General features: G+C 32.0%; 5 protein-coding genes and 5 long non-coding RNA genes across 14 annotated transcripts; 8 read left to right on the forward strand and 2 right to left on the reverse strand.

The window, feature by feature from the left end:
- Nucleotides 1-5223: 5223 nt before the first annotated feature.
- Nucleotides 5224-19676, forward strand: LOC105335991 (excitatory amino acid transporter). The gene is made up of 11 exons (XM_011440144.4): nucleotides 5224-5362; nucleotides 7274-7468; nucleotides 7769-7843; nucleotides 8144-8266; nucleotides 8960-9038; nucleotides 16709-16902; nucleotides 17500-17626; nucleotides 17753-17986; nucleotides 18199-18390; nucleotides 18618-18752; nucleotides 19168-19676. The coding sequence occupies exons 2-11, from the start codon at nucleotides 7300-7302 to the stop codon at nucleotides 19325-19327; spliced, it is 1488 nt and encodes a 495-aa protein (XP_011438446.3). The 5' UTR covers nucleotides 5224-5362; nucleotides 7274-7299; the 3' UTR covers nucleotides 19328-19676.
- LOC136270926 (uncharacterized) lies at nucleotides 11731-14448 on the reverse strand. Its single transcript, XR_010708793.1, has 3 exons — nucleotides 13615-14448; nucleotides 13123-13222; nucleotides 11731-12743 (listed from the first exon to the last, which is right to left on the reverse strand). It is a non-coding gene; the product is annotated as an uncharacterized lncRNA (long non-coding RNA).
- A 3090-nt stretch (nucleotides 19677-22766) lies between the features above and the next one.
- LOC117685752 (excitatory amino acid transporter) lies at nucleotides 22767-38714 on the forward strand. Of its 2 annotated transcripts, none has more exons than XM_034460261.2 (11): nucleotides 22767-22841; nucleotides 28586-28780; nucleotides 29065-29139; nucleotides 29347-29469; nucleotides 29951-30029; nucleotides 31877-32070; nucleotides 32541-32667; nucleotides 32802-33035; nucleotides 33251-33442; nucleotides 36824-36958; nucleotides 37221-38714. In XM_034460261.2, exons 2-11 carry the CDS (start codon nucleotides 28612-28614, stop codon nucleotides 37426-37428), a joined length of 1536 nt encoding a protein of 511 aa, XP_034316152.2. In that variant the 5' UTR covers nucleotides 22767-22841; nucleotides 28586-28611; the 3' UTR covers nucleotides 37429-38714. The 2 variants fall into 2 exon arrangements, with proteins under 2 accessions (XP_034316152.2, XP_065924705.1); XM_066068633.1 differs by having other exon boundaries at nucleotides 22822-22905.
- Nucleotides 38715-46845: 8131 nt separating this feature from the next.
- Nucleotides 46846-52236, forward strand: LOC136270969 (uncharacterized). The gene is made up of 3 exons (XR_010708828.1): nucleotides 46846-47894; nucleotides 48303-48416; nucleotides 49901-52236. It is a non-coding gene; the product is annotated as an uncharacterized lncRNA (long non-coding RNA).
- A 2804-nt stretch (nucleotides 52237-55040) lies between these two features.
- Nucleotides 55041-58754, forward strand: LOC117689726 (uncharacterized). Its single transcript, XR_010708308.1, has 4 exons — nucleotides 55041-55963; nucleotides 56156-56272; nucleotides 57983-58017; nucleotides 58338-58754. It is a non-coding gene; the product is annotated as an uncharacterized lncRNA (long non-coding RNA).
- A 3549-nt stretch (nucleotides 58755-62303) lies between these two features.
- On the forward strand, nucleotides 62304-69258 carry LOC105330279 (uncharacterized). 2 transcript variants are annotated; one of them, XM_066068416.1, is made up of 4 exons: nucleotides 62304-63149; nucleotides 65319-65479; nucleotides 67535-67582; nucleotides 67943-69258. In XM_066068416.1, exons 1-4 carry the CDS (start codon nucleotides 63050-63052, stop codon nucleotides 68312-68314), a joined length of 681 nt encoding a protein of 226 aa, XP_065924488.1. In that variant the 5' UTR covers nucleotides 62304-63049; the 3' UTR covers nucleotides 68315-69258. The 2 variants fall into 2 exon arrangements, 1 of the variants encoding a protein (XP_065924488.1); XR_010708309.1 differs by lacking the exons at nucleotides 67535-67582; nucleotides 67943-69258 and adding an exon at nucleotides 65819-67227 and having other exon boundaries at nucleotides 62306-63149; nucleotides 65319-65708.
- A 2695-nt stretch (nucleotides 69259-71953) lies between these two features.
- On the forward strand, nucleotides 71954-73916 carry LOC105330221 (uncharacterized). The gene is made up of 2 exons (XR_010708310.1): nucleotides 71954-72022; nucleotides 73682-73916. It is a non-coding gene; the product is annotated as an uncharacterized lncRNA (long non-coding RNA).
- A 3116-nt stretch (nucleotides 73917-77032) lies between these two features.
- LOC105330211 (uncharacterized) lies at nucleotides 77033-87796 on the forward strand. Its single transcript, XM_066068417.1, has 7 exons — nucleotides 77033-77167; nucleotides 77448-77664; nucleotides 81503-81756; nucleotides 83464-83665; nucleotides 84183-84406; nucleotides 84941-85168; nucleotides 86471-87796. The coding sequence occupies exons 1-7, from the start codon at nucleotides 77134-77136 to the stop codon at nucleotides 86608-86610; spliced, it is 1299 nt and encodes a 432-aa protein (XP_065924489.1). The 5' UTR covers nucleotides 77033-77133; the 3' UTR covers nucleotides 86611-87796.
- Nucleotides 87797-88074: 278 nt separating this feature from the next.
- On the forward strand, nucleotides 88075-105296 carry LOC105330201 (uncharacterized). Of its 3 annotated transcripts, none has more exons than XM_066068418.1 (7): nucleotides 88075-88414; nucleotides 88983-89184; nucleotides 90389-90642; nucleotides 103118-103331; nucleotides 103732-103943; nucleotides 104240-104335; nucleotides 104912-105296. In XM_066068418.1, exons 1-7 carry the CDS (start codon nucleotides 88366-88368, stop codon nucleotides 105076-105078), a joined length of 1194 nt encoding a protein of 397 aa, XP_065924490.1. In that variant the 5' UTR covers nucleotides 88075-88365; the 3' UTR covers nucleotides 105079-105296. The 3 variants fall into 3 exon arrangements, with proteins under 3 accessions (XP_065924490.1, XP_065924491.1, XP_034329360.2); XM_034473469.2 differs by lacking the exons at nucleotides 103118-103331; nucleotides 103732-103943; nucleotides 104240-104335; nucleotides 104912-105296 and adding exons at nucleotides 90941-91154; nucleotides 91590-91804; nucleotides 92120-92206; nucleotides 93070-93922 and having other exon boundaries at nucleotides 88292-88414; XM_066068419.1 differs by lacking the exons at nucleotides 103118-103331; nucleotides 103732-103943; nucleotides 104240-104335; nucleotides 104912-105296 and adding exons at nucleotides 90941-91154; nucleotides 91590-91804; nucleotides 93070-93944 and having other exon boundaries at nucleotides 88276-88414.
- Nucleotides 100485-101368, reverse strand: LOC136270489 (uncharacterized). The gene is made up of 2 exons (XR_010708235.1): nucleotides 101257-101368; nucleotides 100485-100816 (listed from the first exon to the last, which is right to left on the reverse strand). It is a non-coding gene; the product is annotated as an uncharacterized lncRNA (long non-coding RNA).
- Nucleotides 105297-131448: the final 26152 nt, after the last annotated feature.

Raw genomic sequence — 131448 nt, forward strand, 5'->3', positions numbered from 1 at the left:
TAATGAGTATGTAGATATGTAAATAAACAAAAACAGAGATGAAACTGTAATAAATGCTTTTTCTTTGCATATTCACAAAAAGAAATTAATTTAAATAAAAACCCTTTAATTCAAGCGAGCAATAACAGGTAAAGAACTGTATCTGCAGCTGGATGATTGAAGGAGCCATGCTCTACCATCTGGTAACTGAAACTTAACCAAACACATTGATACCAGTGGAAGATTCATCATACTATGCAACCCTACTGGTCGATGAATGACACACTGAAGTTTACCATTGTAAAGCGCTAGTTGGGCCTAATGCGCTCTCTCATTGGTTAATACGTCACCTCCAAATACCCTCTTAAGGTTTGAAGGTTTGAAGGTATATCATAATCATTATCTCAGTCTGACCTTGTAATACATTTTCCATGAGTTTATTGGAGTGTATCAATCATTTCCTCCGATTTATTTTCGCTTTTGTCTAAGAGGTCAGTAATTGCACAGTCAGTTTTTTGACAGCTCGTGTTAAGTTAGGGGTGAGATATGTATTCTGGAACACATAACTTGTAATTTTTAAGACTGTCCACATACTAGACAAGAACCTGCATAATATGGTGGATAAAATTATTTTCTAGACAAGTATACTCTTCCAAGTTTGGAATAAATAAACTGTTTTCGACTTCACTGTGTCATCCAGTGTAGGATCCACAACTCTTTTTTCTAATGCCACAAGCAAAAACTAGTGCCAGCTTTGTCGCCTTCTGTCAACACTCATTTGAGATTGACTACGGGTTGAACTTATTGTCACCTATAATGTCGCACGACTTACTTAGTCGATGTGTACCGGTAATTTGCTTATCCTCCTACACTGACTCTGTAAGCAGCCTTTTGATATGCTGCTGTTGTCTGCTCAGTAGGTGGTGTTTTCTTTTAAATTTTCTGATGAAGATGCTGTCACACACATGCCCATCTTTGACAAAGTATCTATAGTCTTTAAACGAGAAAAAAAAAACTTAAAAGAAAATCCATTATTGCATCATCATCATCAGTGTTCAAGAGTTTTCAGTCTATATATGGAACAGTGTACCAAATATTCAGTTAGCAAAGATGATCAGACTAAAGGGTATCAAAATTTAATTCTATTCCAATCATTTATCTATCAATTTAATTTTGGTAGACAGATTTTAAAAAATTCACAATCATCTCATAATTTTTTTTTACTAATAATCAAATATAAGTTGAATGTACATATTTTACCTAAAAATATGACAGTATAAAGGACTGCAAATTGAGTCAAGCAAAAATCTTTGAAAAAGGTAAGTTAGATTAAAGCACTAGATTGTTCTCACATCGTCAATAGCTCCACCGTGGTCTAGACCTGGTCCGAGATATGTTGTAAAGGAGACACGTGTGTGTTGTTGGAATTTAACATTACACAAGAAGCGACCGTGGCTCTCATTAGGTTGTTGTTAGAAAGTGTTAGCATGCACTTGTAAAACAAAGGTGTCCACAACTTTATTTCTTCATTTACTTTGTCAAAGCTCAATGTTGCCAGGCCTATGCTGTCTATTTGCCTAAGCAAAGAACAGTAAACACTTGCGGTAAATTTGCCTATTTCCTGCTTTAGTTCTGTCGAACTGTCCTCTTTGGTGCATTTTAAATAGCTAAACTTTTAACAAGTTCCCCTAATTGACAACTGCAATCTTTTACCAGTTAGTTCTTACTTTCTCTGTTTTCTTTGTTTTGTACACAACCTGCAAATGATAGAATGATCTAGGTATTCAACAATTAGCATAGTTCACAAATAAAGTTCTATAATACAAATAAAGTTACAAATTTAAAAAAAAAATCACACTTGATGTGGACTATTGTTCCATCATCGACTAATAGTGCACATTTATTTAAAATGGTGTTTTTGTTTGTTTATAAATACAATCAATAAACTTGCTTGTTTTGCCTCTTCGTATGGTAACAACCAACTCCCTTAACCTTTTAGATCTAAACTACATCATGATAACACAAATGTAAGAAGTTAAACGTAAACAATGCAGAGAATCTGCTCATAAAACATTAATGTCTAATTGCTTATATGTCCAACACATTTTGCTATCTATAATCATGATCTTACACAGTTTGCACCGATATGAAGATAAGATTTATGTTATGAAACGCCAACAATTACCATAATTTTACTTGGTGTAAAAGTCTTAATGATAATTGGTTTAACATTTTTTCTTTGGCGTAGCTAAGACTAGTCTCTGCTTATCCTCTTGCGTAGCCTGACACTCCTCTGGCTCAGTGCGCTCATTCTTCCGTGGGGTTGTAAACATTGTTTTCTTTGTCTTCCTTGGTGTTGGTGAGTGTACTATACTTCTCTTGTCTTGTGACTTTGGGGTTCTCGCTATATTTATTAGCAAAGCTTTTGTGTGTTTTTTCCTCAGAATCCCCAAAACCTTACCCTTTTTCTTCGTAGAGCGTCCATTTTATGTACTCCATATCAGTTTAAGTTTCTGAAACAATTTTATACGTTACAGTAATAAACTTGCACAAGTGTAGACATGTATGTTTTCTTTCTTCTTTTGCAGTTCCATATTCATGTAAACACTCTCATAATCGATGTCCAGGGTCACATTTCATAATTGAAATGATTCTATGTACAAAATTCAACAATTACGACCAATTTGGTGACATTATATATAATAATGTAGAGTTTGATAATATGTCTCAAGATAATCATTTGACCTTGTGATTAAATGAGTGTTATTTGTCATTTCTGAATAACCAATTTTTGTACGGTTATATTATAACATCATATAATTAGAATTAAAGTAAACTCATCATCAACAAAAATAAATTACCAAAGAGATTAAAAGGATGGGAAAAGTGGTTAAGAGTTAATAAAAGAAATTTAAATGTGTTCTCGCAAGTTATCTCCAGAGGATTGCAGGTTGCAATATGTACAATATCAAATTCGCACCATATAGTTTGTGTCATCGTCGGAAACCCACGGTTGATTACGCGTTGTTCCTCTCTCCATCAACCGTGGGTCCCTTTAAACTTCGACCCTCGTATTGAAGCACGCAAGTTGATTGGTAGCTCATATTGCACCCTGACTAAATTTGTCCAATCAACAAGTCGCTTTAAAAGCTCGTTCGAATCGTTACAGTATTTAATTGGCGATCGCAGAACAATTTGTATTGATAGCAAGGCCAAGATAATACAGCCTATTAAAACAGAATGGTTTCATCACTGTAACGACTAATTTGATTGAATGATATTATAACTATATGGTCATTATAACGGGGGTTGAATTTTAAAGGGACCCATGGGTGATGAGGAGAGGAACGACGCGTAATTAACCGTGGGTTTCCGACGATGAGTTTGTTTTATATGTGTTTTAAATTGAAGTTTAGGCAATATCACCCCTTGTCCTTACAGGAAATCGGTATATATTAACTACTGTGGTTTCATTAATATTCAAGGGTATCAATTTTCGTGGATAAAGTGAAAATCACAGTTTCAAGGATATGTAAATTCGTGGCCAATGACCATATCGATACAAAATGTTAATAGATATTGCACTTCAATGAACATTAAATTTCGTGAATTTGTTTGATTTTGGTGATAGTTTTGTAATTGAATGTTTACACAAGGTAAACAATGATTTTTGGAAAGATGTGTTAAATTCATGGTTATGTTTTATTATTACCTATATTGATCACCCAAAGGCAAAAGATAATCTTTTAAATTCTCCGGTGTGGTACAATTCAAAAATACTCATAGCAAATAAATATGTTTTCATAAAAACCTGGTACAAGAATGGTGTAAAGGTCATACAAGATTTTTATGATGAAAATTGTATTTTTTTAAGTTATGAAGAATTCAAATGTAAATACAATCTCAAGAGTATATGTAAAATGCAATACAACAGTGTTAAGTCAGCAATTTTTAAGTTTTTTAAAATGTTTAACATTGACAGGACTTCTGTTCAAAGAAATCCTAATCCATGTATACCATTTTCCCCCCAAACAATCATACTCCATGAAAAGTGTACAAAAATTATTTACACTGTTTTGAACGAAAATGTGGTTGTTCCAATTGCTGTAACCAGATGGAAAACAGATCTAACAGATTATAATGTTGAAGATCTTACTGTATATGATATTTTTAAGATTTGTTTTAAAACTACCAAAGATTCTTTTGTACAATGGCTTCAATTTAGAATTTTACACAAAATTCTTCCAGTTGGATACTACCTTAAAAAAATCAATATTAAAAATACTGACACATGTGGGTTTTGTAAAAACAATGTGGAAACAATAATACATGTTTTTATTTCCTGTGAGAAAATACATACCCTGTGGAGTGAACTTAGTTTATACATTTATAGAAAGACCTCTGAAAGAATTGGATTTAATATGTCTAATATTATACTTGGTCAACTTCCATTGTCATTTCATAACAAAGTAATTAATTTTATAATTATGTATATGAAACAATATATTTTTTGTTGTCTTATGTCAAATAAGACACCATGTCTGATTGGTTTCCTTTATCACTTAAAACTAAAATACAATATTGAAAGATATGCTGCAATACAAACTGGTAAACTACAATATTTTGAAAACTTATGGGATAGTTGGAAAGATATCTTGGCTGATGACATCTGATTTATTTTTATTACACTGTATCATGAATATTTTTTTTCTATACTTAATTTTTTTCCCATGTAAGCAAGTAACCACAAAATAATAAATTTCAGTGTTTATTCAAAAGTGTGTGTGTGTGTGTGTGTGTGTGTGTGTGTGTGTGTGTGTGTGTGTGTGTGTGTGTGTATATGATTGAATGTCTGTTTTGCATGTCTGTTTCTTTGAAAAAGAAATAAATAAAAAAAAAAGTATATATCAATTTAATTTATTTATTCTCCCCGGCCATATAAATGTAGTGGTACAAAAGAAGCGCGGGATACAAACTACATGTTTTTACATTTTAAAGTAATACAGAGTTGGCGTTTGACAATAAGTTACAAAATGTAAAGTAAATATCTGGTTGAGCATACCATTTGTTTGCGAAGAGAATTTTGACCAGGAGATATGAATTTTTAAACATTCAAACAGGTAGAAATTCGTCCCCAATATAATTATAAAATGCATTCGTAAATTACAAATTCTTTAATGACGAAGGCACTGTTCCAGTGACCGACTCTTAATTTGAAATGGTGTTTGCTCTTTCAAAATCGCACATTAATATTTATAAAGTTTTTAACTAAAACATTTAAATTGTTCTTCACATACAGATTCTGTTTTATAAATTTTGTGATACCTTTACAAGAGTAGAGGATTTTAACATGCATCCCTTACCTGTTTCTATCTAAGCAAAGGTGAGTGAAACATATTTTTCTTTTCATATGTCTTGTTCTAGGATCGGTTTAGAACCACACACCCGTCTCACTGAGTAATTATACATTGGCGACTCATTAGCTTCATCTTTTTGTTAGAGAATTAAAAATTACTTAAACACCAATCTACGTTTCAATTTTTTGCGACCAAGCTGTGAACTGTCTAATATGCAACTTCCATGGACCTAGTGACAATTGCAAAAATCTGCTTTTTAGACACATGTCTATGCATATATAAATGAAAAAACTCATTGCTGATTTCCTTAAAATATGAAGCTTTCAATTCCAAGCGATAATGGTTATCTCATTGGTTCTTTTAAAGTTTACTTTAAGTAGACTTTCTTACATGTGTAATATTGTCTTTGCAAAAGTATTATAACACCCATCTAAAATGCGTAATAAAGCCCTTTTCACAAAGATTTATAACGCCTTTCATCACGGTATTATAGCACCTTCTTACAGGCGTAATGACGCATCTTGTAGATGCATACCCTTTTATAGTATACATTTATATATTTTTATCGTCTTACCAATATATAAATCGGAAACATTTTTTATCCATACTGTATGGCATTTATACATTTAAAAAGAAATATTATGACATAGAGCGATAAAAATCCATACAAATTACCTACATTGAAATGAATATGTTTCATGTTATGGATATACATTAAAAATATAGTTGTCTAGTTAACTTCGCATGCGCAGGTATTCTTATGGTAAGCCACCACACTGTGAATCAGACTGACATTGACACATACTGTAGAATCATTGAATTCGTGTTGCCTCAATTATCAGTTAATTCTGAGGAATAATATTTATTAAAGTTATCCCATTAACCCATAAAAAAAATAATAATTCACGCAAAATGGTCACACAAAATTTGATCCACAATAAAGGAACCAAACGTTAAGAAATAGATCTATCCTTAAATTACCAAGCATTTAAAATCTGCCTCTGAATTAGGGCACCAAACGTGAACAGTCCTGCTCCAAATCAGAATCATGATGAAATAATTACATTTTAAATGAAGGTGCTTTTTTTATTCTTTAAGTTAAATCAAACATGGAACAGGTGGATGAAATGAGCCCTATCAATAGAAAACCACGTTTACTGAAATGTCATCAAATTAAATATCACATCTACCTTAGAATTTTGATATAATTACTTTAGACATAAACTTTTATTTAGTAAAAAATCATTTCTAATATTTCAGATTTACAATTTGAATAGTTTTCAAGGCTAAACAAGGGAGTAATGGTATTTATTTGGCGTACACATTTTGATCAGCCAATGAACATTTTCGGTATGTTCTAAGTAAGTAAGATCTTATTAAGAAAATATATGCAATTTAGAAGGGGTTCGGTCGCTTCGAAAATTTAATTTGATTTGATTTAACGATTACATAAATTATTACTGAAAAAAAACCCATTTAAGATGATAATGTGTTGTCATCATTAAGTTCCAAATCATGCAATTCGTTTAAAAACGAAAAACTACAAGAGTGAGTTCATGTGAAGATTTCTCGCTATCAATGGTGGATCAATAAAATTTTCAAAATCGGAAGGAAGGTCAATTCATCGTGTAGTATGGGTATTACTTATAAATATCACACATACCAAAATTTCATATTTTGATAAGCTGTTTTATTAATTCAATAGGGGCTCGAAATTGCTTATCAAATAAACATGCAATTCTAACACAAAGTAATAGATAGAGGACATTCAGCGAAAATATTTCAAGCAAATGGTATTCAACGGATCGGAGCAAGGATGGTTCGGTTGATTTCAGAACAAGGACAAAACGTCTTCTAGATTCTAACAATTTGTGAATCCCATTAAATTTTTCATTCCATTGTTCAATAAAATTCATTCCTTGTTCATTTCCCTCTAGGCAGCATATAAGACAATACTATAAAGATGGAAAGCGCTATCGAAAATCGTGAATGCTGCCTCATCCGGAAGTTTCGAGTGTCCTTACGTCGCCATCTTTTATTCATTCTGACTCTCTCGGCTGTCATCGTTGGGTTTACATTAGGCTTTTTATTACGTCTGGCCGAACCGTCAGCTGATGCACTGCTATGGCTGGGTAAGTGTGAACACAGTTATTTCTTTTTTTGATGATACAATGTTTGAAGACAGATGATTTGTTATTTGTTATTAAGACCAGAACCACGGCTTCGATGAGTAAATCGAGTGACATTGACCCTTGAATTGATTAAACAATGACCTTTACAAATCACTGTATTTAATATATTTCCATGAGTTTGGGATTAAATAGAGCTCAATCTTGATAATAAAATCAGTATCAAAAAAAGTTTGCAATTAAAACCACAATTTTTTTTACCAATGCTAATTTAGCAAAAGGAATGTTGTTTTCGTTTTACAGGTATGCCTGGGGAGCTATTTTTACGTTTGTTGAAAATGATGATCATTCCTTTGTTGGTGTGCAGTGTCATACACAGTGAGTGATACACCAGAGGCGAGTTCAACAGAGCAAGCGCTCGCTGAGCGCTCGCCAAAATCCCCTATACCCGCAACACAAATTTTGGCGAACGATCGCGAGCGCTCGCTCTGTTGAAGACGCCTCTGGTGTTATAACGGGTCAGCTGTTCACAGCTGTTTGTATATCTAATGCTTTAATAGTAAAAGGCCATCAACTAAAAAATGAAAATAAGATTCCTTTCGTTTTACTTGTTCGACCTTTGCCAAATTATAGTTTATCGGTCGGCATAAGATGGGATTCATTTTGTTGTCTTTTTAGGCACATCATCTTTGGACCCCAAGTCTAACGGCAAGATTAGCGTTCTAACCTTCACCTATATATTGCTTACTAATATGTTGGGCTGTCTGATAGCAATAGCGTTGTTCTACGTCATCAAACCAGGTATATTATATAAATAGTGCCTGTTTGGGAGGGTAACAGTTGAAATTGACACCCCGAGAAAACCATTGTCAACCGACGCGAAGCGGAGGTTGACAATGGTTTTCGAGGGGTGTCAATTTCAACTGTTATCCTCCCAAACAGGCACTATTTATTTTGTTATACTGAATGTCTTTTTTAAAATTTTTAAGAAAATTTTACTGCTTTTATATAGGAATAACGTGAATTCTACAGCGAACCGTACGCGCATAATTTTCGCGCATGTAACATTTTTTAATGTTACCCGTTGCCAAGTGCGTTGCTAACGCTGAGGGTAATAGTAAATATTATTAACTGCGTCTTAACCAATCAGATTTCAGTTTTTAACATGAAAGTATAACAAAACATAATATCAATCCAGAAAAAAATCTCTGTACCTATTATATATGTCAATGCGTTTCAATGTCGCAGTATTATCTTGTTTGATACAATATACATTTGTAATTTGTTTTGGTATATTTTATCAAGGATTTTTATCTGTCAATTTATCAGAAGACCCATTAGGAAAAAAAATACAACATAATCATAAACAATTGGGAAACAAAATTAGATTTTTAATGCACTCATTTTAAGTTTTTCTAAAGAGAATAAACGAGAACAGGAATTTAAAAGAACCCTTTAATTTGATTCATCAAAAGACACTCGCTGTTTTTGCAGGTAGTGACAGCCCCCTAGTGGAAGGCAAACCAAACGTTTACGAGGCCGTCCCACAGGATATATTTGCGGATTTACTCAGGTAACAAGTATACGCTTGCTATGATAAAAGAGATTTAAAGGGACTTCACACGATTTGACTTAAAATTTTCAAATTCTATTTTTTCATTTCATTCAATGATTATACTGATAAATATAATTCATTTATTTAGGGTTCATAATTCTCTGTTTTTTCTACATATGTGTTGTATTGGTGTACGTTTCAATCATATGTATCTTTCTTTTTTTGAAACTAGTATTTATGAAGATATTGAGTTTAAAATGTTTTACATGTCATTTTGTCTAAGAAATTGTAATTCTCTACATTACGATTTTTGTAAACAACTATGAGACTCGAACTTTGTTTACATAACAACCAATTCTTACCTCTGTATCTCGCTTGTAACTTGACTCCTACATTCAATATTTCGGTCAATCATTTAATATGCACCAGCAAACCTTTTTATACATAAAATAAAAATAAAAGTTTCGATCTCTAATCGTCTTTAAGGTCAGACGACACGTTCCTCGATCATGATTTTTAAAATGATTAAAATTTACTTGTATATGCATATATGTATAGATGGCCGAGTGGTTAGAGCCGTGGCCGCTCTATGCCAGGAGCGTAGGGTCTAGAGGTTGTGAGTTCAAAGCCCGGCCCAATACAGTGAATTTCGCTGTGCTGTATCATTTATTTGTTTTTATATCAGCAATAGGAAATTTGATTCCCTAGTATTTTGCAGAAATGCCTGGTAAAGGTATCTTAATTTTTTGCAAGAAAAACTTGTCAGAGTAGTAGTATATGTATATATGTATAGATGGCCGAGTGGTTAGAGCCGTGGCCGCTCTATGCCAGGAGCGTAGGGTCTAGAGGTTGTGAGTTCAAAGCCCGGCCCAATACAGTGAATTTCGCTGTGCTGTATCATTTATTTGTTTTTATATCAGCAATAGGAAATTTGATTCCCTAGTATTTTGCAGAAATGCCTGGTAAAGGTATCTTAATTTTTTGCAAGAAAAACTTGTCAGAGTAGTAGTAAACCATTAACAAAATCCTGGAAAATGTTATATAGAATTGAAGAACATGTAATATGACACCAAAGTCAAAGGTTAATTTGAGAAAATTACCAATCCGTTAACAATACTTTTGCGGAAGTGCGAAATGTGTTAAAGATTGACATCAGATACACTTGATTGGAAAACATGGCGATGGACGCTTAGCTAATGGATGTTGATTTTTTAAAGGCACACTGGGACAATGATATTGACGACCTGACTCTTTCTCAAATATGCAAAACTTTAGAGAATGAACGAGTTAGTTTTCTTACTGAAACCGAAAACCAATGCATCCTGGAATGACATCCCCACGAAGAAGCAACATTCTCGCAATCCAACACTGGATGAAATATCTGGTTTCAGCGCTGCGGAAACCCTTTGGAAACTCTGCGGAAACTTAAGGTTACTTTAAGTTTCCGACAGGTTTCAGCATGGAAACTTCAAGTTTCATTAAGTTTCCGCAGTGCTGAAACTTAGGCTGTCCATGAATCCAAATGGTTTCCGCAATGGAAACTTACTGAAACTTGAAGTTTCTGCATAGTTTCAATCTCCATATACGTTTGGGATACATATTGTTTACAAATGGTTTCCGCGACGGAAACTTACTGAAACTTGAAGTTTCTGCATAGTTTCAACCTCCATATACAATTTGGAAACATATTGTTTACAAAGGGTTTCCGCAACTGAAACTTACTGAAACTTTTTATATTTTTGCTTTCACAAAAGCTGAGCAAGGTTTCTACTTTAAGTAAAAACAAAACAATTTCAAACAGTTCCAAATTTATTTTGTTCCAAAATCTGAAATTGTTTCCAATAATAACTAAAATACAGCCAAGATACAATAATGGAGAAACATCCATATGGCAATTCCCTTATTGGGGACTTTTATTTAAAAATTGATAAAATTGCACAAGAAAAAAAACTCCCATAGAAATCTTTACATTTGTATTTTTTTTCATCTCGATTAAATGCCTATCAAATCTCCCTTTAAAAATGCAACAAAGAACTTACTTTTTTAAAAATATGAATGCAATTTACAAAATAACTGCACGTACATGAATAAACAAAGAAAACTTCACTGTTACATGAACATGATACACTTGTCTCCATTTGTTTTGAACTACAATGAATATGTACACCATAAAATATTTTTGAAAAGTCTAAAGTATCCATCTTTAAAAAAAAAAAAATACACTACAAGATAGTAATTGACTATAGAGGTATGACCCAGATTTGATTTGAATATGTCAATAAATTCCAAAATGAGGTCAAAGTGACCCACTTACAAGCTGGGATAAACCTTTTCTTTGTTAGTAATATAATCTAATGTTTTACAATAGAACAGGATTTGATATCATTTATTTGATAATCCATTAAGTCCAAAGTGAACTTTTCATTTCCACCCATCATGTACCAACTGATCAGATTTTAATATCATAAGCCTGTCAGTATTTAATAGATGACCCAGAGGGAGAAATGAAAAGCTTGTTGGCCAATAAAAAGCTAACAATGGAGCAGTCTGTCAAATCATGTGCAAAAATATGATGTACCATAAACATTTAATTAATTATGCTGATTGCAACACACTTCATTCCTGATGAATATTCTTCTTTACACACGGTTTACCTTCCTACATTTCACTACTTTACCTACATTAATATTTTTAAATCCAAGACATGAAGTAAAATATACATTGTTTATATATGACAAGTATTACTACATGTACATGTACTTGCTTTTTGTAGCATGAATGTATAAAATACAAAGTATCACACAGATCATTCACCTTACAATTCTCATCAATACCAGCATTTTACTTATGATATATAAAAGCTAATTCCAATTATATATTAGTTACATAACACAGATTAAAATAAAACCCACATGGAAACAACTTTCCATCCAAGTAATTTTGTTATATAAAAATTGTCATACATGGGGTATATGTTGTCTTTATATATTTTCATATACGACATAATTGAATATTGTTTAGTGTATTTTATCATTTCTATGACCCATGCATTCATCTCCTAATGCAGTGTTTTTACATTTAAGATTGGTTTCTTAATTTTTCATACATTGCTGCAAATAAAAACTAAGTTATCAATAAATGTTTAAACAAAGAAAATGGAAAAAAAAGTAGTTAACACTTATCAACTTGGAGGTGTGAGGATATATGTTACATGGAGTCTAATATTTTATGCAATATTTGCAAATATAACAAATTATTTAAGAAAATGAAAGTTAATATCTGCAAGGTCTAATCAATCATTTAATAAGTCAAAACCATGTGATTTTCTAAGATTCTAGCTTACAGACAGACATTGTAATATACTGGTATTTGATCATATAAAAAAAAGTACTTTTTTAGTTTAAAGGTTTTTTGAAATGAGAATACTTTACAGTTAAAAAGTCTTGTTCTGCAGAGGTTTAGTCGGGTCGTAGAGATGTGTCCATTCGAATCAATAAGGGGTGTCCTTGGCTGTTGTTGATGTAACCCGAGTCGTAGTTTATGGAAATAGGCCTTTTGGGGGACTTTCGAGCATTGTCCAGACCGGTGAAGCACTCATATGATCACATCATGGCTACAGCAGACTTTATATAGTAGTTCTGGACAGTGGTAGCATAAAAATTCTTCTTCTTGCGATGAACTTGTTCCTTTCACTGGGCTGTACTTTATGTCTGTTCTATTTATCTTAAACATGAATAATAAAGTTTCATAACATAAGTCATTCAGCCTAACATGTAATAAAAGCATTCTGAATAAAATTCTGAATACAGAAGTTACTATGCAGTTGCCATTTAAACTATGTCATATAATGACTACAGTAGTATCTGGTCTAAATGTTTCATTTTATGTTTGAAGCTATGTTATTTTCATTTTGATTCAATTATTGTTTGTTGAACAATGGAAAAACTTATCAACAATAAGTGTGTGTTTCACCCCCCCCCCCCCCCATCAACCTCCTTTTCAAGAACTTAGACCTGGATTTCCCAAAAATTACCACAGTAAATTATAAACATCCAACACATGTATAAGTTAATGGTAAAAATAATCAATTTCAAAGCAATACCTTGCGTTTACATCGTCCAGCTGGTCAAAACATTCACCCGAATCACCGAACAGAGGATGCAACTAATCACCGGAAACATTGACTTTGTATGCTGTCAATGCTGAAAAAGAAAAACGTGAAAGATTTCATTTTCCGGATTTAATTAATAAATTTTTATCGTTACATTTAGAGTTTGTAAATTGTATAATGTGCGAAAGATTCATTGTTCGTCTTGTTTACCAACCAAGCATTCATATATTAGGGACGTTCATATAATTATATATGTGTATACCCTGGATAATCTTGATTATCATGCATATAAAGTTGGTTAATGGTTAACTTGGTCAAAACGTATATTTAAAAGAGATATGGTAATAAAAATTAAAACGCCGAACCAAGTTTGAAAAAATGACGCCATCTTGATTTAATGGCGCGAGATCTCGTTTACAAATGAGAGATAAATTAGAGCCTTGAAAATGTTATTGGGAGTATCTATATAGTGAATTAAGTTACCTTGACATGAGTTCTTCGTTCCTGCATAATCTCCTTGTTGAAGAGGCTATTAATGCTTCTCAATTCTCCATTTTACAACAGCACCTTCTTGTCCATTTTAACCTTCGCTCGGAATCATAAAGTGCGCCAATACTGACCAATCAGAACCCGCTAAATCTTGGAAAAGTGCATTTTGGGATAGTTTAAAATGAATAATGTTTAATCAAAATTATCATTTTTTACCGAATCGTATACTTTTTACTTGATATTTATTTTAAATAGGAACTGTCGGAGTCAGTATTTCCTGGTTAAATACGACAAAGTATTGGCGTGTGTTTGTTACAATTGTATTTGTAACACGTGATTAACCAAAAAAAAAAATGGCCGACCGTTTGTTTACAAATGTCTAATGAAATTAAGCAAGTTTTAATGAGACATATGTATCAGATTTTGTCTTTAACTATATTTTATTTACATGTACTGATGATTTTGCCAAACTAAATATGATAGAGCCATATATAGTTTACTGACAATTTAGTCTTGACTTGTCCAATTTTCACCGCAATTCTAAGCACGGTCATATTCTTATTCAAAATATAGAGGTGTGAAAATATTATGTTCATCACAGAGCAGGTTCTGCATGAACACACATAAATCACAAATATAATTAGATGCCGATCAATTAACGGGGTCCTGTTAACAGCGTTCACCCGTACGGTGAATTTACAACTACGATGAATTGATGGCAATTATTTTACAGTTACACATGTGCACTGGTTGGTCATGCGATGAACAGTACGTTAAGAATACTTATGAAATTAAAATACAAACGCGTTAAACAAGCCAGGAAGTAAGACGTACACGTCGGACTGATAGATAAACAAAATATAATTTTAATTATTTGGTATACTTTCTACATCAAATGTATACGAATGTATAATCAAATTTTAAAAATGGGATTAAAATCACGTGCACCACATGGTAGTGCTGGATTTTAAACTGATTTTGTAATATAACGTATAACTTCAGTAAAATTATAAATAATGCTTATTATATCTTATAACAGAACCATGTGCATATTTCATAAACATGTATCAATATCTGTGTTTACAGTACAGAACGTAAATACAAAGTATAGAAATGCACGAATCACATAGGCGTCGAACCGGGGGGGGGGGGGGGGGGGGGCTTAGTGCAAAGTTAGACTTAACCAATAGGCATATAGCCCCCCCCCCCCCCCCCACTTTTTCTCGCCGGAAATGTAATTGTTCCTAAATTTACCTTGAAAGATTGAGAAGTTGGAGTAATAGGCATACTAGCCCCCCCCCCCCCCCCCCCGACACGGTTAGGAATTTCATGATTTTGGGAAAAAAAATTTGGGTAGGGAAATTTATTTTCGGAAGTATATAGTATAGGTATATCCCCCCCCCCCCCCCCCCCCGGATTAGGATTTTCATGATTTTGGGAATTAAGGGTTTTCCTCAATATTTCTGAGGATTAGTCTAGCCCCCCCCCCCCCCCCCCACTTTCAATTTGCTTCCGACGCCAGTGAATCATGATACAGTCATACATGTAGTAAAGTCTGAAATGCATGTAAATAATTGAACAACTATTATATTAGACTCAAACTCCAAGTGGGTTTTACTTGTTATTATCAACTGTAGAATTTTTAAAAAAAAAATCCTGTGTACATGTGTTGGCGTGGTATTAAAAAAGAAATGAATTAGCTCTAAACTTCAGGTTGTACGAATATTTGGTACAATTTGTAAAAATTTACAACGACTTTACCTTAATTTGTTTGCTTAATTAGTTACTGTACCTCATGGTTCATTCAAATGATAACTAAATGATTTAAGAAGGAGTCTTACAAAATAGGTATATTAATTTATTTTACTAAATAATTATAATTTACTTATCAGTTTTACTAACTCAGGTACACACAAATTGAAAAAAAATTCCCGCCGGGCTCCAGTTATAAACTCACGCTTCGTACTGTGTATATGTTATGTAACAGTCTTTTGTTCACTCCTGACAGAAAAAACCCTGCAATCCACACAGAACATACAGGAAAATCACAGAGGAGGTCACCTGGACAAAGAATGTATACACATGTATACACGTGCCCGAGTACCTAAGATTAATGATTTCATCATATGCATTAAACAAGATCAGACATCAGTTTTTCTTTTCAAATTCAATTAATTACTTTGAAGATAGTTACATGTATACATATAGTTTCAGTCACGCTGAAACCTTACTATACATTTTAGTATGTACGGATTCATTATCATTAGGCTAGAATTAAACTTAAACCTGTTGAAAATAAATGATATCACTATTTTAACGCAAATCAATTTTATTAATAGTTTCAGCAATGCGGAAACCATCAGGAATCTTAACTTAAAGTTTCAGCATACTGAAACCTAGCGGAAATGTTCTGAAACTGATTGATATTTCCATAATAATTTACACAACTATTCACACGATTCAAATTTAGTTTCCGCATTGCGGAAACCATCAGGAATCTTAGACTAAAGTTTCTGCTGACCGAAACCTAACGGATACTTGCTGAATCGATATAATGGTTTCCGCATTGCGGAAACTATACATGAAACTTCAACTTCAAGTTTCAGCAAGGTTTCCATATAGTTTCAGTTTTGCTGAAACTTGATTTTTCATCCAGTGCAAGAAAATTGGCCCGCGCGAATTTAATTGATTACACAATAATTGTTTTGTTTCTTGCGTCAGTTTAATGAGATAAAAAAACAAGTCGTTTCTGACTAATTCTAAAAATAAATAGATTTTTCCTGTTATTGTATAGTTTTGGTCATTTTAATAACAACAGCCCATTGAGAAGCGTACTGTAATTTATTGTACAGGCATTTTAAATGAAAACATTGCCGGTCATGTCACATTATTATACAAAGTACTCTTCTAAATACGCTTAATATAATTGTAGAAACCAAATTTAGCTACTACAAATAGTTTACAATGTCCCATTTGAACACATGTAAAACACAATTAAAATCTAATCACAATATCTTTATCAATAGTGCCTTATTTAAAACAATTTTGAATGAGTATTGTACGACAATATTTTTCTTCTTTATCACAGAAACATATTACCAGATAATGTGGTGGAGGCAACATTTCGACAGACACAGACGAAATATTCCCGTGAAATAGTCGAGCCATTTCCATTGGTTGATAATTCAACTCGACAGAACATATCAACCAATCAACCAGCACCTGAGGTTGTTCAAAAGATTGTAAAATCTGTTGAAAAAACAGATGGACCTAATATACTCGGTACAATCTTCATCTGTTCATAATTTAAGAATTTTAAAGACAAATAGAATATCATAAATGTTTTGTTACAAACTAATAAACGAAATACAGTGGCGTCATTTAAATTCGTGGAGGGAAGATGCAATTTTCGCGAATGATAGCATTTTTACTTATTCGTTGGGATGTAAATTTGATGCGTGTTTTCAGTTTCAATAAGAAAACTAACCTTTTGATAATATATTTTCGTTGAGGATGTAAATTCATTGATAATTGAGCCACCACGAATTCTAATGATTCCCCAGTATATGAATCGTAATTTTAATGAAGTTGATGTATTTTTAATGCACACGGAGTAATATTTTTTTACAAGGGGTAATTCGTGTAGTTTTTGTCAGACCACCCGCCAGTCTATGAATTACACTTCAGGGCTGCGTTTAACAAAAAGAACTTACGTCTAACCACCAAATTAATGAATGCTTATTAATCACGTGCTAATCAACATTATAGTTTATGGTTGTGAAATATAGTTATTTCAATCAAAAAAGTTTTAACCCAATTATTTTTATTACCATAAGGGAACAGGGTATAAAAATTCATTGATAACCGGGTATTTTTCAGGTGTAGTCGTTGTTTGTATGTTTTTGGGAACGGCTGCTGGCAGACTGGGAAAGAAAGCCAAACCGTTCCTTGAGTTCTTTGCCGTTGGCAACGATATCGTTCTACACGTGCTCCGATGGTTCCTTTGGTAAGGCCAACATAAAACCCATTGGTAGCCATGTATATTTTGTTTCTTAGTTACAAGTGAAAAAATTACATATAAGTACGATCCACGGTGCAAAATATAATGCAGTATGAATCATTGTTTACATAGGATGACACCACTTGGTGCATGCAGTCTAATCGCAAGCTCCATAGCAGGTACCCGTGACGTCACAGGCACATTCTCCAACCTGGGACTGTTTGTTGTGACTGTTACATTAGGGATCATTCTTCACCAGATGCTGTTTATGCCCCTTATCTATTTTCTTACCATAAGAAGGAACCCTTTTACATTTTTTATAACTGTTGGACGAGCCTGGTTGATAGGATTCGCTTCCGGCAGCTCGTAAGAATATTGTATGGCATTTGCTTATTGTATACAGTATATTTTTAAAACGAGAAACAGGTTTCCAACAGATATAAGGATACTTGCAATTGCACGATAATATTGACAGTAAAACGCTTATTAACGAATTAATTATAATAGAATGCAAGATGATTTAGTATAAATCCAATAAAAACAATATTATTCCAAACATACAATTATTTCATTTACAGAGCTGTAGCTATTCCAGAAATGTTTGAAGCTTGTGACAAAAATAAGATCGATAAGAGAGTCAGTCGATTTGTCATTCCCTTCTGTGCGACACTTAACGCTGATGGCAGCGCCCTCTTTATCACTGCCTCGGCCATGTTTATTGCAAACATTTCCGGTCACCCGCTGGCATTTGGAAAAGTTGTAACTCTCTTGTGAGTATCTTTAAAAAGTAATATCGATGGTTTCATCCATGATATATGTCCAATTCCTTTGCTTACAATGCACAAACCCCCTAAGCCATAACTGTGTTGTTCATAGTTTACTTATTGTCCTTTTAAAGCCAGCCTTATCTTGTCCTTTTTTTAAATTTACTGTTCCTCTTCAGTAACTTTACATCACTGTATTTATTTACACTTTACGTTACTGTTTATGTTTACAGTTTACTGACCGCAATATCTAGCCTCGCCCTGCCCGCTGTCCCTAGCGCCAGTATCGTGGCCATTATCATGGTTCTGACTTCACTCAGCATTCCAGTTCAAGCTGTGTCCCTGCTGTTCGCCATGGAATGGTTCTTGTGAGTATTTAAGGAAGAAAAAACCAAATGTTCCAACCTATTGATTAAATTAAATGACATATACGTCAGTAGTCACAAATTTGATATATGGGGTTTAAAGATAAAGTACAATATTCCCAAAATATTTTTTAATTCATCTTACTAAAACTTTAACATAATGTTTTTAAAAATCTTTCACTGTAATTAGATGACATATACGTCAGTAGTAACAAATTTGGTATATATGGTTTAAAGATAAAGTACAATACATTTATTCATTTCTAAAATATTTTTTATTCATCTTATACTAAAATTTTAACAATGTTTTTAAAAATCTTTCACTTTGATTCTTCATCTAATAAAAATGACATAGTAGCAAATAAAGAATGAAAATTAAAACAAAATTTTAAAATTTATACTATCTTATTTCTTTAAGGGATCGAATCAGAACTGCTGCGAATGTTTTAAGTCACACCTGCTGCGCAGCCATTGCACAACGCTATTGTGGACAGGATCCCGGGACAACAAAAGAGCTGGAACTGCTTGAACAGGAAATTGAACTTGTTGTACATGCACCAGAGACCCGTAATTCTTAAGATCCCGTATTGTGCAATTAAAATAAAATTTGACCGCAAAATTAACATGACAACGCATCTCAATACTTCTGAATTTCATGATTGGATATGTGTAATCATATGAAACTTCATCTACTCTGATTCTTATTCACTTTGTGAAACACTGTTTATTTACTGCTTATTTAACACACAACTAGACAATTAAAGCAAAATATTTACTTTTGCAAGGATTCACTCCTTCTAAGTACACGAAATATTCATTTCATGGGCCATTTTTGTGACCTTTTTTGTTGAGACGTTTTGGAACTTTTTTACAAGATGAAGCAAAAAAAAATCTACCGCAAACTCGCAAAAGGTTTTTTGTGGGTTATTTGTAACAGTATTTAAAGAAATATCTTTGCTGCTTGTTGACGGGTTTCCAAATGATTGGCTTGTTTGGTTTTTAGCCGGGCTTTGCTGAAAGCAGAGTCCTGGCTATAGGCAGGCAAATAGCCAATGTTACTATAAATAGCACAACTTCAAAAGTAAACAAAAAACCAAACAGCTTCAGAGTAAAAGCTTCCGCTATACCAAATAGTTACACAAAGAGCCACGTGCACGTTTTGTCAAAAGTGTTGGCATTTTGTTGCTTTTCTTTTTTTTAAATTTCGAGATAATTGTCATTTTTAGTTTTCTTAGTAATAACCTGTTTTAAAAACAAGACTATGCATTTTGGCACATACGATGTGCATGAATTTCCATGAACTACTTTGCTGTGCGATGAAGAAATGGGGATTGAATTTATCATGCTTGTTGCAAAATTAAATCAAGGCAGCACTATTGAACTTTTTAATTTCTACTAGACAGACATATATATTGTTTTTCGCTTACAAAATTTGGTTGCTCTCTGACGCTTTGCCGACATTAAAAGCATGAGAGAAAGAGAGAGAGAGATTTTCAGTCTTTACTACACAATATGCATAAAGACACACCAAAAGAGCCCGGTTTTCAGTACTTCAGTACTTTGATTTGTAAATTGGATAATGGTTTACTGTACATAGGAGTCTTTTGTAATATTTCTGGACAAATGATTTTTGAGAGGAGTAATTTAATATATACATGATTTGAACAAACTTGAATCTTCCATACCTGATAATGCTTCCACCGAAATTACAGTTTTTCTTGCCAGATGGACTTTGATATAATCTATTTTAAAGATATTTCTATATTTACTTCAATATTAAAGTTCAGCCACTAACTGTGACCCCTAACCTACACCGGGGATCATAATTTGAACAAATTGGAATTTACCACTACCTGGGAATGCTTCCACAAAACTTGCAACTTATCTGGCTAGATGCTTTTTGAGAAGAAGATTCTAGCAAGTTTTTTTTAAAACAACTCTTTATTATCTCCCTTAAAATAGGATGTGGCCTTTCATTTTGATTAACTTTTGTTTCCTTCACTTTAGAATGTTTGGTGAGATAGCCAATGTAAACAAAAACAAGATATGAGCTTTGTTTAGACTTTGAGCTCTGTTTTTTTCATATAACTTAACAACTGGCATTAAAAGTTTGGCTGCGTAATATAAATAAAATATCCAAATAAAATATTGTATAATACATTAAAAACACTAGAATGAAAATAAAACATGTTTTTTCTGAAATTGTTACCATTATCCTATAAATTAAAGGGACAGATCTCGAAAAATATTATGGTTAAACAATTTAAGGTACTCCGATCCTCAGCCTCAAAGTATTTTTTTAATCCTAAAACTGTTATTTATTCTTCAAACTTTATAAATGAAATAAAATAAAAAGAAATTTTTTGATGGTATCCATGCATTTTACTAAGTTTTTGCAAATTTGGCCTCAATGAATATAATGGAATAAATAACGTATGCAAGTTGAGATCAAATAAGGAAAAAGGGTTGTACCGGTGCAACGGTTGCTCAAACCCCTTTACTGATAGGTAGTAGGTCTCCGTAAAGACACTAAGCCAAGCAATTCGTTGAATGCCTTAGTGTAATACTAACACTTCTAGACTAATTAAATTTTTCTATATAAAAGGCAGATTTATAGTATGTATAAAAAATTCCGGATGATTTAAAGTTATCGAACATTGCTGAGGATCGGATTTCGTTAATTAACATCACATATGCACATCTACACAGTATGTCTCAAGTTATCACTTAGTTTTATGGAATTCTGAGTAAAAAGAGTTGTGGTAAGAAAATCTTTTGTATGGACATAATCATAAACATACATGAATGCATGCAGTTACATATGTAAAAGATTGTTATACCCGCACTTTCGGATATATTGTTGTTACCCAGTGCCGTCCGTCCGTCCGTCCGTCTGTCACGTTTTACTTTCTCAAACTACTCTTACATCTTATAAACCAGCAAACTGAACTCTTGGAGTTTGATTTGGGGTATCATGTTGTTTTGTAAAAAAGTTTTAAAAATTCTCTGTTAGTCCTGGGGGTCAAATAATTGGTAAAAAGTGACGTTTTTTCACAAAAAACCTTCTTCCTCGAACTCCTCCTACATTTTCAACAGTTGACAAATCATCTCTTGGAATATGTTTCAGGGTATCTTATAGATGCGCAATAAGGTTTTGGAATTTTCAATTTTGTCCTGGGGGTCATTTAATGGCTGAAAAATGACGGGTTTTTTTTTACCAAAAAAAAGCTTTCAAAAACGTCATTTTTTCGGGCAGTAGCCAAATGATCTGAAAGGTTCTCTGCATGCAAACAAGATTCTCTGCATGCAAACAAGATTCTGAAACCCCCTTTATTGTTTTGGAAAGAGGTCACTTTGACACCCAAGTAACACCATTTTGAAGGGTATATAATAGGTTTTATAATATATTGTCTGCAGGCAACTGCAACTTCTAGGAAGTATAAGACGAACCCACAGATACCTAATGAGTTTGTCATCTCAATGTAGCTCAAGATAAAAACGATAGTCAACACAAAGTGAACACTAAAGGTACAAACTCTTAAAAGACACCATTAGACAATGTTAAAATAATTTATTATAGCTATGCAACTGATATAGCAATTAAACAATATTTTATAAGCAATTTTTAAGTTACGTAATATCATAAACTGATAAAATTTCACTTGATCGACTAGATTTCAGTCTAAAAGCTGTTTCAATATAAGATAACCAATTAAAAATTGATCGTTAAGCAAAATTATGCAATAATACAGCAACGATAAAGGAAAATACATCGTGGTAGTAAGAAAATGATACAGTGGAATATGCAGTGAATACTAAATCGGTAAAGGTAAAAATGCTTCTGAATTAAATTCCTTGCGCCATCTGCATTATTTTTTATCTGCATATATGTACAATGCGAGCTGAACAGTCTGAAAAGCAGTACTAAAAGCAGGAAATAACATAAATATAAAAAATCATAGAGAAATATTACTCCAGTTTCATGTAGAGGAACATATCAATCCATGTTTTTTTTATAATCTTTCTAAACCGTGGTTTTATAAGTGTTATTGTCAGATCTATTATAATCAGACCAGAAGCTGATAGCAGAGGGTAGGACTCTTTTCTTTACTAAATCATTTCTATGCACTGAAGTCAATTCCTTAATTTATCAAAAGTATGTAACTTTAAAATCATTTTAGATTAAATATCATCATGATTAAAAATATCACTTGTATGCTACATATTAATTTTATTATATAAACGAATGCCTTAATAAACAACTATCATTAGTATATCAACAATTAATGAAATAATGGTATGATCTGTATTATTGACCTTTTAGATCCAAATGATAATTTCGTAACTTATGAATCGATTATTAACTCAAATGTAAAAACAAATTATTTAGAATATGGAGGCCTGAGGAACACGATTTTTGAATGTATAGGGACATGTAATATGACACAAGTAAAACAAAAGATTCAGCCATATATACCAATGCCCCTAAAAGTGTTTTACAAAAGTAAAAAACGATGCAAAAATATGTACAGTTTACATACTAGAGAAAAGAAAAAGCAAGTTACCTCTGTAAAAAAATTGGAAAGAAGAAGGATATGATATGAATGAATTTGACTGGGGAAATATTTTTGAACTTCCATTTAAAGTTACTCTTAAATCTAAACTCCAATGGACGCAATATCAGATATAACATAGAATTGTTCCTAAAAATAATTATCTCCATAAAATTAAGCTTAAAGACTCTCCTCTTTGTAACTTCTGTAAATTAAACATTGAAACAATAGAACATTTATTTACAGAATGCCCTGAAGTTAAGGATATATTGTATAGAATTGAAGAGCTGTTCTTAACAAAATATAATATCTCTTTTATTTTTGATAAAAGTATCATACTTTTCGGTAAATACAACAATAATAAGTTATACAGAGTTCAGAATTGTTGATACTTATTGTAAAACAATACATTTTTCCTGTAAATTTAAACCTATCAAAAAAATTGACTTTGTTAGTTTAAGTAACATAATTGCCGACAGAGTCCTTATTCAGAAATGTATGCTATTAAAAAACTGCAAATATTTAGAATAGGAAAGAGATTGGAAAGCAATTTGTGATTTGTTGTAGGTAGCATATATATTAGCTATTATAGTACCTAGGAACCCAATATCCATTTCAATTATTACAAAAAGTAAAATATATTTATACATAGGTGATTCATATTTAATGTACATGATGTGATTGCCTGTCTGTCCTTTTTTCCCTTTTTTCTTTCTCTATCATATATAACTCTTTTGAAAAATATTATGCTTTATATTATTTTTTTGTACCATGTGATTTTGTAAAAGAGTTTCAATAAAATGTTTAAAAAAACCCCCAAAAACAACAACAACAACAAAAACCCCCCAAATTTATGAAACTTAAGAAAATGTTGTCAATGCAAGCGCCAAAACTTTATACATACAAATATGTCGTTGTTAAGGGTTGCAGTTCATAGCTTAATAAATGGGCAATGATACAACTTATATTTGACGTTTGAAAAATGTCCTTTTTTGTTAGAACTTTAAGAAGATGAAAATTTATTGGAGTCTGTGGAAACCCTTCTTTCCAGTAACTCTCCCTCCCCCCCCCCCCCACTCGACCCCCGCCCCCCCAAAAAATACCAGCTTTCATAGAGTCTAGATAATCTAAATATAAACCTTTCATTGTTTTCAAATAAATGGGCATATCCTGTTGGCATATCATTTCATTGAGACTGAAATGGCAATGTTATATGTTATATAAGGAATACTTTAATAAAAATGCTGCCAACAGAAACCTCGGCATGTTTATAACATTTGATTAATGTAACAGTTCTAAAACGTCCATGTAAATGCGCATATGAATGTTTTGTTCTACATGTATGTCAATTGACAAATGACAACGCAAATGTATTTGTATGCATTTCGAATTTGAATATCAAGCACACTAACAACATTAACTTTCAAAATAACCCCAAAGTATGTGGTTACATTTCCTGGTGATCTTAAATGAATGATCGGCCTTAAACTTAACAAAGGACGAGTGCACTAAGGGCCCCTGTTTAAAAAAAAATTAAATTTCAATGAATTCAAATTTTAGCATACTCTTTTTTTCTCACATCATCTATTGATATTTAAATCATAAGAATAAACAAGTTTAAGCGCTGAATTTAGTGTTTATGAAAACCACAAAGCTTTACAACATAGTAGGGGTCAGCCGACAATAGTGGTTTTGTATAGTTAATGGAGAATGGACATTCATTTCAAAACCTTTGTTTACTGTCAGCTGAACCGTGTACAAACATGTGGAAAAGACAAAATACGTATTATACATGCGCATTTATAAAACTAAAAGAAAAGAGACGCATTATACATTTAAAATTTCTGTGAAAACGACATTAGGCTGGTACCTAGAAATTGAAAAATGTATGAAAATTTCAAGATTTTTCCTATAGCGAGGGAAAGCTATTACCTTTCTGACCCGGGCATGTTGAACCCACGTATTGAATAAATTATTTTGAATAGTGGGTTATGTCCCAGTAGACTTACGATTGTAATTTGTGCTCACTGTAAAACAGGTACACATTTTAAATCGTTTTCCATCGACTTTGTATGGTCGGGATGTTTGTTAAATCACTATAATATGCAACTTCAACGTTTTATTCGACTTTTTTTTCAGACATAAAATAACGCATTAAAGCTGCTTGGTCCGATTTTTTTTGTTACAGTATCAATTTTTTTTCATACAAACTAATTATCTGAGAAAGTTATGGACTTTCTCCTATTTACACGAGCAGAATCAGTCTCCTTTCAAAGTTAGAAATATTCAAAGTAAATAAAAATAATTTCTTTTTGGGCAAACGAAAAAACAGACCAAGTTCATCACGGGAATGTTTAGAAAAGGAAACCGTTTGGTTTCGTCCCCGGAATGATTGGGGTTATTCAACCCGCATGCTATGCATCGATAGTAAAGAAATTTTCAATGCTTATGATTTAATCGATTTACCTCTGTAATAAGGCTGGAAATGAAAATCTGGCACTTCCGGTCGAAACCGGAAGTGAAACAAACTTTTCGAAAAAATGAATTTTCTGATCAAATCAAAAATGAATATGTGTTTTGTAGAGCTTATTAAGCTGAATCTAACACTGAAAGCCGTTTTAAAATCGGACGATGCATTACAGAGATATCGGGATTTAAAAATTGATTTTTCCGGAAATTTTGATTCCGCGTCCTTGGTTTAAAAAATAGCATAATGTTAATAGTAAAGTTAACTCGTACCAAAAATAATTGTTAAGTCGTACTTAAACACATTCGGATTTTGTTAAGTCGTACCAGGAATAATTCGATTTTTTTCATCTTTTCATTTTAGTTACTCTTGTTATTGGTTTAAGAGCTCTGCTTCTTACAGGAGCTTCCAGCTTTACTTCCGGTAGTAACGGAAGACCCACTCGTTGCTTTGCAACGAGCTTTGCTCTAGTTCTTATACTTTTTTTTTTTTTCTGACTTCTTTTCGGCTTCATAACTCAAAAAGTTTTTAACCGATTTTTATGAAACTTTCAGAGATTATGTGCAATTATAATGCCTCAAAGATGTTAAAGTTTCTAAGGTAACATCTCTTCTGTTTTTACGTTACGTCATTTTTAAAATTTTCAAAAAGTCATTTTGTCCGCGGCTTTTTTCAAAAACGCTTCAAGATAGAAAGTTGAAATTTTTCGTGCTAACATATTGATCGTTTTGCCTTTGTAATAAGGCTGGAAATCAAAATCCGTCACTTCCGGTCGAAACCGGAAGTAAATCAAATTTTTCGAAAAAATGAATTTTCTGATCAAATCAAAAATGAATATGTGTTTTGTAGACCTTATCAAGTTGAATCTAACACTGAAAACCGTTTTAAAATCGGATGATGCATTTCAGAGATATCGGGGTTTAAAAATTGATTTTTCCGGAAATTTTGATTCCGCGTCCTTGGTTTAAAAAATAGCGTAATGTTCAAAGTAAAATTAACTCGTACCATAAATAATTGTTAAGTCGTACTGTAACACATTCGGATTTTTTTTGTTAAATTGTTCTTGAAATCGGAAAGGTTTTTGTTAAGTCGTACTTAAAATCATTCGTATTTTGTTAAGTCGTACCAGGAATAATTCGATTTATTTTATCTTTTTATTTTAGTTACTCTTGTTATCGGTTAAAGAGCTCTGCTTCTTACAGGAACTTTCAGCTTTACTTCCGACATTAACGGAAGACCCACTCGTTGCTTTGCAACGAGCTTTGCTCTAGTTTTTAATACTTATTATAAATCCATAATTTATTACACATCCCTATTTGTCTCCGTTTTTTTTTTGAAATGTGACCCCAACATTTTCTACTCTTACGTAAAACATTAAATCTATCTGTACTTGTAAGCAAAGTTTTGAGAGGATAGAATTACTATTTATGTCTTTAATTTGATGCAACATTTTGTAGTAATCGCAACATATGCTTTTGTGTTTAAGTCAGCAGACTCACATTGAAACATACTGTTGAATCATTGGAACTCATGTTGGATCATTTTAAGGAGTTGATTTTAATCAACTCTCCTATGCACTTACCCGGGCAAAGCGAAAGTGAAACAGTGTTTGGACCTAAGCACTACCGCTGACAACACTTAGTTCTTGAAAATAATCGAAAATTCGATGCTATATATTTTGAAGCATTGTTTCTAAGGAAAACTTATTTATTAATACCATGAAAATAATAAGGTTTTAAATTGTACAAACAGTTTAGATATTTTTTAAAGTCGTATGTATTCTTACGCTAGAGTTCAATGTAGTCTCGTTCAACCAGACGCTTGGCTGTCTCCGTTAATATCCGACAAAACTCTTGAGTCTCTCTTGCTTGACGGAGATAAACGGAGACAGCCGAGCGTTTGGTTGAACAAAATCTCGTCGATCCAGAGGGAATTATGATGAATAGTGTTAATTCATTAATCATACAAGTAATACTAGGCTATTAACCTTTAAGAAAATTAATCATTCACCTAAATGGCCCTAAAGAATTCGATCCACAATAAAGGAACCAAACGTTCTAAAAATAGACACATCTTTAAATTACCAATAGAAATTGTGATCAGCCAAAAAAAAAGAGGGTGTGTTCTATATAAGTCATATCATATTAAGTAAAATTATTGCGATCCAGAAGGGGTTCGTTCTCTTCAAAAATGTTATTTGATATGATTTAATCATTACATAACTTATTACTGAAGGAACAGATGTGAGAAAACTACCGGTTGACATCAGTAACAAACCATGCAATATTTAAACGGTAAACATCAAGAGTAAGATTAGTTAACTATCAATGATGTGAGTTCTTTGTCATTTTCCGGTGCGGATCAGTGACATTTACAGAATAGGGAGTTTGGGGCCACCTCATTGTGTTGCATTGGCACAATACTTATTCATATCACACATACGATGTGAGTCATATAAAAAAAGAAACCATTACCATTATGGTTAATGAAAAGGACGTATATATATAATTACAAATAAAACACGATTTCCTATTTTGAACAACTGTTTTATCAATTCGATAGGGACTCGTAATTGCTTATCAATAAACATGCAGTTCCATCTTAATATTATAGATAAAGACTAGTCAGCGAATGTATTTCAATCAAATAGTATTCAACAGACCAAGGATAGTTTCTGTTGATTGCAGAACGAGGACAAATGCATGTTCTAGAAACGTTTCTCCAGATATTGTACGCAAGTTCAAACAGTTTGTTATTACCATTTAATTTTTTTCCTATTATTGCAGCAAATTCATTCCTTGTTCATTTACTTTAAGGTAACATATAAGAAAATACAATAAAGATGGAAAGCGCTATCGAAAATCGCGAATGCTCCATCATTCGGAAGTTCCGATTGCACCTACGACACAATCTTATATTCATTCTGACTCTCTCGGCTGTCATCTTTGGGTTAACATTAGGCTTTTTATTGCGTCTAGCCGAACCGTCATCAGATGCACTACTATGGCTGGGTAAGTGCGTTAACAGTTGTTAAATATTTTTTTTTTAATGAACCAACGTTTGAAACAGTAGATTTGGGATTTGTTATTTAGACAAGACTCACAGCTACGATAATTAAATCGAGTGACCTTGACCCTTGAATTGAATAAACAATGACCTTTACTAATCACTGTATTTGCTATACTTTCATTATGCTGGATTGAATGAAAAATAATCTGAAAATAAAATCAGTGTAAAGAAATTAAACAAATTGTACGTAAAATGTTTTTGATATTATTTTTTTTACGTTTTACAGGTATGCCCGGGGAGCTATTTTTACGTTTGTTGAAAATGATGATCATTCCTTTGTTGGTATGCAGTGTCATACACAGTGAGTGATACACCAGGTGTCATAATGGGTCAGCTGTTCACAGCTGTTTGTATAACAAATGTTTTATTAATTTATGACCATTAACTAAAACTTAAACATGAAACTCCTTTCGTTTTACTTGAACAATCTTTGACAATTTGAAATTAAAGTTTATCTCTCAGAAGAAAATGGTTGGCATAAGATGGGACTCATTTTGGTTTTTTTTAGGCACTGCATCTTTGGACCCCAAGTCCAACGGAAAGATCAGCGTCGTGTCCTTCACCTACATAATGCTTACAAACATGGTAGGCTGCCTCATAGCAATAGCGCTCTTCTTCGTCATCAAACCAGGTATACAACGTCACCTAAGTAAAAAAGTAATAATAATGATAATAAAAATAATTATAGTAATCTTAATAGCGCCCCATATAATAAAGATTTCACTCTGAGGCGCTTATAGCAATAGGTTCTTCTTCGTCATCAAACCAGGTATACAACGTCACCTAAGTAAAAAAAGTAATGATAATTTATTAATTAGGATAATAATAATAGCGCTAAACATTAATGCAGACAACGCTATCTATCTGTAATATTTGTATATACATTGCAGTCTGCATCGCAGTATATTCTTTGATACAATATAGTTTGTTATGGCATACTTTTTAAGGATAGAGAAAAACATTTATAACATAAACGTTGACAATCGGGAAACAGTTTGATTTCAGTATGTTATGCATTTTAATTTTGAGTGCTTCAATAGAGGATAAACGTTCATAGAAATTTGAAAGGACAATTGATTCGATTCATCAGAAGGCTCTCGTTGTTTTGGAAGGTAGTGAAAGTCCTCTTGTGGAAGGAAAACCAAACGTATACGAGGCCGTCCCACAGGATTTATTTGCAGATTTACTTAGGTAACAATTATACACATTCTATGATAAAATAATTTGAACGCACAAGAACAACAATAACCCTCTAAAGATACGACCATAGACAAACTAGAGGAATATCCACAGTAAACGTTGCCAAACAATGAAATCAAAATTAAAAAGACGTTTGGTTACAGTTTTGATCAGGGTTGAGTTTTATTTTAATTGTTTACAATGTTTAGAAAAGTATTTGTAATGATAAAACAAATTTTGAGTGTCAGTTAAGCTAAAAACAAGGTACAATACTCACAATTCTTTATTGTGTAAACAAGGCGCATGTCATATGTTTGTTTACATTGTCTCAATATACATGTAATGTTCCCATTCTTCTTCAAGCTGATTTTTCTATCTGCTGATGTTATTACCCACAATCATTTTAGGTCTTAACCTTGAAAATTCAGAAAGTAAACAAAACAAAGCCTAGACTCAGTTTACCTAACAACGAATCATGAGCTATCTCAATCCTCACTTGACGACTGACGTTTAAGTTTTGGTTGACTATTACGCAGGTGTCTTAAAGAAGCCTATGGGGAATTGAGCGTCTTATTTTAACTGTTTTACTCATAACCATAAGATTAATTAACTTACTTGATTTAGATCAAAAACATAGAACTATCCTTTGAAACAGATGTCAATGTAATAAAATCGGGTAGTACATTACTGCTACATGGGTGCACAATGACCTGACAGCTCTACATTGCTATTGTATATTCCTAAACATAAAATGAGTTAGAGCCACACTACCATCAAGTGAAGGCTCTAAGTTTTATCAAAACCGCCGCTAGAATCCTATACTCTTTTTAATGAAATAGTTAGTCATCAGGTTTTTTGAGAACTTTTATTAAGTTTGCACGGAAAACTGTTTGTTGCATCAAAACAACACATAACACAGGACTCTAGCAGCACTTTTAAATTCAAACATTGATCCAACAATCGATACATGTAAAATTTGAAGTTCAATATCTACGGGGTAGTGTTGTTCTAGTCAGATTTTATATCAAAAACAACGACGTCTGGTCGAGAAATAAAAGAAAATTTACTTACCTTTTAGCGAAATTAATTTAACTAACATATCTCTCAGTATTCTTTTGTTCAATGAATCACACCAACATACTTTATTAGAGGTCTTAGATTTTTTGCATTTTGAATCCGTTTACAATGCTTTCCGATTAAATTTTATTGACACTCAACTTTCATTCTTCATCAATGTGTAAATCTACGTAATACAATTAATTTGTAAAAAAAAAATGTGTCTAGTATTTCCTATTTGTTTTGGTCCACGTTTCGTTGATAAAACATTCGAAGATTCCATAGCTTCCTTCTTAAGAATGGAGTCTTCTCTTTATTAGACCTACTCCTTATCTTAAGAAAATCTATGAAATTTCGACAGTCTAAAGTCTAAAAAATTTTCCTCATTAGTACTCAAAGAGTCCTTTAAAGTTTGCGGCCTGATACTTTTGACGCTTGTTCATTTTTTTTTTTAGAAATAAGATGGATTTTTCCTTTATACAAAGTGTTATTTATTTACGTTATTGTTAGGTTTTGGTCATTAACATAAGGACCTCAATTTTAAAGGCGTTCTGTAATTAAGTTTTTTAACAAACAACTTCAAAGAATAACAACACTTACAGGTCACACTATTGTACTAAGTACTCTTCTACAAGGCTTTGTATGATTGTAAAAACCAAATTTAGTTATAATAGATAAACTTGAATTTCCCTTCTAAATACATGTAAAACAAAATCTTATTTAATCACCATATTACTATTAATGTACCTAGAAAAAAAACTTGAATGAGTATTATTTGACAATCTTTTTCTTCTTTTTTACAGAAACATATTTCCAGATAATGTGGTGGAGGCAACTTTTCGACAGTCCCAAACGAAATATACCCATGAAAAGGTGGAACAAGTTTTAGTGGTTGATAATGCAACCCAGAGAAACATTTCAACTAATCAAAATGAACATCCTCATGCTCAAAAGGTTGTAAAATCAGTTGGAAAAACAGATGGACCAAATATACTCGGTACAGTCTTCAAATGACCATGATTTAAGACTTTTTACAGACAAATAGAATATCTTTTATGTTTTGATACAAACTAGGAAGCGCAGTACCTTGGAGTGATTTACTGAGGGACGCAATATATAAATCGTAGCTTTAAATATACAAGATGTAATTTTATTGTAAACAGTATTTTTGAGGCAGACAAAGCAATCATTTTATAAACAGTATTTCGTGTATTTTTGTTTTTGAATGGTTTTTGTCTGGCCACCCGCTTCAGTATATGAATTACACTTGAGGGCTGCGGTTTACTTAATCCTTACCAATAACGTCCAAATAAATGAAAGCTTATTAATCATTTAATAATCTTCATTATACTTTATTGTTGTGAAATATAGTTATTTATAATATTAAATCAATATAGTTTTAACTCGGTTATTCTTATTGCCTAAGGACAAAAATTACCTAAAAATGATTATTCGGGTATTTTATAGGTATAATCGTTGTCTGTATGTTTTTGGGAACGGCTGCTGGCAGACTGGGAAAGAAAGCCAAACCGTTTCTTGAGTTTTTTGCAGTTGGCAACGAGATCGTACTACACGTGCTCCGATGGTTCCTTTGGTAAGGCCAAAGTAAAACCCATTGGTAGCCATGTATCATTTTGTTTCTCAGTCACAAGTTTGAAAACACGTATACATATAACTACGACCCACAGTACAAACTATAAAATAGTATAATATTTTTTTTTTACATAGGATAACCCCACTTGGTGTATGCAGTCTAATCGCAAGCTCCATAGCAGGTACCCGTGACGTCATAGGCACCTTCTCCAACCTTGGACTGTATGTTCTGACTGTTACTTTTGGGATTATTCTTCACCAGACGGTGTTTCTGCCCGTTATCTTTTTCCTTACCTTAAGAAGAAACCCTTTTACGTTCTTTATAAGTGTTGGACGTGCCTGGCTGATAGGATTCGCTGCCACCAGCTCGTAAGATGATTGTATGACATTTGATTTTTGTAACCAGTATATTTTTTAAAAACGAGAAGCAGTTTTCCATCAGATATAAAAATACAGGCAACTGTACGATAATATTGACATTAAAACACTTATTAGCGAATAAATATCATTAGAAAAGCCAGATAATTTAGCATAAATCCAATAAAAACAATATTATTCCAAACATATAATTATTTTATTTAAAGAGCCGTAGCTATTCCAGAAATGTTTGAGGCTTGTGACAATAATCACATCGACAAGAGGGTCAGTCGATTTGTCATTCCTTTCTGTGCGACGATTAACGCTGATGGCAGCGCCCTCTTTATCACCGCCTCAGTTATGTTTATTGCAAGCATTTCCTGTATTCCGCTGGTATTTGGAAAAGTTGCAACTTTTTTGTGAGTATCTGTAAAAAGAACTATCAATGTTTTTTCTCATGTAATATGTCCAATATTTTGCTTACACTGCACGAAACCTTAAAGTTAACATTATTTCTCCACATGAAAAAATAATTAGAACAAATATGTTCATTAATGTACCTTACCGTATTTTAAGCGTATTAAAGAAGCATGTTATGTAAAAAAAAATGTAAATCTGAAATTAAAGTTAACATAGTTTACATAACTGTGTTGTTGATTTCTAGATTAAGCCAGTCTTGCCCCACAGGCAAAACGTAATGGTCTTTTTTATTCAGGATTGTAGAAAATGTCTTGTACGTAAGATCTTTTTGCTCTATGCAATTTTTTTGTTTGCTGTACTTTTACATCTACTTTTATGCTTACAAGTTCCATAAAGATAAACTTAAGATATCTTGCCCTGCAATTTGTTTTTTGTTACTCAAATCAATGGAAGTGTTTTGTCGGCAGTTATCAATCTCGACTTTTTCTTTACAGTTAAATGTAATATTTTGTCTTTCATTTACAGTTATTACTGGAATTGGCTCCCAAACCTTATCATAATTTGCGTAGTTTTTTGTGTATTTGTTAATTTTCGTTTTCTGTTTGCAATAAGCTGACATCTCAAGCCAGGCTTGTCCTGTCGTCTGCCGTTTACATTTCTCCATCTTCTTAGTTTACGTTACAGTATAGCCTAGCTGCCCATCTTTTGTTTATAGTGTACTTATAGCGAGTGTAGCTCGCTGGCGCTGCGCCAGCACCGTCGCGAAGGGAGCTCTACCAACAAGGCGTGTGTGAATAGAAAATTCGGACAAGTTGCACATTCATTCAACGGATTCTTTTGGCGTCAGTAAATCGGACCAGTAATGCATTGTTTTAATCATCCCAGTAGTTCCCTGTAATCATAGCAATTTTTATCACTTCACACTCTCACGAGAACCAGCAGGACAATAAAAACAATAACGATGTATACGACATACAATCAATGTTACCTCCAGAGTTTTTTTTAAAAAAATCTTTCATATCTCGGGGAGTTTTAAAGAGTTAGACGACACTTTACGTGAACTTTGACGTCACAATAAGGGGAAATTACTCTAACTGAAGTTATTGTAAATCTGCTGAAAATCCTCTCAAAATCTTGCAAAGCTAAAGAATGAGGACATTTCTTCAGATATAGGAACAGTTGTAACTTGCACTCATTTGCATGAATGCTAACATTTATTTTATTCACTATAATTACGGTAACGTTAGTTTCCAGAAACGTACACATAGCATCGTTTTTTAAATGGGGATGGGCGGGTGGATGGCAGCCTCATAAAGGATAATTCTCAAAATCATGAAAATTCTAATCCTTCAGCTCTTTAGCAGTTCAATGCTTTCTTTATTTTTAATTCCATTTTATACATGCTCCCAATCCCAAGGTGGGTTGGGGGTGCGGGGCAACTCCGTTTTCTTTGTATATGATAAGAAAATTATTTTAATGCGTACATTTAAAATAAAAAAAAATATTTTTTTTAAATTGGAGTAACTGACGTACGTTACAATCACTATAAAAGAGGAGATAGAGTGCAAAGAACATTTATATTAAAATCTGTATAATTTAACAACATTGTATCTGAGATTGAACTATTGTTCTACTTAAAAATAAATAAATAAATAACAAATCTTATAAACTATGATTATTGTAAATTTACTGAAAAATTAGGTATGTTTATTTTATTTTGCAATCTTTATTTACGTTGTTAATTTTATTTTTATTGATTCATCATAATTCATAGTTTGATCACATGCTGCGCTCGCCCCAACGGTCGCACCCTAAAACATATATTAGTCTTATTTTCCGTTGTTATCTGTGTTTACACTTTACTGACAGTTATAGCCAACCTGGTCATCACGCTTGTAGTTTAAGTTACTGTTACTCTTCAGTAACTTTACAGTACCGATCGCGGCCATGTTAAGGCTTCCCGATGTGATATGTAGAAAGTCACTTGTCTGTACTTCATACAATATGACGTCATAATTAACTTTGACGTCACGATCTGCATTCCTGTCGATAGTTCTCAGGGAATGTATCTTAACGTTAAAAGTGAATTATATCAAACCAGTATAATACCGCATGTTTCCTTTATATAGATGCTGCAGTTAATTCTAGACGTACAGAATTCATTCATATTAAAAACCAGTATCAAATAATCGGCAGTTTTAAAGCTTCGTTTTAAGTAAAAGACTATTTATAAACTAGTGGTTTGGAGACTCTCCCTGCTACGTGTAAACAACTGAATTAAGAAATTTTAATGCATGTAAAACCAGCTTGGCGCAGGTGAAAGATCAACACAATTTTAGAATATTTTACGTAAAATTGGTAGAGAATATAAGTACCAATGTGAATCGTGCTGCGGAAACCTACGGATTTACCCCAATTTTTTGTAAATCGCTTTTGATTAGTAAAAATGTGCATTATTTTGATGATTTTGTGGAATGTTTCAACAATATCTTCTATAAACAAAATATCTATTTCTTTCCCAAGCAAGAACTTCAAAGTTTATGACTTAACAAAGGATTTTTCTTAAAAATATGCATGATTTAATGTCATTAATCACCTGCGCCGATGCGTTTTAACTAGATCATTTGCAATATTAGGATTCGCCTGTCACGTGATTACGAAGTACATATGACGTCACAAAAATGCATCAAATATAATGTTTAACATCGATGTCAATAAATGTAACATAGATTTAAAGAAATACTCCCGGTAAAATTATTTTTGCCATGATTCAAATAATATCGTTTTCCAGCCGTATTTTAGCATCGGGACGCCTTAACAATGCTGCGATCGGACCCAACCTAAAAGAAAGTAAACCCCAACTAAACCCTTGGTTTATTTTCTGGGCTTACTCTGGGTTTACTCCGGGATTACTAGAGTGGACCCAGAGTAAACACTAAATAAACCAAAAATAAACTCAGAGTGGACACAGAGAGTAAACCCGGTCAGAAGTTTACCATTAAAAACAGACATTGACTGTATATTCACAATATACAAGGGGCAGGAATCACAGGGAGGAGGATGCTAGGAAAAAAGACGGATCTGATTCAAACTTCAGTGCGTTAAGGTTACCTCAAAAGCAAAACCAAGTAAACCCAAAGTAAACCCCGGGTAAGCCCAAAGTAAACCCCGGGTAAGCCCAAAGTAAACCCCGGGTAAGCCCAAGTAATTCACGAGTGGACCCACATTTTCAAAAAGCAAACCCAGAGAAAATTCCAAGTAAATTCAGTTAACTAGAGGTTTAGTTGGGGTTAACTCTTCTGGTGTTAGGTTGGGTGTGAAAGGTACTGTACAGAACTGTCTTTATTTACAGCTGACATCACAACAGTTTTCGTTTACAGTTTAGTGACCTCGATATCGAGCCTGGCCTTGCCCTCTGTCCCTAGCGCCAGTATCGTCACCCTCATCATGGTTCTGTCTTCGCTCAACATTCCAGTTCAAGCTGTGTCCCTGCTGTTTGCCGTGGAATGGTTCTTGTAAGTATTTTAGGGGAAAAAAACCCCAAATGTTCCAACATATTGCATACATTATATGACGTACGCGGAAGTAGTCACAAATTTGTTACAAAGGTAAACAACAAATTCTTCGATTTTCCTTTTTCTTCATCCTGCACTAAAATTTTAATATTATGCTTTTTTAAAATCACTGTGATTCTTCATCAAACAAAAATTTAATTATAGTAAATAAGGAATGAAAACTAAAAAAATAATTGAAAAATATTTATTCTCATTTTTTTAGGGATCGAATTAGAACTGCTGCAAATGTTTTAAGTCACACCTGCTGCGCTGCCATTGCGCATCGTTATTGTGGACAGGATCTTGGGACAACAATAGAGCTGGGAATGGTTGAACAGGAAATGGAACTCATAGTGCATGCATCAGAGACCCGTAATTGCAGCGAATTAGTTGACAGGGTCCGAAACAACACTAAGACCGAAAATGATTGAGGAGGAAATGGAATTTAAAGTACAATCACCGGTGAAGCGTTATTCTTGAGGTCCCGTATTGAGCAATCAAAAAAAAAAGCTTTATCGCACAGTTAGCATGACAATACTTCTAAAATTTATGAGTGGATTGATGTGTAATCATATCAATTTTTTTTCACTGTAATAGTTATTCATTTTTTAAAATATTGTTTATTTACTGCTAATTAAACACTTAAATAGACTAATAAATCATAATATTTACATCATGTTTTAACAAGAATCCACTGCTTCTTAGTACACTACGTACAGGAAATATTTATCACATGGGGCAATTTTCTGACTTTATTGTTGAGATGTTTCGGAATTTTTTTCTATGATGACAAAATTGTTTTTTTAACCACAAACTCACAAATTTTTTTTATTAGGGTAACTTTTATCAATATTTAGAGATATATCTGCTGATTGTATATGGGGTTGGCTTGTTTGCTTTTTTGTCAATTGGAAAAGGGTTCACTGTACCTTGGGGGTCTTTTGAAATGCTCCCAGCAAAATGATTTTTAAGTAGAATATCTTTAAAGATTCTCCCTGTATATTCCTATATAATAATTTGTACATCTATTGTGACCCCGACCTACCCCCGGGGATAATGATTGAAACAAACTTGAATTTTTCCTACCTTATAATGCTTCCACGTAAGCTATTGCTTTTCTTCCAAAAATGATTCTAAAAAAATTATTATGATATTTCTTTATGTATTTCTATATAAAAAATCAACCACTAATTATGGCATCTACCCTACCCCGGAGACCGTTATTTAAAGATATTTGAATATACACTATCTAAGAGTGCTTCCACACAAGTTACAGCTTTTATGGCTAGGTACTTTTTAGAAGAAGATTGAAGCAAATGTTCAACAATGTTTTATTTAATTTTATATTAAAATAGGTTGTGGTCTTTTATTTGAAAAAAAAACCACTTTGTGCCTCCTTCACCTAATAATGCGTTGTTCAAAGTTTGGTTGAAATCGGCGATTTTGTTCTGCAGAATGACATGTATGATATTTACAGGCAAGCAGTTAGATGGACACTGGACAATAAGTTATCAGAAAACTTTCAGCTCATGTGAGCTAACAAATAAAAACAAAAACAAGAAAAAAGCCTTTGTTAGACCTTGAACTCTGTATCATTTATATAACTTAAAAACTGACCATTAAAATACCAAAATAAAGCATTGTATTTGCATTTGAGCTCTTTTCCAAATCTATTTTTCTACTCATAATATGTAAAAAAAAGTTAATATGGATAATGTTAATGCTTACACATATGTGAAAGTCAATCATCGAGTTACAAGCAAGCTACAGAGTTTGAATTTTTTTTGTTTTGTAAAAAACGCATAGTCTTGTTTTTATTTACCTCTGTGTTGTATTGGTATAAATTTTATTTCAATGGTGCTTTTTTGTTGATACCATCAATTTTGAACAAAGTTGAAACAATTAATCGTGTTTTTCACAAGTCAATTGGTCAATGCTTACCAATTTCCTAACTTAAGATTATTTGTAAACAAATATAAGACTCAGGCTTTGTAACATAACTAACTATCTCTTATTAATTCAGAAATTCTCGGTACTCTTAAAAAAAATTCGTGGAAGAAATAAAGTATCTTAATTAATTTAAATCTACCACCGTGTCCTGGGATTTTCTGAACCTTCTTTCCCTTGACCTACGCTCGGGTTTCCAGACAAGACTTGGTGTGTAGTGCTGTGCGTGTAAAATTCAGCTCCACTCCGTCTAATTTGTAGGTGTTTTGGTTCCTACAAACCTACCCGAATTGTTTGGTCAGGCGATAGGAAATAGGAATTTTTTTTGGCATTATACACTGTTTACTTTGAATTTGAAAATTAAACTTACAATGTACTTAAATATTTCAAGCTTTTAGTACTTTTCGAAATTTTAAGATGTTTATTTTACAAGTTAGAACCAGAAATGATTGTTTGTTTATGTTAAGCTCTTGCACAAAGCATTTTTCGGATTATTCCAGATTTATCTATTTTTAGCAGTATCACGCGAACAGGGTATTCTCAAGAGACTAAAAAACTGCTCAAAATTGCGATAGCAAGTTATCTAGTTTGTATGTTGATAAAATTTCACTTTGCGCAACACGATTTTTGAATAGAATACTAAGATTATTCAAAGGCTAACATTTAATTTGTTATTTTGGACGCCCTAAACATAAAGAGTCGAATGTTTTTTTAAAGCAAAAATAAAAAATCTTACGTAATTTTAAAAAAACATATAAGAATATTTTATTATCACAGAATAATATTATGAATCATAAACATATAATTTTGAGAGCGTAGGATGTAAGAACAACAACTCTTATGAAACATGACGACGCAAACCGAAAGCAGATACATGCAAGCTATATGATATGACCCTTCGCCAAATAATAAGCAATACCAGGTCCAAATTCGTAAGTATACGATTATATTGTTCGTTGCTTTATAGTGTTTTCACTAACAAAAACATCTTTAGTAGTTAATAAAGTGACGAGATACAATAGTATAATAGTTATATCCCTTTCAATGTTGATTAAACGAAGGTGAAATATAAACAATATACAGTAATACAATCAACAAAGTGTAAAAATCACCTCGTGGCGTCTAGATACATGTAATAAAGAGTTATGTGGTTCAGGGTCAAATTAAAAAATATCGACAAGAAACGAATATACATCTGAAATTTTGATATCCTTTTTAGTTTGACACCTGTACCCTCATTAGTTACTTTTATCAAAACTTAAATCAGAAACGGATACATTTATATGTTGTTTGTGTACTCAAATGTACATTAGCGTTTAGCCCCGTCCTGCATTTTAAAGCTATTTGAATACACGTATGCATTTAGATGCGATTTTCTTCTTCAGTTGTTCAATGTATAAATGCATGTAATTATTTAACTTGTATATATTAGGAAACAATCACTAAAAAAGGAAATTCCTGTTAGCCTTTCCCATTTCAAAAGATATTTGTTTACTTGAACATGCGTGGCCTTTGTACTAGATATGCATGGTTTACAAAGGTAAGGTATTTTTAAGTGGCTGTTATGTTTTATCGTTTTTCGACCTGAAATTTTTTGGAATAAATTAAAAGTTTTATGAAATGAGAGTACCAATGCATCGGAAGTTGACATCAGAAAAGTATTAATACAAAATCTAGCCGAGCGGATTTAACGAGGCCGGGTCTAATTTTTTCTGCCCTAGATTTTTTAATGAATTTCTTCTGATATAAATATCATTCTAAGGAAAATAAATCAGACATTTACCACACCGTTTGTTCAAGGGGTCATCTCAAAGTTTGTTAACCTTTAACATAGGACCCTATTGGATTTTGCCCGAAATGTATCAATTTTCCACATTTTTTACATTTTTTTTTAAACTTCTGCCCTAGGGATTTCTTTTTCTGTTCTACATATTAAAGTTATTGCTTAAAGGCATCAAATGGTCAAATAAAAAAACACTTTTACCTCCTGGTTTGATCCAGGGGTCTTATCAAAGTTGTTTTTTGCATGCCCAATTTCCCAGTTTGCCAGATAATGGCTATTTTTTATTTGACAAAGACGGAAATGGTGATCTTTATAGTATTATAAAAACATTCAGACACATTTAAGTAATAAATAAATATATTACATCGCATATTAAGGGTCATTAAAATAAAATACATGGTTACTTTCTTGAAATATAAATATTAACCTATATTTAGGCGGGTTAAGAAAACGTGACAGAGGGCTTCGCTTGCTGAACCCTCTTCACGTTTTCGAACCGAGCCCAAATATAGCTTATACTTCGAGACATTTATGCTTATTCCACAATATAATATCAATTTTACGCATCAATCGAGCTTTTTTCAACAAATTTCGCTGAATATCTGCAGTTGAAACTATCACGCCATGGCGTCAACAAAGCAAAAAGATGACGTCACAATACAAATGAAACGCTGCGCGAAAGCGTGCGTACTCGTTCTGTACTCGGCCTCTTTAAATGCAAAAATAATGAATATAATGAAATAAGAGGGAATGAAATAGGAAGTCGGTGTCCTTTTTGAGACTTGGATTTATTTGCTTTGTATCTCTGTAAGTTGTAAATAAGCTAAATTTTGGTCTTATAACGCAATAGGGCCCTATATACTTTAAGTACATTTTTGTTATACTTGGAATGAACTTTCAAATGTGACCAAGGATATGTATGTAAGTAAAATAACAGATGTATCAGGGGTGTTTATGTTACCATTGATTTCTATGGGAGATGGATTGGTACTCCCTCCCTTTATGTGACATGTAACCACAGGGCATGGTATCCGCTCTACACTCAATGATATATATATATATATATATATATATATATATATATATATATATATATATATATATATATATATATATAAATAATACACAAGGGAAGAATCGAAAGTAGGACACGATTTGTAAATAATGTCAAAAACAACTTACATGACAAAAGTTACACAAATCCTCCTATACAATGTAGCAAATGTTGTCAAAAACGCGTTCACATTGAAATATTCCTAATAAACTCGGTAAAAAGCGTTTTTATCCCATTAAAACCGCTGTCTGCTTCTTCGCCCAAGAAAAGATAACTCTGTACTTTCTCTCTCTATATGTTCAGTAATGATAGTAGAAATTTCGGCGGTAAACTGTAAAATTTCTATTACTTATATATATTCTCTATAATAACATTTATAAAGGCAGATTTTCCAAAAATCGAAGCCACGTGATAATGTCACACCTGATACAAAATAACACTTTTCATTAAGGAAATAATTTTTTACTTTTCAGTTCCTCTTACTTTTAAATAAACAAACTTTAATAATGCAATTTTTAACATTTATCTAGATGATTTCCACTTTTATTTTACGATTTTATTAATCATTTGACAAATGTTATACAGAAATATTTGTAGACAACCTTTTACATAAATTTTTTGAATAAGAAAGTGATGTATGTTTTTAAATTATCATCAAAACTGATACCTTGTGAAGAAAATTGTGTGTTATATAGATATTAAGTGTTTTCATATACATGCATGAACAATTAATTTACGTATTTACATAACAGTCTAAGTAACTTTAGATAAAAAGAAAATTAAAAAGTCCTATTTACATTCTATAATTATATATTCACCGTTTAGAAATGAATCGATCACCCTCGGTCTCCCTGTACAACGGTCTATGCTCTCATACACATGTTGGGAGTCAAAAGATAGTTCAGATTAGGAGAGAGATTATGGATATAGCAGAGAAAATACATGGACCTATCCACAAATATAATAAGCTTAATGTAATGCAGAGCGGTAGTTACAGAGAAGGATTCCGATTCACGTCATCAGATCAAGATATCATGCATTGGCTAATCAATTGTAAAGTTATCTGTGAAATGTCCCAGTTCTCGAATAATGATGCTGCCAAATTGAATATCATACTCATGAAACATTCTTAAAGTCCTCCAGGGTTTGTTATGTTAAAACTGTTGACACCGACAAGGAATTTTCAAATGTTTTCCTCCTCAGTTGTAGTACTTTTAAAAGATTGCTATATATCAAGCAAGATATTCAGAGAAATCAGTCATGATTATGCAAAGACGTACATCTGGATTAGGCCAATGGAACTACATGGCCCTGTTACTAAAATCAATATGGAATACCTGGAAACTGACATTGGTATGTGCATTGCTTGTCCATATTGGCCACAAACCGCTTCATCGTGGATTGAGAGATGCGAAATGGCCTGTTGAGAGAAAGTACAGAGTTGTCTTTTCTTGGGCGAAGAGATTGGGTTTCTGCAGCAGACAGCGGTTTTAATGGGATAAAAACGCTTTTTACCGAGTTTATTAGGAATATTTGAGTGTGAACGTGTTTTTTGACAACATTTGCAACATTGTGTGCGAGGATTTGCGTAACTTTTGTGAAGTGAGTTGTTTTTTGACATTGTTTACAAATCGTGTCCTACTTTCGATTCTTCCCTTGTGTATTATTATATATATGTCATATAGTGTAGAGCGGATACGATGCCCCTGTGATTCAAAGATATAATTTACGCCATCAATCTCTACGATCTAATTATGTATCAGGAATCAAAATATTTCTGGAAAAGTGTATCAAAGCAATTTTTAACAAACAATTGATAATGAGGTCCTAGTACTGGTTCTATCTTAAGATCTGATAGTCTGTCGCTACCGCTGTATTTGAACACTGGGGGAGGAATACGTACGACTACACAAAATATCAAAATTGATCGCACTATTAAAAATCTGACTATTTTTAATGTATAAGGACATTTCCTTTAAAAGCAATGCTTGTAAATGTAATATACGAATTTATCGATTATTCGCAAGTACTACGTTTCGTCAGCAGTGATAATTTGTGCTTAGGTCAAACACTGCTTTACTTCTGGTTTGCCAGAGTTATTGCATAGCACAGTTGATTAAAATCAATTCCCAAAAAGATAAGTTTAAAGGAGCTGACTCTGGTTTTTATTGCGCATGTTTTTAGCGCATTCTAGTGAAATACAGTGTATTAATGCCTTGTTAAACATGTTACGATATCATTTATTAAATTGATCGCAAAAAAACAAAATACAAATTAAAATATTTAGATTTTTTACGAAAAAGAGTATTTTTAACCGATTTCCCCGTTGTTCTGTAGGTGAGCGCAGTCATTGTGCTTTAATGAAGTTATGATAAATGATGTTTTCTAGGAACACGTTATTTCAAATAACATAAAAGAAAAAGTAAAGCGTTTACGCCATTGAAATATTACACACAGAGTAATGCTATTCTTCATGGTTATTTCTCTTAACTTTATATAAATCCAATGAACCAATCTACATCAAAAGCAATTTTTCAAATACAGAAAAAATGTGGTGCATTTTGATACTTTGAGATAACCAACACTAAAATACAGACAGTAGAATTTAGTATTATTTACATTTATGGTAGAAAACGGTATTACTAATCACATATTACAATCGAGGAAAATTGTCACTTTAGCAATTTTTTAAACTGCTTCCATGTGCTGAAAATGACCCTTTCTTAAATATTCTTAGGAACATATACCTGTACTTTGAGATGGTCCTTAAAAAGAACCAGATGGTAGATTTTCTTGAAACTTCACTAGATTGGTGTAAAGTATAATGGTTAAAAATGAAGAGCTTTTTCTTGTAATAGTTTTTTAATCTGTAATATCTGTATTGTATTATAAGAATTTATCTTTACAATGACGATAATGTAATTCATGACGAGCTGAAACGCACAACATATCAAAGTCAACCCATTTGAACCTTATCAGGACATTTATTAATAATCACTTTTTATTTACTTTTCATATATTAGAATATAAATACTTTTTCCCCAAAAGAATGAAAATTTTGGTAGCGCAAAATTATGAATTTGATTAATGACAATGAATAATAATTGTTTGATATGTGTTAATTAAAAATATATATAAATGACGGGCGAAATTTGTAAATGATATGTTATATTTACAAATTTCATTCGCTAGTTTTAATAAATGATAAACTGTCAACAAAACGCAGAGGTCAAAATCTAAAAGCTGACAAATATTAATAAAGAAAGTATTTAATTACCTTAAATAGACTTAAAACTCCCATTTAAAAGAAGAAAACCAAGAAAATTATTCAATCAAATTGTTTTGTGTTATTTGTGAAGACATCATTAGAAAACTATTTCCTATGCTTTTATATTTATTTACTCACAAAATTATAACATATAAAGTTATGTTTGTCAATTGTTTTTTATATCGTATTATTTTGGATCATTCCATCATCCCTATATTCTACATATTTCAAACCGGAAAAAGACAAAAACAACAACGAAACTAGAATGCATTAAGTCTTGTTTCTTTTCGGGTGTGTGATCCGAACGATATACCATATATGCATTTGAAGATAAATGTCTAAGTTTAAAAATTTTTCAAACCTTGCTCAATGTTCGTTTCGATATTATAGAAACAATCTACATATCATGCAAGATGCCCATGTAGTATTTTGTCGTTAGGTCTTTCTTTGAGAACAATTGCCTATGGATGATATTCAAAGAAATGTAGAAAAAAAAATGCTCTTATTCTAAAGGGTTTTTTCATTGTTTATTGTACGTTTCTGTGGAGCTGTTATAAACGTCTAGTTCGGCCAGACACTTTGTTTACGCGAAGCTTTACTCAGAGAGAGAGCGTGCGGTTGAAACAAATATAAAAGTAAAATTTATTATAAGTGAAATAAATGACAAATGGTTTCTTTGTAATCTCTTAAAAAACCAAAAAGAATTTAATTCTTATCATAAAGACATTTTTTGTGATTCAGAATATTAACATGTTGGCATTTGAAATCAATATGTTTGTTATTAATTAATATATGTTTTGTATATTTCTTGTGTTTTGGTATTTGATTGAATCAAATATTTTTTTCAATTATAACTTTTACATCCTTTAATATTTTGCAAATGCATTGCATATTATATAAACGTGTACATAATTATATATATGTCTCGCTGATGGATACAACTTCGTCTGTTCATCCGTGAGTTTATTTTTAATGTAATGCAATAACTCAATTTTTTTCATTTCAAAGATCTTTAGTTCAAAATAAAAATGGTTTTTGTTCGAATTTTGATATTTGACTGCCACGTCAATTTCTTTCCTTGTTAAATCGTATCCGGATGAGGACTTGTCATCAAACTCAAAATAAAACTTGCTGTGTTAAAAAAACCAAAAGCGGACAAAGTGACAGTTAACGTTAAAGTATAGATGATGAGTTACTCAAATGTACAGGTAGGAAATCACGGAGATTAAATATTTACAAGTATTTTCATAACTGTAAGACACCATTCGAAAATACATATATCATGCATTGATGATTACTTAATTTTATTTATACTATATTGTTTTGTTTGGCAAATCGTTTTAGAGTTTAACTATGTTGTTTTGATTATTATTTTTATCCCCTTGATCTTTACCTTTACATGTTAGAAAGACAAACTGGTAAATTACATAAAACAGCATTTTTAATTTATAAGTAACAGAGTCGAAACTAGAAGGCGTCATTTTTAATTTGTTTTTTGGAATGCAAGTATACACCTGTTGAATGTCATACATTGAAAAAGTCATAAATGTCTTTTTATTTAAAAATATCTGGCATTTGTTGCTTTCTTAAGAGTCTGATTCCGTGAAATAATTTCAAAATAGTTTTGTTTTATCTCAGTGACATTAACACATTCACTAGTTAGTTAGCTTGGATGAAGCTATAGAAAATATAAATTTTCCTTATTCCTTAATCATTCAAGCAAACAAACTGCTTTGTCATTTATTCTTATTCAATCCTAAGTCTGTTTCTGTCGATCTTGAATTTTCCAACTATATTTCCCTATATTTCCCTGTATGAAAGATTGGAATGTGGGAATAGAAAGTTCGTATTTTTCAATGAATAGAAATGTAATCTAACGATAAACCTGATACTATATTACTTTGACACCTACCAGAGGGTTTTAAACCCTGCAACAAATCAAAGAGAATGGTAGTTGTGAAATATAAGCTGTATCAGATAGCTTTGGAATTTAAGCACTTTTCTAGAGCTTTCCGTTGATATTCAGTTGACTGATTGATACATGTTTATCCTGTTTTGAAAAAACTGTTGCTTTACATGCAATTAGATATAATAAGCTATCAGATTTATAATACTAAAGAGAAAAAAAAGTAGTCTCACAACTTTATATAAAGCATTGCTTACAAAAGGACTGAATGGGATGTATTTGGCAGTGATGCAAACATCATAAATGTGCAATCAATTGTCTGTGTAGTGTAGTGTACAAAACTTAAATGCCTATTGTACTTCACTCTCTGATATGCAAATTTTAAAAGAAATACATGTATATAAAAAGTCATGTGTTATAGTTTATTTCAAAATCGAGCGCATAACACTAGTGAGTGCCCTATATTTCCAAAATACTGAACTCGACTTGTGAAAGACCTTGTCTGCCATATTTCTTTTTCATAAGTCCCATTTCTTTAGCCATCCTAACAGTTTGGTTTGCAGATCTCGCCTGTATAGTCTCACATCCTTCTCCCCCTATATTACTCTAAAATAAAAAGATTAAAAAAAGATTTAAATAACGCCAAGTAAAACGAGAACAGCTAATATTGTACAGGTTAATGTATTATAAAAAACTCTTTGCTGATAAAATCGGGAAACTAATACAACAATAAATATGCGCCAGCCATGCATACCAGGTGTGTACTCGGGTAGAGCGATTGCACAAGGTGTGCATTATCTCTAGTGCTGACACCTAAGGAAACTATTTTTGTGCTTGAAGGTTTTAGGGGATTTTTCAGCTTATGACAAGATTTTCAAACGATAGTAATGAACCCGGCTAACCGGAATTAGAATCGAAAAAAGTTTGCCTTCTTTGTACGTAAGTAAACAACTATTATTTTTTCTTCAAATTTGTGTGTATTGTTGAACATATGAAATGGTATATTAATATTCATTTGCAGTAATGTAATGCTATATGGCTCATAATCGTTGTTATAGATCCTTAACTAACTTACTTCCTGAACAACCATTACATGGCGCATTAACAATACAATACTATATTTTTTCTGAAACCATGGCGGACAACTTATAAACCAAGCTTCTAATTAGAAAGAAAAATATGGCCCAACATTTTTGCCAACTAAATGGTTCCAATAAAATCTAACATACACAAGTTCAAAAACATGTATTCCTTGATTTGACCATATGCTCAACAAAAGTTACAAATACCTGTTAATAACATACACAATGTAAAGTAACTTAATTGTTTTTATTTATGAATAATCAGGACAGCGCATGTGATTTAGACAAGCACAGTCACCATCATCTGTGTACAGTTTATAGCCGTAAGCCGACTCCAGGAAATATTTGACTATGATAACTAAGTAAAGAAATTCAAAAGGTAAGTTATTAAAAAAAACCTATATATGTCTCATTTCGTTGTGTACAGAAATTAAATCTCAGAGATTCTCTGTGTTGTTTAAGTAATTCATACTGATCGATTTTAATACTTCTAAAAAACTAAATAACACATGTAACAAGCATTCAAAGAGTATGGCATGAGCAATACACGTTCCCTACCGGTTTGTATTATTTTATGAAAGCATAAATCTATTTGAGAACTATACTAGATTTTATACATTACTTTATCAAGAGATAAAAGAACAGAGGAAAATAAAACCGTATATTCTATTCTACATCGAAACCAAACTTGATTTTACTCTAATTGCATGTAACAATATTTCTTTTGATTTTGATCTGTTTAGCTTAATGATAATATTTGACATGTTATACTTTAATAAGAGATAAAAGAACAGAGCAAATTCAAACTACGCAATTGACATCGAATTTAGATACAAAGTTGGTAAGATAATCCTCCTTATTCTATCTCGTGCAATTTCGCCAAGCCAATTACGTGTTCGCTGATACCTATAAAATGGTACAAAGGATTCTTAGTATATGGTATGTGTTTAAATGTTGAACCATGATGCCAGGTAGAGATCGTATCGAGGTTTATAATTCATTCATTCATATAAATAATATATGTAGAATTGGATATTTTTTCTGGATAACCTGAAGGCATACATTTTAAAAATTTTAAATATCTAATAAGTAAATATCTCTTACCCTCCTTGGTCAGAAAAAGGCAGAAAAGTTATGTGTTTGATATATAATTCTTAAAATCAAGTAATATTATTCAATCATCTTAGATATTTAAGGAAGCTAATAAAAGTATGTCTCATATCTATTACACTATTAAAGAGTGTAAGGTCCGTTTAATTTGAATAGGGTGGAAGTGGGTGTAGTTTTATTTACATCGACGGTGAAAAGTATGTGATTTTTAAATGGTATGCAATACCATATGATAATATGACATGTCTGTATATTTGGTGAATAGCGACGTCGGGTGCAGGTAGTTGCAGTTCCCATTCAATTTTAAAAGTGGTATTTTAAAAAACTTCTCTGAATTGAGAAAAGCTTCTGTGATATTAAAGGAAACTAGTATGCGAATTTTTTAATGTTTCTGATTTGTTCATGCTTTGCCATTAAAATATCGGACACTCTTATTAATTTTTAGGGTATATCTTATGAATACCTGTACTTATATTAAAAGCCGTTATAGAAGGATAAGGTCCAATTTAAAAAGAAACCAGAATATTTATCTATATTTGTACTAGTTTATTCTTTTAGAATTGATGAAGCTAGTATGAAACAGTACAAACAGAATGTTATAAAAAAGAATATAAATGTTTTCATGAAATGTGGGGTTTTTCTTGTACAACGTTTAGTAAAATTTGTTCATAACTCGATATTAAGTTTTCATCAGACGTTCTTGTCCATCAATTGTGCTATGTGGTCCTTAGGCCTCTGTTTGATATATTACAGGATGGAATACTCACAAAGGATGTCTGAGATCTTGTATGTGGGTCTGTGTCGTGACAAACGTATAGGGACACCGACAGAAGTGGCTATCAGAAGGGAGATGATGGACATGGAGGAAATTATTGAAAGACCTGTATATATACATCGTGGTTGTATGATTATGAAGAGTGGCAGTCACAGGGAAGGATTCAGATTCACCTCATCTGACCGAGATATCATGTGCTGGCCATCAAATTTCAGATTGATTTGTGATCAATCTCAGTTCACAGAGCTCAATAGTGCTGATGCCTCTAGAAAAAATATTCTTCTTATTGAAAGTTCAGAATGTCCTCCAGGATTTGTAAAATTACAACTTCTTACTCAAAAAGAAAATTTAGGAATGTTTGACAAACACCCAGGACATATACCGCATGGTAAAGTATATTTATCAAGTCATGATTTTCTATCCATTGGGGCCTTTTCACTTATAAACAGTGTAGACATAAGAAGTATGAATGGCCATGGTCCAGTAAATAATTTTAACATAGAAGACATTGAGTTTGATGTTGGTATATGCCTAGCCTGTCATTATTGGCCACCGACAGCTTCCTCGTGGATTGAAAGATGCAAACAAAAGGGATGGCCAATGCGCAGTGAAATAGAGGAAATAAAATCCAAAGGATGTCATATGATGCCAATAGGAGTTTCACCATTACATAATAATGAAAGACTAGAATGGAGACTTTCGTTTTCTTTGGCAGAACAAAAACTTGTTTATTCTATGAACCACACTCAATTTCTATGTTATGGACTTTTGAAACTATTTTTGAAAGAAGTGCTACCTGCAGAAAAAAAAGATTACTTAATTTGCTCTTACTTTCTGAAAACAATTCTTTTTTGGGGGATTCAGAATAACCCAGATAACTCATTCTGGTGTCCATCAAATTTACTTCCCTGTTTTTGGGCGTGTTTTAAACACCTCATTCTGTGTGTTTTGAAATCTAATTGTCCAAATTTCTTTATTCAAGAAAACAATATGTTTAAACGAAAAATAGATGGTTCTTTACGAAAGGAATTGTTTTCAATACTTAATCAATACTATGAATTGGGAGAGAAATGTCTGCTGAAAAGTATAACTCTGAATTCTATTTTATCACACGCACTGTGTAGTCCATTGTTTGTGATACCGTTCATCGAAGGACACAGTATATCTGAGAATGATGTTGGCAGTTGTGTTAGATATGAATTATATACTGAGATAGCCCCCGAGATGATATTACCAAAAGAAGGGACCTTTGTCTTATTGAATTCGATCACTACCCTATTACAGCGACCCTTGTCCCAGGTCCAATCCTTAACATTGCAGTATGCAACTGCAAAATGTCTTGTTCACACGGCCTTTACTCTGGCAAGTCAATCAACTTTCAACACCAATAAATCTTTGTACAGACACGATAGAAAGATTATTAACATGCTGAAACTGGCTTCAACGATAGGCCCCGTCTCTCAGCTATTATATTTAGGAATCTACTATTACAGCACAGGTCGATACAGAAAAGCTTTAACAATCACTAAACTTTGCCGCCAGAGACTTTCAAAACCATATGTCACGTTTAATGTCATTGATAAGTCGGGGCATTTCGAGAGTACTAGCTTGCTTTCATGGAGTGATAAAATGAACAAATCATGGATGGACTGTATTTTGTTTCTTGGTAAAATCGCTTATCTTAAAGAAATGCATTTAGAGTCTAGATTTTGCAAGCAGACCAGTTTATTTGTTCCTCCTTTTGTGATGCTTCACATGTTGTTTGTCTTATCAAACCATAAACTACGTAAACGATCAAAGTGTCAACTCTCACTGACAAATCTTCAGAGATTGTTACACCAAGACGATGGGAGAAATATACCTTTAGAATATCGAGACATCTCGTGGCAGATATTGGGAATCTGTCAATACGTGGTGGGGGATCTTCATGAGGCGGTGCAGTCTCATAAACAGTCAATGAGACAAACAGAATACCACAAAATACAAGATGCATCTCTATATAGAATAGCATTTTCTTTGAACCGGTTAGTAAAGAAGCGTGCTAAGAAGGAAGTTATATCATGAAACGCAAAAACTACTGAAACAAGATGATAGCATAATTACAATCGGCTTAAGACTGTGGATATCAATATAATTCATTGTGAAAAAAAATATAACAAATTGTATCGCAGAGAAATGGATTCAGGGCCGTAATCAGTTTTGTTTTAAAACAGTGTTTTTTGTGACTAACAATGCTACTATTTTGTATGTTAAATGTGCTATTATTATAATATAATGTATAGCTATTATATAAAATTGCGTTCTTTCCGTTTTACATTTATCTTTGCCTTTTATTTATGAATTGGTTATTATCATATCAAAAGTTCCAAAGTGTCAAAATTTTCAGTCTTTCAATTAGCTTCCGACGCCACTGAAACACGTCCTAATTTTGATTTTGTCCCGGCTTTAACGCAATTTTAAAACATTTTTCAAAGTGTGTATTTTTTTTAAAGATGTGTTACCACACCCTGGTTTATTTTGATAAAGATAATCATTCCACGAAATTATGTTGTGATCCGGTCCTACCATTGCGCAAACTAATAGGTATATCATATAAACAAGAAAAATGAGAAAAAGAAAAAAAAGGTACAACTTTCAGAAATTCTAGTACGTCACTAATACTTTTATAGACCAGACCAATTTACCGGGGAGGGGGGGGGGCGACTCTTTTCGTAAATACGACATCTTTCTGGGTTCATATCCAATGCATCTCAGTTTTCAATCACGAGCTAAGACACACACAAAATTATTCTGAATCGACTTCATTCGTAACAAAATCAAAAACCCTTTTTCTCGACGGAACGTTAATATACTGTGTCGTAAATGAAAAAAACAAAACGAAACAAAACAAACAATGTTACCATGCAAAACAAACACAACCACATCCGTTACATGTGAGTACAGAACGCTTTAGTCATCTGTAAGTCATCACCTCTCCCTCACCCCTCCCCCCCCCCCCTCCCCCGGTAAAAGGTGAAAATTCTTAATTCTCAATCCAGTTTGTTATCATTCTTAAAATAATAAATCACTGTGCACAAATGACGTACCAATGTTCATTAAAATACGTCTGCTTGGTCCGATTTTACATCAAATTTTGCGTACGCTTTTGAACGGTGATTATGCTAACTATGTGTATAATAATAGACATTGCAGTAGTTTTTCCGGTCAATCAAGCTATATTTCAATGAGAAAATGATGTACAATTTTATTTGACAAATCAAACGACATAAAAAGGGTATCGTGTCAATTCACCTCATATTAAAATTTACCGTTAAAGGAGCATGGTCACGATTTTTGGACAAATTTTATTAAGGAACGCATTTCAAATGATCAAATAAATTTGAGAGTCAGTCGTAGAGTTATAATCAAGATACAGGGCTCACAATTTTTTGTCATGTAAACAAGGCCCGTGCCATGTTTTTGTTTACATAGGTTCAATATACCAGTAAAAAAAACTGTTTCAAGTTGATTTGTCTATCTTATTCATTTTATTAATAAGCATAACTAAACAGTTCCTAACGTTTAACATATTCATTATAAGTCTAAAACTGAAATTTTCACATCAACATTAAAAAGAATTGTAAGCTCTGTAACTTGCTTATAACTCAGCGAGTGACACTCAAATTTTGATTGCCTATTAAAGATGACTTTCTTAAGATTGTAAACACTAAAATCGGAAAAATGATGTTGACCAAAATCGTGACCATTCCCCTTTTAGCGTCGAGGAGTGGATTATTGTTTAAATACTTTGCCATCGCTATAATGAATAGAATCTAAATATGTGGAAAAAAAAAACAGAAACAAAAACAGAGTAATTGCTGTTAACTATCATTTTTAAAGTTTGTTTTGTTTACAATCGATGTATAACATCCTGGTTGAATAAATCCAAACATTCGGGGAGATCGATTCTGTAGGTGTAAATAGGCGAGAGTCTACAACTTTCTAAGATAAATTGTTTGTATGGAAATTTTTTTGATACTGTAATAGCCACAAAATCGAACCATACAGCTTTAATCTATTACAAATCTAAAATCAGCCTGGTTCAAATCAAACCTTCCACTTGCTATTTTATTTTAATGGTCGCGTAAAATTAAAGGAGCTCTTGATGGTTTGATTTTAATCAGACTGATCTAAAATATCTGAAATTTCCGTATTTCTTTCCCGTGCTTTTTCCCTCATTTACCCATGCCATCAATAGTTACATGTACGTTCAAAATATGTACACCGTATTTGCACGAACTTACATCATGATCTTCCGACCAGTTGTAACATGTCTAGGCTAAATGACCGCAAAGTACCACTACATTGTGTGCATCCAAGCGGAAAGGGTGTTACATGTGTTTTTCACACCTTCGTGGAAAAAAATAACATGAAACCGTTAATCGTATTTTTTCTTGTGCAACCATTTCAGATACTGACAATTTGTTTATCCCTTTCACTTCCTTTGAATTCACAGTAAACTAAAAAAAACAAAACAAAGAAACCCAACAAACAGAGTTTATTTATCTAATTCTCAATTCTTAAAATTGAGAAGCAGCGTTTCAATTTGCGTACTCTTGAATAAAGAAGAATTGAAAAAAACACCGAATTGTGACAACTTTGAAATGATGACTACAGTTGTGATGCATCTTAACGTATAAAACGACCGTCTCCATGTTGAATTACCGAGCTTGTATACGTTTGAAGTAGATAAACAAACACTATATAAATAGTGCCTGTTTGGGAGGGTAACAGTTGAAATTGACACCCCGAGAAAACCATTGTCAACCGACGCGAAGCGGAGGTTGACAATGGTTTTCGAGGGGTGTCAATTTCAACTGTTATCCTCCCAAACAGGCACTATTTATTTTGTTATACTGAATGTCTTTTTAAAATTTTTTAAGAAAATTTTACTGCTTTTATATAGGAATAACGTGAATTCTACAGCGAACCGTACGCGCATAATTTTCGCGCATGTAACTTTTTTAATGTTACCCGTTGCCAAGTGCGTTGCTAACGCTGAGGGTAATAGTAAATATTATTAACTGCGTCTTAACCAATCAGATTTCAGTATTTAACATGAAAGTATAACAAAATAACTTATTGAACCCAACTAGGCAAATTTTTGCATATAAAGCGCAAACATGTAACATATGACTGCATTTTGTTTATGGTGAAACACTTCCGTTAAATACTTTATCATCTGCTAGAGCATAACTTTTATATTTGTTTTCAATTAAGGTTCCGCTAGGGACGTGCAATGTATATACTTTATCAGTATAATTATACATTTCCTGGTTTGCCCGATATTTTTGTTAGAAAACAACGTTGGCAATCTGTATTAGATCGCATACACCTAGTTTTTATTTCTGTTGTTGGATGTTTCTTGCATGTAAAATATCAAGCATTTTTCCTTCAATAAAAAAAAGACTTTAAGTGACCTATTATATACATGTATTAACACATTGCGTGATCTGTCAGTCGTCTCTAAACAAATAAAATCCTAATTGAAATTCACGTAACTGCACGCATACAGTTAAATTGGACTCTATATACCGATCTAAATCACCTACATGCTTCTAACGAGGCCATGATCCGCCCTGACTTCGTGTTCGTACCTGCACCTTGGCCGTGCCCGAGGGGGTATTTTACATACCTGTAATGTGTATAGACTCTGTAGGTATATTGTCATCAATCCAGGAACAGACCGGTAAAAGGAAACGTCGGACTGAGAGACCAGGGGGACTAGATATAATAATAACTCTGTGGGACTGTTCACTACGCTCTATATTAATTGTGGTCAGTGTTGTTTATACCTTGAGACTTTACACACAGTTGTAACATTGTGATTGTCGATGTGAGAATAGCTACTGTTACTGAATTGTGAATCTTTCAGTGATTGTACAATCTATATACTGGGACCTTGAGATAAGTCTTTGTAGTTAATTGTTCCATCAGTGACCACACGATTTACACATCTTTTGTAGCGAGATTAGTGACTGTCAGTGGATTGTGAATCTCAGGTAAGTCTACAATCGTCATATATAGGTACTCTAACCCCCCCCCCCCCCGCATTGAAAACTTTGTCTCATTAATTAATAATTTTATGTTCGATATTTGCATTTTTTTAAAATTCAGTATTTTATGCCTAATTTCCCTTTTAAAATATTTTCTGTAAAAAAATATAATACTTTTGTAATCATGGATGTTTACAGATTTTTCCTCCTTTGACGAGACGGTAATTTTAACGAGCGTTTGACCAGGATTCGATGTTCTAGCTAGCGAATAGGTTGCAGTCGTACATACACAGGAATATTTTTCTTTTTTTCTCTGTAAGTATTGCTTGGTGCTCTCAGGAACAATTTTTCTTCATAAAATAACATGCAGTAGAAGTTTTTCATTCAAGGGGTTAGGGGAATAATCTGATTGCAAATCAATAGGTACGTCATTAAAAGCACTTTTTCAATAGAGATGCCTTTGAATAAAAGAAATAGATGCATTACTATACAAGGTACTGATAGATGAAATTGAAAAAAATATTTATTCAAATAAGTTGTGAATAATCTCTATTTAGAGGCTCTGCGTTATAAAAGTTCAATTAGCAAGTGAACAGTGCGACATTAGATTCAGCTGTAGTATGGAAGGGCAACTTCTATAGATTTAAGAATTCATCTTCTGTGTGTTAATTGAAGGGTTTTCCAATAGCTCAGGTCACTGTTCATTTGACAGTCTCTCTCTCTCTCTCTCTCTCTCTCTCTCTCTCTCTCTCTCTCTGATGGAAACTGTGTATCTAAAAATAGAGCATACAAAAATAAACGAGAGATGTAGGAATTAACTGCTTACGACATACCGTTTTCATGTAAATTGTTCTAAAAACTACAATAAACACACCTTTACCTGTATCGGCTTAAGCCATCTTTCGACCAATGTTTGTGCCTCGGGCATTTTTAGGCTGCAACATTTAATTGAGTGTCTAGGTTATATTTATAAAATGGAAAATACATTACTAAAAATAGAGTGTATGCATCGTATAAAAGCAAATACATGATTCCAGTAGAAAAGCTGAAACAAAAGTGATGGTCTGTACAACACGATACATTGATAATGATAATCTATTTCAGTTCGCAATTTGTTTTTGGAAAAAGAAAATATATAACATGCATATAGAGGTACATGTATCTAAACTGTAAAAGAACCCACATACCTATAGCTCGGTTAAAAGAAATGGTGCTATTTTTCATTTCACAGAAAAACACATTTAGTTTTATATTACTGATCCTTTCTAATTAAAGTATGGATATTTGCAAATGTTATATACATGAAGAAGTCCGACTCTCTCTTTTTTATGATTATTTACACAATATCTAGATTTATATTATTGGAAAAATAGAATGTACGAAAACCGCTGTAGGCCTTTACCGCATTTTATGTAAATATCATTCAGTTTGTAAAACTTTAAAATAAGCACAATTACCCCCGTATTAATTTATATAATTTAGGAAGCACAATTATCCCCGTATTAATTTATATAATTTAGACGCCTTTCGACTAATTTTTGATCGGCTTCTCATGAATAAAAAAATAAGAATCTGTTAAATTAGCTATTTGTCTGAAATGGTTTGTTTGTACGACACTAAAACTTTACAAGGGCGACCGCATTGCGTTTTGTTAACACTGGCGTTCCCGTTCGTTCGACTACTAAATGTAGTTATAAATATTGCTTGTATGTCTGGATCTTATATTTTGTATTGCCGAAATCAACTATTATAGTTCAAACTCAAAATTCTAAACAGGATCATTATTAAGTAAAGAAAAACTCAGCATATCTCCCTATATCTTTATACAGGGCTCCTCTTCAAAAGGAATTCAATGCAGTAAAAAAATAAAATGGTCCCAACAATCCAGCCTTAAGCTTCTTAATAACGATTTTAAAATTAGTTCTTATTCTAATTTTAATGTTATTTGATTTATTTTTTTACATGATTGTAAGATTTCTTTAGAATATTATATTCTTAAATTTCACATATTAATCTTTTTTCAAGACACCCATTGGTTTACATTGGACCCAATCAAAATGGTAAGTCGGCTTTTAATACCCAACCGAGAAAGTTTACTTTTTGAGGGGGAGGGGGAGGTGGGTATAATTACCTTAAAGTTTGTAACTGTTATATCACTGGAAGGAAAGCAAGGCGACGCCTATAAATCTAGTATCGCCCTTTGAGCCAGTACGCTTTATTTTTATATTTATTTGAATTTTAGTAATCATTGAAATGTTAACTACTTTACTTTTACCAATAAGATCTTAATATATTACTATTATGCAGATTTCGTTTTGAATTAAATTTGTTTATATCACTTACAGTAGTCTAAACAATTTGTTTATCTTATTCATCATAGATGTGTTTGTACCGACTACTGCGGTGGGACGAAAACCCAGAGAATGGCCTTATTGCGAAAAACCCAAATTCTAATGTGAGTGTAGAGGAGCACGTGACCAACGGGTCTTATGGCCGCGCATCGAGGTACATCTCGTGCTGTAAGTCCCTGGATGCCGCGCGGAGCTTTGCTTCACATTCAGTAACCCGCCCTCGAATTATCGTGGAGATCCTAATAGACGCTAATACCGTAATAGACCTGACAGATGAGGAAACCCGTTCCATGCTTGTGCAGAACGAAACAGGAAGAAACTACGCCAGATGTTTTGAGGAAGTTCTGATTGAAGGTTACATTCCGCCGGAGTGTATCTCAATTGCACAAATTATTAATTGATTACCTTTTTGGTGTACTTTTAAATTTTCATCAGCTGGGGGATTATTTTGATTTTAAAAGATTATTTTGATTTTAAAAAATATATTAAGTCATGTTAAGTTTTAAGATTTTAATATTAAATGCATTCGCTGGGTGTGTTGTTAAAATGTTTTCAATAATGGTATGTTGTTTTTATTTATTAAAGTTTATGTAAATACTTAGTTTACATGTGTATAATAAATATGATATTACAATTGAAGATGTCTTATTATATGCTGGTGCTTTTTTAAAGCGCTAAGCATAGCTCAGCGCTTTATTGGCGTTAGACTTCTACTTCCGGTGCATCGAATAACTGCCCCCTATGAGCAGAAATATACATCATTTAAACTGGTTGGGGAACCAGTTTCATGGGTTTACGCACATAACTGCAAGGGCTGTTGTGAATCTAATGTGCAGGGCTTACGTACATCACTGCAAGGGCTGCTACGCAGTGATTATAGTCAGCCTTCGGGCTGATTTATTAAGTTATAGTGAAACTTCAAAAGCGCTTGCGTAAATTGGAATTCTGGGAAGGAATTACTAGACAGTCCGTGTTAGTGAAATTCGAAGAAGTTATGAAACTGGTCAGTTTTAGGTCAAACTGCATTGTATACGTGTACACTGCTACACACATGCCTCCTCACATACAGTTATAAAAATATATGTACATCTGCATATTATTATTCAAAATATTTATATCTTGTATTTTTATACATGTAGAGTGTGTAGTCTCTTGTCACCTAAAATGTATATATATTCCAGTGGCTGAGTTTCTTAGCTTTTAAAAAATCTTGTGAGTGCATAAACAGAAGCTGGAATGTAGAAAAATCAAAACGACTTGTAAATAGCCACATATAGTTCTTGGTGTTCGCCGCTTTCCTCACAGCACATATATAAGGAACTAAACACTTTAAGTTTGCATAGTAGATCTCATCTGTGTGGACGTATATTTTACGTCGCTTACATTTGTTACTTAGACGCAACAACCTACCAGATAAATGCAGTACATATGCAGAAGAAGATTCACAACATCAATTATAATGGTCAATGCAATACCTTTATAAAGAAAATGCACGCGTATAACGACAATACAAGTGCAGACATTTGTCAAACAAACGTATTTAACACGTCGCACACAAGGTACAGATGTGAAATAAAGTGTAACAAAATCAAAGGCTTTTATATAACATGATTCAGGCAGGTGTCCATTTAGAAGTCGTGTTCAGCTTTGATTTAAATTAACTTTAAGTGTATATGATAAATCATAATATACATGTATATTTAAAAGAAACGTAATTTCGACCAAATTTTCTTAACCGAATTAAATTGAATAAGGATAAATTTTGGATAAGTACAACTTAAACGCCATTTCGACCCTCCTGGCATTAGTTACTTTCAATTAATATTAATTAACATTATGTCGATAAGTCTCATTTCTAACTAAGCTTGCACAAAGTAAATTTCCTTTAGAACCAAGCTAGGTTAGCGCTTTTCAGTACTTTCAGTACTTTGATTTCTTATTTCCGTTGATTATTTTCAATTAAGTTCAAATAATGGCAGCACTTGGTGACCAATGACTACCATAATTCACTGATGACAACTAAATACTGCCAGCAGTAGATCTAAATTTCACTAACGGTAACACGGGCGCTTGTTTCTGTAATAAAAGTTCATACTGAACTTGACTTCAGTAAAAGTCATTGATTAATTTCTAAGCGAATTGGCTTGTATTTTTTGAAAACAATACTGTGACCAAAGATATTTATCCAGCACATTTTCATTAAATAAGGCTTATAAATATCTCGGGGTTCAAACGATGTCGTTTAACAAAATCCCAAGATTTTTCCTGTCAACCGCTGCTTCTAGCTTATGAGGTGTCATTATACAGCTTATGATAAAAAGTCTACGAGGAATGGGCATTGCAAGAGACATAAAAGTACCTGGATGATAACGCTGAAAACTGTGCGTGGTGTCCTGAGTATTTCCAAATGGAAAGACTGTAAACATTTCCCATTACAAATTTCCTAAGACATTTGGTTTTGTTTCCAGTGAGTTTTCCCAAGGTAAAAACAGATAATGTATTTGTCAAGATTTCCCCCCTTTTTATCAATTTCTACCGTACTTTATTGACAAATACGTTTATTTTCATTAAAAATCGTCAAAAATAGACAAAATCAATGATTTGGGCGAAGTATAGTATAGTATTTTATTTAATATCCATGAGATGACATTAGTACTTTTGTAAAGAAAACCCCCCAAAAACAATGACCCCCGCCACCCACCGCCACCCCCCCCCCCTCAAAAAAAAAACAAACAAAAAACAAAACAAAACAAACAAAAAAGAAAACAAAACCCAAAACAAATTTTAAAAAATCTGTGCAAACAGTACATGTGTATTAAATATCGATCGATTGGTCAATTTATTTGAGTATTGGAGTATGAATCAATGTGTCTAAACAGTATTTCACTCAAGGTTTATTTAACCAAGCTGAGGCAAAAAAAAAATTCCCAAATTTCCCTTTGAATATGGGTCGTTTCTGACCGCAACATGGGTTGACATCTTATGAGATGAAAATTAATGTGCAAGATTTCTGACTATCCTAGTTTTGTAAAAATGCAAGGGCATTTAATATTTTGATAGTTACATGTTGTTTCCGATGGGAGGGAGGGGTTGAAAAGGCCTGGGGTTCATGTATAACTTCAAGGTAAAGAAAGTAGCATGCCTTGCTGGATGCACCTGTGTGTTTGCTATTAAATTGTGAATAAAGTGCTGTTTTAAATGACGTCAAGAGGTATTTCCCAGATAATCATTTTAATTTTATAACCTGTATTTATAAAAATGCACAATTTTTGTAAGAATAATTATATTGTAGATTTTAATACTGTAGTGGCATCTTTATATTCTAGGAAATATCTAAAAATAAATACTACGTCATAAAATAACGTTTGGTTTATTTTTAGATATAATATTCTTTTAAACCAAATCGAAAGCTATTTTCTAGCATTCGTCCACTGTACCATTAAGAAGACAGAAAGGTAAGAAGTGCTTTTTATGCATGTAAATTATGGATTAAACATGTATTAATATACGCGTAGATAAAAAAAAATAACTTCTAGATCTTTTTTAAATTACGTTTTATTTGTATTTTAGCAGAAATTTTTTTTTTATTACAATAGAACAAAATTCAACTGTATCGTAAATATTGACAACTAGATCCACTAGATAACATACTTTTTGATTTATTGTTATACTAATTAGATATAAAGGATTTATTAACATTATTTGTTTGCGTGCATACCATGTAGTTTTATATAAGTACATAATCGATGTTGTTTTTAAACATATTTAAAAAACAAAACAAACAAACAAAAAATTAGAATCAAAACAAAACAAAACCAAAATGAAACAGCTCGTTAAGAAGAAAAAGAAATGAAATTGAAACTTAACTTTGTAAATATAAACTTGTTAAAAGTGTTCCTTTATCGACAAATAATTATATCTGTTCCAAAAGATGAATATTGTTAGAAAACCAAAAAAAACAGCGGTTGGATAATTTCCCCAAATTGAGGTAAAAACGTTCAGGTTGCAATATCTTTTTTTTTATAGAGAGATACGATCAATTTTACGAAAATTCACAGAAATTACCATTCAAAATAATGCACCAATCATGGTATCAAAAACAAATTGTGCATAATCTTCGTGAATATACTGTATATATACCAGAAATATGACGATTTACTGTTATGAAATAGAATTTAAAGTAGTGTCTGATTGATATTTAATGTGAAGTACTAAACGATATCTAAAGATTATGCACGAACATTTGAAAATCTTTCTTACACACATATCAATCGAATTGAATATTATTGCCAAATAATATGTTTTATGTCATCATTGTATCGTTAATTCTATTTTTAGAAATTCTAATTTAAGTTCCGGTTTTTATTGGTTATTTTTAGCTAATTTGTCCATCATGTACCTATTTATGAATGCCTGTGCTTGTACCTTGTCATTAGCCAATGAAATGAGAGCATTTCGATCACGTGTATATAACTTTTGTTTTAAACTCAAGTGTGAGAAGGACGTGTTTTCGTAATCTAAGATATTGATCGCTTTGTAAAGTTTAAATTCACGGCCATGTACTTTCCGATAGTTTGAGAAGTATTGGACGCGAGAGGATTTGCTTTGGAACTTTGTTATTTAGTTAAATTAAGTGTTAAAATCGGTGTACTGTGTAAGTTTTTACCATCGGCGCCTGGGGTATGTAACCAGTCAAAATGGCGGATCAAACCAGGGTGATATCGACGCCCACGCTCATCCAATGGCAAGTCAGCAAACAACAACATCAACAGTTAGTGACAACCAGCCTCAGCAAAATATTGCAGACTTAGTTAGTGCGTTATTACAACAAGACGGTCAAGGTGAGCCAGCTGCCAATCTTAAAAATGTTATTGATTTATCTGATGGGATTCCTCTTGGGGCTGCAACACCTCATCGATTAAAAGCTAAGATCTGGGCAAATCAATTTATTGATTTAGGTTTGCTGTTGCAGCGTCGAGAGGATCCTATTTCGTTAAACATATCTTCTGGGTCCCTTATTGTACAGCAAGGGTAATCAAAGCCCAAATTGCCAATGTCAATTCAGCAATGGACTGATGCTTTTTTGATTTTTATGGGAATTTTTATTGAAAAATATCCAGAACAGGCTCCCCATCTCCTAAAGTACTGCTATTTTATTAGAGAAATGAACAAAATGTTAGGAAATAAGGCCTTGAGAATCTATGATGAGAATTTTCGGATGTTGAAAGAGACTGTTGAATTACCGTGGCAAAAACCGGTTGAAGAATTAAGAATCAAGGCTGCTTCTAGCAATTATCAATTTCAGCAGCCCTTTCGAGCAAACACAGGCAATAAGCCTATTAGATTCTGTTATGCCTTTAACAATGGGGAACAATGCACTCATAACCCCTGCTCATTTGCCCACAGGTGTCAATCATGCTCAGGATCACATGCAAGAGCCAATTGTAGATTTCGTAAACAAAAACCAACAAATACCAACACTGTCACCAAGTCCTCAACAATCACCCAGCCAACTACCTTCCCCAGTCAACCCAAAAAGTTTAGGTGAATTTTTAGTTGATTATGACAGTGATCAGGCTTCGTACTTGATAAATGGCTTTACTCATGGTTTTAGATTAGGTTGTACTTCTGTTCCTTCATCATGTGTACCTCAAAACCATAAATCCACATTAGATCACCCAGACATTATAGAAGACTATATACAAACAGGGTTAAACAAAGGAAGAATTGCAGGTCCATTTTCAAACAAACCTTTTGAACAATTTGTGGTATCCCCATTAGGTTTAGTGCCAAAAGGCAGTACAGGAAAATTTAGGGTAATTCATGATCTTTCATTCCCTAAAAATCAATCAGTAAATTCCAATATACCAAGAGAAAATTCAGCTGTTCAGTACGATTCCATAGATCAGGTGGTTGATTTAGTTCAAAAGTTTGGGCGTGAATGTTTAATGGCAAAGACTGACATTGAAGATGCTTTCCGGATCATACCTATTCATCCAGCTGATTACTACCTGCTAGGGTTTACTTGGGAAGGTCAATACTATTATGACAAATGTCTTCCTATGGGAGCGAGTAGTAGCTGTCAAATCTTTGAATCATTTAGTTCTGCTCTCCAATGGGTCATGGAAAATGTCTTCAATGCCTCGGGTATGTCCCATATTTTAGATGATTTTTTCTTTGTGGGACCCCCAAATTCAATAACCTGTAGAAACGATCTTGCTAGTTTTTTATTTCTATGTAAAAAAATTGGGGTGCCAATAAAAATGGAAAAAACTCAGGCACCTACGACCAACATTGTCATTTATGGTATAGAAGTTGATTCAGTGAAAATGGAGTGTCGGCTTCCAGTAGATAAGATCCAAAAAATAAAGGACAAACTTAACTTGTTCAAAAGGTGTAAAAAGGTCACTTTAAAAGAAATGCAGTCAATCATAGGCCTTTTGAATTTTGCTTGTTCTGTGGTTGTCCCAGGTCGAACATTTCTTCGTCGTTTGATCAACCTAACATGTGGTTTGTCTAACCCAAAATTCTACATAAGATTAAATAAAGACTCAAGGGCTGATTTAGAAACTTGGGCTACTTTTACTGACCATTTCAATGGCAAGTCAGTTTTTCTGGATAGAGTTTGGGTGTCATCAGACCATCTGAGTTTATACACAGATGCTTCTGGCTCAATGGGATTTTCAGCTGTTTTAGGGTCTGATTGGTTTGCAAGGGAATGGCCATTGGAATTAGAGGATTATCAAATTTGTATTAAAGAATTGTTTCCAATTGTCCTTACATTGGAATTATGGTCATGCCATTTTCAAAATAAAAAGGTATTATTCTTATCAGACAATATGGCTGTCGTTGAGGTTCTCAATAAAAAATCGTGTCGAGATAAAGCTCTCATGAAATTGTTACGTCGTCTTGTTTTAGTGTCCTTACGTTTTAATATTCATTTCCGCGCAAAGCATATACCTGGGAAGTTGAATGTAACAGCTGACAGATTATCCCGTTTTAAATTTCAGGAAGCTTTTCAAGAAACACCTCATTTACACAGACAACAAACAAAAATCCCAGTGGATCGTCTTTACATTTGACAAACTCTGCAAAAAGAATTCTACAGGCTTCCTTAGCCCCTGCAACAAGGAAAGCATATCTACATTCATGGCATATTTTCCTTGAATGGGTAGGCTCCATATCCTTACCTGTACATTACATTACAATATGTAATTTTATAGGTCATTTATTCGAAATTGGTTATTCACCAAGCTCAATAGCATCCCACATTTCGGCTTTAACATATATTCATAAGATGTTTAAATTGCCAGATCCCGCTCAGTGTTTCCTAGTACAAAAGCTGCTAAGAGGTTGTTACAAATTAGGTCCATCGGTAGATACCCGTCTTCCAATTACAGGTGAAATTTTGAAAAAAACTTGTGAATTCACTAGATCAATCTGTTTCAACTAGGGCACATTCATTGTTACTTAAGGCATTATTTTTGATGGCATTTCATGGTTTTTTCAGGTTAGGGGAATTGGTTATAAAATCAAAGACTCAGTCAGATAAGGTCATTCAGAGATCGGATGTCCATTTTGAGACAGCTCATGGAAAGCTTAAGCAGGAGCAAGTGGTGTTGAAACATTTTAAAACAGTCAGTTATGGACAGCCAATGATTATTATATAAGAAGCATCAAAAAACACTAAGTCATATCCAGTACATGCATTGTTTTACTATTTAAAACATTATCGCCATTCTGGTGGCCCCCTTCTCCAGTTTTTAGATGGTTGTCCGGTGCCTTATTCCTTTGTGGCAAAAAAAGTTAAATGAAGTGATCAAAAATATTGGTTTGGATCCAAAACATTATAAGGGTCACAGCTTCAGAATTGGTGCTGCAACTCATGCATCTAAGGTTGGTTTCTCGGAAAATGCGATTCAGAATATGGGTAGATGGAAGTCTGATGCTGTTAAACGATACATTCGGTTGGGTTCATTTAATGTTGCACTTGACTAAGAAAATTAATCTATATCATTCCTGGGTATAAGTTGTTATCAGCAAGATAACGTTATATAACTAGTTCAAATGATGTCTGCTATAGATCTGCTCTGTTGTTTGCCTGTGAGTGATTTTTATTACTACCTCTTCAAAGTGGTAGGATTGTTTGGAGTTCAGATCAAGTCTGCTACCATAATTATGATATATACAATTTACATTGATAGTAGTTCAGATCAGGTCTGCTACTATGTCTGTCATCTTGGAATTAGATCATGGCATTTACCTTTCCCCACTGCTTTCATTGTTCTAGATTAGATATGTTAGTGTACCCCCCCCCCCTTTTTTTGGCATGTAGTTCAGATAAAATGTCTGCTACCACCCTGTCCTTAGAAAACATAGTTTTGTTTTTTAGTATTGTATTTTAGTGTTTGTATTAATAGGGTTTGTTGCTGGCCATCCGTCAAAATCAGTTAATCATATTTCATATATATTCTGTCATATCAAAAATGTCAATTATTATACATGTGTAATTACATCTCAGTAGGCCATACTGTTACACATTGTTCTAAGTTTTACTAAAACAATGTATAATATAGTTATTAAAGTCTCCAGTTCCATCTATTTCCTTTGGGTGGCGGGAATCCAATGGGTATTGGATTTATGGCGGAACTTTGTATATGCCACCTTAATGTTTTACATGTTTATATTAAGGGAGATCACCCTGCCATTGTTGTTTACTATTTTTGGTTATATTTTACCGGGTGATCTCAATATTTGTTCAGGTGTTTTTTAACTAATAAGGGAGATCCCACAGTACCTGTTACATAAGTCATTTTAATAAGTTTAAGTATTGACTTTGTCAGGGATCTCCCTGTTTGTGATGTGGTTTATTTGTACAAGTTTTTGATTCGTCATTAATAAATGACATTATTTCGTCAATGACCATTTAGTTGTTTTTTAAGGTAAAAAATTAACAAGCTGCAGTTCATAGATGGAACGAAAGATTTAAGTCTATTAATGGAATAAGCTTTATTGGTAACTGTACAGATCAATGCATGGGCATAAATATTATTATGATATATATGATTATGAAACATGATTTCACTGAATGAAGTTCACGATAAGATCAAAATACACGTTTTTGTTACTTATTGAAAATTATTTAACAACTAATGCAAATTACAGTTTAGCTAAAAATATGACTGATCGATTTGATGTATAAGCGTATATTTTTGTTTTATTTCAGAAATACGTTGATACTCACAATACTAAATTGTCTGAAGCATTAAAAATGGTAACTATTACACCTGTTTCTTTCAAAAAGAGATGATAAGTATACATTTTGCTGGTGAAGCTTTGAGAGTTTTGAACAAATATGTTCGCCATTTTCGTTCGTCGATAAAGGATTATTGTTAATTGAAATTCAGATAAACAGGTTTTAATACAATTGTTACCCTTTTTATCTAACCTTTCATTGTTTCATGCAGATTGTTGAACGTTTTATGATAGTATACAATATTTATATTTTTTCCTTTGACAAAAATGATAATTTGCATTCTTTTACTCAAGAATTATGCATAATAAATGAAAAGATTCTGAGATAATTATAAATATAAACATATCAGTAATATGCTATTTTGTTGTTTTTTTAAAGATTTTATACAGATTATTGAGAGCTGATGAGGATCCTGCTAAAGGCTTAACTGCAAAGAACCCAAACTCTGATGTAAATGTAAATTCCCATGTTTCAAACGGATCGTATGGCCCTGGCTCAAGATACATATCCTGCAGTAAGACCCTAGAAGGAATACACAAATTCGCTTCTAATTCATATACATTTCCAAAGAGAATTGTTAGGCTAAAGATAAGTGAGAACGATCCAGAAATAAAGCGTATCATAGATTTGACAAATTATAATGAGCTGTCTCAGCATGTGTTTACCCAACAGGGCATAAACTTTGCAAGGAAGTTTGACGAAGTCTTGGTCGAAGGAAAGATCAATACTGAATGTATAACTTTCATATAAACTACACTGATTTGATGGATTCTGTTTGGTTTAGTTCAATGATTTATACGTTTTTTAACAATGGCCGTTCGTCGGTGACACGCATCATTGTGATAGACAGACAGGAAATGTTTTGTTCGAATCGTGTATTGGAAATTGTGTGTTAGGCTGATTGTGTTTCTACATTATATATACATGTACATGGATGTTAGCATTATTTTCAGAGTAGTATACAATTGAATAAGAGGACCATAAATATAAATGTTTACAGTTTTATTGATGAAATTGTAATTCTGTGTAATTTCTTCAATATTTTTGTTTTACATAAAATGCATATAATTTATGTTAATGTATGATTCTTATTTAGAATGTACGCTGAAAAAAAATATTACAGTTGTAAAAATATGCATCAAGTGTATTTGACTTATATATACCTTTTTTATCACAATAATCAATTATTATATAACTTATATATATTTATTACTCAAACTATTACATTTGCAAAAATATGTATTTGTCTTAAATATGTTTTTATTCCTATTTTTCATAATAATCAATTATAATTTAACTTATATATTTTTATCTTTGTTTCATTTTTATTTTCAATGATTCATAACAGAACATCGTACTTGTATATTTGACATTATTTATTATCATTATCATACCATATTATCATCATCACTATTATTATTCAATTTATTTTTATCAGTAAATTGTATCCAACATGTATTTAATTCTTTTTATATCTTAATTTTCAAGAGGTTAGTAACAGAAAATAAGAAATCTTTCTTAATGAATGTTAAATATACATATCCTATATCTATTGTGTCATGTTAAAACATTTTTGCTTTAAGGGTCAGGTGCTTGATTCAAAGGATGTAAAATTAAATGAATGATATGTTTTAATTTTGGACATGAATTTAATCAGCTATAAATATTTTTTCAATAAAACTTATTCTTCAAAGTCTCTTTTTTTTTTTACATGTAATGTAAATGTACATGCTAAACTTACACAATGTGTCTACAGGACAAGGTTGGACAGCTCATGACAAATAAGAGATTAGACTGGCCATAATCTGGACGTCAATGGTCATAGCAGCCATACCAAGTGACACTGAGACAAGCTTCCTCTATGAGAGAGATGTACAACATGATATAAACGTATTACATTTAGCTGTGTATTCTTTTTAGCGTTTTTTTTTTTTTTTTTTTGCGAAAGAGGCTCCCTCTTAGTCAAGTACATCGCTAAATGCCTTTCATGTATGTATAAGAATGAAACGCCAACCCAAATTCACACTAACTTGTTGAAAAATTATATTCTGCCAAATATTTTACGAGCTAAATATAAAACGTTTACAATATATTCTTAAAAAGTTCTATAAGACATATCGACTTTACTTTGGAATGATTAATGTCAACGTAAATTAATGACTGAAAAAGGTGTTTAAGTAAATTGATTCATAAAACGAAACTAGCATTTCAGAGAAACAGAAAAGAAACTACCACGCGGGATATAGTTGGTTTTGTAAAATGGAATGGATTTTTGTAAACATCTATAAATATAATATAAAAACAGAATATCTTGCTAAATAAATCAACTTACAAAGATAAAAAAGATTGCGAGTTTCTTAATTCAGACTTTGCATTGAATGGAAGCACGAGTAAGAAAATTTTCTAACAGCTTTTCGCGTGAATAATAGATTGATAATGCTAAAGCAAGAAAAGAAAAGGGAAACGTTGATATTAGTAATGAAAGAAATTCAGTGTATAAAAAATGACAGTATATTTTTAAATCGATAAAAATGTAAGAAGTTAAATACTGTGTGTGTGTGTGTGTGTGTGTGTGTGTGTGTGTGTGTGTGTGTTTTGGGGGTGGGGCTTTGATTGCTACTGTTTAATATATATATATATATATATATATATATATATATATATATATATATATATATATATATATATATATATATATATATATAAAAACAGGAAATATTATAAATTAAAATGATTTGTACTTAAAGGTTTATTAATACAAAAACTACATACGTTTTAAAATAGATAAATCGTCGTTAAATTTTGGAATTTAGCGACGACTGAATACTAAGCCCACCACATGAAATGTAATTTAAAGTAATGTTTGGCTATAAAAGCACTATCAAACAAGCAAACAATCAAATAGGTTATCTTTATACCGTTAAACATTTTAAAAATAACATTAGGTTGTATGTTAAATTGAAAAAGTCTCAATGGCATATTTTTTTCAAATGACTAAACTGTGCGGGGAATAAATTAAACTAAGTAAACCTACAGGTAAAATCTGGTCATAAATCTGATTATTACTATGTGGACAGATTTAAAATTTAAAATATCTAATTATTAATCAAGTTACGCTTGTTCTTGTGCGCAGGTGGATTGAGTTGGTGAACACTTTCTTTACTTTTCTATTGGCCGTTGTTCCCATTGGCTAGTATTATCACCTTTTTGTACATATAAAACATTCTGAACACAGAACCTTGTCTTTATTTTTTACTCGGTCACAACTATATTAACTAGTAACATCTAAGCCAAGGAAGGCGGAGAGAGATGCCAAGATGATGAAATGGCGAAAACAAGCAGCATTACGCTTACCACAGTCTAGAAAACAGATCAACTCAATTATAAATTCAGTAAATATATATACATGTACTTATATTAACAATACCCGAAAACAATACAAGAAACAGCACATTCTTTTGTGAAAAAAAATGTTTTAACATTTAAAATCGAAAGTATACCCTACTGAAAATGTAACAATGCCAGTGTAAGCGTTTAGTCGGGCTCATGGCATAAGATATCTACGGTGCACAGTTTACCGGATATTTACTGAGCAGCAGTTAAAATCGTTCTTCACACAAAAATGTACATTGCAGTTCCAAATTAAAAGAGAACGTAGAATGTATTGCATGTCGAATGGTCAGTGTACGTGTAAGTTCATATCTGATATTTAAATCTTGCTCTTTGTAACATTCTAATTCCTTTGAGTTTGCAATGTAAAGTTGCTGAGGCGGAATACCCTGCTTACACAAATAGCATATATCTTTCTATAGAACCATTTTAACAAGACCTTGGACTTTCGGTAGGATGTGACTATCTTTTTCTTGCGTCAAAACAAGTCAAAATGACGCTAGTTTCAAGTGAAATATACACAGAATGCGTAGTCTTAGCTCAAAAGCCAGACAAATCTTGTTGATTTCAAAGAACCGTGGCTGAGTGGCCAGAAATGAAATAGACAGGCCTTTGTCACAATGCTGTTTGAAACAACTCCCTTAAGTCCAAGCTTCTGTTAAAATGGTTCCAATTAGATGCTGAGTATGAGAATTGCCTTAAGAAGATGTACTGTTGATTTTGGTTGGGGTGTTAAATATCATAATTTAATGTATTTAATATATTTACGATCATATCAATATGAATATGTATCAATTAACTTATAAAGACTGTCAATTCATTATTAATGACTCAATGTATCTATCTTGTCTGATGTGATTCCATTTCGTCAAAACGTTTTCAACACACAAACAGTGAGTCCGGCTATCTCTACTTCGATGACTTTGATTTAAATCTAACAAACGGTTGATTGAAGGAATCAATAAACAAAATTCTTACGTAATCTTCCCTATTTGCAAACCGAAAGCGAATTTGGATAAGATATGAGTCGATGCTAAGAATACCATCAAGGGCAGAACTAGCTTGAAGGTAAGTTTATAAGCTGTAAACGGTATCTAAGAGACGTTAGATTGGTTAATCATGCAGCCAATGGTTGTATTTCAAAAATATAATCTTAATTATTCCCGTGTATGATATAATAAAGAACACTAACATGTTTACACTTATTAATAAATCGTAAATTCCTATGTTGATATAAGTAGCATTTTAAAAATAAAAACAATATAGTATAACTAGTCTATTGAGGCGGAACGGTCATGATCATTTGTAGACTGTATTAATCGACTTGAAATGACTAGCTCTCTTTGAAGAATAAGAAAATATTCAGTTTTAAACCTAAAACATTTGAATTTGATTTTTACTAAATGCTTAAATTCACGGCTAAAAATCAAATTCGAATTTTAAGGTAGATCTGATGGGTAACTTGTTGCGAGTTCAGCCTCCTTAATTACACTGTACAAGTGTTGCTGTTAAACAGCTGAACTTGTGTATTAGGGTTATCACGATATAATAAAATAATAATAATAAGTATCAGAATATTTGAATATTTGAGATTAAAGTTTCAATGCACAGAGTTCTTTAAAAATTAGAGAATAAGGTAAATAAAATAAATCTCATTCTCAAATTTGATATATTATGTTATCAAGGTACTTAAGATCTATTATTGATTGCACTGTACATACATAAATACTAGGAATACGTTTAAAAAAGGAATGCTTAATCTTCTAAATACATTGTATTTTCAGATATTCTGAAAAGATTTTAAACCTGTCTAAAATGGTAAGTCATCGAATATATATATATATTACACAAATCTTCCACTTTATATTTACTTTTTCTTAGCATTACCGATACCTGATTACAAAAACCTACGCGAGTTATCTATCTTAACTAAATAATTACAATTGTTCATTATAAACTATAAAAATCAATTTCATTTTAAACTACTAAATTTGCTTTGAGCAGCAATTATCTAGTCGGTACTGTTCAGTCTGATGTTGTCATTTCCCCAGAAAGAACAAAACATATTATGATTTACAAACTTCTTGCTGCAAAAGCTTTTAAATGTATAAAGTGAAGAAAAATCACATAAATGTTGTCCTGTGCAAAATTGTTTTCGCTATACATAAGGGTAGTACTGCAGTAAAATAAAACAAAGTAAATTGTCGTAAAAGGTAGACAATACTGTACATTGTAATTGTAAGATATGATTTGAAGTTAAGATCTGATTTGAGGTTAAGATCTAATAAGGTATTTGTATAAAATATGATTTACTCATAGACGATAGGACATATGATAAGATAATTTCGAGTTATTAGAGTTATTATATATATAAAATGTTTATTTATACTGTTCTTTATCACAAGTGAATCTTTGTAGAAGTAATTTTCTTCGTTTCATTTGTACAGGTATAATACCTTACAACAGTTTATAATAAAATTATGATTCAAAAGAATGTTATACTTTTGATTTAATAGTACGGGATAATACGATTGGTAAAAAAGAAAATTCTATACATTTTCCCCCTTATTACTTATATATGAGTTTTTATAAAATCACTTAATTATTATAACTCAATCATATGACTAGGAATTTAAATATTTATTTATTACCGATGTACCACTATAGTATTTATATTATCACTTTTATATTCTTTATTGTATTGCAATCGTGTTGTATAAATTCTAGGGTTATGTATATCGGCTACTACGAAATGATGAAAATCCGGAAATGGGATTGATGGCAAAGAACATATGGTCTAAAGTGAGCGTACAGGAGCACGTGGCATTTGGATCGCATGGAGTCGCTTCAAGATACATATCCTGTTGTAAATCTGAAGCAGCTGTACAGAGACTTGCTTTTTTATCCCGCACAAATCCAAAGAGGATCGCGCTGCTTAAGGTCGGTCTCGTCTTCTCAAACATGAAAATCATAGATCTGACGGATCCACGTGAACTTCTCTATCATTTGGAAGATCCTAGGGCTATTAGGCTTGCCACTCAATTTGAGGAAGTTTTGGTTGAAGATTACATTCATAAAACATGCTTTGTTCGTTATATTCCGTATAAACCGATAGTTGCAGGCATATATTAATACTGACCCAACATGCTGCACGAATTGGAAAGTTAAAAGTTTCTCTTCTTTTTGTAGTTTCTAATAGATAAAATAAATGATGTAACAGTATAGATTTGCTCATAAAAAGTAATTATGATGTTTGTACACGTGTGCTTGTTTAATTAAATAACGAATATAAAGCTTGAGTTTTTATATTTTTTTCCAGTTGTCAGATGTAAAAGACAAATATTAGTAAAGGAAACATGCTATTTGCAAATTTACTTAAATCAGTTCCGAAACATTAGTCATTGTGGAGGAAATCGCCCAGTATTTTTATAAGTGTGTAACTAAATTGTAAACGATGTTATCAAATGGTCGATGTTTGTTGCCATTTTTATATAGTAACTCAGTGCTTTAAAGGAGAGTTTGGTGGTGTGTCGATAGTGATTTTGAGTAATAATTTTTTTTATTGGATCAATATCTGCTAGAGCTTGCACAGAAGAATTTATTAGAGTCTATTTCATTAATTTTAGTTAGTCTAAAGAATTCGGGTGGTTTCCGTGCATCATAATGTCATGTATTTAAATTATGTATAATATAAGTTATTTGAAATGCCCCTGGAGGTACTAATGGAACATGTAAAAGTAGCATTTTTAATTACAATGATTTGTCAAAATATCTTAAATTAATATTATATGTATAAAAATTTGATATGCAAACGTAAGATTTAGTCACTCTATATACATATTGATCTATTTGCATTTTTCTCATTGATCATCAACCATACTAATGTGATAAAATGACGTAATTGTGAATTTCAAACTAAACCATTACTAATATTTTTAAGGTACCGAGTTCATCAGGTAACCAGCAATTGGTCTTCGACTCTTTGTCTGTTGTCGTGCGTCGTCTGTCGTCTGTTAACAATTGTACATTTTTAACTTCTTGAAAACTACAAGGCCAAGTGTTACTATTTTTGGGTGCGAAGCATCTCTATGGTAAGAGAAATTTAAATTTTTGAAATGCATGGCTCTACAACCCCCAATGCGCCATTGGTGGGGCTACATATGCAAAAAAGGTAAAAAAAAAAACTTACAACCTCTTCTCTACTTTCACAATTGTGGGGGGATAAAACTAAAAACTTAGGTATAACGTTCATGAAGCTCTATATCAAAATTGTGAGATTGTGAAATTCATGGTCCCTAGATTAGGGGTTCAGGCCTTTGGGTGGAGCCAATATTTCAATTTTGTAGATATGCATTGAATATTAGAAAAAAAATCTTTTTCTCTATTCCCACATTTTAATAATGGTTATGATGTACATGACGTCACCAAAATTGTGAAATTCATGACCCCTGGGATAGGGGTTTAGGCCCTAGGGCGGGGCCAATATAGCGTACAGTGAAAATGTATTTAATCTAAGATCTTCTTTACTCCTATATATGTTTGAAAAAAAAACAAATTCATGGTTATGTGTTCATCTACCAAAAATCAAAATCTACCCAAATTGTGAAATTCATGGCATATGGGTCATGGGGTTAAGGTTATAGAGCAGACCAATATAGCCACATAGCAAAATTTATTAATTTAATATTTTTTTTGAACTATCAAAGTTGTGGGAGATAAAGTCATGCATTGTTATTAGGTTCATAATTTTCTGATGATAAATTGTGATTTTTTTGTCCATGATAAATGGCTTAGGTCAGGATTTTTTTTTAACCGTGGGTGAGGGGTACAAGTAAACATGACTATGTATTAAACATGTATTTTAATTATGGTAATTATTTAATTATGGTAATTGCTGATTTTCATCGATTTACAATTATGATTTCATCTTGAAAACTACAAGGTAAATGTTCACTTTGCAAAAGTGAAAGATGAATGCATTTTGTGTGCATCATAAATGAAACTGTGAATATTATAAAGGATTCACTATACATTAAAAGTCGTTTTTAACGAACACAGATATAGCTAAATCTCGGATAGAGTAAAGTTTAAGTGAGTCCCCGGTAATTTGCAAAATTTCACGGTTATAATGAATTCGGATATAACGAATAAATGAGGATAATGGAAACTGATTTTGAGTCCCGTAGAGGTAAATAATAACGAAATTTAATACTTAAATTTAATATTTTTAGTAAGAATTTCGTTGCAGCTTAAAAGGTTGCAATACCATTTAACATAGTAAGTTGAATAAATTTATTTTCACATAAATTCTTCAATTTACAATCTGATTATTAATGTATTAAAAGAATATATTTTTATTCTAAGCCTGGATTAGAAAAAACTGTATACAGACACATGCATTATAACGTATTCGGATATAACGAATTACGAATATCACGAAGTAGTTCCACTGGTCCCTAGGACTTCGCTTTAACCGAGTTTTACTGTATAATCAAAGGCCTGCAGGTCTCTTTTAACCAAATTTTTATAATATTTAGCCCCTGGAGCTAAGGTATAGATAATCTGAGATTCCCCAGACTCTTTTTACATTTTCATGAATGAATGTTTTTCAAACATCAAATAATAAAAAGTCGGAAAACAGTAAGGGATTTCTCTGATCTTCTTGAAAATGAAGCTATGACATGTCAGTCTAAGAGTTATGGTACTTAGATGTTAAGGAATATACAAAGTTAAAAAAAAGAACGTGTCCACATATAAAAGTACAAAGTAAACATAAATGTGCAGTAACAATATGATGTTGATTTCAGTTTGGTATTATAGGTCCATGTCCTATATTATTATTTGTATATAGAATACAAACATAGCATGGTGAAATTAGAAATGAATTGGATTAAATTAGTCTATACATGTATGTTCTCTACTTTACTGATGGATACATATCTCTTCTCTTCTCGTCTGGTGCAGGTTCTGACAATCGTATCTAGGCTTAATCATTTAAAAGTCCTTTTATTGGACATAAATGGACAGTGACCACGCCAATCAGTAATCGATCTTCTTTTTTCTTCATATCTAAATTCATTTTATGCTATGCTTTGGATGCCGGAGAGTGCTTTTAAATAACTTTCAGTCCGTCAATTACTATTATGTCTTATTGGTAAAGACTTTGATGCCCTGTGGAAATGTATTTCAAATTAACTTTCTGCATTTTGCATGGTAAGAAAAAACAGTCTTTTAATTCAGAAAATCTAAATAGAGTTGGCGCATTTAGTTTTCTGTTTCGTGTTTCTTGTTAACATTTAAGGCCAATTTTAACGAAATTTATTAATTAAATTGTGGAAAATTTGAGTCTTTATACATAATAAAATTAAAAAAAAAAAAATTAATGTAATGTTAGTAGTGTCTTTTTATAACAATTTCATGTAAACTTTTTTATCAATAAATTAAAAAAAGTAAAAGATGTCATGAAATGATGTTTCCTCTTTCCTTCTTCTAGTATTGATTATTCCTAAAGATGTATCGTCACTGTGTTTGACTTGGACGTCGTCTGCTGATGACATCATTAGGTCTCATTGCTACTGGTATGTAGAGCTGAGCAAGGCCGTTTCCTTTTTCGAGGCCGATGATATTTGTGCATCAAATGGAGGTCGACTTGCCCCATTTGTTGACAGCTGGCAATATTCGATTATAGAAAACATGCGCCCATACACAACGTAAGTTTCATTGGATATTTTTTTATATTTTATATGTAATATAGTTTTTATATAGATACTAATTATACCTTTAAAATTCCATTTTCTTATTCTTCTTTTTAATGTTTTTTTTTGCTATCTGTCTTAATTTCGATTGGTTTTGCCACAGCAAACGAAAAAGTTTGCTATTGTTGGCATTCGTCCTAATTGTGAGCTTTGGAATTGAGTATTGGGATCAGTGCTATTCTTAAATTTTGCGTTTTCAACTCATGTACTGATATTGAAGTCAAGGATCTGGGATATCACTGATTATTTTAGTTAAGTATTTGAAATGTTTAGCACGCTACACTAAATAAATAAATGTCGTAAATTTTCGCCTGAAGGTGTGACTGACCTCTGGATCATGATGAAGTTCCGGTTTTAAGTCGCCGTTTTATCCATTTATGACATGAATGATTGCAATTAATATCACACTTTAAAAAGTTGAAATAAATAAAGCGATAGACAATATTTTTTTCCAATGTATAACTAATTTTAACATGTTTCTCCATAAAAAAAAATACAATTGTTATTAGTTTTACTTTTCTTTTAGTCTTATGTTAAATGATACTCGGACTAAATATAAGAGAAAAAAAATTAAGAACTCACTTTACAATTATCTAATCTAATTAAAACTTAAATCAATCAATATCAAAATTCACAATTCTAAAATAAGTAGCAATAGAATTTATACATCCAATTGTCCGTATTAAAGCATTCTGAATCAGAAATAATGTCATTAAAAGGCGTTAAAATTTGAACGGTGAAGACAATAAACTGTATAGATTTCAGAGGTGCAGGCGCCCTTATAGCCTCAACCCAAAATACACACACGTTGTATGAGTTGCCTCAATGAAAGCCCTTGTTCGCATTCGGTTGAATACGCTTTTCTATTTTTAAGTGTATTTGCTTTGAAGAGTTATAATTTTGAAATCAAATTGTGTAAACAATGTGCAATTAAAGCTTAATTTTCTTTTTCAACTAATACAATTCAGCTTGTTTGAATCTAAATCCGTTATTATATTTTCATCGTCTATTGATACAGTTCCTATTATCTTCCTTCGATTATGTTGACGTTAATTTGGGTTGATCAAAATACACAAAGATTCTTTTTTCTGTTGACAATTTTTGATATTGGTCTAAGGTTATTGGGTAGATATGTGTGGGTCAACATGACATCGCTGTCACTCTGTAACTCATTGTCAGTCTAACAATCGAAAAGTCACGGTCAATCTCACAACCAAACTCACATTTAACGAGTATTCCTTTGAAAGGAATGATCGGCATGTAATATCATTGGTCAGTTTCACGTTAAGGTAATGCAAAAGCATTACATACAAAATAATTCATTAACAGGATATATCATACCATTTCATTTTGTTAATTTCCGAAATAGCAAGAAATGAATAAACTTTACTCTAAAAAGGCAAAGTGTACTTCCAATTAATTATTTTTAAAAGTGATTTGAATAACTATAACTGACGATATAAATGCTTTAATCTCAAGGCAAATGAATTAGAATAATGTTTTGTAGTAATTTACATATTCATAAAGATTTAAAGGAAGCTGGCACTGCAAAGTAGACAAAGTAGTTCGACGCACAATGCGTGCGCACATAGTAATAATTGAGGGATGCCTCACACGGACACAACTGTGATCGGCCAAAACCGATCGACCATAAAAATTGAAAACTCCATTTAAAAACTTACGGTCAATCTTACAATCGACAACCACAGTCAATCTCACATAAGAAAATCCACGGTCAATGTCACAAAAACTCCCGGTCAGTCTTACATTTAGAAATGTACGGTCATTCTCAAATACAAAAACTCACGGCCAGTTTTAAATTTAAAAACTCATGGTCAGTCTTAATACAGTAAAAAAAAATCAAGGTTTATCTCACATACGGAATCTCACGGTCAATTTCATTCACAGAAACTCGCGGACAGACTCCCGTTTTGAAACTCCCGGCCAGTCTTCCGTGTGGAAACTCCCGGCCAGTCTTCCGTGTGGAAACTCCCGCCCAGTCTTCTCTTCTCATGGAAACTCATGGCCAGTTTTACGTCTTAAAACCTCACTGTCAGCTATAGTCTGTCCCAAATGATTTTTACAGCATATTTTCTTAAATCATTCGATATTTATAAATACTTCTTGGTTCAGACGATGTTCATTCAAAAATATGAAAAAATCCCGAGATTCCCCCTGTCAGGTTTCATTACACGGCTAAAAAAAAGTCTATGGGGATTTTCCATTGCTAAAGAAATGAAAGTACCCGGATGATAACATTAAAAAATTGTGCGAGGTATTCCGAATGACTTCCAAATGGAGAAAAGATGTCAACATTCCCCATTGTAAATTTTTACGAGGGAAAAATGATAATGTGTGAATGACGTTTTCTTGGAAATTTTCCATTTCATCTCTTTCAATAAATTACTGCACTTCCTTCACAGGCTTGTGCATTTATTAAAAATCGTCCAAAAGTGCATCATAAATCTCCTAGGACAGACTATAGTGTATAATATATATATATATATATATATATATATATATATATAGTCGGAAACTCCCAGTCAGCCTTACATACCATCGGAAACGCAGGGTCAATCTCAGATTTAGAAACGCACAACCATCTTCACATTCGGACAGGCATGTGCTCAGGCTCGTATTCGGAACTCACGTACAGTCACACATGCTTTTACTAACCATTGACAAACTTGTAAAGACTTTCCGTTATCCTTTTTTGTCTTTATCAAACCAGGAGGGAATTAAACTCTTTTTTTACGTATGATAATGATAATCAAATAGCTTCTCATGTCTTCTCATTGGTTTTAAATGCATGTGTCAGCAGTAGCGCGATAAATAAGGACTCCTACATTGCAATGTGAAGAAGCCATTCATTATAGGTCATGCACATATTACTGAAAGCAAGATAACTGATTTCGCAATGAGTTCAAATCTGTTTATACTTATAAATAATTGTTAGAATTTCCACTGACCTGCGCCTTCTTGCTGTACCTTAAAACTCGTCCTAATTTTTGTAAATAAATATGACGTTAATCGTACTATTTTGCTGTATCCTCGAAATTCGATGAATTTTAACAACAAAATAAAACAAACCAACAAAATACCTCAATTAAGAATTCAAACGTGTTAATAAAGGGATACAGAGCCTCAGATTATTTATATCATTTTTTAGTGCATTTTGTATAAAATGAAAAGGATAAATAAAATACCTACCGGGTATATCATTGTCCATTAATGATACATTATTTTCCTGATGACTGGATGGCTATGGCCATTTTTAGATTGTTTTTATCTCCTGGAGAAGGTGAACCTTGCACAGAGACATAGAAAACTATTTAAAATTTTAATGCTAAAATATTTGGATTATGCGTATATAGTTTGATAATAGTTTTTTTTTTAAAATCCTATCTAAATAGAAGATCTTAGGTGAAAGTTGTTGACCCTCCAGCCCCATTAAGTTACACATTTTATTTTCTGTTCGACTTACTGGTCATGACTCACCCGTCAGTTTGAACTAATGTACCTTTTATGGAAGTTGCGAATAAAAATTAAATCTGTATAAATGCTTCGTTTTAAAATTACTTTATACAGGGAAATATTCCCCCGGTTTGCATTTGCTCTTTCGACCTTTTTCATCGGGCTAATTAAAGACTGAGCGAATTTAATGTCTCAAATTATATTTTTGAACACAGCTATTTCTGGGCGTGTTCAAACCGGGTTGAAACAATTTGCAAGCGTTAAAGGACAAAAAACTACAAAGGCCCGAAATAACCTGTATATTCACGTATTATTTCAGGCCAGATACTTTTATTGGAGTCATAGATATTGGAAAAGAAAACACTTGGACCCAACTAGATGGCACAAAAATAGACAGCTCGTTCACAAACACATTCGATTTAAATAATAATCAACCGAACGGCGGTAAAAGTCAGAACTGTATCGTGATGGACATGGAACCTCACCATTACTTCCGGCCCGACAAAACCCAAGACAAGTCTTGCTTCTCGTCGTTTAAAACGACGGCCATGATCTGCTATGCAGACAAGAAAGGTACATGATTTTTTCCAACACTGAATATATAAAGAAGATATGAAAGTTGAAAACTCTACAACCCCTCTGGAAAAATACTGGATACTGTTAATGCTGACATGAATTCATAAAAGCATTTGGTCGCCATATTAGTTTCGATCGCTCCGCTACTGCCACTTGGGTATATATACCAGTCAAGAAAGTTACGGTCGGTTGCTTTCCGATCGAGGCATGCATTCAGGTTGCACGGACTTCTAAATGCATAAACTACACATTGCAGTAAAATGTTTGTAATAAAGAATAAAGGAAACAACAATCAATAAAATACAAAATATATTTATTCTTTGAAAGAATTTCCAAGGTACTAGTAGTCGTATTATTTTGCACAGATAGTGCTGCCTTACTTCACATGCACATCGAACACATGTGTCGTTGATACAGAGTGAACAACGTCTGCATCTTTTTGAAAACCCCGGCGGCACTACATCCAACCCAGTAGCTAATTTATAGTAAATCCAAGAAAGTAACAACGTAACAGCGACTTTTTTCCATCGTTTCTACAAAAACGCTCCGTTTCCATGCGATCATTGACATTGCTCGATCACTCGCAGTGTGTTGTTGCGCATGACTGTGCAATGTTATAACATAAACAGGAAAAGGGTCTACAATTACCGAGGATTTTTTAAGTTTTGTGTGCCTGGATTTTGGTCTGTCTTGTTTCGTCGTTCATTGGAAATATTCCTTGTTAGTGCAGTGGTTGTCTTATTATTATTTTTGTTCAAACGCGTTTCTCAATGTCTTTTCGTCCAAGGTAACGTGTTCGGGTGTATGAAATACCTGAATGCGGCGAAGCATGAATTGTGCTCTCGGCCTTATATAGGGTGTGTGTAGCGATGAGCAGAACAATAGAAATCGACAACTAATATGGCGGTTGTCGGAGATAAAAGGGAAATAATGCGTATTTATGAATTCATGTCAGCTTTAAACATTACATAAACCTATGAAGAAATCTTAATGGCCTGTTTTATTTTATTTACTAGTATTTTAGACTGTATCACTGCCCTCAGAACAACTGTAATATTTTAAAGTGTATGGTACCTGCATTTAAAAGATCAAAATTAGGGAAGGAAAAGTTGACCATTGGGTTTAATAAAAAAAATAATTTTGTAGTTCGTTCTGTCCAGTCCAGATAGAGTTGTGATAAGAATTGTTATTTTGTTGCAAAACAGACTGTCGCGCTAAAAACTTCCTTAAACGCGCCATCGCAGTGTATGTATATTATCCTATACATGTGTATAGATCATATGACTGATTTTATTTGAGATCATTAAAAGAGCCATCATGTGAGAATCAAATATGGCGAAATTATAAAAATTACAATAAACACAAATTTTGTTGTAATGACTTGATTTCGTTTTGAGAAAGGACGTCGTATTGTGCGATGTTGCGTTAAAATGGAATAAACTTTGTTTAGACGAGCTCAATTACACTGTATCTTCTTAAATCTTTCACAAAAATGTACATTCTGCAACGGAGAAATAATTTAAGGGATAATAAACAGGATGCACCTGAACTAGCCAAAGTATCTTAGAGTATCGAACGTAGATTAAAATTGTTACAAAAAATTGTTAACCCCCCCCCCCCCCCTTCAAAAAAGATTAACATACTAAATAAATAACAAAATAAACAATTCTTGACAAAGCACTTTGCCCTCTATTCTTTCGCCAGAATTCTGCTACGTTTGGATGTCGGTAAATGACGGGAAACTCCGCGAGCACTGCTACTGGCTGACCACCAAGCCAAGGTCCAGCAGTCGTTGGAATTTCATTGACGCACTCTCTCGGTGCACGGCAGAAGGGGGCACCCTGGCACCGGCAATAGACGAGATGCAGCTGGCATTCATCCGGGAAACCTTGACAGGCATATTCCAGTATGGTTTTTAAATTATTGTTATTTTTAATCAAATGGGGAATCTCGAAAACACTATTTTCCCTTTTTTGGGAAGGGGTCAATAACGTGATTTATTTTTAAAAATTAGTACGTTTTAATTTTTACAAATTAATACTTCAAACTTGGTTTGGTTATACATGCATCATGCAAAGGCAAAGTCTTTTTCTCGGTTTTCCTTAGAAATTCACACATTTGAAATTCGCAATAGCCATTTGTACGGTAAAAGAGACGCGTTTAAAAAAAACAAAAAACACAAAGTTGCCTTGGATTATAGAAAACACAAGAATAATGATAAACTGATCCATATTTAGACCACATTGTCATGCATCTATTTTTTGAAAGTCATGTGCCACAGAATTGTCCTTTTAAAATTGTTATTCAGTGTTTTGTATTTTAGGCTAATAATTTTAAAACTAAACATGCACAGTTTTAAATATTATAAAAACACAGCTAGTATAGGATGCAATGACAAAGCTGCATTTTATACACATGCGCAGATCACCGAATGCCACTTGTACCGGAGTATGGATGGGATCCAACACCATACGTGGATATACCTGGAATTGGAATAACGACCCAAATTTCCTCTCCATTCCTCTGGGAAATCTAACTCCCGAAAAATGTCTGCGTCTGAAGAAAGACACGCTGGATGCAGCGTACATCTCTTGTAACTCTGACCTCTCAGATGTACGTGGTGCCGTCTGCTTCAGAAATGCTACAGGTCTAGATTTCATTTTTTTCTCTTTCTTTCACTTTTAATTGTCAAAACAGGTTTCCTTATAAAAATGAAAATATAGAAGCGATAAAACATTGGTTTTTGTTTAAAAATGTGTCATGAGGACATGTCGTCATAATGATTAGCGCACGGTCTTATAGTTTGACGGATTCGATCCGTTAACGAAGTTTGTATCTAGGTGAACATTTCAACGTTGATTTTTTATAATATCTTTTATATATCCAAATATATCCATTCATTCATCCTCCCATCCATCGATTTTGTTGTTTCATCGTTCACATTCGTTGAATATCAATTTTCTTTTATTCCATTGTTAAGTTGATCGGCAAATCTAATGTTTATCAAATTTCAATATCCTATTACATATTGTATCGATGGCAACGTTTGCTTTTGCTAATGTATACATTGCATGATTATCCTAGTAACAACCATTTTTCTTAAAATCACGAAAATTGATGCCCACGAATATCATGATTGACTACTAATTACAATAATTATATAACATGGGTTTGGTTACAGGACAGATACTGACAACTCCTACAACAACAACACCAACAACGACAACAGAGACACATCCACTGACAACATCAACAACATCTACAACCACTACTACAACATTACCAACGACAACATCAGCCAGCACGACGACAACACCGCCAACAACTAGCGAGGTCCCCGGTGTCCTTAACCTGACATACCTAGAACAGGTCAAGGTCGCCCTGACGGTGGACCCTAAAGAAACGAGTGGTACTTGTTTTAGTATTTATCTAGTACTTTGGTTTTATCATTGTTCGGCAAGCACACAATTTGTGGATTTCGTTGTTGATCAAATCAATGAAATCAAAGATAATTTAAACGAATTGAAAGTGAAAAAAGTGGGTTTTTTATCGGTAAAGTCATTGTTCGGGAATTTACGTAATCTTAAACTGCTGAATTATTTCTAAAATACACGAAATTGAGGCTACAAAATCCAGAAGTTAATCGAGGCGGTTTTTATATGATCTACAAGTTACATGTAATTGGGGGAATAGCTACGGTCGTAGAGTCGCGTCCTTTTTGTTTTCCTCGTGTATCTTGCGAGATTTAATCCGAGGTTGATGAAGAAAATAATGATTATAATAATAATATAAAGTAATAGGGATTTATAGAAATCCTTTATATGTATGTAATTATTAGTTAGTATGATTAGTGTAACAAGTTAAACCAAGCACATAATGCGGCAAGTACTCTTTATAATACTTTCTTGTTTAATACTGAAATTGCGTTGATTAGTTTTCTTGAGGGTGTCAATTTCAACTGAAACCCTTCCAAACAGGTACTATAATGGTAACGAATATACTAACATTATACCCGCCTTATATTTTAACAGCCTTATATCCGACAGTATAGAATTGTGTTACACAGGCACGTAGCATCGATTTTTAAAGGGGGGGGGGGGGTCAGACTCATACCAAAAAATCTTGACAACTAAAAAAAAACTACTTCCCAAAATCATGGAAAATTGTGATCTGTTGGTGGTGGTGATGGTGGTGGTGGGGGGGGGGGTAGTAATTAGTAAGTAAAATCTTTGTTGCGCCAAATAGTGGGATGATACGTGTCAGTTACATGTAGATGCATAATATGCTGCTATTTGATAAAAACTTCTCTTTCGATTATTACAGGGACTGTTTTTAAGGAACTAAAGTTGAGTGGGATTTTTTCAGTATTTTGTTGATCTTCCAGCTTCATTCATATTGATACAAGTAATGGACAGCGTGACCTGTGATGTTATATAAATCAATCGATACCGTCAAAAGTCTCGCATTCCTTTTAAAACCAATTCAATAGAAACAGCTCACCGGTCAATTCCCAGTTCAAAGTTTTCGGGGTATATATATTAAGGTCTCGGGTTCACATATTAATCAATACACCACGTGAATAATGAAAAGGGCAGTTATGACAAGAACTTGACAAGTCATGTAGTTACATATGTAAGTTTTTATATTTCATGAAAAAATAGATCGATTTTAACAAGAAATTATGCTGATTTGTTCCCTTTTACATTTACAGCTTTTAAGGCCACCCTTAACTGCGCAGAGGACAACCGCTTTGTGTCGAAATGTATGGGTTACACCGGGGTAGCGGTCATATCCGGGATATTTGTGACAATTTTATTCTTAGACGTCAAACTCCTGATATCATGTAGATAAATGGCGAGGAGTAATCAAAATGAAGATTCGAATTTTCTTCTTTTTTTAAGTACAATTTTGCATAATATTTACTGTTGTGCGATTGTTGAACATTCTACTTTCGAATTGTTACATGAGTTTTATTTGATATTCGCATTGATCGTGTTTTTATGTATCTAAATTAAAATTTTACCATATTGTTTTACGTTTAACAATAAAAATCAATTCGCTAATAAAGTTGACTGTAAAGTGACCTACACGCTATTCAGAAATTTTAGTACGCATTAATCATAATAAAATGGAAACAAATCGATGTAAAATTATTGGTCTGCATAAACACTTACTAGCTAAATATTGCAAAATAAAAGAGAGTAAATCTTATAATTCATGAATTAATAACTCTTCACCAACAAGAGTAGTTTACCTCAAACAAATGAATGTCCACATGTACATCTGTACAAGTGGATGTGGCTGTGCCTTATCTAGATGTATGTAACAAGTTATCGTATATACCCATAACTACAGTACTTACATGTGTCATTATAACTGATTGGTCCGAACTTTTTTTTCTAAATCATCTATTACAGTATTAAATATTTTTCAAAACAAAACAGTTATCGTAAAAAGTTATAGACTTTCACTTTTTTACAGCAGCAGATTTTGTCCTTTATGTTTCTAAGATATTCAGAGCATATAAAAAATAATTTCGTATGATACATCTACAGGAATACGTACAAAAATATCTCCATCAAACGAACAAAATTGACACAGACATTCTAAGAGAATAATCATAACTAAGCAATGAATATCTCCTGCCAATATCCCGAATTTTAAAACAAATGTCGTTTAATGTGCTTAATAAAACTGGAGAAAATTCTAGAAAAGACGTTTTTAATGGACAATTAAGCAACATTTATAAAAATAAAAAAAATAATTGTTTAAAAACAAATATTTCATTTCTGTGCATCCATTTGTTTGTCTACTATACAGCAATGTTTATTTTGTTTACACCCACAGAACCTCAAACTTCCCGCACATCCTCAAAGTTTAAGATAAAAATGTAACATAAATAACAATATGATCTTTAATGGGGACAACACATGTAATATAATCCAAATTTTTATTGATTCTTTGAAGACTTGCAGCTTTTATTTAAAAATCATCCACATATCAACCGTAGATACATTGTATAAGTTGAAATTTAAGATGGTAAGATGGCTAATTTGAAAACTTTACTAAACTGAAATCGATTTGTTATATTCTACATAAATACATTTCTACAAAAATACAATATAAGTAGTTTTCATTTTGTTTCGTTTTATTAAAAACACGATGGCAGTCTTGTATATGGAGAGCGACTGTAGTAGCCCGATGCTCCACAAGAAACGAAGAGGACAAGAAATAACGAAGGACACTTGCATATACACGTGAATTAAGTTATTATCCAAGAGTTTCTAAGTCATTGATTCTTATGAGGAATGTGATGTATAAACATGGTACACATACGTAGTAATGAATAAACAACAAACCCTTTAGAATTAAAGAAATAACCGCTAGGTTTTGACCATCATCCGTTAACTTCTGTTACACAGAGTAGTAAATATAAGACGCAAACAACTCAATGGTACACTAATTGATTATTTAAATAATTCAAATGAAGTAATGAATAGATTGTTAAATAGAAAAACTGATATAACATTATTGTTAGAGGTTTTACTGTGTTTCGTTTAAGAAAGGTGATATGAGAAAGTGAATCTTTTGAACAACGCACAAGAAATGAATTCCTGCTACAACTTATTTTTAATAGTTGCTTTTTTCGTTAAAGGTAAGATTTTGTTAAAAAGTTTTTAGCGTAAGTTTATCTTTTTATAAGTCCTCTCTCTCTCTCTTTCTTTCTCTCTATCTCTCTCTCTCTCTTTGGGATGCAAGACCGAATTAATTTATTAATTATTCTTTTTAAGTTTGATTAATAAGCTAAAGAGTAATTATGCGTTGTACTCTCATTTATCCGGTGGTATAGAGTTCACTGCCAATTCAATTTCATGTACATACGTATACTAGTATACATATTTCTGCTCCACCAGGCTACAACATCCACAAAAAATCTTAAGTCTATAAGATATTTATTTTGTAATGATTCGTCAATTTAAATCAAAATGTTACACACCCTCAAGGATGGTGTTTATGTCATGTTGTAAATTTTGAATCCGGGTAGCAGTCAACACAAAATTTACATGACAAATTAAATATTGTATTTACTACCACCCGGTAAAAAATTTACAACATGACATTTACATGAACTGTAAATTAAAATGAAATCAGCAACTCGAAAATTTCGGTGAAATCTGGAGGATGACAGAACGCCAAATACTTGAAATTCGATATTTCTAAAGAAACACCAGGCTGCTTGGAATGGATTTCTATAGAAGATGGTAGATACCGGAGACATTGTTACTGGTTCGAAAGAAGCTCCTATTTAATTGGCACCTTTGCAGCAGACGACTATTGTGCCAGGATTGCTAATGGCGGACGCCTCGCGCCGTACATAGATTCATTCCAGTACAATCACCTGCTTAGTTTACGGCCAGCGGACGCGTAAGTTTTAACCTAGTTTGCAGTTAATTCTACCAGGTACTACTTATTTGAAAGAATATACACTCTGTATATGATAATTAATGTGATTTTCAAAGAAAAAAAGTTCTTTATGGCAATTTTGATTAATTAAAATATTAAACATTTCTGTTATTTGCCATAATGATATATCCCTTAATTTCTTGTTTAGAAAAGATGCTTTGGTTGCAGGTATGTTTTATACAGCGGAAATATATTTACACCATTTAAGATGCATTATGGCTTTAACTTTGTTTTCTACGTCAGATTTTTTAAACGAAAAAAGACATATTATTTTCTGTATATTTAGATATACAACAATCTAAAATATGCTTGATCAACATAATTATTCTATTTTATTTTGTTTTTGTTTTTGTTTTTGTTTTGTTTGTTTGTCTGTTTGGGTTTTTTGGTTTTAAACAAAACAAATACTAAATGTAATTGATTATTCAATACATATGTATATTTAGGTTGAAATAGATCAATTTTATACGTCAAGATCAGATGTATGATCTAGTAAATATTACACATGCTTCCACTCGGTTAGACAGACGTGTTGTTCAGCTTGTGTAACAGTATTCTCTTATCCAAATTATGCAATTATAGATACGAATTGCAACTTCTATAATTAAGAGTAAGTTCCATGTTAATTGTAAGAGCAATTGTTTTTTAATATATTGAAGAAGCAAAAGCAAAGGGTCCAAATTCTGTAGTGCTTCTAAACCATTCCAAATTCGTTATTTACTCGATAATCTGGGGATTTTTTTTTAAAATCTAGAACATTTTATCTTCCATAAGTATGTAAGAGAGCCATATAAACCTCTTGTTCGTTATACTTAGTCCCATGTCACCGTAATTTAATTATGATAATGCAGATTGGATTCATGGAATGCGTTCTTTAACAAATGGAAACAAGAAGTCCTTTTACATAACTACACACAATGAATTCAGATTGTGTAAATAAAAACTGATCATTCGTTCCTTCAAAAACAATCGCGGAAAAGCCGATCAATTTCTGTCGATTTTTTAATATGATTTTAAAATGATCAATAGATCTAGAATACGTCAATAGGCTGAAATATACCAAAAAACCTTTTGTTGCAAACCCTTAGAGGTTAAGCGATTTTTTTTTAGCTAGAATGACTGGACGTACATGTATTGTAAATTTGTTAATTATTCTCTTTCACAGAACAGACACGTTCATTGGAACTAACGACATTGCAGAAGAAGACACGTGGGTGAATTTCGACGGAACATCTATTTCCGGAAACGGATTTCTCTATACGATGACGAACTATCCGGTTTCTCAGCCCAACGGATTAACCAGCCAGAACTGTGCAATCATCAATCCGAAACCTGGAAATTCGATCTACACTACTAACCAAACTCAAGACCGATCCTGTACTTCATCCTTATCTACCGACATGTTGTGTTACAGAGAAGGTGAGACTTGTGTGATATGTTTCCTGCTTAAAAGGGTTGGATGTTGTAATGCCTTCTTGTGTAGACAAAAAAAAAATAATGGCTAGCATCTCAACATCTGCTTCTTAAACTTTTAAACTTTTGATGGTGTTAAATGTAGCTTAAATCAATCATACATTTAAAGTATTTTTGACAACATGTCTTCATTTGGCAAAAATCATATTTGGTTAGGAACAGAATTCCCGATTATCACCCCGTATATCTCACGAAAAGTTATAAATAAACAATCCAGCATATTTTGTTAAATAAATCTGTACAGATTATACAGGACAGTGCTTGTCCTGGACTTCCACCGCAAACTCACAGTACAGAAGTCACTGCTATTGGCTGACGTCAACACCGCCAGGGGGCGCCACTGACTGGAGAGTGACTGACGCCATGACCAAGTGTCAGTGCGAGGGGGGACAACTGGCACCGGTGATCGACGACGTTCAATTTTCGTTTCTTACAAATTTTTTGAGCACTATATCAGGGTTTGTGACCAGTTATGTAAACGGTTAAGTCTCATTTTCATATTTTTGATAGGAAACAATATTTTTGAAAAAATTGTAATGCATCTAATGGACGTCTAATGTATGTAAACGGATTTGTTTTAATTCAACATTCATGTTCAAGTGCTTTTCAAATTTCAATCGCATAATATGTTCCATATTTTAAAATCGAATCTGCCTTAAATAAATAACTAAATTTTAAATGCGTGTATTTTAATTTCTATCAATGTCATGCTAAGACTGCTAAAGAGAATAATGGACGCTTTTTTTAAAGTAAGGATGTGTAAACTATTGACATGATAGCATTTCCCTATTTCAAATCAACACTAAGACGCAAAAACTGCTTTGAATTGCCAAAATACTAAGTAAATATAAACTTATAACTTTATTTAAAACCGTTTATTCCTTAAAATATAGCACAACAGGCATGTCAACTGGTGCATGGTTTGGTGTACATAACATCAAGGGAACTCCTGCCAACTGGAACGGAAATCCATCTATAGCCTCGTTTGCATCGCCCCCTCCTGCTGGAGAATACTGTTTTATGGTGTCTATCGATGGTGCACAAACATGGCAACCGTGTAGCTACACTGACATTACAGTTGTATATGGCGCTATTTGTTACAAGCAAGGTATGAGATACAGATAAGAATATCAACTATTTCTTAAAATCTGTAAAATGCATTTGACGCTTTATGATATTCAATTGTTTTCAAACGTGTTTTCTTATATGTTTAAAATATATGATTTTGAAATAAACGAAAAAAGGGCTGTAAACAAATGTAAGACTTCAATATTATTTTTTAATAATAATCAAAACATATATGATATTTGTTTTTTGCTTATGTAAATCATTTTGTATTGTTTTCTAAATCGTGCATAAATGTAAACGTTTAAACTATTATAACTGGAATTCATTCGAACAAATTTGAAATTTGGGCTAGCAGCACCCGTACCTAAAACCTCCAATGTGTCTGCAATGTCTATAGAGGAAATGAAGAAGGAACTCACTATAGATCCAAAGGAAACCAACGGTAATTATAAGATGTGCTTGTACAGTTGTCAAAAAGATACAAATATAGTAAAACGAAATTCACTGATGCTGAGCAAATGGTAAAAAAGTCGTATGAATGATCGACATTTTTTAAATGTAGAAGAATCGATGGGCGTATCCATTTTTGGACTTAATTAATCTCCTTAAGATGAGCTATTTACAAAACTATTGGAAGTTTTTAATTTTATGGTAATTTTTTTTTACCTTAAATATACAAAATATGATTTGCGCGATACTGGTTGACATCAGATCTAATAATCTTCAGAAGAGATGATGCTTTATTCATTTACGAACGAGCCTCTACATGTATAAGCAAAAAAAATTATGGGAAAGAAAAGACCGATAAACCCTAAAACTATGTTGAAAGATCACAACGCTCATACGGAAAATAGAATTTTGAAAGTAAAGTTCAAATATTTTAATAAAATAGTTTAAGATACAAAGAAATGAAGTGCTGGAAAAAATAAAGGAAACATTTTTATTTACCGATGGCAATATCAATGATAAGGATTTTTTTAAAAACATTGATTGAATGCATATTTGCTTCCTGCATGATTTCATGTATGAAACATTTAATTCGTAGGCTCTAAAATTTCCGAATGGTGTTAAATGTTCACAAAACGATTATTTATATATACAATGATAACAATGGAGATAACGTACTTGAAAAAAATATTTTAATGATAACCTGATTTTTTTTAATAAATAAGTGAATGCTTGTAAAATTAAGGATATGCTCAAGAAGAACTAAGGTAAAGAAGTGATTTATCACAAAAGTTAAACAATTTTATAAGAAAATCACACATACAATGTAATTATAAAACAATTTTCATTTCTTTCCAGCATTCAAACTGTCAAAGATCAGTGTGTACGAGGACCGGCCTACAGCCAAGGGTATCGGCATTCTTGGTGTTGTCTTGCTTGGATCATTCTTCGCATTCATCATAGTACTGGATTGTCAACGTTTAGAAAATTTGTGTTCCCGAAAAACAGACGCAACAAACATTTGAGACGTTTCAATGACGATTCTGTTTGTATACAAAAGTTTTTAAACGACCAAACCTTTTTCAAAGAAGACAATTGCATTGATGACCAAAAAATTGTCTGCAAAAATACTTTCAAATCAGATCTATTATTGAATTGTGTTTCTTTTAGTACTCAATTCGTGGTTCTTATGTTGTGGTGTATAGAACACAGTTAAACGTATCTTTCATTTACGGCTTTTATTTTGGTTAAAAGCAGGCTTGGGGCGAATTACATTGTAAAGTAATGCATTACATTACCATTACTTCATGAATTTGGGCATTAAATTACCATTACCATTACTTGATTTTCTTGAAGTAATGCATTACATTACCATTACATGAGTAAAGTAATGCATTACCATTACCATTACTTTTTTTTAAGTAAAGCTAATAAAGAGTTTTTGCAAATGTTTCAAATATACAACACTCTTTAACATATCTACAGCCTCATGCTCAGTATCAGGTTCAAATTCAATGAATAAACAAGAGTCATTCTTTATAATCATATTGTGGCAATATGAACAACATATTGCATAAGTAAAATGATATTTATAGACATTTGGCATGATACAATATCAGATATGAAATAAAGACACAGGATAACATGCGTAACAAAAAACAATTTATGAAATAATGTTGCGGTTTTTAAAAGCCAAATATAAATATATCCCCAGATTACACAAATCTTTATAATTTTGGACACTTAATTTTATTAATTTACAAACAGATAATTTTTCCCATTTATATTTCTTAATATATTTTAATCGTATTTCTTTTTACGGAGGACACTTTAAGACAAAAGATTGCTGTTGCACTTATGATCGAAGTTTCAAAGGGTTCATCTTTTAAATGCATCCATCTTCCGGGCTATACTAAATAAATGTTTTGCAGGAGCAGTCAAAGCTTGGGCTGAAAAATACTGTTTGACGATCTTTATCTTAGGATATATTGAGTGCAATAATAGATTAAATACATAAATCTTGTATTTTCTATCAGTCCAAACTAATGTACAGTGTAATTAATATACAAGAGAGAGAGAGAGAGAGAGAGAGAGAGAGAGAGAGAGAGAAAGAGACAGAGAGAAAGAGAGAAAGAGAGAAAATAAGTAAGATTATTTTCAAATGGGTTATAATATTGGAAGTGATATTGATTTTCATCATGGATGGACAGTGCATTCATTTTGCTTTTAAAGGTGCATGTCTGTCTCCTATTCTATTGTGACATAGCGAAGGGAAGGGGATTGGGGTGTTTAGCACTTCTTATAACAATAGATTGTTTTGATACTTAGATTATCCTGGGGGCATAGTGTGTTGTTGACACATTTCTTACTGAAGTGCAAACTAATTGGAGTAAATTGTTTAAATGATTAAAAACTCTTAATAACAACACTCTTAAAAATGTTATGAAATTGTGCTGTTATCTTTAGTAATATAAACAATTCAAAAATGAATTTTAAAAAACCATTTTTAAATAAAACATGTACAATTAAAACATTTTTTTCTTAATTAGAATTATTTCTTTCTTCTTTAAAAATAAATTTAATCAAATTCAATTTCAACTATTCATTTATTCATCACATTTTTTAAAGTGAACATGCATAAATATGCATAGTAATGCAAAGTAATGCCATGTAATGCCAGCATTACACTAGATTTTGGAAAGTAATGCATTACATTAGCATTACTTGTAATGCTAATTTTGAGGCATTACACATTACTAGCATTACTTTGAAAACATGTAATGCATTGCAATGCATTACCATTACATTTAGCATTACCCCAAGCCTGGTTAAAAGCATCCGTACTTACAATATTAACATACACGTAAAACTTCATGAATTACATATAATGACAATAAATCGAAAACCATCTTTATGTAACGTGGTCACCGTTTTCGATCAGATATAACTTCACTAAGGTCTCTGAAATACAAGGTAAACTATGATAAGGAATGTATCATGTCTTCAAAACAACCGTAGAGTAATTGCATGTATTTCTAAAAATTATTTTGCGTTTTTAACTTTACATGGACGACGTTTTCTTTTTTTGAAAAGTTAAAGAAGGAAGTTAACATGTTATTAAATCCTGCATTAAAATATTTCATGCAATGTATATAATGATTTCTGAAAGTCATTTAGACATAGTTTTACCAGTAAGAAGAAAATGTCATTAAGAACAACTAGTTCTTGTAGTCCATGTTTAATTAGACCGCTCCTAACGCATTATCTGATACTTACCACATCAAGGGAAACCAATTGGAATTGGAATCCTCATAATATTTGTAAGCCATTACAGAAAGAGAATATTTTGTTCTGGTACAAATTTAGGGGGATTAACATGGCGGAGTGGTACATGTATTTCAAGTGACGTCATTGTAATATTCGGCGCAATGTGTTTGAAACATGACATTATCCCCGTCATCAATTTCTATGAAATATAACTGAAAATTCAATGTCTCTGAAAATTTTAAATAAAATCACTTTTCACTTTGCAATTATAAGTACAAATCATTTACCTTAACACTTTTGTATCTATAGTTGTGTGCCCTTGCTGTCATGTAAGTAGTGGTATAGCTGAGAGAGCTTTACAAGAACACTTTGGATGGCTTCTATATAATGTCCAAGATTTATTCAAAATAATGGTTATGGTATGTTCAGAGGATAAATAAAAAGTTAAATACAAGTGTTAAATTTTAATTTTTCTTTTGAGTCATTTTAACAAGAGCTTGGACTTTTGGTAGTTGTGGCAAACAGTAATGTTACGTATGCCTGGCAATTTCATTGCTAGCCACTTTGTCATTGCTCTTTGAAATCCGATTTGTCAGGCTTTTGAGCTAAGACTACGTAATCGGTGTATACGTCGCTTAAAACTTGGGCAATTTTTAACTTGTTTTGACGCAAGAAATAGGTAGCTAAGACCTACTGAAAGTCCAAGGTCTTGTTAAAAATGGTTTTAGATGCATCCTAATGAATGAGGAAGGGGCAGAAGTAAGTTTACCTCGTTCAACGAGGTAATAGAATTGCCTTCTTGCAAAACAAAAAGGTTGATACTTTGGAAATTCAATTAAATATGTTCGAGTGCTTTCGCAGTGAAATTAACTTGGTTTTGTTTCATGACACTTAAGTACCTAGTAAGGTGAAACGGGACTTACTATATAAAACTACGTTAAATAAAAACTTGTAAATTGGTTTTATATTCTAATAATGATAAGATACACTGATTAAAAAAATGGATTCGGAAAATGAAAAAAAAAAATCAATGAAAATTTAACCTGAATGCTGTAATAATGAAAAAAAATGGATAATTAGCGAGATGATATAATTCAAGGTTCACTTTAAAATTACGTTCTTTCTCAGGAAATTATGAGATATATTTCACATGTGAAATTCAATTTATTTATGAATACAATGATTTAAATAATAAAAAAAAAATTCAGTCATTTTATATAAGATAAATCAGCTTGTTGTTATAAAAATATAAAATTGAATTCTTATATTTATGATTACAACAATTCTCAAAAATATAAATGTAATATTATAATGGTTAATCAGTTTTTCCACTTCATGCAAATAACAAATATCGGTATTTTAGATAAAATCTATATATCAGTTCTTTCACTACTATATTTGCAAACACTTACTCATAGAAAGAACGAAACATTTTGGATAAATGGTAATACCCGTATTACTACACAAATAATATTAGCACGATGACCTCATTTGATGATTATTTTAGTTCCCGTCTCGCCTAGATTAATCTGAAGGTCAGATGAAATTCCCAAATTTTACACATATAAGGCCTTTTCTAGATACAAGGCCTTTTCAGAAAATATGATAAGACTTTGATGTAAGCTCTTGACAGGTAAAAAAACACACCAAACACTCCACCTCCATATTTAAGTTAAACAAACTTCTCTATGACCTACTTTAAACTACTTCATCTATATTACGGTGGAGTAACAGAAAACGGATTTTACTTATATTGATTATCTGTACTTGACAAAAACAAAACTCAATAGATGTGCCTTTGATGATTTTTTAAATAAAAATCATCCCATCGTTGTCCGGAAATATTCGGTTCGTATATATAAATTTTCTTCATTGAGTAGATAAAAAGAAACACTACGTCAAAGGAAAGCCAAGTAAACATTTCTCTATGTGCCCTTCCGTTTCATTATGAACACGTTGATTGTTGCTTTTCTTACGAAAAAATCATGTTTGCCAAAGAATATCGGCTTAGGTTATGCATTACATTTCTGCTCAAATCTGTTCTCATTTACGAAATAAAGTAACAAAATTAAAAAACGCAACATTTCATTGGATGCGCTTTATGTGAGGAGTCCCTATGCGGTAAGGATTTGTGCTTTTGTCTATTACTAATTTTCAATCTAAAGTTGAAAATGATTACATGAAAATTAATAAAATACACTTTTATTCTAGTAAACGGTAAGTAATTAGTTCCAATCAGACCTTGAACCGTTTATAATTCTTACTTTTGGATTTTTCAATATACCATGGTGTTCTAAAAAAGATTTAAGACTATTATTCATAAGCTCTACCTTAATTATGTAAAGGTAAATTTCTTAAAACTAAAAAACTGATTATAATGAGAGTAATGCTTTATCATAGCAAAACTCCATTTATCGGTTTATGAGGAAAAACCTTTCAATGTACTTGTTTTTTAAGAGTTGACATTCACGTTGCAAGCTATTGAATGCACAAAACTATTGAATTAAATCAATTAATAAAACGTAACGTGCTTGTAAATACTTAATAATGAAGAATAAAACATAGTAGGCCAAGAGTACCATGAGTCTAAATGTTGTTCAAAAATGCAAAAATGAAAGAGTTTTCTTATAAAGTTGAGCTCAATTAAATTAATTTCACAGTTTTATAAATCATTTATATCAAACACAAAATGTGTAATGAATTCTTAAATAAAAAATGGTAGATCTGTGTATCTAGAACATTAAGTCCAATTATTTGTAAAATAAAAAATATTCACGCTCAATGAATTATTTTATCATCAGAAATAAGTATTATTTTGCCTTGTGCTTTTTAGATCCGAATAAGAAATCAAGAAACTAACTGGTGTTACTTTACAGTGATTGTTCATGATTAAATAGCAGTAGTGACATTACTTCTAGAGAACTTCTTCGGTTTTGCAGACATAATTCTGTCTGTAAAGTGTAATATAGAACATTACGGCATTTATAACGTTAACACCATAACAAAGACAGGATAATGAAAAGATATATGTATTAGTGAAATGTTAAATCACAAACATTGAACGATGCTTAATGTAAAATGTCAAAAGCGAAAATGAAAAGCCAGGAATTGGGCTGTTGCAGTGGTTTAAATAGTTTAAATTTACTTAGAAGGAAACAGATTGTTGGTGTTAAGTCAATTACAGATCTTTTAAAAATATTTAAAAAAAACTTTCTTTAATTATTTATCAGACTTATCATATTTTTCCTTTTTAATATACAATTAAAGTTTTTTTTTTTTTTTATAAGGCGGATCAAATGAATATCTGCTATAAATTACTCTTCATATGGCCATGGCACTTTTTTATCAAAGGTAAGGACTGACTGACTTATATCATGATGACAATTGCAACTAAATTACTGAAATAAGACAAAAAAAGAAGACAATCTTGGTTTTTCGCAAAATGATCTTTCTCTCTTTCTCTCTCTCTCTCTCTCTCTCTCTCTCTCTCATTTGACTGCAATTTGAAGAAACAGATGGCTGCCTTGCATGGATTTCGTCGGCAGATGGCAGATACAGGACGCATTGCTACTCGTTCATAAGAAGTTTGACTCCAAAGAACACTCTTGAGGCAGACGACTACTGTCGATTAAAGACTGGTGGACGACTGGCGCCGTACATAGACTCATTACAGTACAACCACCTGCTTAGTTTACGGCCAGCAGACGCGTAAGTTTTAACCCGATATCACTAGAAATGATCCAAAAAAAGTTTTATACTGTAATCATCTATATTATTCGGTTTTTCGTGTTTGTGGGTTTTTCATCTAGTAAAGTAATTTTAATATCTAGAAACAGAATTTAACGGCAAATTAAATTAGAAACTGTAAGTAATATTTTATTTTTATTGGCATGGGGCTTCTTTCTTTACCCTTTTGCTCTGAAATTGCAATTTTTAATGAAGTGAGTTATCATCTATAATATATCATCGAAACAGAAATAGATATAAACTTTTGTGAACTAAAAAAAGTATTTAGTTCTTCAACTTAAGATTTATCAGGAGTTATCTGAGAGTCTTCAACCTGTTTTGTAATCTACATCTGACTGTGAAATCTGAAAATTTAATAAAAGCATGAATCTTTTGTTTACTTCTAGCTGTAGAATATATTGAGTTATGTATTAGATACAATGGGAGCTTTTGTTTTCCTTAATTTTACAAATATTTTGTGTATATGCCAAAATATGTAGATAAAATTGATACCATTTGTTATCGGACTGAAAATAACGATCTACTAATTCATAGAGAAATCCTTGAGTATGCCTTAAACATTATGAATGAAGCCAAACGTTTTTGATACTTTAGATATTTGGGATGAAAGTGCATGGTAATAATTCATATATATTATGCAGAAAAACAAATATCTTAAAATTTAAGTTAACGTTGTATTCACATTTATTTAAAATAAACCGGAGTTTAACTAATGCCATAAATGACAATTTTCGTATATTTTATATAAAGGAAACTTTACAAGATGCAACATCTCAGGAATATCGTTTCTTTATTTTCTTTATGAATTTTATTTCATGATCATGGAATTAAGCTATGCAAGTATGTAAAAATAAGCAGCTTTACCAGGAGAATCAATAAAATTGATTTTTTTCGGACCTAGACATTGTTACTAATTGTGATTCAGAACGCTGTTGAAACAAACAAGTTTGAAATCTAAGTGGTCCATTTTCAACCAGTTTATGGATTGATTGAAATACTCCAGAAACTTTAAAAGAATAGAATGCACAAAATATTCATTATTTTGTCAGACCCCAATTCTCTTAACTTCTCTAACGAACTTATAAACATTAACGCTAATTTATTTACTTTTATCAACTCCTTGTGATCAATTCAATGATTTTTAAAAAGAAAAATGTATCTTTAAAAAAATAATCGTAAAACCCAATGATTTGTAGTCTGCTTGGCGTCTTTTTTTAGAAACTTCTTAAACAAGACCAACGAAACATGAATTACATACACTCATTAAACTGTAATTATTTTCAAAGACTTCGAAGTTTATGTATCCAAGAAATATTTTGTTCTTCATATCTTCTAGGGAACGATATGTAAATCTATACAGAGTAATGGGCAGCTCTGAATATAATTTGGTATTGAAGACTTACGCTTACGTTTAGGTGATTCTCACCGTGGTCGTAACTCTTCTTCAAGAAGTTATCTTTGCGTGACTGTTCTGTCGCGTAAGGATGCCCTGGTCCGGTCTTGCACAGAATGTTTAACCTCTTACAAGTACATTAACAACAACTCCCAGGAAGATTGTCAATGTGTATGTGTATTTGGATTTGGTAAAAGACTGAAATATAAACAAAGGATACAATGAAACACTTTGAATTTCATATAAAATAAATTAACACACCGTTATTAAGTGATGCTAATATATAGTTATCAATAATAACACTATGCATAAAGCTTATGACACTTATGGGCTTCCATAGAAATAAAATTTTGCAGCATAACACTTGGACATATAGTTAACCACAAATATTAGCTCAAATCTATCAGAAAACATTCAAGATAACTTGTAAAACTATCAATATAAAGTTTAGCAAATAATTCACAGAAAGTTGTTCAAATCAAAACAAGCCTATGTTTACATTTGTTGCAGACGACAACACTCCAATAAGAAAGCTTCAATTATTACACATAAAACTGATTATGGCTACTGTAAATGCTATAAACATGTTGAAATCATCTTTTTACAGAATAATAAACAAGTTTTAAATCATTACTTACTCTGTGGTAGGCTAAACTTAGCAAAAAATACAGAGCGCGGTGTTCAACCGCATAAACAAATGGCGGGCTTCGAATGACAATTTTACCGAAACACACAAGAGAGTTCTAAAATGAAAAATCAATAATTAAAGAAAGATAACTCTAACATTTGACAGAACAGTGACATTTCGTCCATTTGCTTTATTTTACTATTGTATAGCTCACGTTTTATCATAACTAAATCTTCAAATTCGATGAGGTTTTACAGTAACGCAAATGAATATCTAATTATTTTTTTTTTTACTTTTGTGTGTCCTTTAAGTCAAATCTGAACAGAACTTGTCCAAAATTTGGTTTTAAGTATAAATACGTAGTTGGATTTGAGGAAAGGTGAGGTCACCAGTTGGACTTTTTAACTAACACTGAATAGTTTGCTTTATTTATTTGTTAATTGGGGCTTTAACTGCGTCTAGCTACAGTTACATTGCTAAATACATGCATTGCAATTAAGGTAGTTTTTTCAAGGCTTCTTGTATTATTAATATTGGATGTTAATTTGTATCACATGACTATACAAAATGACTGAAATATTTGAAATACTTTTTAAGCAAATAAACCCTTATTGATAAAGCAGTACAAGCGAATAGAGTAAATTCAATATTCATTAATTTAGAAACATAATGCATTTTGTGTGGTTTACTTGTATTTTAATATTTTGATGAAAATGTTTCAAATGGTTTATATAATAAATGCTCTGACCTGACTGTCTTTCAGAACAGACACGTTCATTGGAACCAATGATATTGCATTGGAAGACACGTGGGTAAATTTTGACGGAACTCCGATCCATAATAATGGATTTATATATACAATGACAAACTATCCCGTAGATCAACCTAATGGAGGAACCGGACAGAACTGTGCTGTTATTAATGCAAAACCTGGTGATGCGATATACATTCCAAGCGAAACCCAGGACAAATCCTGTACAACACATTCATCAACTGACATGCTTTGTTACAACGAAGGTAAACCATTCCCACTGTATGTTGAATCCTTCGTGTCAGGTTTGCTTAGAAGTATACATGATTGCAAGAATACCGTTACTGACATGCTTTGTTGCAACGAAAGCAGACCGTTTTACTTATGTGAGCCAAACCATTTATGTGGGGTATCCTTCAAAGTTCACATGATAGAAGGAATATCGTTCTTTACAGTAACGAATATTGAGGGGGGGGGGTGTTTCAAAGTTTTCTAAATGGTTTATAACAATTCAATTTAAGTATTTTTACACTATTTAGTGAACTACTTCAAATACTTATCCCTGTCCCATCAGCATAAACAAAATCAGAAAATATACTTAACATCAGCTTAACACTCGCGCACAAATGATAAACAAACAGGACTTTTCACATCCATTAAAACGTCATTTCAGTTTCACATTATGGTGTATAAGATAAGCTATCGAGTTTTAAAAAGCGCTGAGAAAAGACAACAAAATTATTGTAACATAGCTTATATTTTACGACGTTTCTGCTAAAATAAACACTTCAGGCTTTTTGAATGATTTCACACTGTGATATTTAGGCATAATCATTTAGGAAGATCTTGGAAGAATGCATTGCCATCTTGATGTTTAATGAGGGAGGAATTATTTCAATATTAAAGTAGTTTCAATATTGAAAAGCTTCAAACTCTATATAACTGATGTTTAAATGCTTGTAAAAACCTATAGAGTGACCATAAATGTAAAACTCCCATTAAAAAAACTGTGCACAAGAAATATTGAAACGTTTGTCATAAGTAGATCCAAACATAAGCATCAATAAGAAGAAAGTAAACTCAGAAAAATGCACGAATAATGTTTTTTAAAATATGACAGATTATACAGGACAGTGTTTATCCTGGACCTCCACAGCAGACTCAAAGCACAGGAATCACTGTTACTGGTTGACGTCAGCACCGCTACGGGGCGTCAAGAACTGGAGAGTGACTGACGCCATGACCAAGTGTCAGTGCGAAGGGGGACAACTGGCACCGGTGATCGACGACGTTCAATTTGAGTTTCTTACGAATCTTTTGAGCACCATTTCTGGGTTTGAGATTTATCTTCATCCTGCTCACATAATTTTTAAATACATTACAAATCTTTTCTAATATATTTTTGTTTTTTGTAATGCATCTAATGGAAATCTGATGTAATCACAATATCTTAATTCATTTCATTATCCAAGTGAAAGAAATTATAAAATAATGATTTATTTTTAATTCAATGTATCTAAAAATAGCGAACGACACATATATGTTAACTTCTAGTAAAGTGTATAACAGATCGACTTTTTAAAAAAAAATTACCATTGCTGTTAAAATCCTGTTGTATGTAAAATTTATTTTATAGCATTTTTGTATTAATAATTGATGTTATAACCCAAAAACAAATGAAAATTGCTGAAATACTGATATAAAATGATGATAAATATTATTCCTTAAATTTAGCACAACAGGCATGTCAACTGGTGCATGGTTTGGTGTACACAACATTAAGGGAACCCCTGCTAACTGGAACGGAAGTCCATCTATAGCCTCGTTTGCATCGCCCCCTCCAGCTGGAGAATACTGTCTGAAATCAACCGCAGGTACACACACATGGCATCCGTGTAGCTACACGAACATTTCTGATGTATATGGCGCTATTTGTTACAAGGAAGGTATGATTAACAGCAATAATATCAATGATATCAATTAATTCTTATGTTCTGTAAAAGACATGTCTAGCTTTATGACGTTTGATATTCTCAAGAGTGGGGTTTTTTATATTTTCAAATCATTATAAATTTAAATAAATTATAAGCAAAAGTAAAACTGTAATCATTACTTTTTATATAATATGTAAGTCATATGCATGTAAAACTGTGTTGCATTTAAAACTTAGAGTCATATTTAGATTTTAAACGAATAAAACTTATGTAAACATTGAAATTCATGTGAACAAATTTTAAATTAGCGTTAGCAGCGCCGGTACCTGTAACCGCCAATGTCTCTGCAATGACTATAGAGAAATTAAAGAATGAACTCACTATAGATCCAGAGCGAACTAATGGTAATGTTTGAATGTGCTTGAACATTCATTAATGCAAACTGATACAAATGCAATGAAATGCAATATAGAGTTACAAAGCCAGTAGAGTAGAAAAATGATTAAAAATATTAGGCAGATATGATGCCAAATTTCTTTTTTTAAACCAGTCTAGGTAATTCACTAAAAAGAAGCATTAGATAAATGGTGAAGAGAAGACAGATAAATATGTTATTAACATTAAAACTAGGTTAAAGGACAAGAACAAGGACAAAGATGAAGCTACAGACATTAGTATATTTGACAGCTTTTTACAGTTATATTATAAAGTAATTTTGGGTAACAAACAATAGTGTGATCGGATATAAAGGCAAAGGAAAACTAGAATAAAAGCATGCTGTTTGCTTCAGAAATATCATATTATAGAACATGGCTTCCAACCATGACATCAATTAAATAACAAAATTACTGATATCTTGTGCAATATCGTCATACTTAAAGAGAAGTAAAATAAAAATATGATATATTACGAACAAAATTCAAACTTATTCATCAAAAAGACATCTCATAATTATAAAAACAAGTTTTACTCTTTTCCAGCATTCAAACTGTCAAAGATCAGTGTGTACGAGGACCGGCCTACAGCCAAGGGTATCGGATTTCTCGGCATTGCCTTGCTTGGATCACTCTTTGCATTCATCTTTATTCTGGATTGTCTACCGTCAAAAAAAAAAATATGTCAGAAACACAGACGCGAAAACGCCTAAGATATAGAAGTATTGAAGGCGATTCTTTCTATGAAAACAATTTCTGAAGAAATAAGCTTCTCTAAAAAAGAAAAAAAGAAAAAGACATTTGCATTGTTTCCAACAAATTGACTTTAGACAACTTTTTTATAATCAGGTAGTAAAATGATTTGTGCTTCTATTAGTACCCACATTTGTTATTCTTGTGTTGTATAGAACATAATAAAACGTCTATAGGAGTGAAAATATATAGGTATGGTGTCTGCTGTTTTATCTAATTCAATGTATTCCTTTATACATGTACTTAAATAAAATACTTATTAAAACAAGATTGGCTCTTTCCCTTTCTGAATTGTGTGTTGTTTACATTATCAATACTTATATTACTAACAAATCGTATACAGGGACATTTTCGACCCATTTTTTTGTCCCTTCACATTTGCAAACGATTTGGCTTCCGTTTTGAATATCCCTACATAATTTTTTGGTAAAAGGATATCATTCTAGACATTTGAATTCGCAAAAATTTGAAATTTGCTCGCAGATAACGATCAAGGGCAAAATGAGCGAAAATAAAACCGGGACAAATATCTTTAAATATACAAAAATTACATATTAGCACATGAAAAGTTCAATATTTTGGTTTTAGAAATCTGTCTACGTTTATTTTGGTCACCGTTTTTAAACAAGAATTATTTGTTTGTGAAATCCAATGTGAACTATAACTAAGAATGTACTATTTTGTATTTGTATAATGACAGTTGAGTGCGAAATGCAAAAATTTGTCTTTCTTATATTAACTAAGTCGACCTTTTTCTTTGAAAAAGGTTTAAAAAACTGTAAAAATGAAAACATACTCAATGGTTTAATTATTTCATTTTGATGTATAATTATATAGAAAACCATTAGACACAGTTTTCCTCAGTAAGAAGATATAATATTAAGAACAACTAGTTCTTGTAACCCAAGTTAAATTAGGCACCGCCTTTAGAAATGGATTAATTTAACACAGATAGAACTGTATACACGAACGATACGATAAGCTGTAGGAAAGATATACAATGGTCATTATAAATGTACAGTCGGTTTAAACGATCTTCACGATTAACTTTATAAAGGCAGAGTTTGATAAAAACACTTACGAATAAATATAAATGCAGGATTTCGTTTCATTTAGAAATGCAAAGTTGTTAATCCTAGCGGAGTTATTTCTAGAAAACAGTCGATCGCCGCCAACATTTCAGCCCAACATCAAGTCACACGGATAGTGAATTGGTTACATTACAATTTGACAACGCTTTAAAGGTAATAAAACCTTTAATTAAATTTAATGCGCAAATAATACCTCACTTTGGGAAATCTAATAGGATTTTTGTTCTATTGCGTTTTTGCCTAAACAATTTATCTAACATATTAACATTCACAAGAGCGAGAGATGAAAAATCAATAAACATAAGTTTGATAGCATATAGCATTACGGTTTGGCTGTGCTAACAAAAGTCGTCGTTTTATTCTTTCATTTTGCGTTGAATCAATGACTGCACAGTATATAGGTATCAAAGTATCTGTGATTATTTGTCATATTGACTAATTGTACGCATCAAGGTCACGTCATGGCCATCTGGATAAATCTTTGCATCAATAAACAACGCGACTCTTGATAAAAGAAAATGTGTCTTCATATTAGTTACTAAAATTCAGATAAAAAAAAATTCAAGAAATTCTACTTATGATTTTTTTTTGTCCTTTATACATATGTACTTTATTCAGATAATCTAGATATATATTCAGTTCAGAATTTTTTTTAAATTAATACTATTTTTCATCATCTCTAGCTTACATATATTGAGGTCTTTTTTCAAAAGTTAAAAAATATGTAGAAGTTCATATTAATGATGATGATGATGATGATGATGATGGTAGTGATTTATCTTAAACAAAACTGTACTCATATCATTTATGGGTGTATTATAATTCTAGTCAATTGTTAAAATACCTAATTGTTATAGAATTGACACCTGCATCTGTTCTACTGCCTGATTTCCCTCGTTCCTATATCTGTCTATAAGGATTAACGGGTAGAAACAAGATTTAATCAATTGTTTTAGGACGATTGATCAAAATAAATACAAATTTAATCAAATCTATATAAATGTACCCATTTAATTGTTGAGTCAATGACATTGTAAAATTGGTGCAGGCGATGTTTTAACAATGATATGTAGTGATAACAAACAGTGTTCAAAATCAAAAGTGCAAAGGAAAATACAAAACAGGGGCAGAGCAAACACGGACCTCTGAAAAACGTTAAAAGTACAATAGGTCCTATTAAGGAGTAAACATTTGACAGGTCACATCCCGTGTACTTTTGTCTTAGTCAGGAAAACGGAAAAATCCGTACACAATAAGGTAATTAATGGTATAACAATAAGTAAGAAAAACGTCAGACTGCATGCGACACAGTGAAAGACTTTATTTGTCGTTGTAAAAAAGTATGTTGAATAACTTGTTTTAAATTTTGTAAAGTAAAAGTAAATCATAAATTAATTAATATATTAAGCCTTATAGAGACGCTTTCGGTTGCTTGGGTAATAAAAGAAGGTTTCAAACAAATTAATCCATATGACCAATACGTATTTCATTTTTAATAACTTGTGTACATTAAGTTTAAGAATATAAGTAAATATTGAATAAAGTCAGACAAAGTTCACCATAAGTGTTTATTTTAAGTTTTGTTTCAAAAGCATAAACTCTTTAAACTACAAGCTCATATAGGGCGCCTAATTCTAATGAATATTTGTTGAAATAATTTTTGAACAGCCTTTTTATATTACATGGGTTTTTGTTTTGTTTTTTAAACAAATTTGAATTGATCTTTCAAGCTACTTAACACACTTAACGCACTGGTTTTACTCTGTAACTGGTTTGCATGAGACTGTGAATCGATAAATTCAAGAATACTGTCATGTTATTTAGCTATTTAGCAATGAAAATCAACAGATCAGGTCAAGTGTATAGCGAAGATAAATAATTTTGGAAAAAGAAAAGCTTATTTGTAAAATACAATTTTAATAAAGTAAATCTCTCTATTTAATTATTTGCAGAGTTTAAGAAATTCTAAATACTACTCTATAAAACACGGAGGATAATTGCTTTATTAAACTCTAAAAAAAAATAGACTTGTGTACCTAAACACTAGGACATGCTGTTTAAAATGGATTTACAGAAAACGCATTCACGGGTTTACGCTGAATATATATAATCTTCCGGGACGATTTGTAAAGTTTAATTTGTATTGCAATTTAGGCTATGCATTAAAAGTTAAATAACTAAAATGTCATACTTTCCGACGATTCTGTATGATTTTATAGCATAAGTGACATTGATTTTGAATAAAATATCTGGTAAAATATTTTCCTCTTTTTATTTATCTTTTTAGGCGTAATATAACACAGGAAAAGTATTGCTATTTATTGAATGATGTATGTAACCACAGTTGTAGAAATAGTCAGTATAGTTTCACAAAATCCACGGCTTAGACAAAGTTACATTTGTACCACTACGCTAATCAGTGTTTGCAAGCAAGATATCTCCGAATGCTGGGCATATGTTTGGCTTGAAAAAGACAACAAGTCAAAAGGTTTCAATCAAAAGTTTGAACATATAGAATTCAAATGTGTATGAGCAATCGACATTTTGCATATTGATAATCTCTAATACTAATTATCATTCAAACGGCAATATTTTTTATCATCTATTTCAAAATTTCAGTTTGGCATTTTTGAGATTAATATCAATCAAATTTCAACACTCAGTTTATCTAAATGTTTAAGAAAAGAAAACAAATTAGATCGCATTTCATTTTGGTTATGAATTACAGCTCTAGTACGCAAAAGATACAATTCTTTTATCAATTTAAAAGAACCAACACTGACATTTTTACCTATGCTATGCAAACATTATGTCACACACATGCTAAGATAAAAGGCACATAGTTGTCTTTTTGACTTTCATTGATTATTTAATCTTTAATTTTATTTGAGAAAAATAACCTGTGGATTTGAGCAATGCCATTTATGGATTTCTTTAAAGAAACACCTTAACAAACCTTATTTGCTTTAGTTGTCAATCTTCTCTAGTTTTGCTTGACCATGTTTTTTTAATTATTTAAGGTAAATTTTATCCGATAAGGTGGATCCAATGAATTCCTGTTATATTTTACTCATCATATGGGGTTTGTTGATCAAAGGTAAGAACTGTTTCTTCTTTTTTCAATCAACCATGATAATTGAAACTCCGTTCACGAAATTCAACTTAAAATGGAAAATAAATTGTCGCAGGTTAGAAGTAAACCTCTCTCTCTCTCTCTCTCTCTCTCTCTCTCTCTCTCTTTCTCATTTTTGAGAGCGATTTGCATGAAAATTACAGTTGGGTGATTCGATTAAAATCAATCTGTGAAATTTTATAATTCCTTAAAATTCCAAAATTAAAACACATGCAGTTTAATTTCAATATTAATATCTATTATCAAAAATTATTTTTGTAAAGTTATCAGTTTTTGTAACATTATTCAGTCGTCGTCAACCCAATAAACTTCTTAGAAATAATGATTTGCATTAATATGAGCTAAACACACTTGGAAAGTCCAGAGTATATGGATTGTGTACTGTTTAATGATAGCTTGTGTGATAATATTCTCCAAGAAACAAAACCAACGATAGAATTCTACACATATTGATATACCATGTAAAAAAGATTTAGTTGCATGCAATTTTAACTTTACATGTTTATTTTTTTTAAAGACAGAAGCATACTATCAAAGAAAATGCAATATCTAACAGGATGTCCCAGAATAACTGATGCCAATTAAAATTCGTACAAATTAAACAACATTTGTCCCAAATTTGTAAATTATGGTTCAAACAAAAATTAAATCATTCAAATTTTTTCCATATAAAAAGGCAGGGGGAAAAGGTACTTTTCTTTTTATTATAACATCACACAATTGCATCATATTTCCTTGATTGAAATGATTTTTTTTCAAAATGAATCTTGCAAGAGAACAGGCATCTTTAGTTTAAAGACTGTTTTATCAAATACAATATCCATTTATTGTTATAAAAATTATGCAAAAGAATACCATGAGAAAAAACTATCAAACAACAGATTCTTTGAATAGTGAGAAGGTCTGAATAAACGGAACCCGTACAGTGGCTGTTGCTAGGAATTTTACTTACCATCTTGACGTTGTTATTGATCAAAAAGACGTCTTTTAGAGCACTCTCTCGAAAATTGTTGTTTTTTATAATCAACGCACAATTTGTCAATAATTTATGAATGTTTGTGAAGTAAACTTTACATCATATATCTTTATGAAAATGCATTGATGTTTTTGTTAGATAATTTTAATTAAAAGTTATTTACAGAGAAAATGATATCATATATTATGGGACACTGTATTTTGCATAGATTCAATATCATCCTTAATATTATTATATCATGTTCATATAGAAGCAAATGGCTGCCTTGAATGGATCTCTTCGGCAGATGGCAGATACAGGAGACATTGCTACTCGTTCATAAGAAGTTCGTCTCCAATGAACACTCTTGAGGCAGACGACTACTGTCGATTAGCGACTGGTGGACGACTGGCGCCGTACATAGATTCATTCCAGTACAACCACCTGCTTAGTTTACGGCCAGCAGACGCGTAAGATTTAACCCCATTGTTCTAAGCTATTAACATACGGAGGTTGTTTTCTGCAATCTTGAAAAAAAAATCTTTTTAGATGAGTTCTTAACCAAACAGAAACTGTGCATCAATATGTTTCTTTTAGCGCTATGGTGCATTGCATTATACATGACCCCTCTGCACTGACCATTCAACTTTCAAACAATGGTGTGTCCCATCCACTGTTTGTACAAACGAATTCTTGTACCTAATACAAGCATATTCCTTTTAGAATAACTGCATTTTCAATAACAAGAAATAATATTTATTTACATTAGATAATAAACATGTTTCTCTTTTAACCTTGTCATATCTTTAAAAAGCAACTCAATTTACCCACAAGTTCTAAATATTCTCTCACCTTAATTGCAACAGATAATTGTCAGAAAAGTCCTAAAAATTAAAAAAAAAGTAATTAAAATCATGAATCAATTTCAGAATGGTAACGATATTCAATGCATCAAGTTATATTTGCTTTGATTTACGTTTTAAGAATTCTTCCGAAATATTATTGTTATTGAATTTAATTAAAAACGTTCAAACGAACAAAATGCAAAAATTACATCTCAGTTAAAATATATAAATTGATAAAAAAAAAAAAAGGGCTCTTTAATATAAGGAAATTCTGTAATAGTTTTTTTGTTATATTTTTTTTCTTTTAATAAACAAAATTGAGTTATGTATTCTGACAGTAGTACTCAGTTTACGATGATGAATCAGAACCTAATTTTAATTTTTTCGTTTACAACGAAAGTCACGTCAAATTTTGTTAATGTTTAGCGTAAATTTTCTTTGCTAAATAAAACTTTTTTTTTTTAAATATACAACAACTTTAAAATATGTCGTCATTTAATACTCACTGTTTTTTTTAGATATGAAATGATATCAGTAATATTGATGTCCAAAGTTTCAAATTTACAATTTTTGACAAGTTTCCTTTTGTGAATTAAGCCTACCTATACCTATATTACCTATAGATAAACATTATTTTTGCTTAAATTGATAACCTAAAATATTGCATTAAGACAATCGATCAATGCCTAGTATTGAAACTAAACAAAGTCATGTTTGAATACGATACAATTAAGCATAGGTCTCTACGTGATAATTGAGCGTTTTAAAGGCGCGCCTTAAGAGTTTTAAATGTCTTCAAATTTCTATTAACTGGGTCTTTAAAAAAATAATTCAAATGGTATGCTATTTTGAAACAAAAGTTGATGTATTGATTTATTTAACCAATTGTATACAAAATGCATGGCTTGCAAGCTACGGATAAATGAGTTGTAAACAGAACAATGCGATCCGAGAGTAGGCATACATATTCAATATTCAATGACAATGACAACCATAATTAATTAGATCATAGACGTAATAAACAACTTCTATAAAAACAAACTTTATGTACAAAACAAAACTAGCAATGCAGTAATCAATGAAAAACCCTTAAATCAAATCAAACCTTTCAGGTTTTCAAAACAAGTTTTAAAAAAGGGTCCGAAATCAGCTAAATATGTATTCAAATGGTTTAATATGCTATATAAGAGAAAATGAATTTTAATTCGATAACCGTTGATCGATATCTATTGACACTAACAGAACAAAAATTATTCACCTAGAAAAAAAAAACGAAAATGCATCATGTTATGTTTAAATTTAGGCAAATCATTGATAATTGATTTTTTTTTAAGGAATGTTGATGTATAATGTAAAATAACCAAAATAAATATTGTTAAAAAATTGTTGCAAATATTATTTCAAAAATTATAAATTCATATTTTCTTAAATTTCTTTGATCTAATACTAATATACTACATGTATTCTTAAAAACATTTATTAAGTAAAATACATTTTACTAACATAAAATATATTTAATCAAAAGTTTGAAGAAAGCTTAGCATTGTTTTAATAATGTATTGTATTATCAATGTTGTATTTACATATATATAAAGAGTATCTACATCAAATATGTTAATCAAATTTAGTATTAATATAGATATAAAAAACAAAGAGAAAGTTCCAATAAAATGTTGGGAACCAAAGCTATACTTTGTAATAAATAGGTTTTTATCATTTTGAAAATTTCCGTTCACCCGGATTTGAATTATCGTAGATAATGCTAGGTAAAGATACTGATATTAAATAATTACATCTTTTACCTTTTGATGATAAGCTAAAATGTAACCTGACATTTAAATGTTTCGCTCACCTGTGCTGAAAGCTCAAGAAAGCTTTTTAAATCACTTTTATCCGGCGACCGTCTGTAAACTTTTTGCATTTTTCACTTCTTCATCAGAACCACGGGCCAATTTCAATCAAACTAGGCATAAACCAATTTTGGGTAAATTGAATTTAAGTTTCTTACCAAAAATTCACGCTTCATTTCAAGGGAAAGGAATTAAGAATTCATGAAAATGTGTTGGTATTTTTCAAAAATCCTCCTCTCAAAATACAAATGGCCAGACGAGCTATAACTTGTAAGAAAGCATCCTTAGAGGAGTAGATTCAAGTTTGGTCAATTCATGATGCTATGAGGATGGGGATGCTATGAGGGATTGGCCACAAAAGGGGTCAAATTTTACATAGGAATATTATCAAAAACTAATTGGCAAGACAAGCTTTAACTTGTGTGGAAACATCCTTAGGAATTGCAGATTTAAGTTTGTAGCTTATATGACGATCCCAGGGGATAGAATGGAGTAACAATGGGGGGGGGGGAGGGCGAATTTTTACGTACAGATATATAGAGAAATGTGTCTAAAATCTCCTTGTCAAAAACCAATTGCCAGACAAATTGTTACTTATGGAAAAAATCCTAAGGTAGTGGTGGTTCAAGTTACGCCAAATCATGATCCTAGAGGATAGGGATGGGTATAAATGGGGGTCAAATTTTGCATAGTAATGTAAAAAAATATCCATATCAATCTTTTTTTTTCAGAAATAATTCGCCAGACAAGCTTGAACTTTCGTTTAACATCCTTTGGTACTGTAGATTCCAGTTTGAAGGTTGAGACAACAATTTGGGGGCGGGGGGGGGATTTAATCTAGGAATACATAAAAAAAATCTTAGGGTTGGATTCAATTTTTAAGTTTTCAAAGTTTTGGCACTGTGTTGTTTGTTGCGGAAGCAAACAAAATAACATGGTTATATGGCTGTTCCATGCATGCTTCATATCTCTGACTGAGAGCATATATACTGGCTTTAAAGTGACGGCAAACAATATTTCTTACAAACAGACATCAAAATCAATATTAATATTAGCATTGAATGCTCATCGTTTGATGTCGCGCGGTATTCAATTTGTCTGTACAGCCAAGGTGTGTTATAGGACCGCCGACATACAAATATAAACACTCAATGTGTAAATACTAGCATGCTAGCATCTCGACATCTGTTTATTCTCAATTGTTTAGACAGGGGGCAACTCATGGGCGGCACAAGGGGTTCAAAGTTTGGTGTACGTTTATAGTTGGATGAACAGATTTTTATAACCTTCTTGAGAACTACAATTTTTAGTTTGAGAAATGACCATTGAATCATCCAGTTTTAAAAGTATCTCAATGTTTAACAAATTAATATAGGGAGAAAGGTTTGAATATCTTTTTAAACCGCATCTATTTTAGAAAATGGGCCATACATTAAATACAACTCCATAAAGATTGTTTTGATATGGCTATTGGTGTTCAGGTTAGCAATGTGGCCAATGGTCCTCTTGTTGAAAAAAACTGCACTATGTATCTGTAAATTGTACATTGTGTTGCACAAATCCAGAGAGTTGTATAGTATAGTACATTGCTTTGCAATTACTTAATATGTCGAAAAAAAACCCCAATGATTTGCAGTCAGTCGGCTGTATTTTACTTAAACATACAAAAAGAAATACACAAATTCAACAAAGGGTAACTCTTTATGGAGACTTTGAAATGTCCTACAATTAAGCATTTTGATTCCTCCAGAGAACAATAGCTTGATCTGTACAAATTAATAGCTCTTTGTTTTAATTCTGCATTGATGATGCTAGGTATTTTGGTACATGTTTTACCTTCAACCAAAACTGATCCCATTAGAAATGTAATTCAAATTTTGACTTGATTTCTTCCAACAGAAATCATTGTATATAAGTTTATTATCTATGGTAACCGTAAATCCCTTATTTTTATAATTTGTTCGTCCCCTGGCTATATTGTACTTATGTATTGTTAATGTTTCCACGGACAAATCTTTTAAAAAATCGATGTGGTTTTACAGGATTCCATATGATTATCTATTTTATTTTACTTTCGTGTTCACTTCAGTATAATCTGAACAACTCTTGCCACAAATCATAAAGTTTAAATGAGGGGTAGACGTTAAAGTTGTGTGGGGGCCATTATTTTGGCGTTCAATTTAGGCAACATTAAAAAGTTTTCAACATATATGCTTTACTTATTTGTTTATCGTAGCTTTAACCCTAAATCCAGCCACAGGCGCTTTCACAAACTTAAGAATTTCTTGTCATTTTTTCTATCACAGAAAAAAACGTAGAATTGTAAACAGTACTGCATTATTAATACTGAATGTCATCTTGCGATACACTGACCCGATTGCAATAACACTGACACTAATACTCATATTCATCTGAAATCATATTCATCAAATGTAACCTCAATGATAAATCAGTACAGTCAAGCATGTATATTATATTCACAATTATCCCTTGATTAGAAATATATTACACGATGAGTAGTTTAATTGTCTCTATTATTTACTGATAAAAATGTCTATATTGTTGTTATAGTAAACGCCATTATTCTGTTCTTTTGTATGTTGCATTCTTTACTGTTTTGCATAATTTTTGGGTGTTGATGTTAATCAACTCTCCTATGCACTTACTCAGGCAAAGCGAAAGTGAAACAGTGTTTGGACCTAAGCACAAATCAATACCGCTGACAACACTTAGTTCTTGATAATAATCGATAAATTCGATGCTATGTATTCTGAAGCATTGTTTTTCAAGAAAACTTATTTATTAATACCATGAAAATAATAACATTTTAAATTGTACAAACAGTTTAGATATTTTTTTAAAGTCGTATGTATTCCTACGAAGTCTCGTTCAACCAGACGCTTTGCTGTCTACGTTAATATCTGACAAAACAGAGTCTCTCTTGCTTGTCGGAGATAAACGGAGACAGCCGAGCGTTTGGTTGAACAAGACAAAAGTTCAATCTTGCCTGGATCCATACAATTTCTCAGAAATATTTCGATTACTGATACTACTTGCCATGCAAAATCACATATCGTTGATTTTGAATAAATGATAATCGATAAAATCAACTCCCGTTAGTACTTCAGTACTTTGATTATCATTGTTCTTGTTTATTAGCTTAACAAATGACCATTCCAATTCCGTAATCAATGTGTTGTAATGTGTCATGTTGTAATGTGTTGAACAGAGCTCCACCCTATTAGCTGTCTGTAAATGCTCTTAACGGAATGTTTTTCAGAACAGACACGTTCATTGGAACCAATGATATTGCAGTGGAAGACACGTGGGTGAACTTTGACGGAACTCCGATCCATAATAATGGATTTATGACCACGATGACCAATGGAGTGCAACCTAATGGAGGAACCGACCAGAACTGTGCAGTTATCAATGCAATCACTAGCGATACGACATACATTCCAACCGAAACCCAGGACAAATCTTGCACAGGTCATACCTCAACTGACATGCTTTGTTACAACCAAGGTAGACCAATTTCATTGTGTGTATCTTTCGAATGAGGTTCCCTTCAAAGTATACACGATTTAAAGAATACCGTTACATGTACTAACAAAAATCTCAACCTATCATGAGTTTTAGCTCACCAGAACAGAACGTTCAAGTAAGCTTTTCTGATCACCCGTCGTCCGCCGTCAGTCCGCCCGTCTGTCTGTCTGTCCTTTTGTAAACTTGTTTACCTTTTTGATTTCTCTAAAATCACTGGGCTAAATTAAACCAAACCTGGTACAAGGCATCTTTATAAAAAGGGAATTTTCAACGGTCAAAATAAAGAGGTAGTTTTTTTTTATAAAGGGGAGATAGTTGGTTTTTGAAACGGTGAGTATAGGTTGTGTGTCTTTAAAAAATATTTTTTCAAGAAACACTGCAACAGAAATGCCACTATTTACACATAGCATGTATATACATGCATAGTGAAGATTCTAAAATCGCGACTTCCGGACCAAAACTGGGGCCCCAGGCGGGATTTAAAGTTAAACATAGTTGTGACCACCGAACTAATACCAGGGTCCTAAGAGGGGTTCAAAATCAAAAAATAAATACATATGGAAAATTTTTAAAAAATTCTTTTCGGGAACTGCAAAGCTACAGTTGATGGAATTGCTATGAAACCATTCTAATATAGTGTAGATTCTATAAATTGTTAAAGCCAACCATAAACCATGGACTAATCATGGGGCCCCAGAAAGACGTTCAAAGTTTCAAATAGAAATAGCATGTGGTCTTAAATAGAATGTTACAAGGAACTGTTGTTCAGGTGAGCAATGTGGTTCATGGGCCTCTTGTTCAAACTTTCACTTGGAGTCATTTGCAGGTTTAAATGCTTTTGATGTAAACATTTTCATATTGGAATAATTGCACGAAGAATCTAATCTCCATAAGTACGAGGGTCAGTCAAAATCACAAAGACAATGCCGCTATCTGTGATATAGTTTTCATGGAAGTCACAACTAACACATTAATTTATGCACAAACATTTATTTCATTGTGAAGCTTTATTACATTTGATAATATCTGATTTTAAAAGCAGCATGTTTTGTCACCACGGAGCACGGGTACGGTAATCATGACGTCATGGCAAAGTATGTAAGATTTATCAAATTATCCGTTCTTTATTTCATACTTTTAAATATCTAGCGTGTTTCCTACTGCATTTTTAAACAACCCTATGCGATTAAATATCTTGTATTTTTTTCACAATTGATCGAGAATCAAAAGTCATTTCTCTGATGTTTTTATTTTTGTAGCTGTGTATTTATTCGTTCAAAATTGAGGAAAACCTTGAACGTAAGATGACATTATTAACTGTTCAAAAAAATATTTACCGATTATATTTCTTTTTTTGGAGGGGGGTCCTGTGCCCAAATCATAAATTCCACCACTTTAATAATTGTATAACATTAAAACATAAGTGTGCAAATAACATTTGATTTATTGTTTGCATCAAAGTCCATTCACAAAGCTTGTCTACCTTTTTTTTTGGGGGGGGGGAGGTGTTTAATTTTTATATATATATTTTTTTGGAGTTGAACTCATGCTGTTATCACTTTTCGCTGCTCTGTGAGGTCTGGCAACGGCATCTTTTTAAGAAAACAATGTATTTCATCATAATTTGGTACATATACATGTAATATCATCACAATACTCAATTTGATGACAACATTTTATATGGTTTTAGGTCCTATTTTTAGAAGTAAGACTTTCGATACTATATGGTTTTTTGCTTGCAAAGCACAATATTTGACCGTGCATCGCGACCTCATTTTTTGTAGTTTTACGTTTAGAATTTAACTTAATTAGATATAAAGGGATGTATTTGAGAGGTTTTTTCAGCTCACTTAAATAGAAATTATTGTTAAATTATGTCTTACAAGTTTTGTGATAATATGACGTAAAGTAAAAAAGCTACGACAAAAGCCGTCGTATTATGTCTCCGTTTTCAAAGGGAAGGCATATTGTTTTTTGTCAATTTTCTTCTTCTTTTTCGTCTTATTCCTCTTCATCCAAATTTTGTGTGCGCTGTAATTCAAATACCCTTTGACATTCAGACTTCAAACTTAGAACATAGATAGATGGCATTTGGACAGATTGCACGCCACCAAAGTATTTTACCTTGACCTTCTCTGTATTTTAAAGTCAAGCATTATTTTTTTTTTTAAATATTGTCTGGAGCATTACATAAGATTTCTTAAACAGACATACTTTTAACTTGTATTATAGTATGTAACCTAGCTGAACCTTACCAAAATTTTTGACCTTGACTTTATATTTTTATTTCAAAAGCAATTTAAAAGAAAAACGTGATTGTTCATCTCCCAAATATACTTTGACAAAAAGATTTTAAACTTTAAACAAAAAACAATAGTAGTACACTGAGGAGTCTTTTTGTTAAATATTTGACCTTGACCTTTTCTCTACTCAAGGTCAAATCAAGAAAAAAATGAAGTTCGTCTGGGTCATAACATAAGTACCCTTTGACATTGAAACTTCAAACTTGGAATATAGTTAGGTAGTATTGAGGAGGAGTGCACGCCACCAAACTTTTTTTACCTTGACCTATTTTGTCTTTCAAGGTCAAGCATTGGGTCGTAACTTAACGAGGCCGGGTCTTATTTGTTCTGCCCTAGATTTTTGAATGAAATTTTTTACATGAATTTCTACTGATATAACTATTATTTTAAGACAAAAAAAAAATAAGACATTTACCACACCGTTTGTTTAAGGGGTCATCTCGAAGTTTGTTAATTTTTAACATAGGACCCTATGGGATTTTGCTTCAAATGTATTAATTTTGCACATTTTTTACATCTTTAAAAAACTTCTGCCCTAGGGATTTCTTTTTCTGTTCTACATATTAAAGTAATTGCTAAAAGGCATCAAATGGTCAAATAAAAAAAAACCTTTACCTCCTGGTTTGTTCCAGTTGTTTTTGTATGCCCAATTTCCCAGTTTGTCAGATCATAATGGCTATTTTTTATTTGACAAAGATGGAAATGGTAATCTTTATTGTATTATTAAAACATTCAAACATTGTTAAGTAATAAATAAATATATCACATCACATATTAAGGGTCATTGATATAAAATACATGGTTACTGTCTTGAAGTATATGAATTAAGCTATATTTAAACGGGTTAAGAAACGTGACAGAGGGCTAGGCTTTCTGAACCCTCTTCACGTTTTCGACCCGAGCCCAAATATAGCTTATACTTCGAGACATGTATGTTTATTTCACAATATAATATCAATTTTACGAATCAAACGAGCTAATTTGAACAATTTTTGCTGAATATCTGCAGTTGAAACTATCACGCAATGGCGGCAACAAAGCAAAAAGGTGACGTCACAATACAAATGAAACGCTGCGCGAAAGCGTGCGTACTCGTTCTGTACTCGGCCTCGTTAAATACCCTTTGAAATTTAGACTTCAAACTTGGAATATAGTTAGGTGGTATTAAGAAGGAGTGCATGCCACCAAACTTTTTGACCTTGACCTATTTTGTCTCTCAAGGTCAAGCATTTTTTTTAAATATACCATGTACCGGTGCATGTAACATGTAATACTGAAAGTCCTTGTCATGTTCTTTCCATTCCGTTACAAATACATAACAAAGGGGAGACATGTGTTTTTGTTAAAAAAAACAATACCAACTAGGTTTTGATTGGCTCTCGCTCTCATCTCACTTTCAATAATGAACACAAAATAAAAAGAAATCCTGAACATAAGCTATGATACACGGTTAAATAATGAGGAAAAGTCATACTGCTTCCTTATGAATTTTCAAATTCACTCAAAGGATGTTTATCAAGTCTGTATCGTTATTCCAGTTTTACCTCAAGGAATGTAGGATCAGCTACCGAGGCTAAAACCGCTGAGACCAGTATCATAGGCATAGAAATTGAAACTGGGTGGGGAACACTCATCAGAAATGTAGCTAAGCAATGACTATAAAAAAAGCAACCATTTTTACAAATCTTTATGCTTTTAATCGATGAGAGGGGTTACTGCAGTGTATTGTAAAATTTAAAAGTTGTTTTATGATGGTACTGATTGGCAAAGTGTGCTTAGGTTTATTATTCCCGAATTAAATTTAACTTATTGGCGAGATTCTTAAACTTAAATGCATGGGTAACTGATTCATTATGTTTATGTCTTTGAAAATAGTGGTGGGACTATGCCCCCTAGCCCCTTCCCCCGATTCCGACGACTATATGTAAATGTTAAACATAACCGCGTTCCTCACGAGATTTCTTCTACAAACACGTGCACAGTCCATGCTCTCTGCAGAGTTCACTTGATGCTAATAAATAATCATTAGGACGGGCTACAAAAGAACGCGTTGTCCTCATTGTTTTTAATTTCAGAAGGAAGGGAAGGACCTTCATTTCTATCATTAATATTAAAAGAATACTTCTCACCAAAATTGTTTTCTAAAATGATTGTCCGAATTTCATCAGTGCCCATAAAAATTTAAATGTAAATATTAAATGTAATTGACCCATTCATCCCACGGAGATTTATGATAATCAGTCAGTATAATTATTAAATAAATATGTACAGAATATACCGGAAAGTGTTTGTCCTGGACCTCCACCGCAGACTCAAAGTACAGGAGTCATTGTTACTGGCTGACGTCAACACCAGGAGGCGCCACAAACTGGAGAGTGACTGATGCCATGAACAAGTGTCAGTGCGAGGGGGGAACACTTGCACCAGTGATCGATGACCTCCAGTTTGCGTTTCTTACGAATCTTTTGAGCACCATTTCTGGGTTTGAGACATACTTCTTAAACTTTTCTGGTCATATTTTTATAATTCTTTTATTGAATTATTATATTGGGGTTTTCTAATTTTCAAATATCATTTAATGGACCTCTGATGTAAACATGTTTTTTGGGTTTTTTTTATTTTGACATCAATGTCAAAACATTTTTACCATTTTTCCATCTATTTTAAAATCCAATCCATCTGAAGAGAATAACGAATGCTTTATATTTTGTTTTGTATCTGAGACTATTGCTATTGAAATGATGACCATGTGAAATATTGACATAATAGTACTTTCCTATCATTAATTACATCTTTACGCAAACAAAATAACAAATGGCTGAAATGCTGAGATAACAATATTAATATTGCATAAAATATGTATACTTTAAAAAAGCACAACAGGTGTAGCAACCATTGCTTGGTTTAGTACTCACAACATCAAGGGAACTCCTGCCAACTGGAATGGAGATCCATCTATAGCCTTGTTTGCATCGCCTCCTCCAGCTGGAGAAAACTGTTTTATGGTGTCTACCGGAGGTGCACAAAAATGGCAACCGTGTAGCTACACTGACATTGCTACTGTAAATGGCGCTATTTGTTATACGGAAGGTATGATATAAAGTACTGATATTAAGAATAACCATTATTTCTTAAAATCTGTAAAATGCATTTGACTTTATTGTATATAATGCACATTTTTTATTTTCAAAGTGTTTTTTTTTTAATTTCCAAATAAATATAAATTTAGCATAAAGGATTGAATGTTAGTTTGCTGTGGGTTTTTTTTATAATTTTTTTGTTTTGTTTTGCATTTTAACTTGCTATACATGTAAATAAAAGTAGGTCTTTTTTAAAACATTGAAATTCATGTGAACAAATATTAAATTAGCGTTAGCAGCGCCGGTACCTGTAACCTCCAATGTCTCTGCAATGACTATAGAGGAAAGGAAGAAGGAACTCACTATAGATCCAAAGGAAACTAATGGTAATGAAGAAATGTGCTTGAACAGTTGTCAAAACTATACACATGTAATGGAACGCAATATTAAGATGCAGAACCAATCGTACATAGTATAATAACGTTATATGTTTGATAACTTTTTCAGAAAGAAGGTTAGATGGACATAGCTGTTTTTATACTACATTAATCTTTTTAAGTATAAGAACTTTGTATAAATAAATGGGGAACATATTTAAATTTTAAAGCTTAAATATGTAAAAGATTTCTTTACTTGATAATAATTTATAGCTTACAAATCAGATCTTAAATTCTAAGGCAGATCTGTAGGCACTTTTGTTGACTAAACAACCTTTTTCAACCACAAACAAACATTAAAGAAATAGACGGATGACTTTCATAAACAATGAAAGTAGTATACAGCTTACGTTTCAATTATTTTTCGGTTATATTAAAATGAAATTTTTTAAGGCACCAAGAAATGAATTGCCGGAATAAAAGTAACGGGGAAAAGCATGACAATGGAAATTATTCAGTTACGTTAGAAATATATTAATTTATGCCTTATTGCTTTCTTTGCATGATCATGACAAATTTTGTTGTCATGGTTAAACAATTTTCAATATTTTTTGTTGAACAGTATGCATGTAAGAAAAATAATGCAAGATAACACTTTAATAGAATCAAAAGGGGTAATATCATGATGTTTTTATCAAATAAGGTATAAGTTCAATTTTTTTCAAAAAAAGTGTAGTTAGATAAAGAAATGATATATCACTAAAATTAATTAAAATAATTTCACAAAAGGTATGACATTACATATGGTTATGAAAACAAGTTTCATATTTTTCCAGCATTCAAACTGTCAAAGATCAGTGTGTACGAGGACCGGCCTACAGCCAAGGGTATCGGCATTCTTGGTATTGTCTTACTTGGATCATTCTTTGCATTCATCATAGTACTGGATTGTCAACGTTTAGAACAATTTTGCTCCCGAAAAACAGACCCAACATATGCTTGAGAGCCAGACGTTTCGATGTCGTTTGTTTCGGCAAACACAATTTTTAAATGCATGGGGATTTGTTTTAAAAAAGACAATCGCAAAGATTACCATAAAATGGACTGTGAAATGGTTTTATAAGGTCTTTTATTGATGTTTTGTACTGACCCTTTATCTCATATTGTAACCAAGGATTGGGTCAACTACATTCAAAATTCATTAATTAAATTACCATCACTTGCTTAAACCATCCATTTAATTACTATCAACCATTACAAGGATTTTCAAATGCAATTATTTTAATTACAATTACTTTGCAAATGAAATTGATTAAATTACAAATCATATATGAGGAAAAAACATTGAATAAATTGGGATATAAACATTATTTCATGGAAGTTTATTAATGATTTAGCTCAGTATTTACACATGTTAACAGTAGTATTTAATGTTCATTTACTGTTTAGTATTCATGCCACCTAACCTACACCTATCATGTCTACACGTCGTTTCTGAGACACTAAAACTGAATATCTTTATCCACTAAAGTTTTCTATATGAACACATTGAAAAAATACCGGAAAATCTGGGGTTGAGAGCAGACTATAACTATTATCAGAACAAAATTCACAGCTATTGGTTTTTTGTCAATATGGGAACCCACGATGTGAACAGATTTGGCAACAAAAACTTAAAACGTAATGGAAGCCATAGCTCTAGGCCATACTGTTAATTTAAAACATGACTTAATAGTTTATGCATTTCAACTTAATTCAAGTGAAATATTTTTTTTTTCTCAAACTCAATACTATCAATTAAAACATTAATTATTCCAACAACAAATACTTTATTTATTGAAAGAGATTGAAAATACCATAATAATTATTTGGTCCCCGTACAAAATTACGAATATTTGACACAATGATATTTATTAACTGGAATCTCTTGTTATGATTAGATAAAGAATCATCGGAAAAGTTTATATCAAAAACAACATTATATTTGGTTTAAAAAATATTATACAGTAAACACGCTTATAACGAAGTGCCAGGGAAGGGTGGTTTTGTTTCGTTATAACCTTAATTCGTTATATCCGTCAATTTTACAACATGTAAGTAGGTCACGTGGAATGAAAATCACCTCTCTGTAAGCGTCAATTCATTATAAGTGTGTTGCTATGTATATACATCAGCATGTAATTAAAAGTAATTGATTAGCTATTTGAATTACATACCTTTTTGATTTTATTTATTAGATTACAATTGCATGTAATTGAATATTTAATGAATTACACATTATTTTTCATTCCATCAAAATTTGCTATTAATTACACTCAATGACCATCACAATTTACCGTTATCCTATCACTGGGTGTGACGCACAAAACACAATCAAACTTAGTAGTCTCTGTCTTCTTATTTTGTTAAGATAAAATCATCTAAAACAGTATAACAGTACATTATTTACGTATAATAACAAAAATTCACATAAGAAATAATTTATTGTTTAATAACAACTGGTATAATCTATTTACATGCATTTTTGTTTAAGTTTTCAACAAGTAACATTTGTGTGAATGTTATATATATATATATATATATATATATATATATATATATATATATATATATATATATATATATATATATATATATATATATATATATATATATATATATATATATATATAGTGTTCTATTTATCAAATGATAGTTGGTCTGTTCACGTTTGAAGTAAATTAAAAATGTAAAATTTTATCGTTCACTTCAATATTTTCTCAAAATTAGTCAAAAGCGTACTTAACAAGGACTTAAGTACAATTATGTCGTAAGTATAACTTACACAGATCAAGAAGTTTGCTTGTTTGTCCATTGTGATTTAACGTTAGAATAAATTATATTTTTTAATTTAAAAATTTATTTTCTTTACTTCATTTTAAACGAGAACGTTTTGACTAAACACACACGAATATTGACAATGATTGTAATAACTTATATCTTACTTTCTGCGAAATTGTAAGGAGTTTATTTGTTAACTGTACTAAATTGGATATTCTGTATATCTTATACACAATCACTTTAAGTTCGAATTACATCTCTACTCTAGCACTACATTTATGGCGGCATTATTTAATTATTGTGTAAGGTTGGTTTTCAAAATCAAATTTAGACTTTTTACATTGTAATAAAACGCTTGATTGTCATTACATTTGTATATTTACCTTTTATTATTAACACAAAGGCTGTCGATAAGATCTATCAACTTTGTGATATGGTTTGTAGTGACCTTCTATGTTTTATACGTGATCAGTAAATTTATTTTATTCCATGTTGAATTTACTGACCACGCATAAAGCACATTAGGTCAACTACTAACCATATAATTAATAATATACGCATGGTCGAGATTTTTGTTTAATTCCAACTTGACGGTTGTCAAGTTATGATTATTTAATGATAAACGTCAGTCAGCATACGACCTAGCGGAAGATTGTATTTGCTGACAAGGTGGTTGTATCGACTATAGAACTTATGAAATGATGACTTCAATCCAGATTGTTGATTATCTTGCTTTATCAACTTCTTTGTCAGTTGCCTGCTTCGTTTTAGAATTCTCCATATGTAGAGCGCTTAGGTTATCGAATCAACTGAGAGACAAAAGAAAAAATGAAGTCATTACGTTTATCATATAGTAGTAAAAAAAACCAAGAGTAGGATTTGTTTTTCCAAGATATCCTCACATTTTCCTTAATTACGTGATATTTAAAAATACCTATATCTAACAATGTTAATTCAAAAGTATGAAAAATTTGTAAGATTACTCCATTGAAACGCCCCCTTTAGCTTCTCAGGTTTCAATACATGGTTAAAAAATGTGATGTCTAATGGGATTTTATATCGCAGCAGACCGGGTGATTCCTTTAAAAAATTGCGCGAGGCATTCCGAGTGACCTCTGAATGGAAAAAAGATGTAAATATTCCTAGTTATAAATCTCTGTAAGAAATTTGTTATTGTTCCTGTAAATTTTTTCGATTGAAAAATGATAATGAATTATGTCAAGTTATTTTGGAAATTTTCCCATTCATCATTTTCAACTGCACTTCTTTAACAGGTATGTGAATTTTTAATTAACAATCGTCCAAAGGTTATTAATATTTTGGAACAGACTATACCCGTTCTTATGGCTTTCCTTTGAATTTTTTTGTATAATAAATAATATATATATGAAGGGCAACGAAGCGCTCCGAAAATTAAAAAAAAAAAAAAGAGGTTAAAAAAGGTACCTAGGTGATAAGGAGACACTGATGTGCGTCGACAAGTAAGTTCAAAAATCGCCACATCAGAATAAATGTTTATGAAGCAAACAGTGTTAAACCTTCTTAAAATGACTATTCTTATTTTTCAAAACGATATTATTGAGAACCATCAAACGGTCAACTAGGGAAGGGGTTATTCACTCGCAGTACTTTGATCAGATGACAAGCATGTTCAAAAATTAAAACGATATAATTTTATTAACTCTGATACTCTTTAAAATACACAATACATGGTGGACTAATTGTCTTATTGTTTTTATATTATGGTATGATGCATATATTATCCATAAATAATATAGGCATATAAACTATTTACAGCTTACTCGCTAAGTAGACAACAATTCTTCATTGAAATGATATCTTAATTAAGCAAAGTTAGAACAATCATTTAGTTTGTAAAAGAAACACCAAAAACACTGTGTTTCTTTTGCTCTTAGAGAACACATGTGAAGGCTTACTAGTCATAAGAAGTTTATAATTACATTATTAATACCTTAAACACTGTTGATATCAAAGCTGCCTTTCACAATGGTAATTACATGTCTTTATTTTTGTGTTTGTGAATGGTAAAAAAAATCATGGACGGATAACTCTAAAAATGGAAGAGCAGGTTGGGGTTTACATTTTTGTTTGTATTGACCAATATTTCAATTGCATTTACATCTCATACAATATACATAATTGATTTACTATAATGCGTATCTTTTAATTTATAATAACTTTGGTTTACTCTTCAAAGTACATTTTAATCAGTGTTAAAATCAAACTACACATCTTTAAAATCATTTTAATAAGAATGAAAAGGGAGGTCTCTATTGCCTGTTAATGCCTGTATAGACACATTAAAGTTCAAATTCATTAACAGCTCTTTAATCAAAATCAGAAACGTTGCCAATGCTCTCAAGTCTTCTACAATGCTTCTGTTTTGGGTAGGAGTGTAGCAAATTAATTAATCCAAGATTTTGAATACGTGAAACTTCTTTTTTCGGAAATGTATATAGTTGAACTTATATGTTAAGTTGTCAAAGTATTTTGAAACCTCATATGATCCCCGGTCATTATTCTACATTACACCGCCTTTTTTGTAAAACAATAGTCGTATTTTGGTAAAATGTATTAAAATATATATTTTTCAAAAGGTTTGGAAAATCAATACTGCATAGACTTATCATTTCATCTTACTGAAAAAAAAATAGCTAGCTTTTTGTTAAGGAGGTTGGCACCTGAAATACTTGAAATGTCAAGCATCCAATAACCACTTGGATATAAAGATTACGACCTAAAATATTCGCATGCCATTTTTTGGAAGTATAGGGCCTTAAACAGAAATGATAATTTTCCTGAAATTTCTGTTAAAATTTGGCATGGGAATTGACTATTTAAAGAAATCAAGCAAATATTTATAGTTCGAACTATAAATTTGATTATAATTTTGATTCAGTATGAAGTTGAACCCATGCAATGACTAGAAAAGTAAAATATATGGTAAGTTTAAAAAATCTTGCTGAACTGATGGCTTCAAATGCCAGTAAACTAGAAAACTGACCAGTCAGGAAGGGCCCCGCTATGACAATTAATATAGAGAAGTGAAAAAAACTTTGAATTCCATCCTCTTTATATTAACAATGATGAGAAATAAATGCCCAGCATAAGATGTAAAGAACTGCAATATATAGGATCTCGTGATTTGTAGTTGGATATGATTTTCATCCAACAATGAAAGTGTTTTTTTCTTGAGCCTTAGTGAGGGGACAAAACACACAAGTTGGATAAAAATCATATTATACTACAAATCATATGAGATTCTATTTATCCCATGTTTTATACACCACAATAAATGTTTACACTGTTTATTAAACTCCACATTATTTTACTTCATTATATATGCCTACGCAAATCCCGTTGTAAAGTCACCACTGTGGGATATCCAAAAAATATCCAATGAGTCATATCCATGGGATAAAGGAGGTTAACATGGGATGAAATAAAATTTGTTAGAAAAACAAAGAATTGATACCAATGCAATGATACCTAGACTTTGCCTTAACTTCAAACAAACCACTTGCATACACATGTGTACGGTAATAAATATAACAGATAAAGACAGACCTTAGATTTTCTGAAACAGGCAAGATAATTACCGGTAATCTCAGGGGATTAATTATCCTGCTCTCATCCATTTATTGAATTTAATCAGGGCTTACAGAAGGAACATTTTCAGGTACTATTCTTAAGTTTCCTTTAATATAAACATAGCAACCAAAAACAACAACACCAAAACATCCATTAAAAAGAAAAAAAAAAAGAATCAAAAAACTGATATCTAATAAAAAAAAAAAATTTTTAATTTATTGTAATTCATATATTTTTTTTAGTTTACAGAATATAAGTATTTGGACTAGAATGAAATATATTCTTTATCAAATACCATCCTTTAAACTGAGGGGTAAAAATATTAGGGTGCAGCTCATGGAATGAGAGTTTAATTTGCTTCAAAACAAACATCAGTGCAGACAAAGTGTTCATTAATCTCGATATGACAGATAGAGATAAGCCTCTAAATTTTCTGCAGCAGGCAAGATAATTAATCCCAGGGGATTAATTGTTCTGCTCTCTCATCCTTTTCTTCTAAATTTACAATTAAGATTTTTTTTTCAGAAATGACAGAATGGGGTTATTATCTGATTACCTGTTAAAATTAACAGCATAAAGGCAGAAAAAAATGAAATAAATAATTAAAAAATAAAATAGTGTGGAAGGTTAATTAATCCCAAAGGACAAATATTGCACAGCCTTCAATGTATACAATGGTAACATTCTCAGCAGTTATCTATCTTTGCCCATTCATTCTCAGCAGTTATCTCTCTTTGCCCATTCATTCTTATGCATAGTTAGGAATCTACCCCACCACCCCAGCTCCAAACCAGAAGACATAGAGAACCAAACTTAGCATCAAAATATGTATTTCTGCCTACTGAACTACCATACCAAATTTGAACTTGATTGGGCAACCATAAAAAAAGTTATTAGAAAAAAACACGAAATTTGTGGACGGAAGAGTGACAGACGGACGGACGGACAGAAGGACGGACGGACAGAGTGATTACTATAGGGCACCCGCAAATCCTTGCGGGGCCCTAATAATTAACACAACAACAAATGTTAAGAATATTACTAAAATTTGGAGTAATCAAGTTATAACGCAAATTAAGAAAATATTAGTAATCTCATCTTTCCAAAACTTTTCATACAAATAGACATACATTTCACACAGGGGCATCGTATCCGCTCTACACTCTATATAAATAATACACAAGGGAAGAATCGAAAGTAGGACACGATTTGTAAACAATTTCAAAAAACAACTTACTTGACAAAAGTTACGCAAATCCTCCAACACAATGTTGCAAATGTTGTCAAAAAACACGTTCACACTCAAATATTCCTAATAAACTCGGTAAAAAGCGTTTTTATCACATTAAAACCGCTGTCTGTTGCAGAAACCCAATCTCTTCGCCCAAGAAAAGATAACTCTGTACTTTCGCCATCCGAAAATTCTCGGGACTCTCTATATGTTCAGTAATGATACATAGTAAGTAGATATACAAAGAAATAAATTTTATTCATCTGCAGATCTGAACTTGCAGCACGGGTAGGGGTGAATTTTGAATGATGGACAATCTTATTTTAAATAACTAAGTAGAATTCATTTTAAAATGTCAAAATATATGTATATTTTTTTAAATAATGCATATCTGCTGTCATAATTTATATTAAATGGTGTATATATTTGTGGTCTTATAGATACATGTAATGATAGGAAATTCGAGAACAATGAATATTGTTCGACCTGCTACTGCAATTACTTTATACTGACCACTACAGAAAGACCATTTTATTTAGAAGAAAAAGACTCGTATAGTTTAAATTTAGTTAAGGAATTTATTTTGTAATTTTAGAATGAAAATTAATGATGATGAAAAAGTGTTGAAACAGTATTTAATTTGAGATATTTTTTTTTCTCTAAAATGTTAATGAAAAACTACGTTGGTGTTGACATATAATTTTTTTTAATTATTTTTTTATTCAACAATTAAAATACTCATAATTCATTTATTGTCTTTGCAACCCATTCCTTCAAAATTAATTGTCGTTGTCTAGCATTTCGGCATTATTTTATTGTCAATATCAAATTACTAGTATATTTACATTTCTACATTAATTAAATGATAGGAAATATATTTGTTTTTAAACAATTGCATATCAAATTACGCTAATTAAAGTACATGCCAAATATATCGGAACGAATGTTTTTATGCTTACGGTAGTTACATATTTTATTAAGACAAAAATTTCCCAAGACATTTTACAGTTTACCGCCAAATTTCTATCATTACTACATGTACCATATATAGAGAGAGAAAGTACAGAGTTATCTTTTCTTGGGCAAAGAGATTGGGTTTCTGCAGCAGACAGCGGTTTTAATGGGATAAAAACGCTTTTTACCGAGTTTATTAGGAATATTTGATTGTGAACGTGTTTTTTGACAACATTTGCAACATTGTGTGGGAGGATTTGCGTGACTTTTGTCAAGTAAAGTGTTTTTGGACATTGTTTACAAATCGTGTCCTCCCACTTTCGATTCTTCCCTTGTGTATTATTTATATATATGTTATAGAGTGTAGAGCGGATACGATACCCCTGTGATTTCATGTCTCATGTAAAAGTACAAAAAGTAGGAGTCACTTGTCAAAAATTATATAGTATGAAACAAGCTTATTTAGGCCAAAATTAGAGTTAATTTTGTTTATTAACTTCAATGAAATATAAGCTAAATATGCAAAAATA

The sequence above is a fragment of the Magallana gigas genome, chromosome 8 (assembly GCF_963853765.1).
Source record: "Magallana gigas chromosome 8, xbMagGiga1.1, whole genome shotgun sequence".
Taxonomy (NCBI): domain Eukaryota; kingdom Metazoa; phylum Mollusca; class Bivalvia; order Ostreida; family Ostreidae; genus Magallana; species Magallana gigas.

Bases quoted from the DNA above. Each gene is read 5' to 3' on its own strand.
- LOC105335991 (XM_011440144.4), top strand. From the start codon at position 7,300: ATGGAAAGCGCTATCGAAAATCGTGAATGCTGCCTCATCCGGAAGTTT. The intron at 16,903-17,499 runs GTACAATCTTCA...GGTATTTTTCAG, and splicing joins AGATGGACCTAATATACTCG to GTGTAGTCGTTGTTTGTATG. The intron at 17,627-17,752 runs GTAAGGCCAACA...TTGTTTACATAG, and splicing joins GTGCTCCGATGGTTCCTTTG to GATGACACCACTTGGTGCAT.
- LOC117685752 (XM_034460261.2), top strand. From the start codon at position 28,612: ATGGAAAGCGCTATCGAAAATCGCGAATGCTCCATCATTCGGAAGTTC. The intron at 29,140-29,346 runs GTGAGTGATACA...GGTTTTTTTTAG, and splicing joins GGTATGCAGTGTCATACACA to GCACTGCATCTTTGGACCCC. The intron at 32,668-32,801 runs GTAAGGCCAAAG...TTTTTTACATAG, and splicing joins GTGCTCCGATGGTTCCTTTG to GATAACCCCACTTGGTGTAT.
- LOC105330279 (XM_066068416.1), top strand. From the start codon at position 63,050: ATGGCAAGTCAGCAAACAACAACATCAACAGTTAGTGACAACCAGCCT. The intron at 65,480-67,534 runs GTAGGCTCCATA...GTTTTATTTCAG, and splicing joins GGCATATTTTCCTTGAATGG to AAATACGTTGATACTCACAA. The intron at 67,583-67,942 runs GTAACTATTACA...GTTTTTTTAAAG, and splicing joins TGTCTGAAGCATTAAAAATG to ATTTTATACAGATTATTGAG.
- LOC105330211 (XM_066068417.1), top strand. From the start codon at position 77,134: ATGTATTTCAAATTAACTTTCTGCATTTTGCATG. The intron at 84,407-84,940 runs GTCTAGATTTCA...GTTTGGTTACAG, and splicing joins CTGCTTCAGAAATGCTACAG to GACAGATACTGACAACTCCT. The intron at 85,169-86,470 runs GTACTTGTTTTA...TTACATTTACAG, and splicing joins GGACCCTAAAGAAACGAGTG to CTTTTAAGGCCACCCTTAAC.
- LOC105330201 (XM_066068418.1), top strand. From the start codon at position 88,366: ATGAATTCCTGCTACAACTTATTTTTAATAGTTGCTTTTTTCGTTAAA. The intron at 88,415-88,982 runs GTAAGATTTTGT...ATATTTCTAAAG, and splicing joins AGTTGCTTTTTTCGTTAAAG to AAACACCAGGCTGCTTGGAA. The intron at 90,643-103,117 runs GTGAGACTTGTG...AAAATATGACAG, and splicing joins CATGTTGTGTTACAGAGAAG to ATTATACAGGACAGTGTTTA.